This window comes from Bos indicus x Bos taurus, chromosome 4 (assembly GCF_003369695.1).
Source record: "Bos indicus x Bos taurus breed Angus x Brahman F1 hybrid chromosome 4, Bos_hybrid_MaternalHap_v2.0, whole genome shotgun sequence".
In the NCBI taxonomy this organism is placed as follows: Eukaryota; Metazoa; Chordata; class Mammalia; order Artiodactyla; family Bovidae; genus Bos; species Bos indicus x Bos taurus.
The window spans coordinates 72,310,755-72,454,933 of record NC_040079.1 but is presented as its reverse complement, the minus strand read 5'-3'; the positions used below and the strand labels follow the sequence as shown (position 1 = coordinate 72,454,933).

General features: G+C 41.0%; 1 protein-coding gene and 1 long non-coding RNA gene across 5 annotated transcripts; one reads left to right on the top strand and one right to left on the bottom strand.

Annotated features, from left to right (window-relative positions):
• The first annotated feature begins 41,371 nt into the window (after positions 1–41,371).
• LOC113891540 lies at positions 41,372–94,659 on the top strand. 2 transcript variants are annotated; one of them, XR_003510791.1, is made up of 4 exons: positions 41,372–41,469; positions 91,100–91,161; positions 91,639–91,692; positions 94,418–94,659. It is a non-coding gene; the product is annotated as an uncharacterized LOC113891540 (long non-coding RNA). The 2 variants fall into 2 exon arrangements; XR_003510790.1 differs by lacking the exon at positions 41,372–41,469 and adding an exon at positions 86,431–86,470.
• NAMPT (nicotinamide phosphoribosyltransferase) lies at positions 76,950–117,635 on the bottom strand. Of its 3 annotated transcripts, XR_003510789.1 has the most exons (12): positions 117,246–117,606; positions 107,010–107,166; positions 105,449–105,552; positions 103,301–103,429; positions 100,791–100,928; positions 98,256–98,414; positions 97,638–97,774; positions 93,165–93,390; positions 91,341–91,460; positions 87,613–87,753; positions 84,655–84,789; positions 76,950–80,283 (listed from the first exon to the last, which is right to left on the bottom strand). XR_003510789.1 is itself a non-coding variant. In XM_027539678.1 (11 exons), the coding sequence occupies exons 1-11, from the start codon at positions 117,300–117,302 to the stop codon at positions 80,173–80,175; spliced, it is 1,476 nt and encodes a 491-aa protein (XP_027395479.1). In that variant the 5' UTR covers positions 117,303–117,635; the 3' UTR covers positions 76,950–80,172. The 3 variants fall into 3 exon arrangements, 2 of the variants coding, with proteins under 2 accessions (XP_027395479.1, XP_027395480.1); XM_027539678.1 differs by lacking the exon at positions 100,791–100,928 and having other exon boundaries at positions 117,246–117,635; XM_027539679.1 differs by lacking the exons at positions 87,613–87,753; positions 100,791–100,928 and having other exon boundaries at positions 117,246–117,635.
• Between the last annotated feature and the right edge of the window lie 26,544 nt (positions 117,636–144,179).

The following is a 144,179-nucleotide window of genomic DNA, read 5'->3' as shown; positions in this document are numbered from 1 at the left end:
TAGGTGACTGGAATGCAAAAGTAGGAAGTCAAGAAATACCTGGAGTAACGCAAATTTGGCCTTGGAGTACAGAATGAAGCAGGGCAAAGGCTAATAGAGTTTTGCCAAGAGAACTCACTGGTCATACTAAACACCCTCTACCAACAACACAAGAGAAGACTCTACACACGGATATCACCAGGTGGTCAATACCGAAATCAGATTGATTATATTTTTTGCAACCAAAGATGGAGAAGTTCTATACAGTCAGCAAAAATAAGACCAGGAGATGACTGTGGCACAGACTGTGAACTCCTTATTGCCAAATTCAGACTTAAACTGAAGAAAGTAGGGAAAACCACTAGACCATTCAGGTATGACCTAAATCAAATCCATTATGATTATACAGTGGAAGTGAGAAATAGATTCAAGGGATTAGATCTGATAGACAGAGTGCCTGATGAACTATGGATGGAGGTACATGACATTGTACAGGAGGCAGGGATCAAGACCATCCCCAAGGAAGAGAAATGCAAAAAGGCAAAATGGTTGTCTGAGGAGGCCTTACAAATAGCTGTGAAAAGAAGAGAAGCTAAAGGCAAAGGAGAAAAGGAAAGATACACCCATTTGAATGCAAAGGTCCAAAGAATAGCAAGGAGAGATAAGAAAGCCTTCCTCAGTGATCAATGCAAAGAAATAGAGGAAAACAATGGAATGGGAAAGTCTAGAGATCTCTTCAAGAAAATTAAAGATACCAAGGGAACAACATTTCATGCAAAGATAGTCACAATAAATGACAGAAATGGTATGTACCTAACAGAAGCAGAAGATATTAAGAACAGGTGGCAAGAATACACAGAACTATACAAAAAAGATCTTCATGACCCAGATAATCATGATGGTGTGATCACCAACCTAGGGCCAGACATCCTGGAATGTGAAGTCAAGTGGGCCTTAGGAAGCATCACTATGAACAAAGTTAGTGAAGGTGATGGAATTCCAGCTGAGCTATTTCAAATCCTAAAAGATGATGCTGTGAAAGTGCTGCACTCAATATGCCAGCAAATTGGAAAACTCAGCAGTGGCCACAGGACTGGAAAAGGTCAGTTTTCATTCCAACCCCAAAGAAAGGCAATGCCAAAGAATGCTCAAACTACCATACAATTGTACTCATCTCACATGCTAGTAAAGTAATGCTCAAAATTCTCCAAGCCAGGCTGCAACAGTATGTGAAATTCCAGATGTTTAAGCTGGATTTAGAAAAGGCAGAGGAATCAGAGATCGAATTGCCAACATCTGTTGTATCACAGAAAAAGCAAGAGAGTTCCAGAAAAATATCTACTTCTGCTTTATTGACTATGCCAAAGCCTTTGACTGTGTGGACCACAATAAACTGTGGAAAATTCTGAAAGAGATGGGAATACTAGACCATCTGCCCTGCCTCTTGAGAAACCTGTATGCAGGTCAGGAAGCAACGGTTAGAACTGGACATGGAACAACAGGCTTTGGAACAACAACCTAATTTCCTGTTTCCAAATCAGGAAAGGAGTACGTCAAGGCTGTATATTGTCAACCTGCTTATTTAACTTATATGCAGAGTACATCATGAGAAACTCTGGGCTGGATGAAGCACAAGCTGGAATCAAGATTGCCAGGAGAAATATCAATAACCTCAGATATGCAGATGACACCACTCTTATGGCAGAAAGCAAAGAAGAACTAAAGAACCTCTTGATGAAAGTGAAAGAGGAGAGTAAAAAATTGGCTTAAAACTCAACATTTAGAAAACTAAGATCATGGCATCTTGTCCCATCACTTCAGGGCAAATAGATGGGAAAACAGTGGAAACAGTGTCAGACTTTATTTTTGGGGCCTCCAAAATCATTGCAGATGGTGACTGCAGCCATGAAATTAAAAGACACTTGCTCCTTGGAAGAGAAGTTATGATCAACCTAGACAGCATATTAAAATGCAGAGACATTACTTTGCCAACAAAGGTCAATCTAGTCAAACCTATGGTTTACCAGTAGTCATGTATGGATGTGAGAGTTGGACTATAAAGAAAGCTGAGTGCCGAAGAATTGATGCTTTTGAACTGTGGTGTTGGAGAAGACTCTGGAGAGTCCCTTGGACTGCAAGGAGATCCAACCAGTCCATCCTAAAGGAAATCAGTCCTGAATATTCATTGGAAGGACTGATGTTGAAGCTGAAACTCCAACACTTTGGCCACCTGATGTGAAGAGCTGACTCATTTGAAAAGACCGTGATGCTGGGAAAGATTGAAGGCAGGGAGGAGAAGGGGATGACAGGGGATGAGATGGTTGGATGACATCACCAATTCAATGGACATGAGTTTGAGTAAACTCAGGGAGTTGGTGATGGACAGGGAGGCCTGGCATGCTGCAGTCCACAGGTTTGCAAAGAGTAGGACACGACTGAGCAGCTGAACTCAACTGAACTGATATGTACAGTCGGTGCCAACTCCCTAAGGATCCTGTCTCCACCATGCCCCGTTATTCCCCTGTAGCAACCATAGTGAATGAACTTACATTTGTGTATGTGTACAAGTCTAGTTCCACCAAAGCACAGTGGTGTCTGTGGCTGGAAGAGCCACATGAGTCTGAAAAGTCATGGAGTCTCCATCTCTCCCAGGGTGGGGTTGCCACCTCCAGCTTCCTTCCTAAAGATTTGCTGCAGAATGGGATGACAGCAGCCTCAGCCGGGCAAATTTGTGTATGTATGTGAGTCTGTCTCAGTTTTGTAAATATGTTCATTTGTATGATTTCTTTTTGGATGCCACATGTAAGGCCTATCATCAGATATCTTGTTTTTTCTTTGTCTGTCTTTGTTCCCTCAGTATGTCAGTCTCTGGGTCCATCCACGTGGCTGCAAATGGCATATTTTCATTCTTTTTAATGGCTGAGTAGCATTCCCTCGTATTCGCGTCCTCCATGTTCTGGTCCATTCTCTGTCGATGGACATTATGGTTGTTTCCATGTCGTGGCTGTTGTCAGTAGGGCTGCAGCGAACTTTGCAGTCCTTGTGTCTTTCTCAAGTAGACATCTCTCTGTCAATAAACCTCCTTATATATCAAGAGAATCGGGGGATTGCTGGATCAGAAGCTCTCTTTGTTTTCAGGATTGGAAGGACCTTCTATGCTGTTCTCTACTGTGGCTGTTACCTATTTACTGCAGAGGCACAGGAGGCTCCCCTTTCTTCCAGGTCCTCTCTTGCATTCTTCGTTTGCAGCCATTTTGATGATGCCCAGTGTGTGGTCTTTGAGGCAATACCTCTTTGATTTGCAGTTTTCTAGGGATGAGCCATGGAGAGGAGTATTTTATCTGATGGAGTTCTTTTTTCCTCCCCATGTACAAGGTTTGTGAAATTTACCCTTTGAGAATGGCTCTGGAAAGCCTGCTGCAGCTGCTAAGTCGCCCCAGTCGTGTCCAACTCTGCGCGACCCCATAGACGGCAGCCCACCAGGCCCCGCCGTCCCTGGGATTCTCCAGGCAAGAACACTGGAGTGGGCTGCCATTTCCTCCTCCAATGCATGAAAGTGAAAAGTGAAAGTGAAGTCGCTCAGTCGTGTTTGACTCTTAGCGACCCCATGGACTGCAGCCTACCAGGCTCCTCCGTCCATGGCAGGAGGAGCATTTTCATTTCCTCCGTCCATTTTCTAGGCAAGAGTACTGGAGTGGGTTGCCATTGCCTTCTCCCTGCTTCAAACTGTTATTTGATGACCCACTCTCAGGCAGTCCTTGAGTGCTAGAGTCAATTTCAGCCCCACACAATTTGTGAATTTGAAGTTTCCGCATGGGTTTTGAAGTTGTTACCAGAAAGTGCCACAAGGTGGCAGCACTGGGTGATTCCCATGTGCGCTCGAGGGGCACCTGGGCCTCCGTGAAAGTCGGCTTCTCCCGGTTACCCTTCACCCGCCTTCCCACCAATCCCAAACCCTGGAATTTTGCCCGGCTGAGGCTGCTGTCATCCCAATCTGCGGTGAATCTTTAGGAAGGAGGCTGGAGGTGGCAACCCTGCCCCGGGAGAAGTGGAGACCCCATGACTTTACAGAGCTCTTCCAGCCACAGGGACCACTGTCCTTTGGGTGCACTAGATTTGTTTAAGCTCTGGAGGGCGGACCCCCATTTGTAGACTGTGGTTCCATTCCAGGGGACAAGCACGACAGGCCCAGTGAAGGCTCAGTTTCTGGCACAAGCTTCTCAGCTTCCTCAGCCCAATACCATGCAGCCCTGGGTCCCAAGGCTGCTATGGGTGCAGGCATGGGACTCCAGCCCAGGTCAGTGTGCCTCAGCAGAATATAGTAGGCTTTCCATTTATGTGCCAAATCAATGTTTCTTTTGTGTGGCTTAGGGTAGACTCTCCATGATGTGTGTGGTCATGGGAACAGCAACTTCAGGTCCACAGAGATGTATATGTAGTCTTGTAGGGCATTTTGCCCGTCTGTCTGGGTTGTACAGGAGGATGAGTAGGGTTCCCTGTCCTTATCTGGAGGTCCTTGTGGAGGCCTGTTTTTATATCTGTATGTCTGCATGTCTCTGATGATGCAACTCCTGATGATTCCCCTCTGAGGTTTTTCCAGTCGGACCAAGTGGGTTTTCAGTGTGTGAGTCACTGTCTCTTTTCTCAGTGAGTCGATGTGATTGAATTTTGAGCTTCCTCCTGGAAGTGATACCGTATGATATTGGTCTTCCTGGTCTTCCTCTGGCTGACTGGCTTGGCTTCCTGGGGTCCTCGCCAGGTCCTTCTTTGTCGCTGCCGGTGGCACTCTTTCCTCCCTTTTGGATGACTTGTGCCTTTCCCTAGTATGTTTGTACCACATCATGTTGTCCAGGCCTGTGTTGATTTCCATGTTGGTTGCTTCTGTGGTTTGGCTCTTGGAAGTAGTGCTTCTGTGAAGGTTGGGGTGCACATGTCTTTTCAAGTGTATTTTCCTCAGTAACAGGCCCAAGGATGTGTGCTCCAGGTCTTAGGCCATGGCTGTCTTGAGGTTTCTTAGGCACCTCTCTGCTTTTCTTTAGAGAGGTTGTTAACTGACATTTCCAGTGGAGGCAGGAGAGGGTTCCCTTTTCCTAGGCCCTCTGCGTGGTTCCTGGTTTGCCCACTTGTTGATGGTGTCCATCCTGTTGGCTGGGAGGTGATACCGAGTTGTTGGGTGTTGTTTCCAATTTTTATTTTGTATTGGAGAAGAGCCAGTTGACATTGTGGCGGCAGATCCAGGTGGACCGCAGAAGGACTTGGCCGTCCATATACATGCATCCGTTTTCCCAAAACTGCCTTTCCATCCAGGCTGCCTCATGACATTGGGCAGAGTTCTCTGTGCTTCACAGTAAGACCTTGTTGGTCATTTATTTTAAATAGAGCCGTGTGTACATGTAGATGCCAACTCCCCAAGGATCCTGCCCACCCCACCTCCCCCCTCCCTTCCAGTTTATTCCCCTTTGGCAACTTTAAGTTCATTCTGGATATCTGTGAGTCTGTCTTGGTTTTGTAAATATGTTCATTTGTATGATTTCTTTTTGGGTGCCACATATAAGGGATGTCATCGAATATATTGATTTTCTCCTTTTCTTAATTCCCTCAGTATGTCAGTCTCTGGGTCCATCCACGTGGCTGCAAATGGCATATTTTCATCCTTTTTAGTGGCTGAGCAGCATTCCCTCCTATATGTGTCCCCCTTGTTCCTGGTCCATTCATGTGTCGGTGGACATTATGGTTGCTTCCCTGTTGTGAGCAGGGCTGCAGTGAGCTTTGTGGTGCCTGTGTCTTTCTCAATTAGACTTTTCTCCCTTGATGAGCCTCCATATATGAGCCCAATCAGGGGACTGTAGGATCAGAAGCTCTCTCTGTTTCTAGGATTAGACGGACCCTCTATGCTGTTATCCGCTGTTGCTTTTAATTATTTACTGCAGAGGCACAGACGGTTCCCTTTTTTCCTTTTTTCTCTTGCATTCATTGTTGCAGCCATTTTGATGATGGCCACTGTGGGCTTTGAGGTGATACTTCTTTGACGCTTTGATATGCAATTTTCGAATGATGAGGCCTGGAGAGAAACATTTTCTGTGATGAAGTTTATTTTTTCATGTATGCAATGTGTGAAATTTACCCTTTGATATTGGCTTCTGGAAAGCTTGTGCCGTTTCAAATTGTTATTCAGTGATCCACCTCAGGCCAATCTTTGAGGGTTGGAGTCTTTTCCTGCCCCACAGGCCTTGTGAGTTTGAATTTCCAGGAGGCAGGGAGAAATATCAATAACCTCAGATATGCAGATGACACCACCCTTACGGCAGAAAGCGAAGAACTAAAGAGCCTCTTGATGAAAGAGGAGAGTGAAAAAGTTGGCTTAAAACTCAACATTCAGAAAACTAAGATCATGGCATCTGGTCCCATCGCTTCAGGGCAAATAGATGGGAAAACAGTGGAAACAGTGACAGACTTTATTTTTGGGGGGCTCCAAAATAACTTCAGATGGTGACTGCAGCCATGAAATTAAAAGATACTTGCTCCTTGGAAGGAAAGTTATGACCAACCTAGACAGCATATTAAAAAGCAGAGACCTTACTTTGCCAACAAAGGTCCATCTAGTCAAGGCTCTGGTTTTTCCAGTGGTCATGTATGGATGTGAGAGTTGGACTATAAAGAAAGCTGAGCGCCAAAGAATTGATGCTTTTGAAATGTGGTGTTGGAGAAGACTCTTGAGAGTCCCCTGGACTGCAAAGAGATCCAACCAGTCCATCCTAAAGGAAATCAGTCCTGAATATTCATTGGAAGGACTGATGTTGAAGCTGAAACTTCAACACTTTGGCCACCTGATGCGAAGAGTTGACTCATTGGAAAAGACCCTGATGCTGGGAGGGACTGGGGGCAGGAGGATAAGGGGATGATAGAGGATGAGATGGTTGGATGGCATCACCGACTCTATGGACATGAGTTTGAGTGAACTCCGGGAGTTGGTGATGGACAGGGAGGCCTGGCGTGCTGCGATTCATCGGGTCGCAAAGACTCGGACACCACTGAGCGACTGAACTGAACTGAACTGAGAGTGGTTTCTTCATGTTGTGTGTGGTTATGAGAAGAGCAACTTGATTCAGGTCCACAGAGATATATATGTAGTCTTTTTGGGGACTTTGCCCGTCTGTCTGGGTTGTACAGGGGGATAGGTAGGGTTCCCTGTCCTCTCCCCTAGGTCCTCATGGAGGCCTGGTTTTATATCTGTATGTGATTATGTCTGTGATGATCCAAACTCTTGATGGATTCCCCTTCCTGAGGTTTCATGAGTCAGATCGATACATGAGTTTCCAGGGTGTGAGACAGTGTCCTTTTTCTCAGTGAGTTGATATGAATGAATTTTGATCTTCTTCCTGGAAGTGATACTGTATTATATTGGTCTTCACTATCTGATTGACTTGGCTTCCAGGGATCCTTTCTAGGTCCTTCTTTGTCGCCGCCAGTGGCATTCTTTTCTTATTTTCGGATGGCTTTGTGCCTTTCCCTTGTATGTTTGTACCACATCATGTTGTCCAGGCCTGTGTCGATTTCCCTGTTGGTTGCTTCCATGTTTTGTCTCTTGGAACCAGTGCCGCCATGAAAGTTGGGGTGCATGTGTCTTTTTCAAGTATAATTTCCTGTGGAAACAGGCCCTAAGATGGGGGTGCCAGATCTTAGGCTGTCTGAGTCTTGAGATTTCTCAGGCCCCATTGTTCTTTCTTTACAGCAGCTGTTAATCTGTTGACATTCCCAGGGGAGACAGAAGAGGATTCCTGGTTTGCCCACGTGTTGGTGATGCCCATCCTTTTGGCTGGCTGGTGATACTGAGTTGTCAGTTTTATTTCCAATTTTTATTTTGTACTGGATAAAAGCCAGTTGACAGTGTCATGGTTGTTCCTGTTGCACCGCAGAGGGTCTCAGCCTTCCATACATGTGCATCCCTTCTCCCCCAGATTGCCCTCCTATGCAGGCTGCCACGTGATGTCGAGCAGAGTTCCCTGTGCTCCGCAGTAGGACCTTGTTCATGATTTATTTAAAATAAAGTTGTTGGTACACGTTCAAGCCATCTCCCTAAGGATCTGGCCACCACCTCGACTGCCCCATTTTTCCTCCAGTGCAACCACAAATTCATTCTGGATGTCTGTGAATCTGCCTCAGCTTTGTAAATACGTTCATTTGTATGATTTCTTTTTGGATGCCACATATAAGGGATGTCTTCGGATATGTTGCTATTTTCTGTCTGCCTTGTTTCACTCAGTATGACAGTCTCTGGGTCCATCCACGTGGCTGCAAATGGCATATTTTCATCCTTTTTAGTGGCTGAGCAGCATTCCCTCCTATATGTGTCCCCCTTGTTCCTGGTCCATTCATGTGTCGGTGGACATTATGGTTGCTTCCCTGTTGTGGCTGTTGTGAGTAGGGCTGCAGTGAGCTTTGTGGTGCCTGTGTCTTTCTCAATTAGACTTTTCTCCCTTGATGAGCCTCCGTATATAAGCCCGATTGGGGGATTGTAGGATCAGAAGCTCTCTCTGTCTCTAGGATTAGACGGACCCTCTGTGCTGTTCTCCGCTGTGGCTGTTACCGATTACTTCTCCCAGCAGAGGTATAGGAGGGTTCCCTTTTTTTTCAGATGCTCTCTTGGATTCATTGTTTGCAGCCAATTTGATGATGGCCTTCGTGTGGTTTTTGAGCTGATATCTCTTTACCCCTTTGATTTGCAGTTTTCTAGGGATGAGCCATGGAGAGGACCATTTTATGTGACGAAGTTTTTTATTTTCTCCCATGTATGAGGTGTATGAAATTTACCTTCTGAGATTTGCTTCTGGAACCCTTGCCCTGATTCTAATTGTTTTTCTATGACCCACCTCAGGCCAATCATTGAAGGCCAGAGACCTTTCCAGCCCCAAGGACTTGTGAGTGAAGTTCCCAGCCGCAGTTTTGAAGTTGTTCTTACCATAAGTGGCCACAAGGTGGCAGCACTGGGTTGTTCCCACGTGTTCTCAAGGGCACCTGAACCTCAGTGAAAGGCTTCTCCCCATTACCTTTCACCCTTCCCTGCCCGACTTCCCACCAGTTTTAAGCCCTGGAATTTTACCGGGCTGAAGGTGCTGTCATCCCAAAGTGGGCTGAGTTTTTATGAAGGAGACTGGAGGTGGGAACCCAACCCCAGGAGGGTTGGAGGCCCCATGACTTATCAGAGCTCTTCCAGCCGCAGGGTACATCATCCTTTGGGTGCACTAGACTTGCTTTAGCCCTAGTGGGAGGGGCCCCATCTGGAGATTGTGGTTTCATCCCGAGGGGACAAACACGACAGGCCCAGTGGGGGCTCAGTTTCAGGAACCAGCTGTTCAGCTCCCTCAGCCCCAGGACTTTGCAGCCTTGAGTCTCAAGGCTAGTAGGGGTGCAAGCATGAGACCTCAGCCCGGGGTCACTGAAGTCTCAACAGAATCAAGTAGATTTTCCATTTTCTGTGCCAAATGAATGTTTATTTTGTATGGGTTCAAACCCTGGGTTGGGAAGACCCTCTGGAGAAGGAAATGGCAACCCTCTCCAGTATTCCTGCCTGAAGTATCCGATGGACAGAGAAGCCTGTGAGCCTACAGTCCATAGGGTCGCAGAGAGTCAGACATGACTGAAGCGACTTAGCAGGCATTGTGGATACTCTGTTATGTGTGGTTATCAGACAACAACTTGATTCAGGTCCACAGAGAGGTATATGTCGTCTTTTTGGGCTCTTTGCCCATCTGTCTGTGTTGTCCAGAAGTGTGAGTAGGGTTTCTAGTCCTCTCCTGTAGGTCCTCGTGGAGATTTGTCTTATACATATCTGTATGTGAGTGTGCCTGTGATGATCCAAACTCCTGATGGAATCCCCTCTGAGGTTTGTCTGTCAGAAATCCCATTGGGTTTTCAGTGTGTGAGTCAGTGTCTCTTTTCTCAGTGAGTCAGTGTGAAAGAATGTTGAGCTTCTTCCTGGAAGTGATACCATGTGATCCTGGTCTTCCTCTGTCTGACTGGCTTGGCTTCCTGGGGTCCTCGCCAGGTCCTTCTTTGTCGCTGCCGGTGGCACTCTTTCCTCCCTTTTGGATGACTTGTGCCTTTCTTTTGTGTGTTTGTACCGCATCATGTTGTCCAGGCCTGTGTCAGTTTCCCTGTTGGTTGCCCTGTGGTTTGGCTCTTGGAACTAGCGCTGCCGTGAAGGTTGGGGTGCACGTGTCTTTTTAAGTGTAGTTTCCTTGGCAACAGGCCCAAGTATGTGTGCTCCAGATCTTAGGCCATCGCTGTCTTGAGGTTTCTTCGGCCCCATTCTGCTGTTCCTTACAGTGGTTGTTAACTAACTGACATTCCCAGTGGAGGCAGAAGAGGCTTCCCTTTTCCCAGTCCTCTTCAGGGTTCCTGGTTTGCCCACACGTGAATGGTGCCCATCCTGTGTGCTCATAGGTGATACCGAGTTGTTGGGTGTTGCTTCCAATTTTTATTTTTATTTGAGAATAGCCAATTGACATTGTGGCAGCAGATACAGATGGACTACAGAGGGACTTGGCCATCCATATAGTGCATAACTTTTTGCAAAACTATCCTCGCATCCAGCTGCCACATGACGTCGAGCAGAGTTCTCTGTGCTTCACAGTATGACCCTGTTGGTCATTTATTTTAAATAGAGCCGTGTGTACACGTTGATGCCAACTCTGCAAGGATCCCACCTGTTCCCTCCCCTTCCTGCCTTTCCAGTTTATTCTCCTGTGGTAACCTTAAGTTCATTCTGGATATCTGTGAGTCTGTCTTGATTTTGTAAATATGTTCATTTGTATGATTGCTTTTTGGGTGCCACATATAAGGGATGTCATAGAATATATTGCTTTTTCCCTTTTCTTCATTTCCTCGGTATGTCAGTCTTTGGGTCCATTCATGTGCCTGCAAAGGGGACATTTCATCCTTTTTGATGGGTGAGTAGCATTTCCTCATATGTGTCCCACACGTTCCTGGTCCATTCATGTGTTGATGGACATTATGGCTGCTTCCACGCTGTGACTCTTGTAAGTAGGACTGCAGTGAACTTTGTGGTGCCTGTGCCTTTTTCAAACAGACTTTTCTCCCTTGATGAGCCTCCATATATGAGCCCAGTCGGGGGATTGCCGCATTAGAAGCTATCTCTGTCTTTAGGATTGGAAGGACCCTCAATGATTTCTCCACTGTGGCTGTTAACCTATTTACTGCAGAGGCACACGAGGGTTCCGATTTTTCCAGGTCCTGTTTGCATTCATTGTTTGCAGCCGTTTTGATTATTGCTGTTATGTGGGCTTTCAGGTGATACCTCTTTGCCGCTTTGATTTGCAGTTTTCCAGTGATGAGCCCTGGAGAGAACCATTTTATGTGATGAAGTTTTTTTTTCATGTATGAAAAACAAACTTTACCTTTGAGATTGGCTTCTGAAAAGCCTGTGCTGTTTCAAATTGTTATTCAATGACCCACGGCAGGCCAATCTTTGAGGGCTGGAGTCTTTTCCTGCCTCATAGGCCTTGAGAATTTGAAGTGCCACGAGGCGGGGGTTTTCAAGTTGTTGTTACCAGAAACGGCCACAACGCGGCAGCACTGGGTCACTCCCACGTGTGCTCAGGGGCACCTGGGCCTCCGTGAGAGTCTTCTGCCCCCGTTACCCTCCCCTGCCCCACTTCCCACCGACCCCAAACCCTGAAATTTTACCTGACGGGTGCTGTCATCGGAAGTGGGGCAAGTCTTTAGGAAGGAGGCTGGAGGTGGCAACCCTGCCCTGGGAGAGGTGGAGGAGCCCCCAGGACTTTTCAGAGCGCTTTCACCGCAGGGTCCACCGTCCTTTGGGTGTGCCAGACTTGGTTTAGCTCCTGAGGTCAGGCCACCGTCTGGAGATTGCGGTTTCATCCCGAGGGGACAGACAGGACAGGTCCAATGGGGGCTCAGTTTCTGGCACCAGCTTCTCAGCTTCCTCAGCCCCAGACTTGCAGCTTTGGGTCGCAAGGCTGCTAGGGGGGCAGGCATGGGACCTCAGCCCGGGGTCACCGAGGTCTCAGCAGAATCCAGTAGGCTTTCCATTTTCATACACATGCATCCCTTCTCCCCAAAACTGCCCTCCCATCCAGTCTGGGACGTGATGCGACCAAGTTCCCTGTGCTCCACAGTAGGACCTTGTTGGTCATTTACTTTAAATAAAGCTGTGTACATTTGATGCCAGCTCACTAACTGTGATTCTGTCTCTCCCTCCAACCCCAGTTATTCCCCTGTGGAAACCGTAAGTTCATTTTGCATGTCTGCCAGTCTGTCTTGGTTTTGTAATTATGTTCATTTGTATCATTTCTTTTTGGATGACGCATACGAGGGGTGTCATTGAATATATTGCTTTTTCCATCTGCCTTATTTTGCTCAGGAGGAGAATCTCTGGGTGCATCCACATGGCTTCAAATGGCATATTTTCTTTCTTTTTAATGACTTTGTAACATTCTCTAGCATATGTGTCCCACATTTTCCTGGTCAACTCATCCTTTGATAACATTGTTGCTTCCATGCTGTGGCTATTGTAAGCAGGACTGCAGTGAACTTTGCCATGCATCTGTGTATCTCAATTATAATTTCCTCCGTTTATAAGGCTCCGTGTATTAGCCCAATAGGGGGATTGCTGGATCAGAAACTCTCCCTGTCTTTTTGTTTGGAAGGACCCTCTGTGCTATTCTCCACAGACTTACCCAGCAAAGGCATAGGAGGGTTCCCTATTCTTCCAGGTTCTCTCTTGCATTCATTGTTGGCAGTCGTTTGGATGATGGCCATTGTGTAGGCATACCTGTTTGCTGCTTTGATTTGCAATTTTCTAAGACTTAGCCTTAGAGTTGACCATTTAACGTGATGGACTTTTGTTTTGTTTTGTTTTTATTTCCATGTACGAAGTAATTTACCCCTTGAGACTGGCTTCTGGAAAGCCTGCCCTGTTTCTAATTGTTATTCAATGACCCACCTCTGGCCAATTGTTGAGGGTTACAGTCAATTCCAGTCCCACTGGCCTTGAGAGCTTCAAGTTGATTGTTGCAGGCATTTTGAAGTTGTTATTACAGGAAATGGCCACAAGGCGGCAGCACTAGATCATTCCCATGTGTGCTCAAGGGCACTGGGGCCTCACTGAATGTCCTCTTTACCATTACCCTTCCCTCACCCCTGCCCCACTTCCCGCCAGTCCCAAGCCCTGGAATTTTGCTTGACTTGGGTGCTGTCATCTGGAAGTGGGGCAAGTCTTTAGGAAGGAGGCTGGAGGTGGCAACCCCGCCCTGGGAGAGGTGGAGCCCCCAGGACTTTTCAGAGCTCTTCCACGTCCTTTGGGTGCACTAGACTTGGTTTAGCTCCTGAGGTCGGGCACCATCTGGAGATTGCAGTTTCATCCCAAGGGGACAAACACGACAGGTCCAATGGGGGCTCTGTAATCCAGCGGAGCGAGATTTTAGGAAGGAGGCTGAGGTGGGAACCCTGCCCCTGGGAGAGGTGGACCCCCCCATGACTTTTCAGAGCTCCTCCAGCCACAGGGTCCATCATCATTTGGGTGCACTTGACTTGTTTTAGCTCTGGAGGGCGGGCCCCTGTCTGTAGATTGTGGTTTCATCCTGAGAGGACAAGCAGGACAGGTCCAATGAGCTCAGTTTCTGACACAAGCTTCTCAGCTCCTTTCGCCCCAGGAACATGCAGCCTTGGGTCCCAAGGCTACTAGGGGCGCAGGCATGGGACCCAGCACGGGGGCACTGACGCCTCAGCAGAATCCAGTAGGCTTTCCAGTTATGTGCCAAATGAATGTCTCTTGTGTGTGGTCTAGGGGGGAGTCTCCATGTTGTATGTGGTTATGTGACAGCAACTTGATTCAAGTCCACAGAGATGTATGTGTAGTCTTTTCAGGCACTTTGCCCATCTGTCTGGGCTGTACAGGGTGACGGGTAGGGTTCCCAGTCCTCTCCTGTAGGTCCTCGTGGAGGCCTGTTTTCATATCTGTATGTGAGTGTGTCTGTGATGAACCAAGCTCCGGATGGATTCCCGTCTGAGGTTTCTCCAGTCGGAATACCAAGTGGGTTTTCAGCTTGTGAGTCAGTGTCTCTTTTCTCAGTGAGTTGATGTGAGTGCACTTTGAGCTTCCTCCTGGAAGGGATGCATGTGCTATCGGTCTTCCTCTGTCTGACTGGCTTGGCTTCCTGGGCTCCTCCCTGGGTCCTTCCGTGTCGCTGCCGGTGGCACTGTTTCCTCCTCCTCAGATGGCTTGTGCCTTTCCCTTGTGTGTTTGTGCCACATCATGTTGTCCATGCATGTGCTGATTTCCCTGTTGGTTGCTTCCATATTTTGTCTCTTGGAAGCAGTGCTGCCATAAGTTTGGGGTGCATGTGTATTTTTCAAGTATAGTTTCCTCGGCAACAGCCCAAGGATGGGGGTGCCAGATCTTAGGCCATGGCTGTCCTGATGTCTCATGCCCCGCTCCCTTGTTCTTTACAATGGTTGTTAACCAGTTGCCGTTTGCAGCAGAGGCATTTTTGGGTTCCCTCTTCCCAGTCCCTCTGCAGCTTTCGTCCTTTGTCCGTGTGTTGATGAACCTATCCTGGCAGCTGCGAGGTGATCCTGAGTTGTAAGAGTTCGTTTCCATTTTTATTTTGTGTTGGAGAATTTCCAGCTGACATTGTGGTGCTCATTCCCCCTGGACTGTGGAGGGCCTCAGCCATCCGTATATGTGCATCCTCTCTCCACAAAACCAGCCTGCCACATGACGACAAGCGGAGTTCCCCGTGTTCCACTGTAGGGACTTGCTGGTCATTTATTTCAAACAGAGCCATGTGTACACGTCGATGCCAACGCTCTAATTCTGCAGCCTCCAGCCCCCTACTTTAATGCCTTGTAGCAAACATAATTTCATTCTGGATGTCTGTGAGTCTGTCTTGGTTCTGTAAATATGTTCATTTGTATGATTTATCTTTTATGCTGCATACAAGGGATGTCATCGGATGTATTGCTTTTTCCATCTGCCTCACTTTGCTCAGTAGGACAATCTCTAGGTCCATCCACAGGGCTGCACACGGCATATTTTCATTCTCTTTGATGGCTGAGTAACATTGCCTTGTATATGTGTCCCACATCTTCCCAGCCCATTCATCTGTTGGGGGACATGATGGTTGCGTCTATGGCGTGGCTATTTTCAGTAGGGCTGTTGTGAACTTTGTGGTTCCTGTGTCTTTCTCAAGTAGTTACTCTACATGTATAAGCCTCCGTGTATTAGCCCAATAGGGGGATTGCTGGAACAGAAGCTATCGCTGTCTTAAGGATTGGAAGGACCCTCTATGCTGTTTTCCATGGACTTCTCCCAGCAGAGGCATAGGAGGGTTCCATTTTTTCCAAGGTCCTCTCTTGCATTCATTGTTTGCAGCTGTTTTGATGATGGCCATTTTGTGGGGATACCTATTGGCCGCTTTGATTCACAGTTTTCTAAGAATGAGCTATAGAGGGGACTGTTCTATGTGATGGATTTTTTCCCCCATGTACGAGGTGTGTGTAATTTACCCTTTGATACAGGCTTCTGGAAGGCCTGTCCTGTTTCAAATTGTTATTCGATGACCCACCTCAGACCAGTTGTTGAGGATTGTGATCACTTCCAGTCCCACAGGCCTTGAGAGTTTGAAGTTCCCTGTTGCAGGCATTTTGAAGTTGTTATTACCAGACACTGCCACATGGTGGCAGCACTGGGTCATTCCCACGTGTGTTCCAGGGGCCCTGGGGCCTCCCTGAATGTCCTCTTCACCTTCACCTTCACCTTACCCTCCTCTGCCCCGCTTCCCACCAGTCCCAAGCCCTGGTATTTTTCCTGGTTAAGGGTGCTGTTATCCTGCAGTGGGGCGAGATTTTAGGAAGGAGGCTGGAGGTGGGAACCCTGCCCCTGGGAGAGGTGGAGCCCCCAGGACTTTTCGGAGCCTTTCCACCAGAGGTTCCACCATCAGCTGGGTGCACTAGACTTGCTTTAGCTCTGGAGGGCAGGGCCCCATCTGGAGACTGTGGTTTCATCCCGAGGGGACAAACACGACAGGCCCAGTGGGGGCTCAGTTTCAGGCACCAGCTTCTCAGCTCCCTCAGCCCCAGGATCGTGCAGCCTTGGTCTCAAGGCTAGTAGGGGTGCAGGCATGAGACCTCAGCCCGGGGTCACCGAGGTTTCAACAGAATCCAGTAGGCTTTCCATTTTCTGTGCCAAAGGAATGTTTCTTTTGTATCGGTCCATAGATGGGTTCGAACCCTGGGTTGGGAAGACCCTCTGGAGAAGGAAATGGCAACCCTCTCCAGTATTCCTGCCTGGAGTATCCAATGAACAGAGAAGCCTGTGAGCCTACAGTCCATAGGGTCGCAGAGAGTCAGACACGACTGAAGAGACTTAGCAGGCATTGTGGATACTCTGTTATGTGTGGTTATCAGACAACTTGATTCAGGTCCACAGAGAGGCACGTGTAGTCTTTTGGCACTTTGCTCATCTGTCTGGGTTGTCCAGAGGTGTGAGTAGGGTTTCTTCTCCTGTAGGTCCTCGTGGAGATTTGTCTTATACATATCTGTATGTGAGTGTGCCTGTGATGATCCAAACTCCTGATGGAATCCCCTCTGAGATTTGTCTGTCAGAAATCCCATTGGGTTTTCAGTGTGTGAGTCGGTGTCTCTTTTCTCAGTCAGTCAGTGTGAAAGAATGTTGAGCTTCTTCCTGGAAGTGATACCGTGTGATCCTGGTCTTCCTCTGTCTGACTGGCTTGGCTTCCTGGGGTCCTCGCTCGGTCCTTCTTTGTCGCTGCCAGTGGCATTCTTTCCTCCTTTTCGGATGGCTTGTGCCTTTCCCTTGTGTGTTTGTACCACATCACGTTGTCCAGGCCTGTGTCGATTTCCTGTTGGTTGCTTCTGTGGTTTGGCTCTTGGAATTAGTGCTGCCGTGAAGGTTGGGGTGCACGTGTCTTTTTCAAGTGTAGTTTCCTCTGGTGACAGGCCCAGAGATGGGGGTGCCAGAGCTTAGGCCATCGCTGTCTTGAGGTTTCTTAGGCCCCACTCTGCTGTTCTTTAGAGAGGTTGTTAACTAATTGACATTCCCAGTGGAGGCAGAAGAGGCTTCCTTTTTTCCAGTCCTCTTCAGGGTTCCTGGTTTGCCCACATGTGGATGGTGTCCATCCTGTGTGCTCAAACGTGACACCGAGTTGTTGGGTGTTGTTTCCAATATTTATTTTGTATTGGAGACTAGCCATTTGACAGTGACGTGGCCACTCCAGGTGAACAGCTGAGGTTCTCAGTTGTCCGTATATGTGCCCTGCTGCTGCTGCTGCTGCTAAGTCGCTTCAGTCGTGTCCGACTCTGTGTGACCCCATAGATGGCAGCCCACTAGGCTCCTCTGTCCCTGGGATTCTCCAGGCAAGAACACTGGAGTGGGTTGCCATTTCCTTCTCCAATGCATGAAAGTGAAAAGTGAAAGTGAAGTCACTCAGTCGTGCCCGACTCTTAGCGACCCCATGGACTGGAGCCTACCAGTCTCCTCCGTCCATGGGATTTTCCAGGCAAGAGTACTGGAGTGGGGTGCCATTGCCTTCTCTGCTATATGTGCACACCTTTCTGCAAAACTGCCCTCCCATCCTGGCTGCCACATGACGTCAAGCAGAGTTCTCTGTGCTTCACAGTAAGACCTTGTTGGTCATTTATTTTAAAAAGAACTGCGTGAACACATTGAGCTGCCTCCCTAATGATCTGGCCTCCACTCCGACCACCGCATTTTCCCCCTGTGGCAACCTTAAGTTCATGCTGGATATCTGTGAGTCTGTCTCAATTTTGTAAATATGTTCATTTGTATGATTTCCTTTTGGGTGCCACATATAAGGGATGTCATCGGATATATTGCTTTTTCCCTTTTCTTAGTTTCCTCAGTATGTCAGTCTCTGGGTCCATTCATGTGCCTGCACATAGGACATTTTCATCGTTTTTGATGGGTGAGTAGCATTCCCTCGTATATGTGTCCCACACGTTCCTGGTCCATTCATGTGTCGATGGACATGATGGCTGCTTCCACGCTGTGGCTCTTGTAAGTAGGACTGCAGTGAACTTTGTGGTGCCTGTGCCTTTTTCAAATAGACTTTTCTCCCTTGATGAGCCTCCATATATGAGCCCAGTTCTGGGATTGCTGCATTAGAAGCTGTCTCTGTGTTTAGGACTGGAAGGACCCTCTATGATTTCTTCACTGTGGCTGTTAGCTATTTACTGCAGAGGCACAGGAGGGTTCCTTTTTTTCCAGGTCCTCTCTTGCCTTCATTGCTTGCAGCCGTTTTGATTATTGTCGTTATGTGGGCTTTCAGGTGATACCTCTTTGCCACTTTGATTTGCAGTTTTTGAATGATGAGCCTTGGAGAGAACCATTTTATGTGATGAAGTTTTTTTTTTTTTCATGTATCAGTTCAGTTCAGTTGCTCAGTTGTGTCTGACTCTTTGTGACCCCATGATTCGCAGCACACCAGGCCTCCCTGTCCATCACCAACTCCCGGAGTTTACCCAAGCTCATGTCCATAGAGTCGGTGATGCCATCCAGCAATCTCATCCTCTGTCATCCCCTTCTCCTCCTGCCCCCAATCCCTCCCAGAATCAGAGTCTTTTCCAATGAGTCAACTCTTCGCATGAGGTGGCCAAAGTACTGGAGTTGCAGCTTCAGCATCAGTCCTTCCAAAGAAATCCCAGGGCTGATCTCCTTCAGAATGCACTGGTTGGATCTCCTTGCAGTCCAAGGGACTCTCAAGAGTCTTCTCCAACACCACAGTTCAAAAGCATCAATTCTTCGGCGCTCAGCTTTCTTCACAGTACAACTCTCACATCCATATATGACCACAGAAAAAACCAACCATAGCCTTGACTAGACGGACCTTTGTTGGTAAAGTAATATCTCTGCTTTTCAATATGCTATCTAGGTTGGTCATAACTTTCCTTCCAAGGAGTAAGCGTCTTTTAATTTCATGGGGTGTGTCAAATTTACCTGTGCGACTGACTTCTGGAAAGCTGGTGCTGTTTCAAATTATTTTCGATGACCCACCTCAGGCCAATCTTTGACAAGAGCTGGAGTCTTCCTGCCCCACAGGCCTTGAGAATTTGAAGTTCCCAGAGGCGGGGTTTTCAGGTTGTTGTTACCACAAATGGCCACACGGTGGCAGCACCGGGTCATTCCCATGTGCGCTCAAGGGGCACCTGGGTCTCCGTGAAAGTCGTCTTCTCCCAGTTACCCTTCACCCTCCCCTGCCCCACTTCCTTCCAATCCCAAGCACTGGAATATTGTCCGGTTCAGGGTGTTATCATCCTGCAGTGGGACGAGTCTTTAGGAAGGAGGCTGGTTCGGGAACCCTGGCCCTGAGAGAGGTGGAGACCCCATGACTTCAGAGCTCTTCCACCACGCCGTCCGCCATCATCTGGATGCGCTAGACTTGCTTTAGCTTCTAGTGTGTGTTTGCCTGGCATCGTCCCGAGATCCTCCTCTGTCATTGCAAATGACATTCTTTCCTCCTCTTTGGATGGCTTGTGCCTTTCCCTTGTACGTATGTACCACATCGTGTTGTCCAGACCTGTGTCAGTTACCCTGTTGGTGGCTTCCATGATTTGTCTCTTGGAATTAGTGCTGCCGTGAAGGTTGGGCTGCATGTGTCATTTTGAAGTATAGTTTGAAGACTTGATTTAGCCCTGGAGGGCGGGGCCCCATCTGGAGATCGTGGTTTCATCCCGAGGGGACAAACATGACAGGTCCAGCGGGGGCCTCAGTTTCAGGCACAAGCATGTCAGTTGCCCAGCCCTAGGACCGGTGCAGCCTTGGGTCTCGAGCCTGCTAGGAGTGCAGGCATGGGATCCCATCCTAGGTCACCGAGGCCTCAGCTGAATCCAGTAGGCTTTTCATTTTATGTGCAAAATCAATGTTTCTTTTTAATTGGACTAGAGTGGATTCTCCATGTTGTGTGTGGTTATGGGGACAGCAACTTGATTCAGGTCCACAGAGATGTATATGTAGTCATTTCTGGCGCTTTGCCTGTCTGTCTGGGCTGTACAGGGCGACGGGTAGGGTTCCCCGTCCTCTCCTGTAGGTCCTCGTGGAGGCCTGTTTTTATATCCGTATGTGACTGTCTATTCAGACTCCTGATGGATTCCGCTCAGAGGTTTCTCCAGTTGGAACTTCCAGTGGGTTTCCAGTGTGAGTCGGTGTCTCTTTTCTCAGTGAGTCGATTTGAATGAATTTTGAGCTTCCTCCTGGAAGTGATGCCGTATGCTATCGGTCTTCCTCTGACTGGCTTGGCTTCCTGGGCTCCTCCCTAGGTCCTCCTTTGTCGCTGCCAGTGGCATTCTTTCCTTTTGTTTGGATGGCTTGTGCCTTTCCCTTGTACGTATGTACCACATCGTGTTGTCCAGGCCTGTGTCAATTTCCCTGTTGGTTGCTTCCATGGTTTGGCTCTTGGAAGCAGTGCTGCCGTGAAGGTTGGGGTGCATGTATCTTTTCAAGTATAGTTTCCTCTGGCAACAGGCCCAAGGATGTGTGCTCCAGATCTTAGGCCATCTCTTTCTTGAGGTTTCTCAGGCTCTGCTCTGCTGTTCTCTAGAGTGGGTGTTAACTAATTGGCATTCCCAGGGGAGGCAGAAGAGCGTTCCCTTTTCCCAGGCCCTCTGTAGGATTCCTGGTTTTCCCACGTGTTGATGGTGCCCATCCTGTGGGCTCGAAGGTGATAATAAGTTGTTGGGTGTTGTTTCCAATTTTTATTTTGTTTTGGAAAATAGCCAATTGACATTGTGGTGTTCTTTGCATGTGGATCGCGAGGTTCTCAGCCTTTCATATATGCACAGCCCTTCTCCCCAAAACAGCCCTCCCCCCATGCTGTCACACAGAGTTCAGTGTGCTCCACGGTATGACCGCGTTGGTCATTTATTTTGAATAGAGCCGTGTGTACAGTCAGTGCCAGCTCCCTAAGGATCCAGCCTCCCCCACCCCCCATTATTCCCCCATGGCGATCATAAGTTCATTCTGTATGTGTGTGAGTCTGTCTCGGTTTTGTAAATATGTTCATTTGTATGATTTCTTTTCGGATGCCACATATAAGGCATGTCATCAGATGCATTTCTTTTCCCATCTGTCTTAGTTCCCTTAGTATGTCGTCTCTGGGTCCATCTATGTGGCTGCAAACGGCATATTCTCATCCTTTTTAATGGCTGAGTAGCATTCCCTCCTGTATGTGTGCCCCATGTTCCTGGTCCATTCAGTGTCGGTGCACATTATGGTTGCTTCCTTGTCATGGCTGTTGTGAGTAGGGCTGCAGGGAACTTTGTGGTGCCTGTCTTTCTCAATTAGACTTTTCTCCCTTGATAAGCCTCCGTATATGAGCCTAACTGGGGATTGCAGATCAGAAGGTCTCTCTGCTTTAGGATTAGACGGACCCTCTATGCTGTTCTCCCATGTGGCTCTTGCCTATTCATTTCTCCCAGCAGAGGCACAGGAGTGTTCCCCTCTTATCCAGGTCCTCTCTTGGTTTCATTGTTTGCAGCTGTTTTGATGATGGCTTTTGTATGAGCTTCAAGCTTATTCTTTGCCACTTTGATTTGCAGTTTTCTAGGGAATGAGCCATGGAGAGGAGTATTTTATCTGATAGGTTTTTTTCTTCTTCTCCCATGTACGAGGTTTGTTAAATTTACCCTTTGAGATTTGCTTCTGGAAAGCCTGCCCTGTTTCAAATTGTGATTCGATGGCCCACCTCAGGCCAGTCTTTGAGGGCTGGAGTCATTTCTAGCTCCACAGTCCTTGTGAGTTTGAAGTTCCCAGAGACAGGGGTTTTCACGTTGTTGTTACCAGAAATGGCCACAAGGTGGCGGCACTGGGTCATTCCCATGTGTGCTCAAGGGGCACCTGGGCCGCAGTGAATGTCTTCTCCTAAACTTACCCTTCACCTTCCCCTGCCCCACTTCCCACCAGTCCCAAGCCCTTGAATTTAGCCTGGCTTCAATGCTGTCATCCAGAAGTGGGGCAAGTCTTTAGGAAGGAGGCTGGAGGTGGGAACCCCACCCCTGGAGAGGCAGAGACGCCTTACCTTTTCAGAGCTCTTCTAGCCACAGGGTCCACCATCCTCTGGGTGTACTAGACTTGCTTTAGCTCTGGAGGGGAGACCCCTGTTGGGAGATTTTGGCTTCATCCGGTGGGGAGAAACATGACAGGCTCAGTGGGGGCTCAGTTTCAGGCAGCAGTTTCTCAGCTCCCTCAGTCCCATGACCATGCAGCCATGGGCCCCAAGGCTGTTAGGGGTGCAAGCATGGGACCCCAGCGCGGGTCACCGAGCCTTCAGCAGAATGCAGTAGGCTTTCCATTTGTGTGCCAAATGAATGTCTCTTTTGTATTGGACTAGATTGGATGCTCCATATTGTGTGCGGTTATCAGAACAGTAACTTCATTCAGGTCCACGGAGATGCAATTGGAAATAATTGCTTTTCCACCTACCTTATTTCACTCAGTATGACAATCTGTGGGTCTGTCCTGCTAGCTGCAAATGACATATTTTCCTTCTTTTTAGTGGGTGAATAGTATTCTCTTTTATACGTGTGCCACATTTTCCTGGTCCACTCTCTGTGGATGGATGTTATGGTTGCTTCCATGTCGTGGCTATTGTTAGCAAGGCTTCAGGCTTTGATCATTCCAAACTCCTGATGAGTTCCCCTCCCTGATGCTTCCCCATTCAGAACACCAAGATGGTTTTCACATTCTCTGTGTCTGAGTTCCTTCCCTTAGTGTGATCTCTGCTATGTCCTGGCATGTTGGTACAAATGGCATTCTTTCTTCATCTTTATTTCTGAGTAAGTTTGTTTTGTGTATATGTACCACATGTTTCCATTCATCTTTTGATATATAAGTGTTTCCATGTCTTCGGAAGCAGTTCTGCAGGGAACATTGGTTTGCATGTATTGTTTTGCCTCATGGTTATGTCTACGGAGTGAAAGTGTGTGGTCATATGACAGTCTATTTTTAGTTTTTTGTCAGAAATCTCCATGCTGTTTTCCATCGTGGCTGTTTCAGTTTAAATTTTCACCAGCAGTGTAGGTGGATTCTCTTCTCTCCACACCCTCCCCAGAATTTATTTTTTGTTGATTTTTTGGTGACAGCCATTTAAAGTGGTGTGATGCCCCATGTCATTGTAATTTTGATTTGCATTTGTTTGATTATTAGTGATCTTAAACATCTTTTCATATGCCTCTTGACCAGGTATAAGTCTTCTTTGGGAAAAAAAAATCTACTTAGATCTTGTGCCATTTCATGATTGGGTTGCTCGTCTTCATGCTGTTTAGTCCTATGAATCGCTTGTCAGCTTTTGAGACTCATCCCTTGTTGGTCACATCATTTGGGAGTGTTTTCTCCCTGTCGGTTGTCTTTTAGTTTTGTTTAATTTTTCCTTTGCTGTTCAAATGCATTTAAGTGGGTCCCGTTTATTTATTTTTGTTTACATTTCTTTTATTCTAAGAAACAGATCAAAAAGATCTCCTTTGATTTATGTCCCAGAATGTCATGCCTGTGTTTTTCTGTAGGAGTTTTATAGTGTCCGATCTCACATTTAGGTCTTTAATCCATTTTGAGCTCATTTTTGTGTATCATGTTAGAGAATGATCTAATTGCTTTTTTTACTTGTAGCTGTCCCGATTTCCCAGCACCGTTTGTCGAAGAGTCTCACTAATTGAGGGTTACTGGAGTTTTTGGTGATGACGTGTTTCCTTGATCCTTCTTGTTCCTCATCGCTGCTTTTGCATTTGAAGTAAGCAGATCCCTCCTTAAGCCTTTACTTGTTGCATTCAGGTGGGGTCTAGAGTTTGCTGGCCGTGTTACATCAGAGGTTTACTTCTGCCTTGTATGGGTACTCCCGCTCCACACTTCTAGTTCCCTCTTCTGGCAGGATTCTTAAGCCTGTGTAGCTTCTCTGGGATTTGGTTTATTAAACAACATTATTTCAAAAATAATCAAATTGTATAAACTCTTAACAATTATATTTTAGGAAAGTGTGTATACATGAAAACATATATGCATATAATTTTACATGGGTGGATATAACATAACTATGATCATGTTACACATTTTTTTAAACTGCTTTATTTTTCTTTGTTTATTAGATTGGCTACCCTTCTTCCCCCATCCCACCAAAGCCCTGTTTTCCTTCCCACATACTTCATGTTAACACCTTATAATATTCCTATTTGTATTTTCTCCGTATTTCTTATATGTATGCTCAGTCACTAAGTCGTGTCTGACTCTTTGCAACCCCACAGACTGTAGCCCACCAGGCACTTCTGTCCACGGGATTTTCCAAGCAAGAATACTGGAGTGGGTTGCCATTTCCTACTCCAGGGGAACTTCCCAACCCAGGGATTGAATCTGCGTGTCCTGCGTTGCAGGAAGTTTCTTTACCACTGAGCCACTTGGGAAGCCCCGTACTTCTTGTGTACTTACGTGCAATAATATGATCACATACATGTATGAGTGACATTCAAAATATGTAGCACAAATATGCACAGTAGCAACCAATGAGAATAAACACCAGCTGAATACCAGTGGCTCTGTCAGTGTGTGCTGCCTACAAGCCAGCTCTCTACACACACGTAAACACACACATGAACACACAGACAGGAGTTTCTATCAGTGTTTATGCTTCACAAAAACGGAGCAATATTATAAACATTTTGCCTACTGCAGTTTATCCAACAACACTCAGTCTCTGCAATCCGACTGTGGTAAGGCTTATATTCATTCTCCTTGATTGATGTTTAAGGCATATTAAGCTGGCGGGATGTATTAACGTTATTCAACAGCACCCTGTTTGTGGACTTCCTCTTCGTTACCAGTGTTTTTGTTGCCACGAGCAGTGTGGCAGTGCACAGTCTTGAACATGCGTCGTCATGTACAGGGGATTTTCTCTCTAGGCCATCTAGTCCCAGCACTGGAACAGGTGGACTAAATGATGAGAGGTGAATTTTGTTACATGGTGTTAGATAGCTTTTCAAAGTTCCTTGACAGTTGATATTTTTATCATGCAGATTTAAAGAAATCACTTCTCCTGCATCCTAATTAGCCATAAGTAAGTGGCTTTTTGATTTTTGCCAGCCGCTTGGATATAAAATAACCATCTGCATTTCCCCAACCACTTGTGCACTCCCCCATCTTTTCATGACTTGGCTATTTGGATTTTCTCTTTCTGACTATTGTGTTGTTCATTTTCTTGTCAATATGTAAGAGCATTTGCATGTCGCATATATTAACCCTTTGCCTAGATTAAAACATTTTTTTCTTAATCTAGGATTTATTCATTGATTTGGCTTGAATTATCTCTTGCCTTACAAAATGTTGTCATGGTCATGAATATCTGCCTTCCTGTATCTCCCTCCTTTCTCCTTTCTGCCCCATCTTTGTGCACGTGTGTGTGTGTGCACACACACGCACACCAGTTTTGCTTCCCCTTGTCCTGCCTTTCTGCATCTTTCCTCGTGCCCCTTATTCTCTCTACCCATCTCACTGGCTCCTCACCCCTCGCTTTTCCCGCTCCACGAGAATACTAACTTCAGTGCACGGAACACTGTCTTTTCTTGCTTGTGCTACTTATACAGCCGCGACAGACTCGGGAGGGGACTGGGTGCGGCACAGCGGAGGTTGAAACAATGCGTTTTCAAGACTGACTATGTTTGAGATTCCTCGAGTTTTTTTCATTTTTTATGGCTTCTCCAATTCACCCTGAGATTCTGATTCCACTGGAGTAGGGTAGAATGTACACATCACTCCCTCTTTAAATGTCTCCCCCAGGTGTCCTGATACACCATCTGGGCTGGAAATCTGAGGTTAGTGCTGGATCAGGGAAGCTAAGCAAATGCCCCCCAGTCTGGGCAGCTTGCTTGGGAGATTGGACAAGCCTGGCTCTTGCAGTCTCAGATAATTACCTTCAGCAGCCAACCAGCTCTGTGTAAGACAGCATGAGGGCCTCACAGGGAGCAGAGACAAGGGTGAAGTAGGTCTACTGGCCTGCTAGTCCTCCAGTGGCAGAGGAAAGATGAGGCACGAGCCAGGTGCAGCTGTAGTGCGGCCAGTGGCCGCAGCGGGGCAGTGTGGCCCCATGTGGCTCCGAGGTAGACTGGACTCTGACGCAGGCTCCGGGAGAGCGCTGCTCTGAAGGGCTCTTCCCTGCCCTTCTCTCCTCCAGCCCTTAGTCTCTGTCCTGCAGAACCTGGCTCTCAGATGGTTAGAGTTCATACAACATTTATTGAGTGTGAATTATCTTAGGTCGCGCACTGTCCTGGATTTGTTTTATTGAATCTTCATAGTCATCCAGGGTAGGCATATTATTGCTACTTTCCCAAGGAGGAAGCTGCAGCTTAGGGAAGTTAATTAAGTTCCTAGTGGGTGGCAGAGCCAGGATTTAGACTCAAGCCTGTCTGACTCCAAGCCAAGTGTTCCTTTCCTTGAACAACTGCCACCTCATACAAGTAACATTTGATTCCGAACATATTAATAAATGTTAATTTATCAAATAATTTACCCATTCATGCTGAGTATTTTTTCTATTCTTCCTTCCTTCTATCTTAAAGAAACCAGTAAGGAAAACTGTGTTAGCTAAGAAATCTTAAAGCCCACAGTCTGCATTTTACCCGGAGACAGAAGAAACAAAGAATGAATGGCTGATGATGGAATATCCCTTTGGGGTCGCCTCCTCCACACAGCTGGGGCTGTGTGTCATGCACGACATCTGCAGGCCTGAGGCAGGATTTTATTTGGCTGATATGGTATTATTTAAAAATCTGAATTTCAGTTCATCATAGTTCCTACCGTTCCCTTTTCTTTCCATCTTTATGCTCTGCTCATTCATGCTACCTTCTGGGTATCTGCTGATGGCAGCACTGGGCCCCTGGGTCCTGGCAGTACCAGTGCCTCTGGGCTGTGAGAACCTCACCCCTCTCCATCTCCCTTGCCTGGCTCTCCTTCCCTCCAGATGTTGTCGTTGTCATCACACTGGCTGTTGTTTGCAGCTGGCGGGTCTCACCTGAGATCTTTGGGTCCACTCTGCTGCTCAGGGCACCCAGACCCCCAGGCTTGCCTGGGGTCTGTTGCTGCCTCATCAAACGCTTGGGTGTTTATAGCCATGGAGGCCTAGGGTGGCTGAGCTGGAAGTTGAGGGCTGCAGGCCAGGGCTCTTACCCAAGGTTTTAGATTGAAATTAGCATCCAGGATGTTCCAAGCACTTGGTCCCTCCCTTTTTTCTTAATTGGAGTTGGGGAGAAGGGAGCAGGCAAGAAGTGCTTAGAGAATAAGACAGCACAAGGCAGACCCTGGGCACACTCTGAATTTGCTCGGTGATTTCTCTCTTCTCTGTGATCAGTCACCCTCACGGCACATGAGCACCGGAAGACCACAAGCTGGAGGTCCAGCTGAGTCCAGCAAGGGTGATCCACATGGCCGGGGCCACCCAGATTGGCAGCTGAGAGGAGGGCTGCCTGCTGGCCAGTTCTCTCCTGACCCACTTGCCCCTGAGTCACTGTCCAGGGAGCCACTGGCCTTGCTGTGAGCTCTGGCTCTCATGTCATCCTTTCTTGACCTGGGTCTTCATGGACAGGGCTGTGTTCCCAAAAGCCTTGGCCCGAGGCTGTCTGAGAGTTTCCAGCCGGCAAGTGCTGCGGTGTTGGCAGGCCCTCTGGCCAGGAGAGCTGGTGTGTGTGCACAGCAGCAGGTTCTCAGTGGCAGTTGCGAAAAGAACAGGAAAACAGGCCCAGAGATGGAGTGGGGGCACTGAAGGGGTGGGGCCGGGACGGAGGATGTAGCCCCGAATTCCGGGGGGCCCTGAGTGGAGGAGGGGCCTGCCCGAGCACGGAACCACCAGGGCTAGTCTCAGCTGATGCCCTTGACTGTGAGTGAGATGTTGTCAAACGTCCCCTGAATCCAAGTGAAGTAGAGAGGCCCTTCACTCTTCCCTAACTCCTCCACATCTAGGCAGGAGAAATTCCACTTCTGTGTCCAGTGTGCCTACTGGCTGGCCCTCCGGCCCGCCGCTCTCACCGGAAGGGGCCTTGCGGTGCTGTTGGCACCTGCTCGTGTGACAGAGGGCCGGCTGCCGCTCTGAGGTGCTGAGCTTTATGTCTGGGTCTCCGACCTCTCCTCCCTGCATGTCCTCAGCACCTTTCGCTTTGTCATGCCAATATTGCCAATAGTTAGCAACCAGGATTCGGCACCAGCTACACTGTTAGCACTTCGGATGTATTAGCTCATTTTAAAAAATATTTATTTATTTATTTTTATTTGGCTGTGCCGGGTCTTGATGACGGCAGGCAGGATCTTTAGCTGTGGTATGTGAGCTCTTAGTTGCAGCGTGTGGGATCTATTAATAGTTCCCTAACCAGAAAACAAACCCAGGCCCCTGTGTTGGGAACACAGGTTTAGCCACTGGATCTCCAGGGAAGTCTCTATTAATTCATTTAGACCTTACACCAGATGTACCTATGACGTATTGTCTCATTTTTACGGGTAAGGATGTGGAGACCCAGAGAGGTTAAGTGACTTGCCCAAGGGTGCACAGAATTTGGAGCTAGATGTTCTGGCTCTAGAGCTCTTAGCCATGGGTTATACCGCCTCTAAAGGTGCTTCACTGGGATACCTTCTTCCTGTCCAGCTTCCTATACCATATTGTGAACAACTTGAAAGGGATTGATTATGTTTTAATCCCCTTTAGATATCAAGATTAACCTAAAGCCCATATAGTAGAAGCTCAAACAAATGTTGGTTGAATGAATGAAAAAAGGCGTTAGTTAAACCATTGTTCCTTGCCCTGCATTTCTTAGACCTAATGTGTCTGACGGGTTGTGAGTACAGGATGGAACTTGCTGGCCTCTTGGGGGTAATGGGCTGGGAGATCACAGTACCCCTCATCAGGGTAGGAACCCTCCAGGCTCCTTCCCTGCTCCCTCGCAGCCCGGCCCTCTGACCCTGCCTGCCTGCGTGGTTGTGCATACCTGGAGCGCTGCACATTCCTTGGGAGTCTGCCTGCAGGCTGGTGAGCACACCAGGCACCCATCTGACTCGCCTGGCAGTGGCGGCTGTTTCACCCTGTGACCAGCCGGAAGCCAGGAGGGCAGCGAAGGCATCCCTGTTACGTGCCAGACCACCACCTCGGAGGATTATCTGTGTGCGTTCACCGTGTTCTTGACACCCAGGGGCACTCAGGAAATCTCTGAACATCCAGTTTTCTGAGGCTAGTGCAATCAGAGGTGCCTAACACTCCCCGCTGTCAGGGAATGAGGGGTCAAGTCTTACAAGGGGAACCTGGAGAAGGCACTCACTACCACACACTTGTCCTCAAAAGGTGGCAAGAGAAATGCTGGAGGCTGAAGCTGAGAAGGGAAAACAGACGAAACAGTGTTCCTCATGGGACTTCCCTGGTGGTCTAGAGCTTAAGACTCAGAGCTGTCAATGCAGGGAAAACGAATTCAATCCCTCTTTGGAGACCTAGGATCCCACACGCTGCGTGGCAAAAAAAGAAAAAGAATGATCCTCAGATGGTGGTCTCCCAATTAGCAGCAGCAGCTTATCTGGCAACTTGGTAGAAATCCACATTTTTAACCTTTCCCCAGACCTCCCGAGTCAGCCACTGGGACAGGGGCCCAAGAATCTGCGTTTTAACAAACCTCAGGTGATTCTGATACAACCAGCGTTCCTTCTAATCCACCCCATTTGTAGTACCGGTTAAAGCCGTCCGTGAATAGTTACTGAGCTCTGGACCTTTGTAGAGGGCCAGTCAAGGCCCATCACAGATTGGACATGATCCTTATCTTCCTCTTCCCCACCCCGATGGACACTCTGGACCAAGCAATAAGCAACAAAATACAGAGCCAGTCATTACACTGACCCCAAATCCCTTTTCCATTAGAAAGGAGAATCAGGAGATATGTTTCTAACCCAAGATTCATCAGAGCTGTTGGCCACCAATGATTAGCAAATGAATAATGTGTTAAACTAGTATCCTCCAGTATTTTTCCAGGTGGATAAATGCTGTTAACTCATTGGTTAAATCACAGACTATGACTTGCCCCCTCCAAGACTCTCCAACATGTATAGTTATTTAGAAGCAACAACTTGGAAACCTTGGGAATAAAAGATTAAAGAGCACTGCAGTGCATTAGTTAACAAGTGGTGTTATTCCCAGAACCTCCAACAAGGACAACATTCTTCTGAAAAACTTGTTAATTAGACTTTAGAGTGTTAATTTAAAAATCAATACTGCCCTCTCTCTCGAATCATGATTTATGTAAAATCATGGTAGTAAGTATCCTAAGTTTTAACTCCTCTGTTTAAGAGAAATCGTTAATTTACTAAGATTTTAATTCTTCTGGGTGAGGGAAGTTAACATATGGTAGGTTACATCTGCTTTTTGTGTGTAGTACAGAGTCTAATTTCTTTTTAAGCCAGTCTTACTGTCTCTTTTAATGAATTAATTCAGTTTATTTACTTTTAATGACAATTGATAAGCTCATTGTATTCTGCCAACTTACCTTCTGTTTACTTTTACTGGTTTGATCAAGTTAGCATTTATTATTATTTGTTCATTTTTACCTATTCTGTTGAGGTGTAATTGACATATAATAAAGGGTACATTTTAAGGTATACAGTTTGATAAGTTTTGACATATTCATATGTCCATGGAACTATCATGAGAAGTAAGATAAGGCACATAGCCATCACCCCTAAAGTTTCCTGTGCCCTTTCGTAATCTCTTCCTCTCCTTCCTCCCTCACCCACTTCAGTCCTCAGGCAACCGCTGATCAACTTTCTGTCTCTATAGATTAGTTTGCACTTTAAAGAGTTTTATGGAAATAGAATCATAACAGTTTATATTTTTGTTTGACTTCCTTTATCCAGCATTATTATTTTGAGATTCATCGACATTGTTGAGGGTATCAATAGCTCATTCCTTTTTATTGCTGTGCAGTATTATATTGTATGGATAGCCTACAATTGGTTTATCCATTTGCCTCTTCGTGAATATTTGGATCGTTCCTAGTTTTTGCTACTGCAAATCAAGCTGCTGAGAATACTCATGTGTGGTTCTTTGTGTGAATGTCTGCCCTCATTTCTTGGCTAAATGCCTAGGAGGGGAATATGGTCTGGATATAGTCTAAGGGTGTTTAACATTTTGAGAGACTTTTGTGCTGTTTTCTAAAATAGCTGCTCTATTTTACATCCCCACTTCCAGTTCTTTCACACCTCACTAACCTTACTGTGTTCAGTTTTCAAGTATTTAGCCTTGGGAACAGGTGTGTAGTGTTACCTCATTGTTACTCGATGTTGCATTTCCTGAATGCCTAATGATGTTAAGCGTCTTTTTAAAACCGTGTTTATTTGCGATCTTTATGTCGTCTTTGGTGAAGTGTTTATTCAAATTTATCGCCGAGTGTTAATGTTGGTTGTTTTCTTGTTACTGAGTTTTGAGAGTTCATTATATATTCTGAATGTAAGTCCTTTTTTGGATATATGATTTTTAAGCATTTTCTTCCAGTCTATGACTGTGTTTTCATTCTTAAGGGCATCTTTCAAAGAGCAAAAAGTTTATTTTTTTTGATGAAGTATGATTTATCAGTTTTTTTTTCATTTATTGGAATTGTATACTTACTATTATAGCTAAGAAATCTTTGCCTAACACAAGATTTTCTCCTAGGTTTCCTTCTAGAAGTTTTATAGTTTTAGGTTTACACTTAGGTATATGACCTGTTCTGAGTTAATTCTTAAAGATGATACGATATACGGATCGAAGTCCATTTGGGGGCGTGTGGATGTAGTTGCTCCAGCATCATTTACTGAGAAGATGGTCCGTTCTCGTCTGCATTGCTTTTGCACCGCTGTTGAAAATTGGTTGCCCACAGTGTGGATCTACTTTTGGACTCTGTGCTGTTCCATTGATCTATTTGTCTCCCTTTACATTAATACCACACTGTCTTGATATCTGTGGCTTTATAATAACATTAAAGTCAGATGGCGCTACTCTTTCAACTTTCTTTTCCAAAGTTGTCTATTCTATGCCCTTTGTATTTCCTTATGAACCTAGTCTTTCCCAATTATATATGATGTTATTAATAGGTTTTTCATAGAAATCCTTCATCTAATTAAGAAAGTTCCTTAATATTTTCAGTCTTCTCAGTTTGCTCATCTTATCAGAAAGGAGTTGGATCTTGTCCAGCATTTTTTCTGTTATCTATTGAAATGATCATGTGGATTTTCGTTTTAGTTTGTTAATATAGTGTATTGTATTCATAAAACATTGGTAGATTCTTAAATGTTAAACTGACTTTGCATTTGGGGGATTAACCCCCACACACTGGTCATGATGTATTATCCTTAAATAAACAGTTGTCTTTTAAAGAGTTAAATAGGAATAAAAATACTGGACCAACATAGTCATCATTTCCAGTGGTCTTCAATCTTTTGAATGGATCCACATTTTCACTTGACATCATTTCCATTTCTTTCCCTCCTCATTCTTTCATTTCCAAAGGTAAGGACTTTACCTTTTTTTGTTTTTTTTCAATAGTGTACAACTGCCAATGAGAAGTTTTTATCACTATTACAGGCCTCAATGTCTTTACTTCACATATATTTTTGAAAGATATTTTCACAGGGTATAGGTGAATTTTTTTCTTTTTGTTCCTTTAAGGTGTTGCTTAATTTTTGGCTAGTTTACATTATTTCTAATATCTTGCTTATTTTTGTTCCTCTGAGTGTAAAGTGTCTATTTTCTCTGTTTGGTTTAACGAGTTTTCCCTTTAACATTGGTTTTCAGAAATTTGATACATTATATGCTTTGGTATAGTTGTGTTCATGTCTCTTGGGCTTGTGTAAGGAGTTTGTTGAACTTCTTGGATGTTTTTATAATTTTTATCAAATTTTATAAAATTGAAGCTGTGATTTATGCACGTGTTTTTGCTTATTTGTCTCTTTTCTCTCCTTTGGAAACTCGCTATTTGTGTATTAGGCCTCTTGATGTTTTTGCACAGTTCTTTGATGCTCTGTTTATATTTTAGTCTTTTTCCTGTGTTTTATTTTGGATAACTTCTATTGCTATGTTTTTAAACTCTAATCATTTTCTCATAATATTTAATATGCTTCTAACCTCATTTAGTTTATTTAATTTTTTTAATTGAAGGATAATTGCCTTATGACCAACCTAGGTAGCATATTCAAAAGCAGAGACATTACTTTGCCAACAAAGGTCCATCTAGTCAAGGCTATGGTTTTTCCAGTGGTCATGTATGGATGTGAGAGTTGGACTGTGAAGAAAGCTGAGCGCCCCAAAATTGATGCTTTTGAACTGTGGTGTTGGAGAAGACTCTTGAGAGTCCCTTGGACTGCAAGGAGATCCAACCAGTCCATTCTGAAGGAGATCAGCCCTGGGTGTTCATTGGAAGGAATGATGCTGAAGCTGAAACTCCAGTACTTTGGCCACCTCATGCAAAGAGTTGACTCATTGGAAAAGACTCTGATGCTGGGAGGGATTGGGGGCAGGAGGAGAAGGGGACGACAGAGGATGAGATGGCTGGATGGCATCACTGACTTGATGGACGTGAGTCTGAGTGAACTCTGGGAGCTGGTGATGGACAGGGAGGCCTGGTGTGCTGCGATTCATGGGGTCTCAAAGAGTCGGACACGACTGAGCGATAAACTGAACTGAACTGCCTTAAAGAATTTTGTGGTTTTCGTCATACATCAACAAGAATCAGCCATAGGTACACCCATGTCCCCCACCCCCATCTCCCTCCCCATCCCACTGTTACAGAGCCCCTGTCTGAGTTCCCTGAGTCATACAGCAAATTCCCATTGGCTATCTATTTTACATATTAACCTCATTTTGTTTATTTTTTATCACAAATATTATGAGTTTCATCTCTGGAAGTTGCCTCTTTTAAGAATGACTCCCATGTCAGTACTTAACATGTTCAATATTTTCTCCAGCTTTGTGGATAAAAATATAGTTACAATAACTATTTTAATGTCATTTTATGATTATTCTAGCATCTGTGTCCATTATGTTTTGAGTTCAATTGTTTTTTTTTCTCCTTGTAGTAGATTGTAGTTTTCTGCTTCTTTGCATGTCTAGTTATTTTTGATTGGATGCTAGATATTATAAATTTTACCTTTTCGGGTACTGGATATTTTTATATCTTTATAAAGATTCTTGAGCTTTGTTCTGGGATGCAGTTAATGCATTTATAACAGTAAAAAAAAAAATTTTTAAATTAAAAAGAACAGTTTAATCCTTTCAGGGCTTATTTTCAAGATTTGTTAGGCAGAACAAGAATTGTCTTTATTATAGGATTAATTATTCCTTATTACTGATGCATGATGCTTTTGAGTACCACATATTTGAATTAATAGTGTTTTCCAGTCTAGTTAGCAGGAACAGACACTAATCCTAGGTCTGCAGATAATCTAGGTACTGTTCCTTTAACCCTTTCACGTAGTTCTCACACACATGCTCTAATCAGTACTCTGTTAATTATTCAAGGGAATACTGTACAGATCTCTGGAGTGTGTGCGCTCTCTCACTCTTTCCCTTCCCCAACTCCTCCCATCCCCCAGCAACTTGTGTAGTTCTCTTCTTTGCAATACTCTGCCCTGCGTGGGAAATGTAGCAGGAAGGTCATGAAGACCATGGAAGCTAGACACGATGTAGGTATTATTATCATGTCCATTACACAGCTGAGGAGCAGGTGGACTGGGTCCTCCAGGCTGAGTCATTGTCTAGAGGGACAGGCATCTTTATAAATACTTACAACGCTATAAATGTAGTTGGAACATAAGAATAGTGAGACTGTTTGTTTCTAATGAAGTGGAGACCCCTGACTCCAGATGGAAGGCCAAATGAGCATGGGAACCCCAACGTGGAAATTTTGTTTTCTTTCCTGATAATTATCATAGAACCACAGAATCTTGAGCCTGCTATAGGCATAGCTTGTTTTATTGTGCTTTGCTTCACTGCATTTTTCAGATACTGTGTTTTTCACAAGTTGAAGATTTGTGGCAGGCCTGCATTGAACAAGTTTATCAATACTGTTTTTCCAATAGCATCTGCTCACTTTGTGTTTCTCTGTCACATTTTGGTAATTTTTGCAATGTTTCAAACTTTATCGGTATTATATTTGTTACGATGATGTGTGATCAGAGATCTTTGATGTAACAGTTGTAAAAAGATGATGACTTACTGAAGGTTCAGATGATGGTTAGCATTTTTTAGCAGTAAAGTATTTTTAAATTAAGGTATATACATTTTTTTAAGACATAATGCTACTGAACACTTAGTAGACCACAGTATAGTGTAGGCATAACTTTTATATGCATCAGGAAACCAAAAACTCGTGTGACTCACTTTACTGCAATATTTGCCTTATTTGCTTTCCCAGAGGCTCAGACAGTAAAGAATCTGCCTGCAATAGAGACATTATATGGGGAAATAAGAGTAGTGTACACAGTAGATACGGTAAATAAATTCTAACACAGGTTTCTTTCTTAGAGGATTTTCTCAGAATCTTTTGTATGCTAATGTGCTCTGTGAATCTCGGGGGCGGATTGCCTTTGTGGCATTTTCCAAATTTATTCACCCACCCAACTCTCTTTTTTTGATAGGCATATATCCACATCCCAGTCCCTCATGTTCCTCCTCTCCCAGGCCAGCTTTTCAAATGCTTGGTCATATGCTCCAAGTACAGTCTTCTCTAAACTAAACACCTTTCAGCCTTCTGATTAGGTTTTCAGATCTTTCTCCATCTGGTCACTCTTCTCTGGTTTGCCAAGGTCCCTCCTAAAGTGTGCGGTTCACAACACACAAAATAGCCCTGTGGTAGACTTTGGGTTGGTTCCATTGGACACAATTAGAACCCTGGGAGCACTGCCATTCTGTCCTTTTATTTCCGACCTGACCAGGGAGGGGGTGGTTAACTGAGTCTCACCACAGAAATGATGGATGTCAGAGCAAGAGGAGCTTGTGGAATTGGAAGCTGTTCAAGGAACAACTAGAATGATTTTTATTTTTGAAAGTTTGAAATGTCTTAAATAAACAAAGATTTGAAAGTCTATCATGTGCAACACACTATGGAGGGTAGAAGAGATGCAAACCATTAGTCTTTTCATGCAAAGAGCTGATTGTTAAGCTAGGGAGATGGTTAACAGAAAAGGCCCAGAATACATGATAACATCAGCAAATGCCCCATTATGCAGATTAAGTAGGGTGGTAAGGATTTGAGCAAGACTCACTGTTAGCTCTTTTTATGTTTCCTCCACAATACCCTGTGTCAGGAAGGATGAGTAAACATTGCTGGGTGCTGTGCTCAGTAGCTTAGTCGTGTTGGACGTCTTGTGACCCCATGGACTGCAGCCCACCAGGCTCCTCTGTCCATGGGATTCTCCAGGCAAGAATACTGGAGTGGGTTGTCATTTCCTTTTCCAGGGGATCTTCCTGACCCAGGGATCGAACCCAGGTCTCCTTCATTGCAGGCTGGGCTGAAAGAGGTGTGCCTTGCTTTGAAGAGCCTATAGCTTGACGGTGAAGTGAATCTTTGATCCCTGAATACTTTTTCCCAGTGATGTTTTATAGTATTAGAAATGTGTTTTTTGGAAGAAAGTAATGTTTACTCCAAGTCAAAAATCACATCTTGAACTGCAGTCAGTTTCTAAAAAAGTACTATGTGTAAATGCCAAAACAGAGAAGAAGTATTTTAGAGTACAAAGTATTACTCAGAATAAGCTAAGAAGCACAAATATTTTCTTTTCAAGGCAACTCCCACACCCAAGGCAGGACAGCGTGGTGGCTAAGAGTACAAACTTCGGAGCCAGACCGCCTGGTTTCCACCCCTGTTCTTCTACTTCCTGAGTGAGTAGCCTTGGCTAAGAACTTAACTTCTCATTGCCTGTTTTCTTTTCCTTCCTTCTTTCTTTCTTTTAATATGGGGGCTTACTAAAAAGTGCTTATCTCATTGCATTCATATGAGTTTTAATAAGCTTCTTTATGGAAAGCTGTGAGAACACTTAGGGTATCCCTTTTTATTTACTTATTGCTATAAAACATATCATCCCAACACTTACCTTAAAACGAGAATCATCATTTCCTTCCTTTCATAGTATCTGTGGATCTGGAATTCAGGAGCAGCTTAGGTGGGTGATTCTGGCTCGAGATTTCTCATGAAGTTGCAACAGAAGTCTGCTGGGGCTAAGGTCATCTGAAGGCCTAACTGGGACTTGAGAATCCACTTGAACTCACGTGGCTGGCAAATTGGTGCTGGCTGTTGGTAGGAGGTCTCACTCTGCCTTCACTGGGCGTCTCCACAGGGTCGCTTGAGTGTCCCCACAGCATGGCTGCCAGCTTCCCCCAGGCTAAGAGCTCTAGGAGACCAGGATGGAGCCACAGCCTTTTGTGACTTTATGGTCTAACTTTGGAAGTCACCTACTGTCACTTGTTTATTCTACTCTTATTCAGTGGGGAGGGGACTGCAGAATGGTGTGATCACTAGGAGCTGAGCATCAGTGGGGACCATCTTGGAGGCTGGCTGCCACACCATTCAAGGAAGCGTTGTGTCCTATTGTGTGACTGATATTAGGTATAGGATATTTGGGCTTTCCTGGTGGCACTAGTGGTCAAGAACCCGCCTGCCAGTGCAGGAGACACAAGAGACACGGGTTTGATCCCTGGGTTGGGAAGATCCCCTTGGAGGAGGGCATGGCAACCCATTCCAGCTTTCTTGCCTGGAGAATCCCCATGAACAGAGGAGCCTGGGGGGCTGCAGTCCATAGGGTCACCCAGAGTCCGACACAGCTGAAGCGATTTAGCACACATGCGTGGGATACATCGCTGACTCAATGGACATGAGTTTGAACTCTGGAAGACAGTGAAAGACAGGGAGGCCTGGAGTGCTGCAGTCCATGGGGTCGCAAAGAGGTGGATAGGACTGAGTGACTGAGCAGCAGTAGAGGATACTTAAATACAGAAACTGTTCACATCATGTAGTCCATGTAGATACTCAGCATTGTTCACTGAGAGGAGAGTTTTGTTAACATGACTCTGTTGGTATAACTGTGGCATGTGGAATCAGGGTGAACTGCACTTAAGAAAGCGGAACAAGCATGAAGGATGGGAGACCATCCTGGGTCCACTTTCCCACTGAACTCATGGCTCAGCCCTGCTGGGATGGAACTGACCAAACCAACACTGAGGCTGTCTATAACGAGGCAGCAAGTGAAGTGTGCTTTAAACAAGTGTCATCACTCTGTGTCCAGCACCACTGTCCCCCACCTCCTTAATATTTTGAAGGAGGGTGTATTTTTATGAGTCATTGGAGAAATTAAGTAAATATTGTCCAGATAGTTGGAATATCTGATTTGGGAAGAGACCCTGAGATTTTTCAGAGGTTGGTCTGTGAGTCAACTCCTGAATCCCTTGAGCTCAGCAATATACATTCCTTGCTCTCCCTCCCCACCCTCGTCCCTGGATGGGCCCAAGAATCAGTATTTTATAAGCATTCCTGGTTATTTTTGTGAACTCTAGAATTTGAGAACCACAGGTTCAAGACTAATTATGGTGTGACATAACACTCAAGGCCATAGTTAAGCGGACTGTAATTTCTAACACATCATCTCGGTTGACCCATATCTTCTCTCCCAAATTCAGATACCAGCTGCCTCTGACTTTCAACTGTGTCCTTCACAGCTTTTTGGGATGTGTACAGGGATTCTCCGACTCAACATGTCCACAGCCAGATGCCTGATCACCTACCTGGCCCTCCTAAGAGCCTTCCCCACCACAATGAATGGCAACTCCATCCTTTCAGTTTGCTCACTCCAGATGCTTCCTGCCTCCTCTCTCTCATGCTTTGTATCCATCCAACTAGCTCAGCTTCAACGTATAGCTGACCCTTGAACAATGTGGCGGTTAGGGGTGCAGGCCCTCTGTGCAGTCAAAAATCCACATTATAACTTTATAGTCAGCTCTCTGTATCTGTGGTTCCATATCCTGGGATCCAACCGACCATGAATCCTGTAGCTCTGTAGTGTTTACCATTGCATATAACGGACCCAAGCAGTTCAAACACACGTTGTTCAAAGGTCAGCAGTGTAGCCAGGATTGTTGCACTTCTCACTGCTGCTACAGCCCTGTTCTGGTTGCCATAGTCACTCATTTGACTTTATATAATAGGGCTCTAGTGGTTGTTCCTGCTTCTGTCTTTACAGTTGGTCCCTCCTTTTCACCTCTAGGCTGATGCAGTCAGAGTGACTCCATATTCAAAACCACACCATGGATCTCTGTTTTTCAAGTCAGAACCAAAGTCTTTATAGTGGCCTACTCCCCCTGACCTTCTACAGCTTTCCTTGTTTCCTCTGCTCCAGCCACTCTTGACACCCCTGTGAAGCTGGAACACATTAAGGCTGACTCTGCCCCAGGACCTCTGCACTGGTTTTTTTTCCTGCCTGGACCACTGTTCCCTCAGGTATCTGAAGAGCTCCCTCCCTCACCCTCTTTGCTTAAACATTACCTTCCCAGGCAGGTCTACCATGGCCACTCTATTCAAAGTGGCAACCTTTTACATTCTGGATCTTCTTTACCCATCTCCTCACCCCCTGCCCAGTTTTGTTGAGATATAATTGGCATATATCACTGTAGAAGTTTAAGGTATACAGCATAATGGTTTGACTTACGTATATACTGAAATGATTAACTCAGTAAGTTTGGATGGCATCATCATCTGATATATCAAAAAGAGAAAATATAAAAAGAGAAAGCAGAAAAAGAAAAAACATTTTTTTCCTTGTGATGAGAGCCCCTAGGATTTCCTCTCAACACCTTTACTGTATGTATGTCATGTCATACGGCAGTGTTAACTGTAGCCATCATGCTGCACATCCCTGCCCCTGCCCACCCAGCACTTCTCTATCTTGTAAACTGGAAACTTGTACTTTGACCACCTTTTCCAATTCTCCCTTCCCCTGCCTCCAGAGTCTGGTGATGACAGACTCTGTCTTTTTCTATGAGTCTGAGTTTTTGCTTTTGTTTTTTCATTTTTAGATTCCACATATAAATGAGATCATATGGTATTTGTCTTCCTCTGCCTGATTTATTTCATCTAGCATAATGCCCTCAACGTCCATCCATATTGTAGCAGATGGTAGGGGCCCCTCGTTTTTAATGGCTGAATAATATTCCATTATGTGTGTATATATATCATGTTTTCTTGATCCATTCATATGTCAGTAGATGTTTCCATGCCTTGACTCTTAAATATTGCTGCTGTGAACATGGTGATGCAGATATCTTTTGGGTTAGTGTTTTCATTTCCTTTGGAAATAGTCCCAGAGGTGGAATTGCTGCATCGTATGGCACTTCTGTGTTTAACTATTTTTGAGGAACCTCTTCTTTGTTTTCCATAATGGCTGCAGCAGTTTACATTCCCACCAACAGTGCACAAGAGTTTCCAGCATTTATCTCATGTCTTTTTGATGGTAGCCACTGTAAACAGCTACCAAATGGCAGAACCAAGATCTGAACTAAAGCTGTGAGTTCAAAGGTTTTGTGTTTCGCCAGTGCCTGTTGCTTCATAGTGGAGATATTCCTGACGGTTCTTAACCTCTGTCCTATGCCCCTTTAAAAGTCTGTTTACAAGCTTACAGCTGTGGCTCATGCACTATTTGTTTTTAGAAAGGTTTATTTTGATTTCTACTAATATTACATCACTGTTTATTTAGCTCAAGGTTTCTGTTGGCACTTGCAGGAGTGTGTGCCCTTTATCCTTGTGCATTTCTGAGATTTGAGACTCTATTGATTCCTTGGCACTGCAGGTTTTATTTAAGGCTGCTGGAAAGAATCCTTCCTGTAACTTCCTCTTCCTCTCTTCTTCCATTGGACTTTCACGACTCTCTAGGGGTCCCTCTGAAGACAGTCAGCACGGACTGCTTTATAGTATTCTATTTAATTCAAGACCACAGATTTCTTAAGTTTTTCTGCCCTTGGCTCCGAGGGCAGAGAGGATAAAGACATGGTTCTTGCCTCCTCAGGTTCATGGTGGAGCTGGGGAGAATGATGGAAAATGACACGACAATAGAGACAGCATCTCCAGGGCTGGTGGGCAGGAGATGCGAGGGGCTGCAGGGGGAGGCAGGTGGGAGTAGGGACAACTTCCTGGGTGGGAGTGGGGTAGGGTGGGGGATGACGTGCAGGGTGCAGGTGGGAAGTGAAAAGCAGCAGCAGTTCTGGCAGCAAAGAGAGCTGGAGCTAGGGCTGGGCGCAGTCACGTGATTTATCTGGGGATGCTAGAGAACTCTGTGTGGGCTGGGCATGCTGCAATGATTGGATTCCAGCTGTGACGAGTCCAGGATGAATGAAGAGGGAGAACTCTGTAACCCTATGGAAGATTGTGAAGGAGGGGATTCACGACCTGCTTCAGATTATGGTCTGCTGGTTGAAGCGGTGGTTGGGGTGTATGTAGGGCAGTAGGCAGGGTGGGAGGGGGTAGGGGTGGGGGGGAAGTGGGAGTGAGGGGGTAGGGAGAGGGGTGGGTATAAGGCCCCATTGTTCTGTCTAATCCACTTTTCTGGAAGGAAACCTTTGCAACAGAGCAGACCATGTCTCACTTAGCCTTGTGTGCCTGGCAGTGCTCTGCTCAGGGTAGACAATCAGTAAATACTCCGTGAAAAAAGGTCTGTTTACACACACACATACACCCCAATTTATATTTCTCTCACTTTTTTCCCCCTTTTAAGTAGGGCAGTTAGGAATAGATGCAGACACCAGGAGGAAGTTCTCTGATCTCACGCTGAACTGCAGGTTGGCACGTGACGGGGCTGTAGGCTTCAGTTTCTTTGTACATTGATACGCTCATTGTGAGATGAAAGCGTTTCCTCTTCTTCCTTTTTCATGGGTTTTATCAACATTTTGACTGCTCTGAGCATCTTCCTCATCAGAATAAAATGCATTTGGTATGGAGCTAATAGTAGGATATTTGGGGGTGGATTAACATGGAGATCTTAATGGCTAGCTATTTGGGTTACCAGTGCTACTGCCTGCGTAGAGGTTAAAGGGAAAAAGTAACAAAGCTTCCTTTCCTTTCATCTCAAATCTTCTTTTAATTTTCTTAGGCATACATCAGTTCATAAATTCAAATAGAAAAAATGTATTTGCTTTAAAGAAAAATAGAAGGAAAAAAAGAAAGATACCTACCACTACTGTTTTGAGGATTGGAAATAACTATTTTTTTCTTGACTTAATTAATATTCATTTTCTAATAGAAGTGTGAATGCTTACCTACCACGTTCTGTTGATGTTTTTGGATTTATTTTTAGAGAGTGGGAGAGAAAGAGAGGAAGAGAGACTGAGAGATCGTCAGACAAAATTTAGCTCATTGTCCACATTAGAGACTGTTGAGACGTAGAATAAAAATTAACTTGAAGCAAACATATCCACAAAATGCCTAAAGACTTGACCTGGCACTTGGAAGTAAAGTTTAGCTTCTTAATCCATGTGAAAAAAGTATATCTATTTCCTATTCTTTTGGCCTCATTTCCTATAGCACACACACTGATTAACTGATGGTTGCGGTGGAATTCTGTCCTTCTATTCAGCTTCTCCCGACAGATTCTTAACCATTTAGAGCAGATTAAAACTTAAATCTGCTCTAGTCAATGGAGAAACTGCTTTATAGATCTATATTATGCTCTATATTTATTCTAGTAAGTCCTCATTCATCCTGGGAAAATGATGAGGTCTTACATTGCTGCATTGTTTAATTGTTTACAAAGCATGTTTCATTCATTACCCTCTGGAGACCTTTCTACTTTAAAAGAGAGACATTTTTATCTGGTTTTACAGTTAAGAAACCTAAGATTCTGATATTTCTTGAGATCACTTGGCTAGCACTTCATGGAGTCATGCCAATACCATTATAATCTGACTCCTGTGTCAGGGTTTGCTCCAAAAAAAAAAAAGAAGAAGAAGGAATGTAAAGACAAAAAGGACTAACTAGAAAACTGTTACCTGTGAATCTTAGTAGGGAAAGCAGTTGTGTTCTGATTTCTAAATTCTTGATTCAAGTGGAAATTGAAGTGAAAAGTATAAAGTTTAAAATAATCCACTAACATTTATTGACTACTGTGCTAGGCATTGAAAAGCCCATGCGTTACCTCATTTAGTTCTCCTGACAATCCTAAGAAGTGGAGAAATATAATCACTTCTGATTTTCTAGGTGAAGAAAGGGTTGAGAGAAAAGTAACGAAAATGAATGTTTATTGAGTGTTTCCTCTGTGTAGTCATAGTGCTATATGTTTTACATGTAACTTCTCATTTGTTCCTTAAACCTGTGAAGGAGAAACCCATTTCACAGATGGCATGACCGAGGCACAGGGAAGTGGCGTATCTTGTCCAGGTTCACATAGCTGTTAAGAAGCAGAGCTGGGATCTGAACCCAAGTAGTACTCTGTCTGGAGTCTGGGCACTTCCTACCTAACTGATGCTGCAGGCCAGTCTTTTCTCCTTGGGTTTTGGTCAAAGCTCGGGAAGATAAGTGATCATTTGTGGTGCTCAGGGCTCTTGAGCACGTGGGAGCAGCATCATACCTTCTTGGACAAGCTGGTAAAGAGCCACCTTTTCCTACAAGAAGAGGAAGAACTTAATAGGAGTTTTTACAAGGACTTTGATGTGGGGAGAGTCTATCTGAAAATACTGCATTATTGGGGCTTGAGCAGTAAATATGCTTACGAGTTTTTTACTGTAAGGCAGGGTTTTGGACAAGTTAGAAGTGTGTTTACTGAGTCTGAAGAGAGAACAAGGTTAGGTTAAGTAGCTATTAATAACAGTTGACGATAAGCAAAAGACAACTCCAGGACTGTGGTTGTCACAGTCTCTTAATTAGATCATCAGGCTAATACTTACTACTTGCTTATTTTATATTGTTTGTTACTGGTTTCAAGTGTACAGGATTGGATCAATCATAATCCTGTTTTATAGCATATGACATTGGTCCTTGCAACTTGTTTATACTGATCACTATTTTAAAAGCATAGTTAAGTGAGAACGTATTCTAATATATGCTTCTGGGTACTCTGGACCCAGAGCTACAGCTCTGGCATGTGGTTTATCTGTGGAATCTTTTCCCACAATCTGGACATAAAACCTGGGAGGAAATGGCTTAGGAGAATCTGCTCTGAAACCCAGAGCTTGGGGGCAATGACCTTGCTATGGATAAGACGCTTCTCTCCTTCCCACCAGGGGTTAAGGTTTCAGGGTAGGGTCAGCCAGGGGCTTGATGAGGAAAGAGTATTCAAGACATTCTCTCCAAATTCCAAGGAGATAAAACAAACAAGTGGTCATTTTCCAGGAAAATTGAGGCCATGTTTCCAGTGCCCTGAGAATCCTCATACTCACCATTCCTCTGCCAATGAAAAAAGTTGCTCACACCCTCAACCCTTTGCCTTGGGAGGGTCAGCTGGGGTGAGGCCAACACAGCTGCTTCTAGAGGGAAAGCTGGGAAATTGCACCTTGCGGGGCCGGGTTGGAAGTCCCTGAACCAGGCGTTTACAAGGAACAGTTGAGGTTGCCTGGAAGAGAAAACTCTTTGCATCTAAGAAGACTTGCATGCTTGTCTTTCTTCCTCATCACAACTTCTTTCTGTCTCTATGGAAACTGTATTTGTTCCAACTTTCCTACCCCCAAAATGAATTTTAATTGTGATACCAGAGCGGGGCATTTTGTGTTTCTAGGGCTTGGACTCATTGTGAAGACTGTTCCTCCACCCAGGGCACTGGTGTTCGTTTTCTTTTTTTCTGGTTATTTGTATCTAGTTCGCCAACACACTGCAGTGACCGAGAGCACGAACTCTGTAGTTGTGTTGACCGGTTCCAAGTTCCAACTCCAACATTTACTGGCACATTGAAAAAACAAATTTGGAGAAATATTTAAAATTTCTAAATATTAGTCTTTTTTCCCTGAGATAATGGAAACTGCCTCATAAAGTTGTCATGTGGATTAATTAAAGCATCCTTTGTAATTCACTTTGCACAGCTGTCAGAACATAGTAGGTCCTTAGTAAATGCTAGTTGCAGAGGCTGTCCATGAAACGCAGGTCTTCATAGACTTGTACTTTATTTCTCCTGGCTGGATGCCTCTAAGTAAGATTTCTGGGCTCAAGAGTATGTGCATTATACATTTAAAATCACAGTACCTGATTACTATCTCAAAAGTCTGCAGCAATTTATAGTCCTATTTTAAGTGAACAGAAATGGCTCTCTTCCCCAAACCTTACCAACATGGGGAAATGAGGAATCCTCTCAATTTTGGCTAATTTGATGGTTGGAAACAATTTCTTATTATTTGCGTTTTCCTGATCTGTAAAGAGACAGTGAATCTATACATAGATTTATTGGCCATTTTCAGATTCTCAGTCGGAACAGTCTGTCTCTTCAGAGCCTTTATCTATGAGATTTTACAAATATTTGCTATTTTGAACAAATATTACTAATTTATAAGAAGCCTCCATGAATTAAGGATATTATCTATGTTGAAAACGTTTCTCTCATCCTTTTGTCTTTGTGATCTTTTGCTACCCTGCTATTTACATATTTTATAGGGAGCGATGTAACTATTTTCCTTTTATGTCTCTGGGTCTTCTCTTATTTATCAAAGATTTTGAATGTCCTGTATATCGTAGAATCATACGCCTGTTCTCATTTCACTACAGCAATGGCTTTCAATTTTCTGTGGGCATCAGAATTACTCATGAAGTGCTATAAAACGTTTTTTTGGGTGCGATGATAGGATTTCCAGAGGTGGAACTTAGATGCATGTTTATGAAAAAGAGAGTCTTATTTTGAAAAATGAATCCTGCTGAAAAGTAGGTTCTTTTTCCTCCCATCCCCATCCCAAAAGTAGGTTCTTAAATTGGCAAAATGTTGATATAGTTTTGAAATTGAAATTGAATTGGGATCCAGTAGGTGGCCCCCAGGATGTGCCTCAGTGGCATAGTAATAATTTTGAATTAAAGTTATGTAAGAAATGGCCAATGTGAAAGGGACAGTCTGACCTTTTGTCTCCTCCAAAGCAGAAAGTCAATCTCTCACGTGAAAGGTGTACTCTCCACACTTGGAAGTAGAAAGACACCCTTATTGCCAGAGGTGGGGAATTTGGGCCCAGAGCTTGTGTAAATAAAGCTTGTAACTTCTTTTATTTACTACCCTGGCTCAAACTGTTTAGATTCTTCACTAATTGATCACTCCAAACCTGAGTTGCTTTGCGGTGTCATTTCCTCACGAATTTATTGTTTCTTTGTCTAAAAAGTATAAAAGCTGCCTGCCTTCCCCTTAGGCCCCATTTCTATGAGACCTCTGTGCACATAATTAAAATTAGTTTCTTTTCCCTTAATCTGTCTTGTGCCAATTTTATTAATTCAGCCACAGGAACTCAAGTGGTGGGAGTAAGTTTCCTCCTCCTAACACTACAGATGGAATGTTTGTGTCTACCCCAAATTCATGTGTTGAAATCTTAACACCCTGAAGGATATTGGGCCTTTGAAGGTGATTAAGTGATGAGGGTGGAGTCCTTCTGAATGGGCTTAGTGCCCTTAAAAGAAACCACACGGAGCTCCCCAGTCCCTTCTCTTCCCCTGTGTGTGGTTACAGTGAGAAGAATGTGTACCAGGAAGAGGACTTTCACCTGAACTCAACCATTCCTGCACCTTGATCTTGACCTGTAGCTGTGAGAAATACATTTCTGTTGTTAGTAAGCCACCCAGTCCATGCTTTTCTGTTATAGGAGCACAGGCACACTAAGACATTAGGTGACAGGCACATTCATTATCTGTTCTTATCTTTGAATATGTTTGAAAATTTATATAAGTGGTAGCCTTAAAAGTTTTGATAGCATGCAAAGCTCATCAAGGTTGCTGTCCTCATCAGTTGGCTGAGCAGCAGAGATGTAAGTTGACTTGCAAGTTCAGCTAGGAAGCAATGTGGACTCATCATGGTGGTGTTGTGCAATAGGGCATTCGCCCGCGGGGTAGCTGAGCCAGAGCCTGAGCAGCCGGCCAGGGCTGTGCTGGGTCCTTGGACCCTGAACAGCATGGCCTCCTTTTCCCAGTTGCTTCATGGCTTTGCCCTCAATTCTGTAGGACTCTGTGAAGAGGCAGGAGTAGATATTTCTGTTGGGGAGGCAAGTAAAAAATGGAAATCAGTCTTTAAATCTCTCTCTGGGAAAACAGCAGTAAGTGGCAGGAGTAGAAGTATTCCTATTTCCCATCAGATTTTTTAAAAAGATTTATTTATTTGGCTGCACTGGGTCTTAGTTGAGGCATGTGGAATCTAGTTCCCAGGGATTAAATCTGACCAGGGATTAAACCTGGGTCCCTTGCATTGGGAGTGCAGAGTCTTAACCCCTGGGCCACCAGGGAAGTCCCTTCCCATCAGACTGGCTTCTCTCTCCCCGCCTCCATTAAAAATCTTTGGTCAGTCCTCTTATACTCACTCTAAATCTTCCAGTTTCACCTCTCTCTTTTGTATCCCCAGCATGACACTCTTTTCCTAGTCATGGTAACTTCTTGGTCTTGACTATTTGCTTACTTCTGCAAATCTGCAATCAAGTATTAGGAACAGTATTAAAATAGAGGTCCTATTCCAGTGACCCTCAGAGCCCCATATAGTATCTGTTATTAACAGGATGCACAGTTGAAGGAGGATAAACATAAAACACTACAGTCAACCTGAGATAACCTCACCCAAACTTTCCCAATCCCTAGTCCTCACTCTTAGAAAATACCACTACTCAAAACACAGCTCAAGGGAAGCCCAGGGCAAACTGGCTCTCCATCTGTCAACATATAGGCATGAAGATAACCAGTTAACTAAAGAGGAACTATTGGTGCAAAGCAGGAGTTGAACTGTGAACAAACAGAACAACTTCCCTCTAGGGGAAAAGGGGGTAGTACTGGGGAGAACTTTTGAGACGGTCTCAGTAGAGATTGGAGAGATCCAAGAGGACATGATATCCGTACATTGAAAACAAGTTGCCATTTAAAGGAATAATCAGAAAACTAGAATTGTTGCCATTGAAATCTTGACAATATGATTATCAAAATTAATTTCAGGGACTTCGCTGGAGGTCCACTGGTTTAGATTGTGTGCTTCCACTGCAGGGGGTATGGGTTCCATCTAAGACCCCACGGGGTTTCATGGTGTGGGCAAAAAAAATTAATTTCAAAATTCCACAGAAGTCTGAAAAAAATAGATGCAGCCAAGGACTGAATTAGAAATTTGGAAAATAAATTAAAAAAAAGAAATCTTTTGAAACTTAGAGACATGATGTCAAAAGAGAGGGGAAAAGTGGTTGGGAAAAGATCTAAGCAGTTCACTTTTGAGGGAAAGAGAATATGGAGAGAGGCTGTGACTTTTCTCAAAAGAGAGAAATAACCTGGTCTTCAGATTGAAAAGGGCCCATCTCAGTACATATTGTGACATTTTTGCCCTGTAAGAATAAAAGGAATATTCTTAAAGTTTTCAGAAAGAAAACATAAAATTGCCTGACTAAAGTCACACTGGACAGCAACAGTGGATGTTGAAGGACGAAGCACCAAGTTCCAGGTTCTGAGGGAAATGATTTGAACACATAAATATACACCAGCTAGGCTAAGCCTAAAAATACCTGCAGACACAGATAAGGCCTCGGCAAGATCATCTTGTCTGTACTTTTTCTAGAAGAGTTACTCAGAGCTGTGCTAGAGCCAAGCAGAAAACAAACCCAGGAAAGAGAAAAACATGGGCTCCAAGGAACCAGTCTAGGACAGTGACAGTATGTCCTAGGATGAAGATAGTTGCTCCGCAGCCTAGCGTAGTGAGTTCAAATTAGGACAGGAAGTCAGAGGGCTCCATGGAAAATGTTTTCAGGAAGAAAGTGAGTAACATCTTGCAAGATCTTGTGATTAGGATCTAGACATGTCACCACAGCCTGCTATCAGTGAGATGGTGGCATGAGTCTTTTTTTTCCTCCCCCAACAAGATAAAAAATGGCCCCTAGATATTCTGGAAAATACAAGGAAACCCTCTACAGGGAAGTCATGGTCTGAATGTGAAACAAGTCAGCTTTGAGCTGTTAGTGGTATATGAGAACTAGTGACAGGCCCTCTGAACTAAATACAACCTTTTTGGACTTGTAATGGGTACTTGGTATATGTATTTGCCTCTGTTGAGTGTACTTCTTTATTCATGAAAGTGGCTTGTCATTTTTATAGCATATTTTCTTTGTATATTAGCTTTTCCCTAATATTTTTTGGAAGAATAATCACCTAGACAATAAACTTAGGTATAAATTTTGTTCTCATTCTTTCTCTCTTGCCCTGTCACAAAAAAAAAAAAAAAAAGAAATAGATTTTGTAGTTTTTAACACAGTAATGGTGTCTTTGAATTTTATGTTTTTCCATTCTCATGTCAAACATATTTATTATCTATCTTTTAAATTTTTATTTTAAATAAATTTTTATTGGTGTATGGTTGATTTATAATGCGTTTCTGCTGTACATCAAAGTGAATCAGTTATATGTGTACATATATGTATATACACTCTTTTTTAGATTCTATTCCCATATAGGTCATTCATAGTATTGAATAGAGTTCCCTGCACTATATAATAGGGAATTATTAATTATCTATTTTATATATAGCAGTGTGTGTATGTCAGTCCCAATCTCCCAGTTTATCTTCTTCCCGTATTCCCCATTGGTAACTATAACTTTGTTTTCTATATCTGTGACTCTATTTCTTTTTTGTAAATAGGTATACTTGTACCATTTTTTTAGATTCCCACATATAAAGGATACATATGTCTTTCTCTGTCTGACTTACTTCACTTAGTATGGCAATCTCTAGGTCCATCCATGGCATGGAAAATGGCATTGTTACATTCTTTTTTATGACTGAATAATATTCCATTTTTTTGGTGTGTGTATCCCACATCTTTTTTATCCATTCCTCCATCAGTGGACTTTTAGGTTGCTTCCATGTCCTGGCTGTTGTAAGGAGTGCTGCAGTGAACATTGGGATAAATGCATCTTTTTGAATTATGGTTTTCTCTGGATATATGCCCAGGAGTGGGACTGCTGGATCATATGGTAACTCTATTTTTATTTATTTATTAATTTTTAAAGGAATCTCCATCCTCTTCTCCATAGTGGCTGTTGCCAATTTACATTTTCACCAACAGCGTAGGTGTGCCCCCTCAGTCGTGTCCGACTCTTTGCAACCCCGTGGACTGTAGCCAGCCAAGCTCCTCTGTCCATGGGATTTCTCCAGGCAAGGACACTGGAGTAGGTTGCCATTTCCTCCTCTAGGGGAAGTTCCTGACCCAGGGATCAAACCTGTGTCTCCTGCATTGGCAGGTGGATTCTTTACCACTGTGCTACCGAGGAGGCCCAACAGGAGGGGTTCCCTTTTCTCTATATCCTCTCTAGAATCTTTGGTTTATAGATTTTTTTATGATAACCATTCTGTATGGTGTGAGGTGATACCTCACTATAGTTTTGAATTGCATTCTCTGTTTAGATCTTGTGCCCATTTTTTGATTGAGTTGTTTATTTTTTGATATTGAACTGAATGAGCCGTTTGTGTATTTTGGAGACTAAAATATAACCTTGTCGGTTGTTTGGTTTGCAAATATTTTCTCCCATTATGAGGGGTGTCTTTTTGTTTTGTTTATGGTTTACTTTGTTGTGCAAAAACTTTTAAGTTTAATTAAACCACATGTTTATTTTTGTTTTTATTTTCATTACTCTAGGAGGTGGATCAACAAAGATCTTGCTGTGATTTATGCCAGAGAGTGTTCTGCTTATGTTTTCCTCTAAGAGTTTTATAGTATCTCGTCTTACAGTTAGGCCTTTAATCCATTTTGAGTTTATTTTTGTGTATAATGTTAGAGAATGTTCTGATTTCATTCATTCCTTGTAGCTGTCCAGTTTTCCCAGCACCACTTACTGAAGAAACTGGCTTCACTGTATATTCACGCCTCCTTTGTTATGTATTGGGTGACCATCGGTACGTGGGTTTATTTCTGGATGTTCTGTCCTCTTACATTGATTTATATTTCTGTTTTTGTGCCAGTGCCATACTGTTTTGATGACTGTAGCTTGACTTTTGATGACTTGTAGTATAGTCTGAAGTTAGGGAGCCTGAAGATTTTGAATTGTGATTAGACAGTCATTTAAGCTCAGCATCTGGAAACTTAAACTTATGGCCATTAAGAAGCATAAGCTTGAAAAAAATACCCATTAACTTTAAAATGAAAGCCTCAAATTTTGTAATCATTTTGAAGAGTTCCTTAGTAACTAATAGGTCTTGTTTTGAGGAAATATATAGATGCATATAAAGGTCAATCACTCCTCTAGTTTCACTTCACCTTTTTTCTGCTAAATCCAAGTAAAATGAGATAATTTTTTAGAAATTTTGTTTTTTTAATTGCAGTATAATTGACATACAGCATTTCATTAGTTTCAGGTATACAACAAAATGATTCCACATCAAAGAAAATTTAAAGCAGTTATCTCTCGATTATGGGTTTAGAATGATGTGTGTGTGTGTGTATAGTTTCTTTCTTGACACTCCACTTTCCACTACTCATTGCTTTCCTACTTATAAACTCATTTTTTGAAGGAACTCCCCTATTTACTGATAGCAGGAAGTTTTCACATTGAATGTACCTACCTACAAGATTTTAGTTTCTCAAGGACCAGGCTTGGCCTCTGCCCTGTTCCTGTTTCTCTGGCCTGGCTCACTCAGGCTCGGTTCGCCCCCACAAGGTCCTGGAGGGCACCCTGGGCAGATGAGAGCTCTTGGCCCTGTGCCCCTCGCTCTCTGCACTCTCACAGGCACCCTACATGGGGTGAGGGAACAGAGAGCGAGGCAGCCAGTCCAGGTACGCATGGTGACCAGAGCCCGTGTTGCAAGAGCTTGGAGCTCTCTGTACCAATCATTAGACTTTCAAAGTTGCATAAAGTATATATCAGAAGCCCAAATACTAATGTGAAATCAGCACAGAAAACAAAGTAATCAATCAATAAAATAGTCTGGGGCAAACAGACTAAACTCAGAGGTTCTTCTCATGATTAAGTATTTGTGGGGACAAGACATTTTTGGAGAAGTGAATCAGCTCATTTATTTGTGGAAATTTGAGGAATTGTCACAAGGGCCTGAAAGGATAATGAACTTAGGAAGCTCTCAAATGTTGGTATCACCATGGAAAAGCCTTTCATGGAAAGGAGAGAGAAAAGCACAAAATTTGTTTCCTCCCCTTAAACTATAGATTCTTCTCCTTGCCATGCTTTCTTGCAGACAAGGAAGGTCTCTAGGAGAGAGGGTGAGCATAGAAAGAGGAAAAAATGCAGAGAGGACATGGGAGCTTGTCATGAGGATGGAACCCCAAGAGGCAATGGGTACGTCACCCTGGACCATGAGTCACAGTGTGACGCATAGATCTGTGGGTCAATTTCTTTTCTTTGCCCCTAGATCTTGGCATTATCTTGACTTTCATCTCTATGTTCTGCTTGTTGCATTTATACTTCAAAGAGGGAAGGCCATTTTAACATCTTCATAGCATCTACATGCTTGTTGGAAGGCAAAGTCATTAGAATGAATCTACAGCCCAAACCGGGCTTCTCTGGTGGCTCAGATGGTAAAGAATCTGCCTGCAATGCAGGAGACCCTAGTTCCATCCCTGGATTGGGAAGATCCTCTGGAGAAAGGAATGGCTACCCACTCCAGTATTCTTGCCTGGAGAATTCCATGGTCAGAGGAGCCTGGTGAGCTATGGTCCATGAGTTGCAGAGTCAGACATGGCTAAGTGACTAACACTTTCACCTTTTCACCTTTTTGGTAAATATTTTTGAGAGAATACTGTTGAGTCATATGTAATTGCCATTTTTAAAGTCCTCCCCGCCCCGCCACCAAAGTCATACATTAGCAGTTTTATACTGTTCAATCTAATAATTTTGCCTTAGAAATTATTTGGCTGTAAGTGCTGCATTTAATTTACCATTAATTGGAACTCCCTGGTGGTCTAGGGACTAGGACTTGGCACTTTCACTGCAGTGGCCTGGGTTCGATCCCTGGTTGGGGAACTAGGATCCTCCAAGCCAAAAAATAAAAAACACCATAATTTATCGTTATCGACAATTTCTCTGCAATGACTACATATAGGCTGGGGATGTACATAAAGTGAGAACTTTTTACCTATGAATTATTACTAGAGGTACTGACACTTGAGATGCTCATGAATATGAAAGGGAGTAATGAATGGAGTTGAGTTAATGTGGCATGGGTAAACCATTCTTTAAACATTTATTAACCAAAACCTCCTCGTTGTTGTTTTTATTTTGGTTGGCTCTTGGGGGCAGGCTGATGGGCGGTTTGTGTGCAGGAGGTTTGTTAGAGGGGCTACTGGGGAAGGAACCACACTGGGCAGAGGGAGGGCCGGGCTGCAGGTAGTCACAACTGGCCTCAGCAGCTGCACAGAGCTTGGAGCAAGGATGGCCTTCATGCTGGCCAGTTTGGGGCCCCGGTTTCTGGATGCAGGCTGCCATCTGCCCTGGGAAGGGACTATGCAAAGGGCTGGCAGCTCTCAGCTGCCAGCCAACACACCCTGCTGTCCTAACACGAGGATCTGGGAAGAAAAGTCTAAGCGTTTATGAGACTGCCAATATTTTTAAGGTTTTCTTGTAGCACCCTGGCACTGGGCCTGGGGTGGGCAGAGGGACCCATGGCCTGTGTAAAGAGCTGATGGGATTGAGGCTTTTAAATAGACTTTTGGCTTTTAGGGAGAGAAAGGCTTAAACAGACTTAAGAGGGAAAGGAAGGGCATTGGGCAAGACTTGCCAGCAGATGTCAAGGTGGAGAGAGCTCTGGGCAGGGTCAGGAGTCCTGCCTGTCAGAGCCTCAATGGTCTCACTAGTGAATCAAGTAGGGGCAGACCTAACGACCCCTGTATCTTCCTCCAGCCCTGGTACTGGACGGTGCTCTGAGTCTCACCCCAGTGGCCCCAAAGCAGAGCAAATCAGTGTCACTAACTGGTTCAGATTTGAATTGGGCAGCTTGTGAATCTTCTCCTGCTTTCTTGCTCAGCCTCCTGGGGATTGGTGAGGCAGACATGAAGACAGGATCCAAGCCAGGCCGTTTTATGGAGGATCATGTTAATTTCTCCCTATGTTAGCTCAGGACTCTGAACAGGTACATCTGTGAATAGGACAGTTCATTTCATTACTGGCAGATCATACAGCAGGTCACAGAAAGAAAAAAGAAAGAAAAGCAGGAAAAGAACCAACAACTAGAAAACCAGTGACCTAGTCACATGCCTGCTGTGTTCACTCGGGCAGCACTTGAAACAAAGCAGAGATGATTCATGTGGTCCCTGTGAGCACACAAACTTGTGAAACATCCCATATTTTTTCAGGGGTGATGAAAAAGTTTTGGAGGTGGATATTGGTGAATGGTTGTATAACAATATAAATTCACTTAAAGCCACAGAACTGTGCACTTAAAATGGGGTAAATGGTAAGTTTTAGGTTCTGAGTATTCCCACAATTTATAAAAAATAAAACAGACATTGCCCTAAGGGATTGCAGGTTGCATAGAGATGTCACAAAGTAAACACTGATGAAATCAATTATAGCCGGAAGAAAAGCAATCTCACAACCTGAATGCTGCCTGTGATGTGCTCATCCCAGTGTAAATATAGAGTAGTGGAAGGAACCAACCTGGACATCAGCTGGCTTCAAAGCCAAACCCTGCCACTTCCTAGCTGTGCCACTTTGGACAAGACCCCTAACTTCTCTGAGCCTGTCTCTTATTTATAAAATAAAAATGATGATATTGGACTCACACATCTGTTAAATTGAACAAGACATTGCAGGTCAGGCATTTAGCATAGTAACTGGCTCCTAGCAGGCCTTCTCGAAAGTGTTTCCTTTCTGCAAATGACAGGTTGCAAACACAGTATGTAGTGGGACGCAAAAATTAACTTGAAAAACAGTAAGGATAAAATAAAAAACCAAAACATATGGAGAAGTTATTTGGGTAGTAGTCCCTGGTAGAGGCAGACCAAGTGCAGAGCAAGAATGTTCTAAATTGCTAAAAAAGACTTTAAAACTTGTTATTAGAGTAATGGCCTAGCTGTTGAAACTAAGACCCCCTTCCCCAATTATAATAGTTTAAATAAGATGGAAGCTTATTTTTCTCAGTGTAATAGTCTGGAGGTGAGCTGTCCATGCTGGCAAGGCAGTTCTGTTTTTTAACACAAGATTTCCATCTCTGAGTCTAAAGTGTTTGCTTTAGCTTGTGACATCATCTGGGTAGCAGGAAGGGGGAAAGGCCAGGGGCAGAATGCATGTTTCTTTTAGGGGCATAACTCAGAAAGGACACACCTCATTTTTCTGCCCACACCCTATTGACCAAATGCAAGCTCTGAAGGATGCTGGGAGAGTAAACTCCAGCTGGAGTTGCGTTAAGAGGGAAGCTTGGATGTTCCTGACACCCGGCCATCTCAACCACAGAACTCACATTATATTTTCTCTAGTTTATAACCACAGGCTTTAACACACACACACATGAAAGAAAGAAACAAAGCTAACACACTTCCCAAAATGGAGGCACAGTGTCTTGCTCATTAATTCATTGATGAATGAATGCAAGAAAGATAAAGATCTGAGGCTGCTGGCAGCCAGCCTCTAATTCACAGCTCTCCTCTGCTCATTGTACACACTCTCAGGTCCTGTCTCCAAACTCAGAGCCTCTTTCTCCCTGCAGTTGCTTCCAGTGTCTTTGGTAGCCCGATGTCCTCTTAGGAAAAATGGAATTGGGGAAGGAATTTGGGAGGGAGACGGGTAGCTGAGGAAAATGGACACATCTCCTCTTTGGCTTTCTCTGCCCTTTGCTCTAGTTCGCTTACTTGTTCTCTATGTGGTTTCCAGGTCTGGGACCAGCCTGATTCCCTCATGCGGCCAGTGTAACAATGGAGCGCCAGAATGTGAGGGGAGTTAAGGCTGTAGGCTTTGGAGCCAGACAGCTTCGTTTTGAATTCCCATTTGGTCCACTATTATCTGGGTCACCCTGAGAAAATATCAATACTCTCCCTCTCTGGTCTTCAGGTTTTTATTTGTTAATATTAAATAGGGGTTAGTAATAGTCTGTGACCAAAATATAGAAAGCTCTGAAACTAAGGTTTTTAGTAACTCACTAGAGGGCAAAACCTGGCCTGATCGGATCTGCTTGGCAGGAAACTAACATTGATATGAAACTATTATTTTGATTTGACCCACTTAAAAAAATCATTGTGCATTTTGCTACAGAAATGTTCATGTGTTTGATTAGGGGTCATGCTTTTTATAACCTGAAAAATTCTGAATTTGTAAAACTCTGGGCCCCAAGAATTTCCAATAAGGGGACTGTGCCCCAAGGGCTTCCCTAGTGGCTCATATGGTAAAGAATCCACCTGCAATGCAGGAGACCTGGGTTCCATCCCTGGGTCAGGAAGATCCCCTGGAAAGGAAATGGCAACCCACTCCAGTATTCTTGCCTGGAGAATTCTGTGAACAGAGGAGCCTGGTGGGCTACAGTCCCTAGGGTTGCAAAGAGTCGGACCTGACTGAGCAACTAACACACACAGTGTGACCCATTATTCTCCTCCTTAGAGCGTGTCATCTAGAAGGAACAGAAGACTTTGGTTGTGGTTAGTTTGCCAGCTCAAAGTATAATATGGGGTGAGGGGAGTGTCTGGATAATATCAGGTCAATGTCAAAACTCAAATTCATCTTCATCCATGAGGTGGCAAAATATGGCTTCAAAGGTATGGTTAAGTGGATTTGCAAGGCCCCTGGGAGGTGCTCAGGAGAGTCCCACAGTGCTCTGGTCTTGGCCATTCCCTGGCCAGTGGTTTCATAGATGATTTCTAATAAATGAGTTCTTGAGGCTGTAAGCAACAGAAGGCTACATGCGCTAGCTTAAAACAAAATATTCTCAGGAAACATGAGGTCATGAGGCAGCTGGACCCTAGGGATGTTCTGGAACTAGGGGTCAAAGCCCCATGGAAACTTAGGGATTCCCTTTCTGTCTCTTTTTCCTGCTTGTCTGCAAGTCTGCTCTATCCATCTATCTCTTTGTAGGGGAGTTTTCTCTACTTTCTAATCTGCTTGGTAGAAATGGCCATTACCAACAGCTTCTGCATCATATTTCCTCCATTTATGAACACAACCTGATTGGGGTTGAATTTGAGTCCAGACTCCCCAGGAGGGAGACACTGGCTGGTTTAATGACTAAGGAGGTGTGGTGGTGAAGAGTGGCAGGGGCACCTCCTCCGGCCCCGAGTGCCCAAGCTGGGCCTGGTTTCCTTCCACAGGCCTGCATCTGAGCGTCTGAACACAGGACTTGCCTGGTGCCCTATGATGGTCCATGACCCTTTCTTGGCCATCCACTCCTTGGAGCTCCAAGCCACTTTCATCATAGCTCTTCCTCATTCCTTGTGCTGAGAGATAAAATCTAGAGAAGTCCAGTCCTAGAAAGTCAATAGCAGCAGGAATCCCTCACCTTCTCTTGACTTGGGAGACAAATCCATGCCTTACCAGGGTTTCACTTAATTGCCACCCCTTTAAACGTGTCATTGCCTAGTACTTGGCATGTTTACTGAGTGGGACAGAAACCAAGGGTCTACTCTAGCCCACTCCGTGAAGTATTTTCTTCTTGTTCTTTTGGAGGACTTTTGGGGAGGAGACCAGGCCTTCTGACTTGGGAGGACAAGACACTTAAAAACTCCAGATCGCCACTCTCAATCTGCATGACAGAAGGTAAATAGCCTAGGACTAGTTTTTTCATATAGAGAAGAAAGAAATGCCTCCGTCCTTGAGCATTTACTTGGGGATCAGAAAGTTTATTCTGAGCTGAATTCCATAAGATCTTATGCAAACATGTGTTGCAGTCACTGGTTCTTTCTTGGCATCTGAGCTAATGTAGAATTCTTTCCAGCCTCCCAGTTCTGTGGATTGACCATCTGGGGAAGGACCAGCGATGCAGTGTACCTGCAGAGAGCAGATGCTTCTAGGCCTCCCAGCAGTGGCCTCCCTGGTCAGTTTGGTCAATTTCCCCTTGGAGTAAAATGGGTGCACTCTCCCAATTGCCATGCCAGTAAAACATAGCTATCTCCAGCTTAAGGTGTCATACTTCAGGTGCATCCAACCAGTATTCAACAACTGTCTTTGCAGTTTTGGTACAACCAGGTCTTGGTGGAAAGAGGTGTGGTCTTGAAGTCAGGGTGTCTGGGCTTCAGTCATGGCTCTGCCACTGTGAAAACATGGGCAAGTTGCTCACCCTTCCCGGATTTTGGTTTTCTTGTTGTGAAACAAGAGTTGTACTCAATGAGTTCCTGGTCTAACTTGCTTTTGAGTGTCACAATTCAGAGCATTCCACGCCTTTATCAAAAAGTGTGTATTCTGGAAAGGTGAAACTCAGAAGAGCCCGTTCTGTTAGTTTGCTAGAGAGACCATAACAGAGTGTCACGGACTGGGCGGCTTAGACAATGGAAATTTATTGCTTCATAGTTCCAGAGGCTAGACGTCAAAGATCAAAGTGTCAGCAGGGTTGGCTCCTCCTGAGTGCTTTGGAGAACCTGTCCCACACGCCTCTCTGAGCTGCTGCTGGTCTCAGTTCTTGGTGTTACTTGCCTTCTCTGCCTTCATGCTCACATGGCATTCTCCCTGTGTCTGTCTGTCTCTGTGTCCACATTTCCCTTTTTATAAAGATACTAGTCATAGTTGATTAGGCCCACCCTGATGATCTCATTTTAACTTGATTACCGTAAAGACCCATTTCCAAGTAAGGCCACATTCTGACCTTCTAGGAGTTAGGATTTCAATATATCTTTTTTGGAGGACACAATTCAGCCAGTCCATAACAGCAGTCGCAATGCATGGTTAAATATTTTTGTATGGAAGGAATGAAGAAATGGACTAAAAATAGGTTTTTAAATTTTTTCAATTAGGTGATACCTTTCTCTTCTATGGAATACTTGAAGTTGAGTTTATCAGCTGATATTGAGTTTATCAGCTTCATATCAGCTGATATGCAGTGTCCTTTCAAAGGGTTCCCTCTGAGGAAATAAAAGCTGCATGTTTCTTTTTCTTCCTTCTCCTCCCTGCTAGCTTGCTTATCCCTTTCTTTTGTGTCTCCAGTTCTGGTTGTATTAATTCTCACTCTATTCTCTATTCTCCTTCATCTTCAGAAAATAAAGGGAAATCTGTTCTTTATTCTCTGGTTCACTACCCAGAATAAAAATGCAGTCATCGTGCTCACTGAATCATGACTTCTGCTTTCAAAGCCTCCTCTTCCTTCCCACTTTTCTAGGGACTTAAAGAAACCTTGGGACTGGAGGAGTCCTGAGATGTTTTCAAGTCCACAGGTGGCTTGGGTCTCCTTGAATGGCCTACAGTTTTAGGCTCTGCATAAGCATCTCTCCTTCTGAGGCATATTAGATACTGTTTTCTTATGTCAACTGAAAATCCATTTCTCCGTTCTGTCAGCAGTAAGCTGGCTAGAGTGTGACAGAGCAAAGCGGTTGCAACTCCCATGGGAAGCACTTGGAGGCAACACCAGCCTCTCAGGTTCAGATTCCTCTTCACATATGAGAGGCAGTTTTCTCTGGTTCTCCTAGTTATTTAACCAGTCAGTTTCAGGATCTGTGTCTAATTAGTTGAGATAACTTGGGTAGGTGATGTAACTTCTTTGAACAGGAGGATCCACAGCCTTGACCTGCTGCTGCTACTAAGTTGCTTCAGTCATGTCCGACTCTGTGCGACCCTATAGACGGCAGCCCACCAGGCTCCCCCATCCCTGGGATTCTCCAGGCAAGAACACTGGAGTGGGTTGCCATTTCCTTCTTCAATGCCTGAAAGTGAAAAGTGAAAGTGAAGTTGCTCAGTCATGTCCAACTCCTAGTGACCCCATGGACTACAGTCTAACAGGCTCCTCTGCCCATGGGATTTTCCGGGCAAGAGTCCTGGAGTGGGTTGCCATTGCCTTCTCTGACACTTGACCTGAGTTATAGCTAAAAAACTGGAATTTCAAGGCTCTGCTCTCTTCCTGTCTAGCTTCACTTTTCCAAATCTATCTTTTAATCCACAGAGTGAAGATCATAGTACTTACCTCCCCTCACAGGATTGTTATGAAATCAAAGGTGATAGTATTTGTCTTTTTTTTTTTTTTTGGCTAATAACTGCTGCTGCTACTACTAAGGGCATGGCAGGAGTTCTTTTTCTAGATAGGATCAACACCGGAAGTAAATGAAAACATCTTGGTTGCAAGTCACCCTGAGCTTCTAGGAAGCGGTTGCAGACAGGATGTGTGGGAAAGAATTATTCAAAGAATTACTACCAACCTGTGGCCCAAGATCTGATTGTTGGGCCTTGTTGAAGTGCCTGGGAAATGGCCAAGTGGAGTTTTTAGAAGATCAAACCAGGGAGAAGTGCATTTACTGTTTTGGAACAGATGAAGCACAGCACAGGATGATTGACATCCTTGTGATCCACCCTCCATCCATACAAGAACTAGCTCTCTTTGATTTCAGAGACTTGAAGAGAAAAGGTACAGAGTTATTTTATATATTAAAAAAATCACAAAAAATTCTAGCGGTTTGTTTCTTCCCGGCTGGCCCTCACACATCTCTATTCTCTGGCGTGAAGGAGAACAAGAGCTCTGTGGGCAGATTGCAGTGCACTTACCAGTAGAACCGAAGGGGTCCTCCATCGTGGACTTGACCCAGAGGCTCCCACCTGGTAGCACTGATGGTTCCATGGAACTGCTGAGTGTTGTTTCATCCTTGGGGTTTGCAGGTGAGTTTGTAGTCATCCTGGGCTTCTTGTTGCCACTCTCATGTCTAAGAGAGCATTTAGTGGTCTTCTCAGCCTCTAATGAAGGCTGATGAGCGGTTGCTTTCAAGGGCCCGAGGGCTTCGCATCTGTCATGCTTACACATAAATGATTTTAGTATCCAGAGAATCGCATCAGAAGCTAGTTAAAGCCAAGCCTAAATTGTTTATCTGGGTCAGATTTTTGTTCACTGTCTTATTCAAAATAAAGAGACTATTGCTCTGCTAGTATCATAAATCTTCTTTACAAGTCTGTGTTTGTAAGAAAGCTCTGTGGCTTTCCGATACACTAGTGATTGTTAATTTTTGTTTGGGATCTGACCTTGGTATTAAAAAATTTTAACACATTTACCCAAATCTTTATTACTGCTATGTGTGATCAACTGAAAACTTGTTATGTAGCATTGGTAAAACTGCCTGGAGGTGATATGACTGTATGTTTAGAGATGACAGAAATAAATCTGAACCTTTATCATTTAGAAAAGCCTTAAGGTCAGCAAAATATAAAATACACATAATTCTTAAAACATTAGGGTGACTATATTAGAGCAGTCATTCTCAAACTTTTCTGTATATCCGTGTTACCACAGTAGGTCTTTGCTATAGCCTTTCAAAAAAAAATTTTTTTTAAAGAAATACAAAAAACTCCACTGATGATTCTGATAAGCTCCATTTCACAAAATAGTCTTTTACATTTTTAAACTCTGTCAGCCCTGGCCCTTGTGATGTTAGTTCTCACTAACCCAATTACTTCCTTCGTTTTAGTTATAAACCATGAGCATACTTGTAAAGCATTGAGGCTAATTTATAAACTCTTAGCTAAGGAATTCTACTGTTCCCAAAGTAATTTATTTCTCTTTCATCCATTGGTAAGCTCTTATGACTTTTGTCTTTAATCCTCTTCTTAGATAAAAACAACAAACAAAAACCCCAGGAAAAACATAGTAGGGAGTAATTTGAGAACAATCCTTTAAATAGCCATGTATTAATACATGTGTCTTCATGTATACAACTGTGTTAGTCTGTGGCTTTTTAGGTTGCAATATCAGAATCTACCTCAAATGAGCTTGAGCAGAAAAGTGAATTTATTGTCTCATGAAACTGGAAAGTCCAGACATGCAGCTGTGTCAGCTTGATTTAGAGGGTCTGTTAGCCACCCTGGCTTCCTTCACAATCCGAGCCTCCTTTTCTCTCATTGGACACAGGCTTCCTCTGTGTGGCTAAGAGCAATGTCCGCAAGCAGCCTGAGAGTCATGCACCTATAGGCAAATACCCTAATAGAGCACACCCATGGCTAAGCGCCCTGGTAGAAAGATCTCTCTTCTAATGTCTGCATTTACCTCCAGGAAAGAATCCATATATTACCACCTGCTCGGGTCCCATCTCATTGCTGTGATGCTGTACCATGATTGACAGCATCGCCTCGAATATAGAGAATATGAAGGAACCCTCCAGAGAAAAAGCTGCCCTAGAGAAAAGGTTGGCAAATTGTTTTCTAAAGTAAATATATTAGGCTTTATGTGCTACATGAATCACTGCTGCATGTTTTTTTTTCTTCTGCTAAGCCGCCTTAGTACTACCATGAGGAAAAAGGACTGGAAGTAGGATCAAAACTGAGCAGAAAAAGGAAAATAGGGACAATGGAAGGAGGGAATGCAGAAAAACTAAGGAGGGCAAATTGGAACATATTTTAGAAAGTATCAAGGCCGTATGTTTGTTATTATGAAACAGAATGAACTCTAGAGATAGGTGAAAAAAATGATTGGCATCTACCTTTTGCAAAAATAAAAGGAAAATTCATTTTACTTAAGTAGAGCAACAGGATTAGATTGTGGTTCATGTTCGTACAAAGTTCTTATAAGAAAAAATAGAGAAGAATAACATTCCTTCCGATGGGGAAAGCACACCAGAAGGACATGCTCAAAAACAAGATGAAAGCCATAACCTAAATTTAAAACAAGCTGAAATGGAATAAGAAAATGATAGACGCTATGGAAGAACAATATAAATCAATGGTAGAGAAACTCACAAATGAAGTATTTAGAAAAATACTGCAGAATGTTGTTCTCTTTCGCATAGTACTCTGAAAAACCGAGAAAGGCTGAGAAACTAGCTAGTTCTTTTTAGTCTACCGAAATCAAGAGGAAAACACCAGTTCAAATGATTCAAAAAGGCCTGATTTGTTCTTTTGGGCTGGAGTTCTTTGAGCAAATGTGTCCATTCATAAGGAACTGAAAGGTAGTTTTTCTCTAAAGTGCTTATTATCACTCCTATTGTGGGTCTCTTAGAGTAAAAGTGTCAAGTATAATCTCTCTCCTTCTGAATATTCTACACGTTCACATATATATTCCACATATCTCTGTATACCTACATTCTCTGTGTATTCTTAAAGTAGTAGATCTAGAAAGTTTTTCAAAGTGACATTGGATCAGGGTATGTGCTGAATTGTCACCTGGGCAGGTAGATGGCTTTGAGTATTCCAGTCTGAAGAAGGGCATGTTCCAACCAAAGGAGTCTGTGTCTAGCAGACTGAGTCCCCTTTACCGGGGTGCGAATGCAGGATACTTCTCCAAGTGCATAGTCCAGGCAGGTTGTTCCCAGTTTCCCATGGTACCGTGTACACTGGAAACCTTTGAGTAAAGCTCAAGGAGGTGGTCAGGGTAGAGAGCCCACCTCTGCTCTTTTCATGGTTTTTTGCTCTTGGGTGTTGGCTAGTTGTAGATTTGTTAGGGTGCCCCCACCTCCTCCTCCTTTATGGTCTTTGCTCTCTTGTTGCCCACAGCCTGAGCTGGCTCAGTGGCAGTCTGGACTGCTGGTGGACATCCTGGATTGCCTGCTCGTTCCTTCCCCACTTGGAAAGCTCTGCACATAGGATTTATTTTCACCCCTTGTCCCAGCGCTGCAGGTAGTCGGCTGCCCGAGAAGTTGTTTTGATGAGGCTGATACAGCCCTTCCCAGCTCCTGCCGGCTCCTCAGTGAATAGTCTAGGTCAGCGTCAGAAGAACTAAAAATAGCTGGAAATGCTCTAGCTTGTCATTCTCAAGTAGCTGGGTCAGATGAGGCACCAGAAAAAGAGAACCGTGGAGCCTGGTGTCCAGCTCTGAGGCCTGCAGGCACCTCTTTGCAGAAAGCCTGTGTGTGGTTTTGACAGCAGAAGAGCAATAGACACACACACATTCACATACCCTTACTCCGCACACACTGCACGCACAATGACCAGGTACTGTAGAACCTTGTGGAAAATAAAATGCCTGTTGTGTATCTAGAGTTTGGCAAACAGTGGCTTCCTTGGAGGAAGTGACAGAAGGCCGGATCTGGAGTGAGATGCTGCATTGTGGACAGGCACAGGGGTAAGGAAAAGAAGGAAAGACTTTTTCTGACGGCTGATGCAGTGCAGCCAGGAAGATGAACATGGTGGCCTGTGGAGTCACACAGCCCTGGCTGGAAGTCTGACTCTGTTCCTCACTAGCTTGTTACTTTCTATTTGTTTTCATCAGCTGTTTTCGGCTCCAAAGTGGGGATGATGCCTGCCACAGAGAGCTGTTGAGGGGATTAAGGAAGGCCATTCATGCAAAGTGCCTAGCATGCCTCGCACAGTGTTAGCAAGCATAATTGTTCATTTTTTGATTTATGTGGTAAGTAGCACGGTGAGAAAGTCTGTTTACTCACCACATTCCTGAAGCTTATCTGGTTATGGTTGGAGTGCAAACCATAGGCTATTCCTGAGTGTGGCTCCGGAGCGGCATGATGTGGGGCTTCCTGGAGAGCTATGGTCTTATGAGTATAAGACCAGGGTGGGTGCTGCTGTTCTGGGTCGACTTAGGCCAGTGGTTTCTAACTGCAGATCCTGACCACTAGTGGTTCAAGACATCCAATTTTATGGCCTAGAACCAGCATTCCCAAAACAGTAGACTAGAATAGACCCAAACAACAGATGCAGCAGTGTAAGAAGACTGCAGCAAGTAAGGGTTTTGGTAACATATGTATGTAGTGTGTGAAATGTGTTTCTTACTAAAGATTGTGGTCAAAATGTAGAAACGAACAAGTAAAAATGATGGTAAAAAAGTAAAAAATATGGAGAACCGATATTTTGTGTAGGGAGTTCTGAGTACCCTGGGAGTTCAGGCCTTCTGGCCTGTGAGTTCCTGAGGAGGTCTTTGTACCATTTGTAGTAGTTTGGAGTTCTGTTGGAGAACAGTCGAATTTGACCATTTTTTGCCTAAAGCAGGTGGAAGTTCTAGTCTGGAGTTCCCCCACAAGAAGCAGGTGAATGACGGCTACTTGAATGGTTGATCAGTTGAAAAGCACCGGTATTTGGCTCCAGGTAATAAGGACCTGGGGGCAGGGAAAGAAGAGGCAGGTGGAGGGTGAGATAATGCAGGATGGTGAGGGGTGGTGGGAGGGAGAAGTGAGCATTGTAAATAGGATTAGGAAGTGCCATTTGCTTAGCAGGTACCTGGGGAATGTCTTCCAGGGGCGAGGCCCCAGTTTAGGCCTGAGGCCTGTGCAGCTAAAAGGTTAGGCCTTGTTCCGGTCCTCACAGAGCATAGCATCTGTGCCGAAACAGATGAAGGCCCGCCAAAGTGGTAGTTTTATCCAATGAGTTCTATTTTTTACCTATTAAAATTTAACGTGTCCCTGAATATAACATGGGATTGAGATAGCTTTTCAACTGTTCAGTTCAGTTCATTCGCTCAGTCGTGTCCGACTCTTTGTGACCCCATAAACCTCAGCACGCCAGACCTCCCTGTCCATCACCAACTCCTGGAGGCCACCCAGACCCATGTCCATTGAGTCAGTGATGCCATCCAACCATCTCATCCTCTGTCGTTCCCTTCTCCTCCTGCCCTCAATCTTTCCCAGCATCAGGGTCTTTTCAAATGAGTCAGCTCTTTGCATGAGGTGGCCACAGTATTGGAGTTTCAGCTTCAGCATCAGTCCTTCCAATGAATATTCAGGACTGATTTCCTTTAGGATGGACTGGTTGGGTCTTGCAGTCCAACGGACTCTCAAGAGTCTTCTCCAACACCACAGTTCAAAAGCATCAATTCTTCGGCGCTCAGCTTTCTTCACAGTCCAACTCTCACATCCACACATGACTACTGGAAAAACCATAGCCTTGACTAGATGGACCTTTGTTGACAAAGTAATGTCTCTGCTTTTCAATATGCTGTATAGGTTGGTGGTATATATATTATTTTGTTTTCTGTTCCTAGTTTCAAAACTAGCTGAAAGGGAGAGGAATGACGTGTTTCTCCCTCTCTGTGTGTACACACACACACACACCCACCCACCCAAACACACACACATATACATAGGTACACAATGCTAAATTGAATTGCTTTTGAGTTTTGTGATCCTCAGTTTTTTCAATGAGCTAGTGACCCATGATAGCAGAAAGCTAATCTCACCCTCCTCCAGAATTTGGGAAAACTCATTTCTAGAAGAGTCCTGGGCATTCCGTGGTCTTGGCTGATAAGTTCAGCACTTGTAATTCTGTTTATTAAAAATGCTTGTTATTTCTTTACAACAACAATAATACTTGCCCCTGATGAATATCATAGATAACACAGAAACATATAGACTCAGAACTCTTTTTGAACATGGAAATTGTTGCTAGAAGGCTCCTTCAAGGTTTATTTTTTTTCCAGGTTATCACATGTGACGAGAAGAGGAAAGGAAATTTTAAAAAATTTTGAAGTATAGTTAATATACAGTGTTGTTAGTTTCAGGTGTATAGCAAAGTGATTGTTTTATATATATGTGTCTATCCTTTTTCAGATTCTCTTCTGTTATGGTTTATTACAAGATGCTGAGTATAGTTCCTGGTGCTATACAGCAGGATCTTGTTTATCTGTTTTATATATAGTAGTTCATATCTGCTAATCCCAAGCTCCTCATTTTTCCCTCCCCTACCCTCTTTACCCTTTGCTAACAATAAATTTGCTTTCTATGTCTGTGAGTCTGCTTCTGTTCTGTAAATTAGTTCACTTGTATCATATTTTTAGGTTCCACATATAAGTGATATCATATGATATTTCTCTTTCTTGGTCTGATTTATTTCACTTAGTATGGTCATCTCTAGGTCTATCCATGTTACTACAAATGGCATTCTTTCAGGCTTTTTTATAACTGAGTAATATCTACTGTGTGTACATATGTATGCTGCTGCTGCTAAGTCGCGTCAGTCGTGTCCGACTCTGTGCGACCCCATAGACGGCAGCCCACCAGGCTCCCCCGTCCCTGAGATTTTCCAGGCAAAAATACTGGAGTGGGTTGCCATTTCCTTCTCCAATGCAGGAAAGTGAAAAGTGAAAGTGAAGTCGCTCAGTCATGTCCAACTCCTAGTGATCCCATGGACTGCAACCTAACAGGCTCCTCTGCCCATGGGACTTTCCAGGAAAGAGTACTGGAGTGGGGTGCCATTGCCTTCTCCGGTACATATGTATGTATGTATATATATACACACACAAACATTATCTCCTTCATTCATCTGTTGATGGACATTTAGGTTGCTTCCATGTCTTGGCTGTTGTAAATAGTGCGGCTGTGAACACTGGGGTGCATGTATCTTTTTGAATTAGAGTTTTGTCTAGATATATGCCCAGGAGTGGGATTGCTGGATCATGGTAACTCTCTTTTTACTTTCTTAAAGAACCTCCATACTGTTTTGCACTGTAGCTTCACTAACTTACCTTGTCACCAACAGTGTAGCAGGGTTCCCTTTTCTCCACATCCTCTCCAGCATTTTATTATTTGTAGACTTTTTAATGATGGTTATTCTGACTGAGTGTGAGGGGGTACCTCATTGTCTTTTTTTATTTGACAACATGCAACATGAAGGATCTTTGTTCCCTAGCCAGGGATCAAACCTGTGGTCCCTGCAGTGGGATCTCAGAGTCCTAACCACGGGACCACCAGGGAAGTCCTCACTGTTAATTTGATTTTCCCTTCTCTAATAATTAACAGCATCGAGCATGTTTTCATGTGTCTATTGGCCATCTGTATGTCTTCTTTGGAGGAATGTCTACTTAGGTCTTCTGTCCATTGTTTGGGTTGTTTGGCTTTTTGTTGTTGAGCTGTATGAGCTGTTTGTATATTTTTGGAAATTAAGCCCCTTTTGGTCACATCATGTGAAAATATTTTCTCCCTTTCCATAGGTTGTCATTTTGTTTTGTTTATTGTTTCCATTGCTGTGCAAAGGCTTGTAAGTTTGATCAGGTCCCATTTGTTTGTGAAAGGACATGTTTTGACATTTTACTAGATTTGCAGAACCTGGAAATAGTTTGAAATGTGTCCTTTTCCCAGAGCTAAGTAATTTTCCTCATTCTTCCCTGTAGGAAAAATACTGTGACCTTTCTTTCCTCAGGCAGACTAGGGTGATGACAAGTTGTATAAACCTCATGGAACCATTCTTGGCCATTTTTCACGGTGCCTTGTTCTCTAAGCAGAAGGGAGGGTGTTGCTGGTGAAGTTTTAGGATGGAGGTATTAAGGTTTATAAAGCACTTAGGAGTAAAATCCCATATCAGTAATTGAGTAGTGATTTATACAGAACAGTGATTCTCTACCAGAGATGATGGGTGTTTATGAATCCTCTAGTGGTCTATCCCAACTACACAGACCCCTTTTGCTGTCATATCTAAGAATGTATCATATGTTCAGGAATAAATGTATCAATATGTTTTAGAAAAGCCCCACAGGTAATTCTCACTCTATCCCTTTCCTACTCCACCTACTGATACAAAAGGGAATGCATGTAAACCCTGATTAAAGATATAGAGTGTGGAGGTAAAAAATACAAGAACTGGAAGCTAAAAGGTTCAGGAAAAAAAAAGGAGGCACTATTTCTCAGATGCATCTTTTCCTGCAGTTAAGTGTCCCCTGACAATCCTAAATGTGGCTTCTTGGGCATCACCATTATCTGAGGGGAGATGGCTGTTTGCCAGAGGCACATACTATCCTGCAAGCTTGGTAAAGCAAGCTCTGAGCCCAGAGCTGGAAGCTCTGTTCCTTGTGAGTGCCGCACTTGGTTGGCACCCCTGGGAAGCAGGGATGCAATGTGTAGTTTCAGCCTGCCTTGTTCAGAAATCCCCAGCAAACAAGTCCTTTGATTTAAAGGAAAATAGCAGCAATTATTTTCAGTAAATTGTTCATTTCAAAAATATTTTCATCCTTTTGGCATATTTTAGACATGTCTCTTCTAAGTAGCAAATAGTTGGGATTAAAAAAATTCTTTTCACTGTATGTGTGTGTAGAATATTTATGTACAATTGACATGTTACATATATTGAATGTATGTTACATATATATGTTACATGTATTGAATGTATGTAGCATACATCCCATTATTTTTCTGTTTGCCCTACTTGTTTTGTTTCCTTTCCTCTCATTTGTGGCCAACTTTTGAAAAATTTTGATCTTTTCCTGTTTGAAAGTAACATTCCTTGTTCCTATTCCTATTAATTCAACATACATATTTAACCAAAGTCTAAAAACTGTCAATACGTTTAATCTTATTCTGACAATTCAAGTACCTTAGAACACTTTGAATTCCATTTACCTTGCTCCTGAGTTAGGCTATACCTGTAGACTTTAAATATTGTTCACTTTAAATTTGTTAGACAAATTTAAAACAATTATCATTGTTTTTTCATATAATCAGTTTTGTTTAGTTGCCCCATATGCATTTACTACTTCTATTGCTCTTCATTCTTTTATCTCCTAGAATTTTCTTTAGTGAGGGTATGCTAGTGGCAATCTTTCAGTGGTAGGTGATCTGAAAATGTCTTTGTTTTCTTTCTCAAAAAATATTTTTCTGTGGGAGTAGGGTGCCAGGTTGGCAATAATTTTCTTTTAGGTCATTGTGCTGTCTCTTGGCTTCCACTGCTCAGAGTCCAGTTGTTGGTCTCTGTCCTTAGAATGTGTTTTTTTTTGTTTGTTTTTGGCCATGCAGCTTGGCTTGCTGGGATCTTAGTTCCCGACCAGGGATTCAACCTGGGCCCTTGGCAGAGGAAGCACAGAGTTGTAACCACTGGATCGCCGGGGAATTCCCACCATCTTTTTTTCTCTGGCTGCTTTTTTTTTTTTTTTTGCTTTTTAAGGCACTTTCTGTGCTATTTGCAGTTTCACTATAACATGTCTGTGTGTGGCTTTTTAAAATTTGTCTTGCCTGGGATTCATTGAGCTTCTTTAACCTTTCACTTGTTGCTTATCAGTTCAGGTAAATCCTGAACCCTAACTTCTTGAAATATAGCTTCAATCCCACTTTTTTTCTTCTTTTATAGCTCTGATTATCGAGCTTCCCAGGTGGCTCAGATGGTAAAGCGTCTGCCTGCAACTCGGGAGACCCTGGTTCGATTCTTGGCTCGGGAAGATCCCCTGGAGAAGGAAATGGCGATCCACTCCAGCACTCTTGCCTGGAAAATCCCATGGACGGAGGAGCCTGATAGGCTACAGTCCATGGGGTCGCAAACAGTCGGATACGAGTGAGCGACTTCACTTTCACTTTCTTATAGCTCCGATTAGACATGTTAGGCCCTTTCCCTCTTTCATGTTGCTTCTTTCTGGTTTTGTCCATTTGTTTTGTGCTGCGTTCTGAATAATTCCTTCTGTCTTCCCTTTGGTTTCCTCTGTGGCTGTCTAATCTGATAATTTCTGTATTTTTTAATTTTTATTTTGTTTTTTATTCTGTATTTTTTAAAGTTCTGTATTTTTTATTTAAACAAATCTGTTAATCTCTTTTTCAAGTTTGTTAGGTCATTAACAAACTATTCCATATGCAGGTATTTTCAAGCAATGTCATTAAAGAAAACATGCATGTTTTATAATAGCTCATAATTTCCATATCTGAAACTTCTGGATTCTTTTTCTGTCACTCTCATTCATGGTGTCCTGTTTCCTTGTGTGATTTCTTTGTGCATTATTCATTTTCCTTAAAACATTATTTTGGGAATTCTTTGAGGCTTAGGATGAAATTGGATCCTTTCAGAAGAGAATTTGCATTGTCCGGCATTTAGAGAATTCTACCAGTCCAATTTAATCTAAATTTACAGCTTAAAGTTTCTGTAACATGTAGGGGTATGAATTTGGATTGCAACTAGGTACATGGGCTAGCTTGCAGTGACACCTTCTTAGAGGTTTTTTTTTTTAATCTCGGTCTGCCTAGAGCTAAAGCAGTTTTTCTTGCAGAGCCCTCTTGGTGTGGGGGTTGGTTTACTGCTAGTTCATCCCGAAGTAGCTCTTTGCAGGGCCTGTTTTGTAGAGTGTCTTTGATTTCTATTCACATGTCCTGTTAGGCCCTACAAACTGAAGCTCACAGTCCACAGGCTTGATAGATACCCAAGGACAAAGGTACCTTCAGGGCTTGACTCTCTATTCTGGGTCTCTTTTTCACTTGGATTTTGACCTAGTAATTTCTTATTGTCCTGTTAGTTCAATACCAAAAAAAAAAAAAAAAAAAGTTACCTGTTCATTTTTGTTGTTTTCAGTGGGAAGGTGGTCAGAATTACCTAGTCTGTTTACATTTCTGGAAACAGAATTGTCTAGTTATAAAAATACTGAGAGCATTTGTCAAAATTTTGGTGTCACTGGTTTACACAAAAGATTCTGTTTCTCCATCTGTAAAAAAGGCATTTGAAATAGCCACCAATTTTGAGATCTGCATCAATGAAGTCTGTAGAACCATTGATAGTTGAATTAAAATTGTATTTAATTTCTCTGCCTTGTTCTAAGAACAATTTACAGTGATTAAAATCTTAAAAATTTTAAGAGTACCACTAGAAGCTCAAATAAAGAAGGAAGGGCATTTGGTAGAGTGCACCCTTAATCTCTGCCCTGCAGTTACAGGTGGCCTCATTTTATTGCACTTGTTTTTTTTTTGTTTTTACAAATTAAAGGTTTGTGGCAACCCTGCATGGTTGATGATGCTTAGAAATTATTAAAAATATTTTAAAATTAAGGTATGTACATTGTCTTTTTAGACATGCTATTGCATACTTAATTGATGATAGTATAGTGTGAACCTAACTTTTATAGGCACTGGGAAAGCCAAACTTCATGTGACTCACTTGATTGTGATGTTTATTTTGAGGTGGTCTAGGATGGAACCTGCAGTGTCTTTGAGGTCTGCTTGTAACTAGGAGTCAGTGCAGAATGTGTGCAGCAACCCCCTTTTAAATTATATGTAGGTAGTTTTATTTGCAAGTAAGAGTTTTTCTTTGAAGAAGGTCCATAGCTCTGAGTACATTCTCAGGGGTCCAAGATCCAAGGAAGGTTATGAACTACTTAAGTACATACAAAGAAATCTTAGGCCAATAATTTATCCTCTTTACATGTTTTTTAACCTACACTTTGATGAAACATTTTACTTCATAAATTTACTGTTAAGGATTTTCCAAAAAAGACATTAATATATGACCATACTTTGAAAAAGTTATCCATCTTTAGAGCTGTTTTAGAAATACACTCCGTACCTATGGAAGCCAGAGGGGAGGGCACATGGCATTGGGTGAGAATGGCAGATGACAGAATTTTTGCCTGATTCTTGGGGGGCATTATCACCTAGCACCTAAAATGAGGAAGCCAGAGGCAGCATAAGCGAGGAAAGAAGTAGGGAAATGGTGTGATGTGTGCCAACACTGGAAAGGTAAGGAACCCAAGGTGTTACAACATAGAAAATGAAGCAGTTTCAAGGAATGAATTATTAACAGTGGCAAACACAGGAGAGATCCCCTGATAACTAAACATATTTGTTTGACAATCAAGAGGCCTCTGTTTTCTTTAGTGAGGGATGGGAACCAGATGGGAGATGAACAGGAAGTGAGGTGGTAAATGGAGAGGAAATGTACACAGAGTCTGGATGTGAATGGGAGAGGGAGACAGGTGCTGCTGTTATTAAGGGAGTTCCTTTTTTTCTGAAAAGATGGGAGAAACAGGAACATGTTTATTTATTGGCCGAGGAGAAAGGAATAGAAAGGGAGAGGTTGAAGATAAACGTTTTTTTCCCCAGGCTCAGAGATTTGGTAGAAATCTTCAGGGTATTCAGGAAGATCTAAATGAATTAAACTTGTAGTCAGTTCCTCAGGACAGCACCTCAGTACAATAGCTGATCCACGTGGGTAGAAACTACAGAACATCTTCTCGAGTTTAACTCAAAGAAGTAACAGCTCAGAAGATAATTACAGAATTAAAAAAAAAAAAAGCAAGTCAGGATAACGGTGGTGGTGGTAGTTTAGTCGCTAAAACGTGTCTGACTCTTGCGACCCCACGGACTGTAGCCTGCTAGGCTCCTCTGTCCATGGGATTCTCCAGGCAAGAATACTGAAATGGGTTGCCATTTCCTTCTCCAGGGGATCTTCCCAACCCAGGAATCAAACCTGGGTCTCTTGCATTGCAGATTTCTTTACCGACTGAGCTATGAGGGAAGCCCTCAGGATAACAGTATCTTTAATTATATTTTGTTGTCAACTAAAGAAAGATGCTTCTTTTTTCTGGGGTGAACATGTATCAGTGTACACCAAAATTCTATTTTTCTGCAGAGATTATGCTATAAACTGGTAGAAAAGTCAATAGGCAGCTTACTCTACTCACCAAGAGAGCATGAGCCCTGAAGAGTGGTAAAAGCCCCAGGTGCCTTGTTAATACACCCATTAAGTCACCAAAAATTCTATATACCAGTGAGGTGAGGGGTCAACCAGCCCATGTGAGAACATGCAAGGAATATTCCTAATTACCAAGGACTCATTTTCATGTTAGTTTAAAATTTAAAGTTTTGGTAAAGTTGTTAATTCAAATGATTCTAAAATTCCATTCAAGAATGTATTTCTCATTGCTGGAAGAACAAATAAGTATTTTAATATAATTTAGTGGAATGAAGAATTGTGAACCAATTAAGATAGAGTTGACTCGGGGGGGAACAAATTACAGAAACTTCTAAATTAAAATAAAATGAGGTGGGAAGAACCTGAATAAGAGGTGACTGATTTTAACTGGTGCAGAATGCTTCAGATGGTTTCTTTAAACATGTAAATCTTAAAACATTAAAAACAACAAAAAATCAAGAAATGCATTTAAAGGTTGGAACACTTGGGACTCAGTTCAGTTCAGTTGCTCAGTCATGTCCGACTCTGTGACGCCATGAATCGCAGCATGCCAGGACTCCGTGTGTATCACCAACTCCCGGAGTTCACTCAAACTCACGTCCATTGAGTCAGTGATGCCATCCAGCCATCTCATCCTCTGTCATCCCCTTCTCCTCCTGCCCCCAATCCCTCCCAGCATCAGGGTCTTTTCCAATGAGTCAGCTCTTCGCATGAGGTGGCCAAAGTACTGGAGTTTCAGCTTTAGCATCATTCCTTCCAAAGACATCCCAGGGCTCATCTCCTTCAGAATGGACTGGTTGGATCTCCTTGCAGTCCAAGGGACTCTCAAGAGTCTTCTCCAACACCACAGTTCAAAAGCATCAATTCTTTGGTGCTCAGCTTTCTTCACAGTCCAACTCTCACATCCATACATGACCACTGGAAAAACCATAGCCTTGACTAGACAGACCTTTGTTGGCAAAGTACTGTCTTTGCTTTTGAATATGCTATCTAGATTGGTCATAACTTTCCTTCCAAGCAGTAAGCGTCTTTTAATTTCATGGCTGCAGTCACCATCTGCAGTGATTTTGGAGCCTAGAATAATAAAGTCTGACACTGTTTCCACTGTTTCCCCATCTATTTCCCATGAAGTGATGGGACCAGATGCCATGATCTTAGTTTTCTGAATGTTGAGCTTTAAGACAACTTTTTCACTCTCCTCTTTAATCAAGAGGCTTTTTAGTTCCTCTTCACTTTCTGCCATAAGGGTGGTGTCATCTGAGGCTACTATTTCTCCTGGCAATCTTGATTCCAGCTTGTGCTTCTTCCAGCCCAGTATTTCTCATGGTGTACTCTGCATATAAGTTAAATAAACAGGGTGACAATAGACAGCCTTGACATACTCCTTTTCCTATTTGGAACCAGTCTGTTGTTCCATGTCCAGTTCTAACTATTACTTTCTCATCTGCATATAGGTTTCTCAAGAGGCAGGTCAGGTGGTCTGGTATTCCCATCTCTTTCAGAATTTTCCACAGTTTATTGTGATCCACACAGTCAAAGGCTTTGGCATAGTCAATGAAGCAGAAATAGATGTTTTTCTGGAACTCTCTTGCTTTTTCCATGATCCAGTGGATGTTGGCAATTTGATCTCTGGTTCCTCTGCCTTTTCCAAAACCAGCTTGAACATCTGGAAGTTCACAGTTCACATATTGCTGAAGCCTGGCTTGGAGAATTCTGAGCATTACTTTACTAGCGTGTGAGATGAGTGCAATTGTGCGGTAGTTTGAGCATTCTTTGGCCCTTTCCTTGGGATTGGGACTAGTGGCAGTGGAAGGGATGTTGTGGGAAGCTACTGAAACCAAGAAATTCAAAATCTAGATTATTTCTTCCTTCTGTCTATTCATTAACTCAAATATTGCTTGAGCACCTGATAAAGGACATTGACTCTGGCAACACACAGAGCACTTCTTAATCAACTTTTCACTTGTCCACACCTGTCCGACCACTTCCAAGAGGCGGAGCTCCTCCTCTTGCAGGCTTGCCTGGGTCAGTGGTCTCTACTGCCTGATCCTTTGAGGTTCACACCCCTCCTTATTGCTGCCTCCTGGCCCCTTCTGTTCTGTGAGCACACTGGCACCTGACTTAGTTTTCCTCTCCACTACGACTCTGGATAATTAAAATGTCCACCTATCAAACCCACTTATCTCTAGGTTTTGTGACCTTGCTTTTGTCTCCAGTGATCTTTCTCTCACTTAGCCACTGTAAGGTCATTCCTTAGACTGTACCACAGCGTAAACTTGCTCCTCTCAGATCAGGCGAGGGTTTTTTATTCTTCCTGACTTGCTTAACAACTCCCAGTAGATCAGAGCTGCCGTCAGACTGCTGTCTTCACAACACTGTATGCTGCCTTCACATCCTTAACATATTCCATTTAGATACCACAGGACCATTTTTCAACAACTCAATTTTAGTAATTATTAAATTATTATCCTTTGTTCTATCAGACTTACCTGGAAAAATCCCACATATACCTATCTTCTCTGTACCTAGGCATCAGGGTGTTACCAGGGAGAGGAACAAAAATAAAACCACAAGAGGCAGATTTCACTGTAAGTTCTGTCACCATTCTATAGTTCTCCAGTACCTGTGGCCACTTGACTCTCCGTAAGAATTGTTTTAAAACATCCATTTTAATCTGCTCTGGTCTCAAATTTCAGAGAAAACCAAAGCCTGCACACAGTCTGGTTTCTTCTCCTTTATCTTCTAGATTACAAACACTCTTAGACATCTAGTCGATCTTTTCACCTGTGTTTGGGACTCCATGGTCCTCCACCTTTTTTGGAACCTAATACCATACTGATCTCTTTAACTCTTGGGTCTTCAATTTTTTCCGCTTTCCCACATCCTTCTCAGAGATAAAGTACTAGCTACAAAGGGAAAGGGAGACACGCTGTTGCCTCATTTGCTCCTCCTCTATACATCCAGCACTCAGGAGTAGCTTCTTTCTGACCTCTACCTCCTCTACTACTGGGAGAGAAGGTCTCTAAGCTGCCTATTGCTACCAAGAGGTCAAATCCAATAGCTGCCTTCACATCCCTCACTGAACTTGATCTCTCAGTAGTATTCAACACCTGTGCAGGATAATGCCTCTCCCCTGGGCTTTCATGATTCTCCTCCTGGCTTTAACCTCTTTAGCTACTGCTTGTCAGTCTCCTTTGCTGGCTCATCTGCCACTTAAGTTTTGAGAATACTTATGCTTTTGCCCTAAGCCCTCTTTTCTTTATAGCAGAGATTCATGCATTTTTGTTTAAAGGGCCATATAATAAATTATTTTAGGCTTTGGAGGCCATAAAGTCTGTCACAACTAATCAACTCTGCCATTGTAGCATGAAAACAGCCATGAACAATAATTAAATTAATCGACGTGGTTGTGTTCCAATAAAACTTTATTTAGAAAACAGATGGTGGGCTGGATTTGGCATACAGCCTGTGGTTTGTTTATGCCATACTCTACACCCTGCCTAGAGACATATCCTCTTAAGTCTCCATTGACCATCTATACATCAAATTCGTGTCCAAATCTGTGTCTTCAACCACCTAAAACCCACATTTAAATGTCTGAGAGGGCATCTCAAATCTTATCTGACAAATTGTGTTCTTTGACCCCCAATCTGATCTCCCTCCAGTGTCTTTACTAAAAGGCACTGCCATATGTTACACAAGGCAGAAAGTAAGAGTCATCCTAGAAATTTCTCCCTCTTTCATTCTCTTAATTCTCTGAACTGGAAGAATACCTAAAAAAGGTAACTCTGGGAATGCCATTATTTGAAGCACACAGTCAAATTTAACATTTAACTAATAGAGCTAAACTTTATTTCCATGTTTATTACATGTTTATCTTTGATGCTGAATACATATTAGATTGATTTAACATACAACTTGGGAGAAAAGCTGACATTCTCCACTGAATGGGTTAAAAAGGAATGTAAAACTACAAAATACTTGTTTAAGTTTGAATTCTAAATTATGGCAAACAGAACAATAATTACCTTGCTGTTTTCTCTTTCTAGTTTTCCAAGATGGATTTCCTTATAAAATTTTCATAACAATTTACTTCAAGAAAAGAAATAAGGGATAATCATTAAAACCATTTTAAGTATAGAGTACAAATAAAGAGTCTTAATGCAGAACTCCTATCTTCTATTTAAAATACAAATATTTCATGATATTATGAATTGAAGGGGATTAATTGCTAACTGCAAATCTAATGATTTAGAGCAAACTCATACATGCCATTTGCTTTTGTCTGAAAGATTAAGCTGATTTACAGGTGACACAATAGAGCTCTATTTGGTATCCACGTTAACCAGTTGCGTCTCAGAATGGAGATGGCCAAAATACTAAGTGCTTACGTGATGGAGATTTGGGATTAATCAATTCCAAGTGGCTGAAAGCTAACACAGTTAATCATTCCATCCCCCCAATCATTGGCCATGTACAAATGTACAGATTTTAGCATTCAGTGAAAAGTATTAAAACCCCTCTAGATACTCTACAATTGCTGAAATTCACTGTACAAAGACTGTTGTCTATAGTGTAATTCCAGTGTTTAATAAAATCAAAATTATGAGTGGTTATCAAAGTTGTTATTGGTAAGTTTCCTTCCCTTTGCTGTAGCCCCTTAGCACATTTTATGAAGAACTATGTGTTCTTCTTACTATTACTCTTCACTTGGATACATTTAAAAAACAGTAATCACTTTAAAATTATTTTTTACCAGGGATGGGATTACAGGATGAAAACTTTTCCTGGGAGTGTGGCTGATGCCTACTGTTATTAGACAAGTAGTTAGAATCATCTGCAAAAATCCATCTTCTTCTTAATAATGCTTATAAAAGATGCTTAATAAAGATAACATCTCTAATTAGATTACTTTAGTGACAAAATACCTTCTCATGTAACTGTTTAGAACAAATAATATATGGCTTTTCAATTTGTAAAATTTCACTTTAACATCATATTGTTAAAGCTCTTCTAAATAGTCTTCTAATACCAGACTCTTAAATGAAAACAGAGAAGACAAAAGAGAAAAACTCTATGTATCAAGGCACACTCTTTTTCTTACAACAGGGGTTAACATACTTTTCTATAAAGGGCCGGATAATAAACATTTCAGGCTTTATGGGTTGTAGGATCACTATTACAATGATTCAACTTCCACTGTTGTTGGGAGAAGGCAGTCATAGACAGAATGTATTTACAAAAAAATAGTCTGAATTTGGCCTGCTGGCCACAGCCTTAGAACAGAAAGGAATCTACAAAACCCTGGTCTCTAGTCAGGTGTGATGACTGACTCAGAATCTAGTAGTTAATCGCTCTAGAACATGTCAATGTTGAACACTTTGAATTCAGCCAAATTACCACTGTGGGATCAGATTCTTCTTTTCAAACTCATGTCATCTTATTTTTCATTTGGGATAATTTATCTTCATTTAAGTAAGTACTTGCTTGAGCATTATTTATTGAGGGATTCAGTTTAAAATTAGTAAGTGATGTCCATAAAATCGAATATCCAATTTTTGAAAAACTTAATGAAAAATATAACAATCAAAACATCTAAAATAAGTACACTCACTACCCATTCCACTAATTCATTTCAGTCATAGCAACTATAGAATAGGAAAAATAAATTCATAAGTGTAATTACTTTAAAATAATTACTTCCATATTTGTCAATATTTTACATTTATGTATATATTCTATAGTGTAAGCAGAAATTCTCTCTAAAAATCTCCTTAAAATCTTGAGGTGCAGAGCCACAGGCAATATCTGACATATAAAACTGCAGTACAGGCCTGTCAATTTGGCATTTCACTGGTACAATACAATGACCAACTTGTATAATCACTGTACAGTGCCTAGACATTCCAGTAAGAACCATTATTTTCTTTAATGTAGAATGATTAATACATAGTCTACAAGGGGCAGTGAGGTTTAGTAATTCTGTTGGGTATATCCTGACATAATTTCAAATTGTACAATAACACAAACAACTTTGTTAAGGCCATGTTTTATTTGCTGATTAATGGACAAAAGGCAATGTATTTTCAAGTATTTTCTTGAAAGTCTGTGCTCATAAAAATCATGAAAAGTTGGAAAGACTGTTAAATCACTGAAACTTTAAATATATCTTACACAATCTGTTTGTACAAAAATACAAGTTAAATATAAACATAAAGCAATCATGATAATTTTATGCAAATCTGTTTTTATGTGATCTTCAGTTATATATAAAAGTTTCTTGGTTGTTTGTGAAAAGATCAATACCAGATTGAATTACTATCTATTGGCAAAGGGCCCTAAAAAGCTTACTTTAGCAATTATCTTTTACATGGTTAAGAGCATTTCCTAATTTGAGATCACCTAAACACTGGAAAAAAGAAAAAAATGAAAAGGGCAGTATGTCCATAAACCAACAAATAATTTGGCTGTAACGTATCATAAAACACAAAGAACCCCCACACATCTGTACAATAAACATTATGTATTACATACTCACACACACAGGGGTACACATGTGTGCATGCACGTAAACACACACACACGCATACGCAGGCACACACACACACACACCCAGTCATAAAACAAAGCCTAATGAGGTGCTGCTTCCAGTTCGATATTCAGCTGTGCATTTTTTCTTACTTCATCAAAAGAATAGCTTTTTGTCACCTTCCCATTCTTGAAGACAGTGTGAAGAAGATCCTACACAAATATAACAATATTGAAATTTAATGGTTATATTAGGCCATCAAACAAAATTTTTCAGTAATGCTTAGATGAATTAGACTGAATAGTCAAATACAGACATGCTGATAATGTTCAAATTATGAAATGATTTTATATAGAAAGGATGCTGATGGAGCAGGCAGAGGAGGCAAGACCCAGATCTAAAATGGAATGTAGACATGTTTAACTTTCTGAAAAGGAATGATTCAAGTATTACATTCTTAAAACAGTTTTCCTTAAAGGCAAAACAAATCTAGTAGATGCTTACTGCTTTGGCTGCCCAGAAGCACTATGGCTGTTGCTAATAATCATGACGGACAGATCGGCAAGGAAAGCCTGCCAGACCGTCCCTGTTCCTAGCCAAGAGACTCAACACCGATTAAACTTACCAACCTGGAATTTACTAAACTTACTAATCATAAGCTTTTGCCTTAAACAAACAAGGTGAAAGTGAAAGTGAAGTCCCTCAGTCAGGTCCGACTCTCTGCGACCCTGTGGACTGTAGCCCACCAGGCTTCCTTTGTCCATGGGATTCTCCAGGCAAGAATACTGGAGTGGGTTGCCATTTCCTTCTCCAGGGGATCTTCCCGACCCAGGGATCGAACCCAGGTCTCCTGCATTGGAGGCAGACGCTTTAACCTCTGAGCCACCAGGGAAACCCATCAAACAAACAAAAGTCAACCCTAAAAATAAGAAACCAAACCCAAACAGAAACATTAATAGATACTGATTTCTTGACTAATACATAGTCACTGATTTTAAAGACTGTGTATATTCCAGAAGTCACTGACACATGTAATCCATTTGATCCATATAAGAATAACAAAGACAAATTAAGAGAATTAAGACTAAATTCCCTTTTGAGTCTGGCAAAGCATTCCTATCTTAGTAAGGAATTATCTGCCTCTAGTTTTTCTTGAAAAATCCATAGAAGTAATCTATTGTGCCAGTTTTTCATTTCATCTGAAGGTGAGCACATAACATTATCTAATATTTCTGTCACTATGTTGTTTCCTTTTTATCCTTTTTCTATTGAAATATAGTTGATTTACAATATTAGTTTCAGGTGTACAATGTAATGATTTAATAGATTATAAACCATTTAAAATTATTATAAAATATGGGCTATATTCCCTGTGCTGTATAGTATGTCTTTGTACCTTACTTATTTTATACATGTAAGTTTGTACCTCCTACTTCCCTACCTTACCCCTGCCTGCTTCCCTCTCCCCACTGGTAAACACTAATTTGTTGTCTGTATCTGTGACACTGCTTCTGTTTCATTATATCCATTTATTTTTTTAGATTCCATATACAAGTAATAACATTCAGTATTTGTCTTTCTCTGACTTATTTCACATAGCATAATAGCCTCCAGGTCCATTGATGTTGCTTCAAGTGACAAAAATTTCACTTTTAACGGCTGAGTAATATTTCATCGTGTGTGTGCATGCACCACATTTTCTTTACCCATTCATTTGTTGATGGATACTTAGGTTGCTTCCATATCTTGGATTACTGTAAATAATGGTGCTATTATTTCATGTGTGGGTTTATTATTTCATGCACATGTTTCAAATCAGTGTTTTCATTTTCTTTGGATATATACCCAGAAATGGAATTGCTAAATCATATCATAGTTCTATTTTTAGTTTCTGGAGGAATCTCCATAGTGGCTGTACCTGTTAACATTCCCACCAACAGTGTATGAGGGTTCTCTTTTCTCCAAATTCTTTCCAACAGTTGTTATTTGTAGACTTTTGGATGACAGCTGTTATTCTGACAGGTGTGAGGTGATACCTTTTTGTGGTTCTGGTGTGCATTTCTCTAACAGTCAGTGATGTTGAGCATCTTTTCACATAGCTGTTAGCCATCTGTATGACTTCTTTGGAAAAAATGTCTATTCAGTTCTTCTGCCCATTTTTTGACTGGATTGTTTTTTGATATTAAGTTACATGAGCTTCTTGGGTATTTTGGATATTAACCCCTTATTGGTCATATTTGCAAATACTTTCCCGTTCTGTAGGTTGTCTTTTTGTTTTGGTAGGTTTCCTTTGCTGTACAAAAGCTTTTGATTAGATTCCATTTGTTTATTTTTCCTTTTATCGATTTTGCCTTGGGAGACTGATCTAAGAAAACATTTCTATGATTTACATTGAGGAGTGTTCTTTTCTAGGAGTTTAATGGAATCATGTCTTACATTTAGGTTCATTACTGCTTTTGACATATTTTACATCTCATTTTGTGTATCACTGAACTGCTTATTGCAGATATAGATGATTTTACTGTCTTTTAAACTTCCTTAGTAAATGCTTGATTTGCTACCTTTACTATACATTTGCCTTTACTGACAAGGTTTTTCCTTTTGTAATTATTATGTTTCTAGTTACAGCATTTTTCTCTCCTGCTTAGATTACTCCTATTAACATTTCTCGTAAAGCTGGTTTGGTGATGCTGAACTTCAGCTCACCTTTTGATCTCATCAAATCTAAATGAAAGTCTTATCAGGCAGAATATTCTTGGTTGTAGGTTTTACTCTGTCATCACCTTAAATATATTGTGCCATCCCTCTCACCAGCAGAATTTCTGCTGAAAAGTCAGATTACAACCTTATGAGAGTTCCTGTGTATGTAAGTTGTTCCTTTTCCCTTGCTGCTTTTAATATTCTCTTTAGTTTTTGCCATTTTAATTACTGTGTGTCTTGGTGTGGTCCTCTTTGAATTTGATTCTTTTGGGACTCTCTGGAATGCAAGGTCCCCCAGGTTGGAGAGGCTGAGGTGGGGCTCAGACCCCTTGTTTCTTTGGAAGAACCTCTGTAATTATTCTCCTATGGGTTGCCCACTTGGGGATATGGGTCTTGACTATATGGTGATTCTGCCCCTCCTGTCTTGTCATAGTTCCTTCTTTATAGCTTTAGTTGTAGATCTTTTCCTGGTAGATTCTGCCCTTTCTCATCATTATTTATTCTGTAAATAGTTATAATTTTAGCATGCCCATAAGAGGAGTTGAATTCGTGGTCTTCCTACTCCACCATCTTGAAACAATCTTAGCTATCAGTGTGTTGCTTCCAATCACACTGCTCTTGCTGTGGCATTTTCTTTATGAATTTAACTATGAAAATTTAAATATAATCTATTGAGGAAGGGTGGTTCCTGTTAAATCATAATGTCTAGATGATCATAAATGGCTTACTGACTCAAATGTTCTAGAGTATAATCCACATACTCTTAAAACCAATGTCTTGTTTTAGTCACAGTTATGACCACGTCTAAAGTAACTTTTGTCCAGCTGGGGTAAACTAATACAGCAAAGTCTCGGTAATAGAAGAGTTAAATGAAGGCTGTGTAACAGGCTATATATAAACAAATCTAATTCTAAAGGTTTTAGGAACTTGTATGTATTTCTCATTAAAGATAACAGAAAAATCTTACTGTAATAATTATGGCTTAAAATCTTAAAAGAATATAATAAAAGTAACATAAGCAGAATATATGTAGTATAAAGAATCAAAAGTTAAAAAAAAATCAATTTTATTATATAATAAAAATAAAATTTTTATGATTTTTATCAATTATGAGTAGTTTCCTTCTAAAAAGGAGTATTTTCTTGTTCAATCCAGTGGCTTATTAATAAAAACTAGAAGTCGAATATAAGTGTAATCTTCTATGTCAATGAGCATACAGACTAAGCATACTATAAATATTTCTAGCTCGGTTGACTTAAATCAGAAAACTTGGTTCATTTATTAGTTATAATCTGAATCAAGTCTGTTTTCATATCTTACACTATTAAGATGACATAATTTGCCTTTTTAGCCCATAGATGTTGTGGTGAGAATTAAATGAGACTAAAGAAAACCATCTGAACTGGATTCTATTGTTTTGAAAAAATGCAATCATCTTTAACAATATCTTGGAATTTGGAAAGCCCTTCTTTCATCTACTAAAATTACCACGGTTTTCCTGTAACATGGACAGCTATGAATAGTCTAAGACCAGCATCCTTTAAGTATGCCTAACTATTCCTGCTCAGAAATGATTCACTGCTAATTGGCAATAGGAGTAAGATTAACTACACACACTTATTGAAGCTCACTCACTCTCTTGTAACTATATGGAACATCATTTTTTTTTTCCTTATAAAATATTTCACCCAATGTAAAGGTCTCATATTTATTATCTAGCCATTTCTTATTTTTCATCTTATTTTGGTAGGCTAGGTCAGCAATTGTAAACATTTTACAATAACACTCTTGTCCTCCAAGAAAAAGCCTCCTTTCTTAATTTGAAAAGTGAACTTATTACTGTTTAAAAAACAAAACAAACCCCAATCAGCATAGATACATACATGACCGTATTCTTCAAGGTCTCCTTTTCCTTCCTCAAGTGTAACAAAATTTCCTGCTGGTGTCCTATGTAAAGATAATCGGCCCTTTTTGGACCTTTTGTTGGGATCAGCAACTGGATCCTTGAAGACGTTAATCTGGAATCCAAATTAAAGTTAGAGAAATAGAAGACTAATCATCAGAAATGTTCACTCAAGTCACATTAAAAAAGTATATATAAAATTTAAATAAATTTTAAGGTACTTTGCAGGTATAACTAAGCCAATCTGCATCTAGCTCTTAGAGATATAACTCTAGCCTGTTGTGGAGGAGAGAATCCTCTGTCAGGAAAAAGGTATGAACCAAATCCAAATCTTTGAAATCCTTTCATACTAGTGCAGAATACTAATAACTCCATCTGAGGTAAGTCTTTGAGGTCAGCAATGTGACCCTTAAAGTATCCCGTTTTCTATTATGCATTGCCCTTAAACTGATCTAAGTATAGCAAGCACATGCATGTTACTGAAAAATAAATCCATGTCAACTCTATAATCTGTGGCAAGGGTACTAGGATTTTACTACAGTAAAGGCTTGCTCACTTCATAACTTTTCCCCTTTTGTTACTTTTTATTCTATTAGTGATATCTTGTTACCATGAGAAGCAAAGACAACCTTGAGAACCTAGAGACCTAGAGCACAGTGTTTTAGGATCAGAAAGGTAGAAGGCAACTGGAGGAGCAGAAGAAGGAAACCTAGAACTCCCCAAAGAATGATGGAGGTGAACTAAGGTAGGGAACCAATCCATGTTTCTTTAGGATCCCCTACACACATCATCGAAAAAGCGATAGAGTTCCAGAAAAACATCTGCTTTACTGACTATGCCAAAGCCTTTGTGTGGATCACAACGAACTGTGGAAAATTCTTCAAGAGATGGGAATGCCAGACCACCTGACCTGCCTCCTGAGAAACCTGCATGCAGATCAAGAAGCAACAGTTGGAACTGGACATGGAACAACAGACCGGTTCCAAATTGGGAAAGGAGTACCTCAAGGCTGCATGCTGTTATCCTGCTTATTTAACTTATATGCAGAGTACATCATGAGAAATGCTGGACCGGATGAAGCACAAGCTGGAATCAAGATTGCTGGGAGAAATATCAATAACCTCAGATATGCAGATGACACCACCCTTATGGCAGAAAGTGAAGAAGAACTGAAGAGCCTCTTGATGAAAGTCAAAGGGCAGAGTGAAAAGTTGGCTTAAAGCTCAACATTCAGAAAACTAAACTCATAGCATCTTGTCCCATCACTTCATGGCAAATAGATGGGGAAACAGTGGAAACAGTGACAGACTATTTTTCTGGGCTCCAAAATCACTGCAGATGGTGACTGCAGCCATAAATTAAAAGACGCTTGCTCCCTGGAAGAAAAGTTATAACCAATCTAGACAGGATATTAAAAAGCAGAGACATTACTTTGTCAACAAAGGTCTGTCTAGTCAAAGCTATGGTTTTTCCAGTAGTCAGGTATGGATGTGAGAGTTGAACTATAAAGAAAGCTGAGCCCCAAAGAATTGATGCTTTTGAACTGTGGTGTTGGAGAAGACTCTTGAGAGTCCCTTGGACAGCACGGAGATCCAACCAGTCCATCCTAGAGGAAATCAGTCCTGAATATTCATTGGAAGGACTGATGTTGAAGCTGAAACTCCAATACTTTGGCCACCTGATGCGAAGAACTGACTCATCTGAAAAGACCTTGATGCTGGGAAAAACTGAAGGCGGCAGAGAAGGGGACGATAGAGGATGAGATGGCATCACCGACTCGATGGACATGAGTTTGAGTAAGCTCCGGGAGTTGGTGATGGACAGGGAAGCCTGGTGTACTGAAGTTCATGGGGTCGCAGAGAGTCAGACATGACTTAGCGACAGAACTGAACACACACCCTTTGATACAGACTCCTAAGAGCTTGTCAAGAGCTACTAGGGAGTTGGTTGTTCAGCTGCCTGCAGCTTGGGTTCCCCCTTCTAAGACTACCAGAAAATGATTCTAGTGTCACAACTAGAACCTCACAGTTCACCTTCCTAAAATATTGACAGTGTTTACATATTTGCTTATTTTTAATGCATGATGGCTAGGTGAGCTGACATGATTGTATGTGCATGCTAAGTCGTTGACTCTTTGTGACCCCATGGACTGTAGTCTGCCAGGCTCCTCTGTCCATAGGGATTCTCCAGGCAAGAATCCTGGAGTGGGTTGCCATGCCCTCCTCCAGGGGATCTTCCTGACCCAGGGATCCAACCCGAGTCTCTTGTATCTTCTGTATTGGCAGGCAAGTTCTTTACCACTAGCGCCACCTGGGAAGCCCAGGTGAGCTGACATTCTCACTCAAATTTGCTCAACTTCTTGATTCAAAGATATACACTGAAGGAGTAGAAATGAATTGACCTGCATCATCTCTCTTAAATTATCTCTCACTTTTCCTCTTTTTTCTAAGTCTTTCTCCTTTTCTGAAGTCAAGTTATCACCTACTATCTCTTATTTTTCCCGTTTCTGAGTACTGTCAGGGGTACAATACAGTAGTAGTTCAGGACCATATTATCCTTCGACTATTGCATTCAATATATGTATTCTAGGCATATTCTCGGAGAAGGCAATGGCACCCCACTCCAGTACTCTTGCCTGGAAAATCCCATGGACGGAGGAGCCTGGTGGGCTGAAGTCCATGGGGTCGCTAAGAGTCGGACACGACTGAGCGACTTCACTTTCACTTTTCACTGTCATGCATTGGAGAAGGCAATGGCAACCCACTCCAGTGTTCTTGCCTGGAGAATCCCAGGGACGGGGGAGCCTGGTGGGCTGCCGTCTATGGGGTCGCACAGAGTCGGATACGACTGAAGCGACTTAGCAGCAGCAGCAGGCATATTCTAGGCCTACACATAAAGACGATAGTAACAACACAAGAGTAGAAGTTGAAGGACATACCCCAAGGCCATTGGTTACAACATAACTACATTTGAAGGAACAATTCAAGAGATCTCTTGTTAACTTCTGTAGCAAGGCTCCACCAGAACCAAAGGAAACATTTTCAATACTCCATTTTTTTTGCTTCATGCCTTCCACAATCTAGATTAAAGAAGAAAATTTTAAAAAGTCAGGTAATTTGGGAGTGGAAAGAAGTTATTTTTCCATGGGCCATACTGATGAATAAACCATCTAAAGCTGTTTATAACACAGTAAACAATGAGCTAAGAATAAGGCCTACATGAAGTTACATCCCACTTTTTTTCTTTTAAAAGACCCACCCACCTCAAAGAGGGAAGCCCAGGAATAAGTGTAGAAGGAGGGGATTTCATTCAAAGTTCCTGAATCTGTACTGTTACCAGCGATTGTGGTTTAGGTTGGGGGAATAAAGGGAATGAGAGGTAGAAAAAAATGGCTATCAATACACAAGGTTACTTGAGTAAACTCTCATCTACCTCTTTAATTCACTGCCCAGATGCCAGTAGCACAAGCAATGAGGCCCAGATATTTGCCCCAAATTAGTAGATTCTGTGCCTCTACTCATCATTAATAAATTTCAATACATGTTGTCACATGTCACAGTGCAAGTCATGTAATGGGGGTGCTTAAAATCATCAGATATTAGTGATTAAAAAAAAAGTGTAAAGTACTCCCTCTAATTTAAGAGTTGAGGCACTGGCAGTCGTCTGGCCCTGGCTGGTACCCTAGTGCCATAAGCAAAACTATGAACTGATTGGGAGCTAAGATTTATCACTGGATCATTTTTTTGGCAGAATTATCTAAAAAGCCAGAAAGAGAGACCTATATAAACACAGACTTCTAACAACTAGACTATTTCTTTCAAGGGACACATAATTTAAATTTTACATTAATTTATTACTTTATTATCAATCTTATTTGCATTTCTTTTTCCCAGGCAGGACTTGGTTAACTAGTGTCTTTCTTCTTATGTAACATACTCAATCACTTTTATGGTAGAAGGTAGCAGATAAAGTTTAATAACCATTCTTTTAATTTCATACTAGTCAAAAGGAAGTAATTATAAAGTATGGGGTTTTTAAATTTAAACAGAACTTTCAGAAGTGATTAGAAAATCAAAATCAAGTTTAATAGGTTTATGTGAGTTATTCATACAGATTTGTCATATACTTCCCAATACCAAGAGTCTCAAACTGACCTCTTATCTAAATGAGGAATAGTTGCTGTTGTTTATTCACTAAGTCGTACCTGACTTTTGCAACCCCCATGAACAGTAGCCCAACATGTTTCTCTGTCCATGGGATTTCCCAGGCAAGAATACTGGAGTGCCATTTCCTTCCCCAGGGGATTTTCCTGATCCAGGGCTTGAACCCATATCTCCTGCATTGGCAGGCAGATTCTTTACCACTTTTCAACATTATAAGATACAAATATATAAACTCCAAGGACCTACATCTTTTAACAAATCCACATTTAGAAATGCAACTTTCTTTTTAAGTCTCAGTCTAACTCTCCTGCTGTATGTCAGGAATCAAGATGGAGACATATGCAATTTATTTTAAAGTAATTCTCATGTCTTTTTATTATTACACTTGAACTCAAAATACTCAAGGGCCCTGAGTTTTCTCACTGAACTGTAAACCAAGTATAACTAAAACAATAACGAAAACCTTATAAAACAATGTGAAATTAAAGTTCTAATAAGTGAATTTCAACACAGAAGAAACACAAGGAGTAGAACAGAAAAATGGAGTTAAAGAAACAGAGACCAACAGACGGAGGGTAAGGAGATCTGGGTAAAATATAGAGAAAACAGTTTCAGACCTGTCACTTGATTTTAGGTACACCTCAGAAGCACAAGAATGAGAAATTAACAAAGAAACAGTACCACCTAATGTCATATTCTGTCTTTTAGGACCAATTTCTTTAAGGTGTTCTTCCCATACAGCTTCACCATCACAAGTTGCGAAATTTAGACAATTTAAAGTTTATGTGAATTTTTCTATTAATGTTACTGGATGTTACAGAATTAGAGGAAATATTACCTTTAAAAAATTTTACACATACAAATTAAAAGGAAACCTGACTAGACAAAAAGTCTATATAAATTCCTTTCCTTGTTTCTAAAAACTTATTTCGACCCATCTCCAATATGGAAAGAGAGCAGGTATTATCCTTTAGGTAATGAGTGCATGTATTAACACAAACTACTCATTCTCTGACCATTCTGTTTAAGGTTTTACCAATGCCAGAGAATGTGTGTCTTGGGATTTAACTTTTTGTTTATGGAGTTATTTTTTTAAGAAAGGTTCAAGTTCTGAACTGATTCTCAACTTTAAAAATGCATATACATTTTCAAACTTTATTTTAGCAAAATGAAAAAAAAAGAAAAGCCAAAGAGCTTCAGTTTTTAAAGAGAAGTTCAAATACCCGATGGAACAACCGAACTTAAAGAGCTGCCCCTAAGAATAAGGAAGGACAGGGATAAGCAATGGGAAGAGCACTGGGCTGGTAGATATTCTGTTAAACAGTACCTTGCCCAGGTTTCTTCATCTGAAAGGGACCTGTTGAAACGGAGGCTGGGTACTAGTTCTTAACTGACACCATGTCAGAAACCTTCAATTCAGCTGAGCTAGAAGACAACAGCAATTAAATATGCCAACTGAGATTTCTATATTCAGGTCCTCCTCTTTGCTGAAGACTTTTCTTCTATTTCTTCCTTTGTACATCAAAGCCCCTAGGATGCCCCAACACCAAATGTCTTAGAAGAGCTGGGGAAGTTTCCACTTATCTTAGGCAAGGCGGTTTGGAAGAGCTGGTGGAAGAAACCTCATTTCTGTTATTTTAAGAGATCTATTTCAGACCTCATTTGGAACTCTAAATACATGTCACCACAGAAGTACTGAGAGTTATATGCAATAGTTCTTTCTTTTAAATGAATCTTTAGAAAACAAACTGTTCATAACTGGAGTACTGACCTTCCTCTAACCACACCAACCCTTTCAAACAGAAAATTCTTTTGGTAACTTGTGTTATACAAGTGGATATCATCTGAAACTAGTATACATTAAAATGTCAGTGCTTTATCATAGTTGACAATCTATATCATGGTATCAGTGATAGTCTTAATTGTTGTGGAGTGCTTTACATATTAAAAGTATAGTTCTTTAGAAACTTATTTGAGAAACAAAAGAGGAAAATGGTTTAAGATAATATAAAACTTACACTGTTTGACTAACAATAGTGATAACAGTCAATGCTAAATTTAGAGGAGGTAACAAACCATTCTATAAATCTGAAAAAGCACAGTATCAAAAAGAGTAGTATCATTCAGGTTTCACATTATTGGAGTATGTGAAGTTCCATTCTATTGAAACTGAGACCTATTTGTACAGTGTTAAGAAACAAAAAGTTAAGACTTTTTGTTTTACATATAAAGAGTACTCTTTGGCATTTTCTTGTTTCCTAGTGACACTTCTTTGGGCTCATCATCCACAGTGGCCAATGAGGACTGGGAGTATGGTTTGGCTGGTATGTCTGTATTTTAAGTTACTATTATCTATAAATTTTAAGCATTTAACAGAAAAGACATACACTGTCTTACTAAAAGAATAACAATTGTACTTAAATTATTGTTATTGTTATCAAATTAGTAAACAGTTTAATTATAAGAATTACCTTATTGAAACTTTTTAATATAAAATACATACCTCTTGTAAGGTATTAATATCTACTCCATCTCCTTGAATAACTCTAAGATAAGGTGGTAGCAACTTGTAGCCCTTCGAGTTCTCAGTAACAGGGAACTTCTTACCTAAAATATCCAAAACCTGTTTGGAAAAATACACATCCAACACAAAATAACTAAGACTGAAAAAAAGTGTAAAAACTTTCCAAAGTTAAAAAGACTTTGCTAACAATCTTGAATATAAAAATTTAATTACTTAAATTTTATATTACCATGTATAAGCCTTCTAAAATTTCATCTCAATTCTATTTGATTTTTAGAACAGGCATGCAATTTTCTATCAAGCCAATTTATGCTGTAAAGCGGCTCAAAACGTAAGTATTTTTCCCTCACATTTTTCTAATTAGATTCAGAGAAAAAATCCTTTAACATTAGAAACTTACAATGGTAAATATAATATTTTTAAAAGGTATATAAAACATCATTTAAAAAACTCATGATGATACTTTTCAGTTGGATTTTTTTCTGCTTGTGCCAATAATGTAATTTGTCTGATGTAACTCAAACATGAATCCAGCTGAATTTTCTGAAGTCCTTCTCACTTAACAATAACACCAATTTTTTTTAAGCCAAATTGCTTAATATGCAAGTTGTGCAACTCATTCACTAACTATTGAAAGTTTGGTAGCAGCTGAAATACTTCAACACTGACTGAAAATTTATCAGAAAGCTTCCTCAGAGATTCAAGGGTTCTACCCAACCATCACTCCCTTTTCCTAAATAAACTGGTTTAATATTCTAACAATGACAAAATTCCGTATGGTAACTCAGTTGATTCTTGAAACTAGGTTTGTATATTTTTATTAGGTAACAGAAAAAACATGAAACCTGTTCAGTTTGCTAAACCAAATCAGTTCATATTTCAGGCTAAGATAAAACCATCAGACTGGTCTTTTACTTAACAGGATAGGAAAAGACCTCCTTGATTCTACACCCCACTGTTTTAAAGGGTAATTCATCACCTAATCATCAGCTGGCAAACAGTGTGGTAAAGAGAGATGGTATGATAGTCATAAAGACCTATGCTGGCTATTTGGCTTATTTTATTACATGTTGTCTGACCTTCAGCAAGTGAATTTTAACCTAAGCTGGTTTATTTGTCTATAAAAAAAGAGTTGTAATACGGATCATAAAGTTTTCGGAGATTCAATGACACAATTAAGCAAAGCATGTAACACACTATTTTTCTAGTAGTAAGCATCAATAACCTGTTTCTATTAGTGCTTTTCAAAGAAGGTAAACCAAGTCCTAAAAACTTAAAAAAGAAAGAAGAAAAAAAAAAAGACAAAAAGGCTACCTTGAGGACCGGTAGTATCACTAAGGAATCTCTACTTGAAAAGTATTTTCAAATTATTTTTGTTCCACATTACCTTGCACATACTTCTTTTGCACTAAAACCTTCAAAGGTACAGCAATAACTTGTGATAAAGGCAGAGAAAGAAACCACAAACTTGGTAACCAAATCACAGGACTGGTTAAAAATGGTAATGGGATTTATTAATCTTCAAGGTAAGTAGAAAAGAAAGTATCTATTCAACAGTCAACAGTACTTAGTAGTCTATTTGACAGTTACATATTAGTAACCCTTTACTCTGGAAATACTTTCTCTAGTTATTAATGTGTGACCTTGGGCAAATCTATTAATTCTCTCTGGGCTGCAACTCTAAAATAAGGGGACTGGTCCAGATAGTTCTGAAATGGTGTGTGTATGAATGAAATTAAAAGTAGTGTTGATGCAGCTGGTCTATTGGCACTTTTAATAATCAAGTTACGTATTAAAATTTACCTTTAATACAGTGTCAAGAGGATTTCCAGAATCAGGTCTGATTATTAGTGGTGCCTCTGTACTTCTTGATACTATTAAATGTCTTAAATCTTCACCCCATGTTTTCTCACACGCATTATAAATGTCATAGCTATCGCTGACCACAGATACAGGCACTGATGAAAACTGTGTTACTATATGTTCAAAAGCATCTTTTTCATGGTCCTTCCCCCAAGCTGTTATGGTACTAGAAAACAAAATGAAAATACAGATTTACTTAGGTAGACACATTATCTGTTCCTGAATTATATCTCATGTTTACTATACTACACCATCAACAGTGCAGAGAAGGTGAGTGACTTAGTTTAATGAATGCACATCAAGAGGTTAGTTGAATACTAGTTGAGCCAAACCAAACCACCCTTTGGCCAATTTTTAAGACTACAAGTAATCTCTCCAATAGTTATTCAAACTCTTAAGTCATATTCAACCAAAGGATAAATGATATTATTTTCTTTTTTAGTACTCCTGAACCTAACTCATTTAAAATGAGTAAGCTAAAAAAGCACCTGTTAAATACTATATACATTATGCTAAGATGTTAGAAAGAATGAACACATACTCCCATTATTTCACTAAGCAATGCAGTTCCCTTTTGTGAATTTTCAAAACCATATACCAATAATAATAAGGACATATATTTTATCTTTCTTACTCTCAAAACCTTACACTTAAAAGACAATTACTTAGGCAATTACTTATACTGTATCATGCATATATGTAGTCAACTAACTAACTCTTTACCTGTTGTATCTTTAATTGGCCTGTAATAGGCATTTATTTTACTTATAGATTATCTACTAACTAACATATGCCCAGGAAGTAAGAATTACAATATTTAGTTTGAGCTAAACATAATTAAGATGGGAAATAGTGTGAGAGTTTCTATTAGGCAAGAATGATAACAGTAATTTTTATACTGTCCTTTTTGAACAGATTAACTGCATTTAACTAAAGTACTTGCTGATTAACTTATAATATAAATAACAAATTCTTAATGAGAACCTAATAATTTTAGAATTGTTATGATTTTCTCATGCCCAGTAATTTTACTTTCTCCCTAATTTATTAGTTTTTGCCTCTACTTCATTTTCCAAAGTAAAATAATGGCAAGTGAAACAACCCATTCATTTAATCCCATGCAGATATGTTTATCTCCAAACTATTTAAAGAGTCATACTATTTTTGAAACTGTTTTCTTTTTCCCTCTAAAGGACTAAAGTAAACAACTTCTCTCATGCTGTCAATGATATGCTGGGGACAGCAGAGGATGTACACTTCAGGGATACATACAGACTTTGCTATCCAGAACTACTGAAATGGAGTGAGAGCATATTTATATAAAATTTATTTTATAGTGAACAAAGTAGCTATGATGCCTACTCTCCACTTCATGCAAGCACCTACCGGTTGAAAGGAAAATTAAGACATGGATAAAGAAAGCTCTTTCTTCAAATCAAGAATTGCTATGGTCTTCTCTGTAAGGGACTTCCTGGTGGCTCAAATGGTAAAGCGCCTGCCTACAATGTGGGAGACCCGGGTTCAATCTCTGGGTTGGGAAGATCCCCTGGAGAAGGAAATGGCAACCCACTCCAGTATTCTTGCCTGGAAAATACCACGGACGGAAGAGCCTGGTAGGCTATAGTCCATGGGGTCGCAAAGAGTCGGACACGACTAAGTCGGACAGGACTTTTCTTCTTTCTTTCTCTGTAAGGGAGAGAATTAAGCTCAAAGAATACTAGCACTGGAGAGCTTTGCAATGTAAGAACCAACTCTTAAGAGGTTATTTCAATGCAGTCATCTAACTCTGTGTGTATCACTTCTAGAAAACTTAATAGTTTAGTCTTTATCTTACTTGCTTTCTCTTTGGCATTTGAACTTTCCTGAAGCTTTATTTTCCAATGACTTCACTGACGTATCTCATGTTTTGATTTTTTCCCCCTATTTCTTTGGGTCCTCTTCTGTTGCCCCTAGAGGCTGTGCTCGCCTTCCTCAGTATGACCTGGGCACTAGTCTGTCTCTCTATACCTCCCTATGTGAAAACCACTCAAAGCTTTTAAAAATACCCTTATAGTGAGTTTCCAAAATCTGTACCTTAGCCCAGGTTTCCCCCACCTCCACACCGCCCCCCGCAGACTCCAGATCCATTTTGTTGGGGAGGAAAATGAGTATCTCATCATCCCATAGACATTTCCTAGAGCACCCTCCACATAATGCAATCATAACACCTATTTTATTTGGTATATAGAGATCATAAATATTTGGTCAGTGACTTCTACTTATACCACCATTCCAATTTTCAGCATCATATTTGATACATTTCCAGTTTGAGGAAGAGGTATATAATTGAATATTTCTAAGTCTATATTCATATATTCTTTAAGAAAATATAACAATAATGGCAATGTTCTAAATTTTAGCATTTTCTTATTTTAAAGTTATCTTAGATGTTAGTTCATTTTTCCTCAATGACCTTCTGATGTTGGAAATGCAAAAATTTTTGTTCCTCCTTTTGTTGGCTTGGATGGAGGAAATGAAGAACAGAGAGATAAATGAGTTGCCCAAGGCCACCCAGTATGTCAGCTGTAAGGTCACTCCTATTTCCCAACTTTCAATCTAGAGCTCTTTTCACTGTACTATGCTGTTGTTTAAAAAGACTTATCTATTTAAGAACAGCTGATATATTAAGGAGTCAGATTTGCAGATGTAATAAATATTATGAGGCTATAAAAACACAGTAGATTTTCACCCTGTATTAACATGAAATTCCTAAAGAAAATATCTTTATTCTCAGATTTGTAGTATCACACTCATGATGTTATTACTTTGAAACAAAACCATTAATACAGAGTACTCTTTATTAGTACTGTATTAGTAAGTTTTTAAAAGGTATGCATGTATCTAAGACCAAAAATTAAAATACTGCAACCCTTAAATCTTGATCTGTTAATGTCACTCTTATTTTCCTAGTTTCACTAGTCTTGAAACTTACATGTGAAAATATTTCAAGTCCCTACTAAGAGAGCAATGCTAGTAAACGTTAGCTGAATCCACTTTCTATTGAGCCCCAGTTCAAGTCATCATTTCAGCAATTTCATCTCCCAAGCCTCTGCTCATGTTTATCCCCTTCTTTTATTTAGACACTTGGTTCTGAATCTCATCATCTCTCAAAATTATTGCAACATTTCCTATAAACCCTAACTTCTCATTTTTCTCTATTTTTCAATTCATAAGATAGCCCACTATCAAAGTGATCTTTCTACAACATTTCTGACACTACTTCTTTGCTCAAAAACTTAAATGCCCACCCTCATTTGAAAATGGAATTAGAATAACCCAGCACATTCAATGTGAAAATACATTTGAGGCCTTTTACTTATTAACCTGTCTTTCCAGCCCACCTGACGTTACCTACAAAATCTCCGTACAAGATACATTTCAGTCCTTATTCCTTAAGCACATCCATATTTGCCTCTTTCATGACAATGCTTAACACACGGTAGGTACGTAATAAATATTTATTCAGAGAATAAAGAATCCCGTAGTGTCTGCCATTAAATTTTACCAAACATTCAAGAAGTCAATATTTACATACTATCTCTATAAAGCCTTTCTTCATCCTACCAGTGGAATATGACCCTACTTCTCCTTCCTCTGCACTGCTGCAGTACTTTAATTGTATCATTTTAAGAGCACTTTAACAGAGCAGAATGTTGCTAGTGTACTTTTTATCCAAAAGATAGGATTAATTCTTTATGTCTTTCCATCCCTTGTAGCATCCAGTAGACTGCTGGGATCAAAGCTCAGCTTTACTCATTGCTGGTTTTAGCACCGTGTTCTTGTTGTATGAATCAGAAATAAGGATTGGCATACATTTAAAAAACTCCACTAACTTCCAGTAAAATTAACTCTAGAACCAGAGCAGCTATAGCCTGGACTATAATAGTTTTCTAGTTTAACTTGAATGGAGGAAACCTAAGAATCTGAACACTCTTCCTTTCATCAAAAGGGTTAACTCGCTCATCTACAATTCAAGGTACTGGGCTCAGAAGATAATTTCCAGAACAAAGATAAGTGAAGTTATGTAGAAGAGCAGGGAAAGAGAGAACACTGACCAGGTGTCACAATGAGTGCTTCTAGACTTCAAGTACATGACTTATCTGTACATGGCAATAGAGAAGCTAACATTTTTTAAACAATAAAACTCATAGAGCAATATAAAAGTTAGAAAAAGAACTCCTAAATTGTTTCTATTAGGACAGTTAAAAGTTTTGTCTACCTTCCTGACACCAGTTTTTATATACAGTATAAAGAAGATTTACTGTAGTACCTATCTGTGTAGTTAAACAAAATATGACTCAGTTACAAAAATGAAGAAGCTTATTTATGAAAAACCAATGTGAGATAACAGAAGGATGAAAACAGAAATTTTACCTGTGTTCTGCCGCTGGTACAGAATAGCCTGGAACAGGGTCTTTTGTTCCATAATATTTTTTAATTAAAGCAATTCCTGCTACTGTATCTGTTCCTTTGAAGTTAACCAAATGAGCAGACGCTCCTATGCCAGCAGTCTGCAAAATAAACCATAAACCAAATTCCAAAAAAAGAAAAAGACCTATACTTGAAGTACAGAGCATAGCCCCCAAAGGAGTTACTGTCTTCAGTTATTTTTAAAGAGAAGTCAACCGTTACCTCCTCAAAGAGACCTACTTAAATAATAGTAATCTACCTGCACTTCCCATCATCCTCTTTTCCACTACTCTGTCTTGTGCTTCTCAGTAGTAGTATCTGACATGTTTATTACATATATTTAGTCATCTGTCCATCCATCCATCAGATATATAAAGGAGGGAGATGTTTACTGAAGACTATTATTTCAGGTATCTTTAACAGAGGCTGACACATATTAGGTATTTAATATCCTTGACTGAATTTCTGGAATTTCAAAATGTGACCTACTTCCCATATAACTTCCTAGTAACTTCCTAAAACTTTATACTGGTAACCTAACCAACAATCTATATTTTATTGAGGTTCCCTCCAGTTTCTTACCTCTTGGGAAGAGACTCCTCTGTAGCCAAAATCATGTAACTTGTATTCCAGACCATCTAAGTTACCAGATGTTTCTAATAAGTATTTGGCCAATATTTTCTTCTGCTCTCTAGAATTTGTGGCCACTGTGATTGGATACCAGGACTGAACAAGAATAGTCTGTAGTAATAAAATTAACCACAAACATTAATACATAAAAAATTGGATTCTTTCTGAGGAAAATCCTAGCTTTCTCTGGAGTTATGTCCTGGACTGCCATACTAGTAGAAATACCAATTGGACATTTCAGCTGTATGGTGGGAAGCCTACCACATGTATTTCAGATACAGTGCCGAGCTCAGCTCTCAAATCCATAATACGAAGGATAAGCAAACTAGGCCCCAAACAGTAGAGAATGTTGAATTACCTATTTTTCCATCCAAAGCTCCAAAGAAGCAAATTTTATGAAGACTATCTGTGATGAAGGACCAATGTATTTATTTTCAATCTATCATGGATCAATAGTTTTATAAACTATATTCACACTTGGATGCTAAGGCAATTGCTATAGAAGTTTCTAAATGCTTATCCTTGATTTTTATATTTCATGCAGACTTGCACTGAAGACCTCATGGACCAGCACTGGTCCATGGACTGCACCTTGAATAGTATACACCTAGAGAAGTTATTTTTTCACTCCTCTAGGTAGTACTGGATCTAATTTTTCCTTGGATCTAATATGACTACTGGAAGGTTATGTATGTGAGATACTTTTGCTTAGTACTAGACAATTCAATTCACAGAGTTATGTTTTATGTCCTTGGCATTTATCAAAAGTCATTATAAAAGAGCCACATGAAACATTTCTGCATACGCTGTTTACTTCTGAGGTCCCTATTTTGTAATTCAGTTCCTATTATAGAGTTTTCCAAATGAGGAAATGAAAGAATTGCTACCTTCTAATACTAAGACTTGCTACTTCCTGATAAGAACTGTCTCTTGGTTTTCTCCCCTTTTCCTTGGCTTCCAGGCAACTCCAAAAAATGTCTAATCATAGCAACTATATTAATTATTACGACTTAGGAATTCACTCCTCCATTCTAGGATCATAATTTCCTATTCTTTTTGTAAACCAGATAGCCTGCTATTACAGCAGCTTCAAATTTTAGAAAGGAAAAAAAAAAATTTTAGAAAGAGCTGCTAAGATGACAAGTCTGTGCTCACTCAAAAAGCTACTTTCTAAGTTTTACAAAACACGCTTTTACTGAATACCAGCTAAGTGACCAATAAATAAAATAAGTAAAAATAAAAAGATTATTTATTCTTGGACTTCCCAACTCAGTCCCCTAAAAAGAAAAACTGCATTAGACTCTTGCGATTAACTATGGCTCCAAGTTCTTTGCGGCTCCTTCCATCAAGAGGTGTAATTTATCTCTTCATCCCTGATTCTGGGATGTTCCTATGATTTGCTTTTGACCAAAAGAATGTAGCAGAAGCCATATTTATAACTTCCAAGCTTCTGTTTCAAGAGGTTTTTTATAGCTTCTACTCTCATTTTCTTAGAACCTTGAGACTGCCCTGTTGTAAAGAAGCCTAAGTCAAGGAAAGAGGTCCAACAGTCCCAGTTACCTAAGCTGAGGTTCAGACATGAATGGGAGTGAGGCCACTTTAGACTGTCCCTTATCTGAGCTGAACCCCTACCTGAATGCAGACACGTAAGTCCAAGAAAGACCAGCAGAGAACCATTCAGTCAACCGCAGAATCATGAGAAATAACAGCATTTTTGTGAGGGGGTGGGGGGTTGTTTGTTATATAACAGTAGAAAACTGATGCAACTCCTAACTTGAACTCTATGACAAATCACCTCTTACCTAAGCATTCTGCTTCTGAAATTCTTCTTTCGTAATTTCAGTGATTCCAGTGCCCCAGCCTATGAGTATCCTACTTCTAACTAATCTTTAGCTTCTCTTCCTCTTTATACTGCTGCTGGTTATCCTTCTAAAGCAGAGTTTTATTCAGGTTGTGTCATTCCTTAAAATGCTTTAGTGGCTATCTATTCCACAGAGGAAGAAGGCCAATTCATGTTGAAATCTGAGGCCTTCTGCAATCTTGCCTTATTTATCATCTAAAGGTTTATCCTTTATGATATATTCCACTTTTTTGCTATAGTCTCCTTTGGGCTACTTGTCGTCCAAAGAATACCTCAACTCTTCATTCTTTCATGAAGAATACCTTCATGAAATGGAAAAGGTTTTTTTTCCTCCATACACAGAATTCACTACTTCTGCTACCAATTTAGCGTTTGTGCTTGTATTAGTGTTTAGTTAAGAATAAATTGCTCCTCCTCCAAAGGCTGTTAAGTAACACATACCTTACTCTAATATCTGTGCCCAGCACTTCTGGGGTATATAACTAGTAATCAATATTCATTTGCTGATTTAATTCAATCAACTCATAATTTTAACTTAGAATGATATTATCTAAGAGTATGAGAAAGATAGAAAACATAATGTGAAAAACTCTAGTTGAGTTATAAAGGTAGAAGATTGACCTTACCCCTCGAAAAATGCCAGGGAAGGAGAGAAATAACTATGAGACACAGTGATCCTTCACATCACCATTTCCTTTCCATAGTCCAACAAAATCAGCTTAAATTATACTCTTAATAAAATCACTCCCCTTTAAAAAAGATCACTGTAGATGTAAGCAAGGGAAAAAAAGGCAAGTTAGTTTGGGTTAATCCAAGGTCTAATAAAATAGGCCTTGTTGGAAACTTCTCCAAAACAGAAATTTGCCCACACAAATCAAGATAAAATTTTTAGTTGAAAACTAAGACTAAAGTAAAAGAACCTGCAAGTTTTATTTAAGAAGTGTTCATTATATCATTACTGTGCAGAATAAAGAATTTCAAAGAATGAGAAAGGGTGTGGTATAGTGGGAAGGGGACTGGACCTACTCTGTTAACTAGTCCCTTTGCCCTTCAGGGCTCAATTTCCTCATCTGTGAAATGAGGGCATTTGATCAGTGTAATAGTTTATAAAGTCACCTTTGATTTTTAACAGCAAAAAGGTTTTGTTTTTTTGGTTGGAAGAAACTGTTAAGTTTAGCCCAACATGCTCATTCTTCAGCCCCTCTTAAGTCTGAGATACCTCTGAAGAACTCTTAAGCTCTCCTAAATACATTTTGAAATCTGATTTGAGGACTAAGATTTCTTCTAGCACTGATATTAAAATTGATAGAGCAATTCAGTAATTTTACTGGGTTTTAAAATTCAGTGTATGGTGAATAAAAGAATCTTACTAATAACTCTGCACAAGGAATTCCCTGGTGGTCCAGTGGTTAGGACTTGTACTTTGACTGCTCTGGTTCAAGTCCTGGTTGGGGAACTAAGATCCTGCAAACTGTGCAATGAGGCCAAAAAATAAACCCCACAAAAAAACAAACTTTGCACATACTGGGAGGGTGAAATGGAAAGAATACTACTAAGCACTATTATTTTAAATGTTTTAAATTAAGCATTTCCTGAAGAAAATCTTAAGTTTTTAAATAACAAGCTTTTTGGATTTGGTAACAGATTGGATTTACAAGGTAGTAAACTTGGGTGGGAGATGGCTAAGACAAAGATGAACCACCTCTATCCTCTAACCCACAGAAGAGGCAAAGTCATTCTGAGAAAGTGTTTTCTGGAGACATGGTATTTAAACACAATTAAAAAAAAAACCACAGGATCTATCAGAAAGGGACTGTTTCAGAACATGTATTTTTGTGCCTTAGATAAAAATACATACCAAGGACTGAAATTATTTAAATAATATATATTAGAAGGTAAACTTGATAAGCAGATGAAAATAGGGAACTTTTTTCCCTTCAAAATCTAAATCTCATATTGGATTTTGTATTTAATAATCTTTAAAAATATATTTGCTAACAAACTAAGATGTCCACAATTTATAAAAACATCAACTTTTTTTTTTAGTGAAATACATCTAAATAATGATAATTAAAACAGGTACTTAAAATTTTTTTCAAGGCTAGTATTTTTCACTTTCTAAAGAAAAACATACATGAAAAGCAAGGTAGACTTGGAACTAGTTCTGTGTCATAAATATCTGCTTTATGAGACTCCAATTCAACACAGGGTAAGAGTACTTATTGACTAAATCCTCAACCAGAAAACCAAAAAGAAAAAAAGTGAAAAAAGGTGATTCATAAATGATGATTTTAAAAGTAAGATTTATCTGTTTGGGATCTTTTGGCACTGAAGGTAAAATACACTAGATGATGTGGTTCTTTAAGAACTCTTCTACTTTTTTTTATAATTTCATCCCCTCAAAATAAAGTATCTGTCAGTAAAGGAGTATGAGAAGTGTTAATATGTTTCCTTTTACTCTGAGTTCACAATTCAGAGTTTTAACACATAACAGTAAACTATTTTAAATCTTTATTTTAGTTAATTGTTCATTGTTTCAGAGCCTGTTAGGCTATTAAAAATTTTTCTAAACTGCTTCTAGTCTTTATAAATGAATCCCAAATGTATTATTTTATAATATAACAAATTAGTTTTACCAATAAACTAGTGAGATAAAGCATACAAAGCACCAAGTAATCACCTCTCAGATAATAGGGTGAAATTTCTATAGTGAACCTTGAATGTATTTAGATGAGAAATACCAGGTGGTAGAGTCTAGGCCCTAAACTGATTAGATTAGAATAAAGAAAACGATTACTAAAAGTCTTAAGTTACTAAAGATGTACCTGTGCTGTTTTTATACTCTTTCTCTATGGTGGTATATATTTAGGATTGCAACAAATAAGATGGAGGCCAGCTGAGTTTTAACTGTTAACGATTTTTTACAATTTAAGATTAGATTTTGGAAGGTAATTTAAAGATTATTTAGTCCAACTGTCATTTTATAGGTGAGGAAACTGAGGCCTGAGAGGTTTAGAAGTGGTAGGAGGTTACATAAACTTCATTAGTAGCAATTTTTAAACTAGAATTCCAGTTGAATGGTTTTTACATCTACAATTAATGTTAAGAATGAAAAGCAAAACAAAAAACAATTCACCTCAACCCAGTTTGTAAGCCAGTAACACTCCGGATCTGTGTTTTCCACTGTGAAGAGAACATTTCCTCTCGGAATGACAGAGCCCTCAGGAACAGCTTTTACTTCTATTGGAAGATGCCCATCATATTTCTGGTAAAAGACAATAATGAAATTATTCATTCAACAGATGGTACACCATTACCATTACATATTTTACAGAAGCTAAACTTATTGTCAGAGAAATTACAATTGTAGATCTTACTATATTGCTAGTAATATGGTCAGAATATGTTTATCCTCCTGAAATAAAATTAGCTATTATGATTAACAGTTTAGTATTACTAATTTTTAAAATTTTATGCTGTCAAAGTACTTTTGCTAAGAAAAATTGTCACTTGAAGATAATTTCAAAACAAAGTTGTTTTCCTCTTCTTTCCCCTTCAAAGAGTTTATTCCAACATATTCTAAGAGCACTATCTTTCTTCTAAGTAGTCTTCTTTTCCATCAAAGAAAGGCTAATGACTGGAAGATTAAATAATGAACTGCTGTTAGAGAGCAAAATAAAATGAACAAACTAAAAAAGAAAGGAACTCTCTGCCAGTAGAAGAATCTTGAATAGGTGTTCTCTATACTGGCAGTAGACCTCACACTATTTTGGTAGTAGACTATAACTAAGTATAGTTTCTAGAACTTTTGCAATCAACATCCAAGAGCAACAAGTCTCTCCCAGATTAGGCTGAGGATATAGTAGCTACATGTTACTAGATACTTAATTAAGCCTCCCCTTTTTTAAAGTTAAAAGCTGGTTAACTTTTGGCTAGTAAGGTAGGTTGTTTCAGAAATCCTGGCAGTTTACGTGATTTGGGACAAGATAACTAGATTAAAAAAAAAAAAATTCACGATTCTCGAGGTCTCAGATTCTATGCTTGTAAAATCGGATTATACAAGATTATTTCTAGAGAATCTATGAATCCCTAAGATTCTCTGAATATAAAATGAAAAGATTTACCACCTTGACGACTGAGAATTATATTACTAAGCACAGCATCTAACTTAACCATAATTGTTATCCTCAAAACAAATCAAATGAGTTAAATGAGGTAGTTAGCCAATAGATTTTACTGACCTTACTTAAGATATGGAAAACTAGCAGATAGCTTACCCAACTTCTTCATGGAGCCAAAATTACCAAATAGTAAAATTCAGTATTACAATATAGGCATGAAAGTTAAAGCATTTCTTATCACTTTGTGTTTGGTAGTTTACAATGAAAAACACATTCATTTTAGAGATAATTAACATGGAAAGATGTCAGTAGATCCCATTCTCCACCTATCTATGTAATATAGAAAACGGCCAGGGGACAATTCAACTTTTAACTCAATTTCCATGTCTTTGGATGCCCAAAAGTTTAAGCAAGGAACCCAAATGTGTTAGATAGGATATTACAGTACAATAAAGAATGAAAATTCATTTCACAGATCTGTACCAAACTATTCTAACTATTCAGTAAAGGAAATGTCCTAGAATTGTATAGTGATAGATTCATACCATCTATTTTCTTAGGTATTCTATAGTCCAGAAAATAGGCTCAAACTTTCAAGCTGCCCCACGCCCTTTCTTAATCATATGTATTTTCAGATAAAGGATTAAATCACCTTTCTGATTTGCTAGTTATTTAAACTGTAATACATATTGTATCAAACTGCTTAGACATGCTATAGATTCTTGATACTAATCATGAGGAAAAACAATTAAACGTACCTTTAACTTCTCACAAGAATATCTAAATAGATATTAGTTATAGGTTCCCATACAGACAATAGTTGTAATTATAGCTGATCCTTGAACGATGTGGGGGTTAGAGGCACCCCCTGCCAACGGTCGAAAATCCAGTCAGCCTTACTTACAGTATTACTGTATTACTTACAGCCAGCCTCTGTAACCGCAATTCCTCTGTATCTGTGGTTCTGCATCTGCAGATCCAACCAACTGCAGGCTTGTAGTGCTGTAGTATTTACTACTGAAAGATACTCCATGTAGAAGTGGACCTGTGCAACTCGAACCTGGTTTTCAAAGATCAACTGTATAGCCTAATCTTCTATTCAAATTCTGGCAAGAAATTTTGAACTAAAAGTAAAACCAAAATACAAAATACACATTTTTTACCTCAAGAATGTAGTTCCATCCCTTTTCATTAAAGACATCATCTTGGAAATGCTCTCTGTATACCTCTTTGGCTTCTTGGATCTTCTCTTTGGTCACTACTTTACCTAAAAAAATAAACATCTCCTGTTTACATTTCTGAAGGCATGCTGTGAATTGCTGAGTTGTCATAGGATTAATGTCTCTAGCTATTTCACACATTCTATAGATTAAAAAACAAGAACTGAGAGGTTAAATGATTTACCCAGAGTCAACAGCAGAGTCAGAAAAGGAATCTGCACTTCCAACCACTCATAAGCAGAAGCATAAAAGTTAATTATGTGAAAAACAAATTTGCAGTAGAAGAGATTTTTATATGTGTGTATGTATATATATTTTAAATTACAGTAACAAATTCACTTCTAGGGAGATTTTTAAAAAACCTGTGTTAATTTATACAGTCTTCAGATTTGAGAGTAAGCCTTTGACATGTGGTTTCCAGGTTAACCTGTTTACTTTATTCATAAAGTATATCTTTGGAGGCTGACAATCCAATAATTTTCACAGTTCCTACGTTGTTGCCACCCCCGCCCCCCCATACACCTTTAGCTAACTTTATCTATCAAATGAGAATAATACCTACTTATAGTGTGGTTGTGAGAACTAAATGAGTTATGACATCTGAATAAAAGTTCTTAGAATGCTGGCCTATAACAAGCCATATATTTTAGCTGTAATTAATAATAAATAACACTTTATAAAGCTTTTAAGCTGAAGGAAATTGAAGTGTAACATTAGTCTTTGGTAACTCTCTAAATAAGATCACTAGTAAACTTATTTAAAACATCTTGGGTAATTGTGTTGTAATGAAGTACTTTTGATATCCAAGTATATTTTCAATAGCACAACATATCTCAACTATCTAATCTTAAAACTGCCAATGTTACAGAAAAAATTATCTGCATAAAATTCAACTTAATCTGTATTCAATTCTGAGATTACTTTTATTTGAAAAGGTAAAAATGAAGTTTTCCAAAATGTATAGAAACCTTTGGAACTATTTCCCCACCCTCCAAATGGACTTCCAAGTAATAAAGTACAAAAATTATTTTGGGGATTCTGCTTCTTTAAAATGCATTTGAGACTAACTCTACAGTTACAAGTAGTTTTGAAACATAGGCCTTTAAGGTAAAACTGACTAGCATAAACATATTCTAACTGCTATCACAACTCAAAATGAGTTTCCAGGTCAGTAACAAATCCTTTATTTTGAATTAGTGACTAAAGTCTGCCAACAAACCAGATGACTCTCAGAAAATTATTCACTTCTCTAAATTTCTTCCCAAGCTTATTAGTTTCAGAAAATCTCTCTCCTATTTAGACCACCAAGTACATACAAATTATACAATTTAATGCTTTCAAATTAACAGATTTCTAAAAATTTCAAAAGAACCCCTAATGTAATTAATATCAAAATTAGACTCTTCAAAAAGTTACTTCAAATAATAAAATATGACAGTATAGGAGAACAACTATGAAGAGGTATATGAAAACAGTATTTTAAACATATTAGGAAAAGCAATACCTTTTAAATACTTATGAAGAATGTACTGCAATCCATAAAATACTGTTTCCTCATATTTCACCTTCCTTATTTTCGAGTTTTCGGTCTTCTTTTCACGGCATTCAAAGTAGGAATAAACTTTGCTTGTGTTGGGTGGGTACTGTTTATAGTGAGTAACCTATATGAAAGAGAAATACTTGAATTAGAAAATACCAGAAGAACAGAATAACTTGAAATTATGTAAAAACTAGATAAAATATACTGATTTGCTATTGATGAGCTTCTTTTCCGGCGATAAAGAATAAAAAGTAAGTGTCGTGCTTATTGTTGTTTAGTTGCTAAGTCATGTCCAACTCTTTTGCAACCTTACGGACTGTAGCCTGCCAGGCTCCTCTGTCCATGGGATTTCCTAGGCAAGAATACTGGAGTGGGTTGCCATTTCCTTCTCCAGGGGATCTTCTCCATCCAGGGACTGAATCCATGTCTCCTGCATTGGCAGATGGGTCCTTTAGCACCAAGCCACCAGGGAAGCCCCATTATGATTAAGACACTGTTAATACTTCGGTATCTTAAATTCAAAATCACAGGCGAGTATAAATTTTTATAAACAGACTGGATTTAAGGAAGTACATAGCCTCTATAGAACTGGACACTTGGGGAGAAAAATAAAAAAAAGGTATCTCGTTTACTCTTGGTGAACAGTCTTCATTTGGGAAAGAGAAGCAGCTGCCTGGGGGGATATACAACATACAAGAATGAACTGAAAGCAGAATTTGGTACTGTTACTATTTAAGTGTGGAACGCTCATCAAGTCAATAGTCAATGACTTCTTCAGGCTCTCCATCTGCATAGTGAGGTACTGGAAACGATCTCTTCTAGTCTTCATAGTGACACTGTGAAAACCTGGATGAAAGCTACAGCAGCAGCAGTGGAAAAAAATACCCTGTTCTGTAATTTTTTCTCAAACCACCTCTGAATTGCAAAATATATGCCTATACAATTACAACATTAAATCCTTGTGGATTTAAAGATATGAAGAGGTGTTATTACAAATCTCTTTTCCATGAATTTAGGTAAGAGCCACTGTTGAAAATTTATTTGTTTTTGTTTTCTGTGTTTATTATAATCTGAATTTATTACATTTTAATATGGTTACAATATTTTACCAATAAAAAACAACTAGAAGAATACTGTGTATTTTCCTATTTGAAAAAATAGGAATAATAATGCCTTAAAGCTTACAGATAGGGTGATGAGTCAGGGTAATGGTGGAATAAATGTTTGCAGATGAGTTTCATGGACGACTGCTGTGGACATAAACCATTTTCCCTGTTGACTTCTGATCTCAAGTTTCAGAAAAACTAATGTTTTCCCTGTTTGGCTGCACAATCTCAATCCAAGTAAAACTTGGCTTTAACCTAAAGAATCTTTGTGGCTTAACACAAAAACTCTAAAATGAATACAGAAAGGAAAAAAGTCACAAATGTTTAAAATATGTTTCCTTTCTCATTGAAGCAACTTACAACTCTGTCTAATAGCCCCCTGATGCTGCTTACAGGTAACCTTGGAGGTGAATCTTTATTGTTAATACGTGGTCTGTTGCCTAAGTCAGGTAAGAGTTGCAACTTTCTGTTTTGCTCATCTATGCATCCCAGGTGATGCAGTGGTATAAAGAAACCCCTTGTCAATGCAGGAGCCGCAAGAGACGCAGGTTAGATCCCCGGATCAGAAAGATCCCCTGGAGATGGAAATGGCAACCCACTCCAGTATTCCTACCTGGAAAATTCCACGGGTAGAGAAGCCTGGCAGGCTGTAGTCCATGGGGTCTCAAAGAGTTGGACTGAACACACACAGGCAGTTATCTATATATTACAAGGTATATGGAAGCTTCATCAAAACCTAGCATAGGGACTTCCCCGGCAGTCCAGTGGTTAGGACGCTGTGCTTCCACCACAGGGGGTATAGGTTTGACCCCTGATCAGGGAACAAAGGTTCCTCATGTGCATGTGTGTTAGTCACTCAGTCATGTCTGACTCTCTGCGATCCTATGGACCCTAGCCTGCCAGGCTCCTCTGTCCACGGACTTCTCCAGGCAAGAACACTGGAGTATGGTGCCATTTCCTTCTCCAGGGATCTTCCCAAACCAGGGATTGAACCTGGGTCTCCTGCACTGCAGGCAGATTCTTTACCGTCTGAGCCATCAGGAAAGCCCACATGCTGCATGGCGAGGCCAAAACAAAAACAAAAAACCCTAGAAGTACATGTCAGTTTTTTAAAGTTAGAACTCAGGGGCTGATGCCAGTGTAAATTTCAGATTTAAAAAGTAGTTCAGTGAAGTAGCTAATACAGAGGCTGCTGCTGCTAAGTCGCTTCAGTCATGTCTGACTCTGTGCAACCCATAGACAGCAGCCCACCAGGCTCCTCTGTCCCTGGGATTCTCCAGGCAAGAATACTGGAGTGGGTTGCCATTTCCTTCTCCAAGCCAATACAAAATCCAGAGCAATTAAGTCTATTAGCTGATTCATTAAAATGCAAAAACATGCATATGTATATATAGGCATGATAATCACAGTAATAAATGATTACTACTTTAACTACTTAAGAAACTGGTTAGAAAAAGATATCACCACTTGAAAATGTACACAATGTATATATGTATACATATAAATATATACATTTTATATACATGTATATAAAAATGAAAATGTCCAGTTTACAATCTAAATAACTCCAATTTCCTTAGTGGGAATAAGCAGTGAGGTGGGAGAAAAGTCAGCTCTGAAGAAGTAAAATTTGAACAAAGATTCACAGTTGTGACTCAGTGGTTATTGGACCTTTTTCAAGGTTCACATACTTAATGGTGCACCTTTAATAGTTTATAATAGTTTACTTTTTCTATATCAGATTTAAAAGTATTAGAAGGCAAATGAATTATTTTCTTCTTCTGAGTAGACCAAGCAGTCAAAAGCTAAATGGAAATGTACCTAAGCTATTTAATTCCACCTTGGTTTAAAAGTATACTAAAGATTTTCCATCCTACAAATACAGTTCCTGTTATGGACAATAATGAAATACGTTTATATAATTTTAAAGCTTTACTTCAGTTGTGTTCTTTAATTATGGTACTTAAAACCTTTGCGTAAGTATTCAGAATCTCTCTCTGAAAACAAACATTAAAAATACAAAGTTGTCTAGGCTTAGTTAGATATAACGTATGACTTCTAAAATCTTTGGAGAAACTTAAGAGAACTATTTAAGAATTCAGCTAAACAATCAGCAAACTCTCTGGCAATTAACTATGGAACAATTTACTATCAACCACTTACTAACAGCCAATATATTTGAAAAGAATAAAATATAATAGTATGTTCCGATCTGTTTATATACTGTTTATATACATTGTTTAAATGGGAAAAAATTTTTAAACAGAGCTTCTTGGTAAATATTTTCTAAAATAGCTCATTTTAGTTGTGCTAAGTTTACTGTCCTCTTCATTTTACTAAACTTCATTTCTGCTAAACTTGTCACCCTAAGCCCCTTGGAACTTTTATCAGAAAATGAGATGATATAGCAGAAATTCAAATCAATACATTTTTATTTTATAAACAGTTAATTCATTCACAAATATATACTCTACCTGCTGTGTAATCAGGCACTGGTTCAGATGCTAAGGATGGGGAAGTAAAATAGACTGACATAGTCCCTAGTCTCACTGGGCTAGTGAGGGCTGCTGCTACTGCTGCTGCTGCTAAGTCACTTCAGTCATGTCCGACTCTGTGCGACCCCATAGACAGTAGCCCACCAGGCTCCCTCGTCCCTGGGATTCTCCAGGCAAGAACACTGGAGTGGGTTGCCATTTCCTTCTCCAAAGCATGAAAGTGAAAAGTGAAAGTGAAGACGCTCAGTCGTGTCCGACTCTTAGCGACCCCATGGACTGCAGCCTACCATGCTCTTCCATCCATGGGATTTTCCAGGCAAGAGTACTGGAGTGGGGTGCCATTGCCTTCTCCAAGTGAGGGCTGAGAGGTCATAACATAATTTCAGAGCTAGATGGATGCTATGAAAAATTAAGGCATGGGAGACTAAATAGGAGGCCAGGAAGGCTTCTTCTGAGATAGTGACATGTGAACAAGATCTAAATGACAAGGAAATAGGAAAGGTCAGAACAGAAATGAAGACCACTGTGGTTGGTGCTTAGAGAATGAGGAGGAGGTACATGAAGTCAGAGAGAGATGCAGGGACAAGATCACATAGGACTCACAGGCTACCTCAAGTGGGGAAGCCACTGGTATGCTTTAGGCTAGAGTGATTATGATCTGATTCACATTTGACAAGCCTGGCAGAGGTGGAGAGTAGATTACAGGGTGACCTGAGTGGATGCAGGAGTATCAGTAAGAGACTATTGCCAAAACTCAGATCAGGTGAGAGATGATGACTCAATATCTTTGAAGAAGTAGGCTGATAGATTAGATTTGGGAATAAAGAGGGGGAGAATTTTATGATGTTGCCTAGATTTTTGGCTTGAGCAACTGAGTGAATAATGGTGCCATTTGCTGAGACGAGGAAAGGCATGGAAGGACTGGGTAGGGAAATCAAGAGCTTAGTTTTAAGTATGGTAAGTAAACACTAACAAAAAGCTTCATAATATTCAAAATTAAGTGACCTGCCAAAAGAGCACTCTTAAATCATATTGTTTTTCAGCACTGCCTTGAACTTCCACCACTTGAGAAAATGGCTGTACAATAAATTTAAATTTATAAAATGAGAAAATAACAAATTTCTCTTAATATTCTCCACAAAGACTACCCCTAAAAATGTTTCTTAAACTGACATAGCCTTCCTGCAACTAACAGAATCCCGCCAGCACATAAATATGTGTGTGATGAAGAACAGAGACACAAGGGAAAATGTAGCTCTTCTAATAAATCTAAATTTCAGTTATGTGGTTGATTTTACTTCATGAAAAAATAAGCTTCTAAAAACTGCACTCCCAGTGTCAATTAACCATGTATGACAGTTCAAGAGAAATATGAGAAGTATTACAGTTGCATAGAGTGAGAGCAAAGTATACTTTTCTCCTGAGCTTCTCTAGATTTCCTATAAGGTTGACATAATATATTTCCAAGAGCTTTCCTCCCACATTGGTATCACATGACCAAAGGTAACTACTACTAACCTACTTTCACAGTTATAATCACTAAGAAATAATCACAAGCCAACATTTCAACACTACCATGTGTATATAAGAGCATATGGAGTAACAGACTCGAAGTCACAAATGAAGCTATGTTACCTGTGTAATATCTAAGGGCATTTGTAGGAGGCACTTATTAAGACTCTCTACCTTTTCAAAAGTAATGAGCCAGAAACAGCAAAAATCATAATGGATTTTTTCTTCTTTTCAATATTATTCAGGATTTCTCAACCCCTGTCCTTCTGTTGCTCCAGAAAATGACTCATTGCTATTTGGCTTATAAAGCACTACTAACATCAAAATACAATTTAAGGATTTGGGGATTATATTATTTTAGTGAAGGGAGAAATTATAAAACCAGCCATTATCATTATGCTGCCTCTTCCCTTGACTCTGGTAGAATTCCTAGCAACTTGAACCTTTTCTTGGCACACCTTTAAGAGAGATTTCATAAACTGACAAAAAGGCTATCAGTTTCTGGTATTTTTGTTTTGCAAGATACTCTACAATTATTGCTGGCCTCATCCAGTTTTTCTATGAAGTATATTCATGATTTACATATAGGATTTTATTTCTGTTGCCTGGGTTTTTCCTGTAATTCATAATATAAAACTTACTGGGAAAACGCTATCCTAAGAATGCACAGGTGCTCTCTGACATACAAACTGCAGCAGGACCACACTTCTCACAGGGTTTAGGCTGCCACTGGAGCTGTTTTAACCATACTTAAGTGTCCAGAATTGGTGAAGGAGAAGCAACTTTGAAAAACAAGGAACAGTTCAGAGGAAGACACTGGTAGCTCAAGTCTGAGGCAGGACTAACTTACCCATAGGAATGATTGTCATCTAGCCCCAAATCTTTAACCCCAAAATGCCCAAATAAGATTTGTTATTCTGCCACTTATGAGGAAGCAAGCTGTTTTTCAAAAAGCTACCTTGGGTGCTTAATCACCATACATAAATCATACAGCCTTTTGTAACTTTTCTAAAATCAACTTTCACCCATCTTAGATTGTAATGGATATCTTTTGTCTTTTATAATACCTCAGTTCAGTTCAGTTGCTCAGTCCTGTCCAACTCTTTGCGATTCCATGGACTGAAGCATGCCAGGCCCACCTGTCCATCACTAACTCCCGGAGCTTACTCAAACTCATGTCCATCCAATCTGTGATGCCTTCCAACCATCTCATCCTCTATCATCCCCTTCTTCTCCCGCCTTCAATCTTTGCCAGGATCAGGGTCTTTTCAAATGAGTCAGTTCTTTGCATCAGGTGGCCAAAGTATTGGAGTTTCAGCTTCAGCACCAGTCCTTTCAATGAATATTCAGGACTGATTTCCTTTAGGATAGACTGGTTGGACCTCATTTCAGTCCAAGGGACTCTCAAGTCTTCTCCAACACCACAGTTCAAAAGCATCAATTCTTTGGTGCTCAGCTTTCTTTACAGTCCAACTCTCACATCCATACATATGAGTACTGGAAAAACCACAGTTTTGACTAGACGGACATTTTTTGGCAAAGTAATGTCTTTGCTTATTTAATATGCTGTCTAGGTTGGTTATAACTTTTCTTCCAAGGAGCAAGTGTCTTTTAATTTCATGGCTGCAGTCACCATCTACAGTGATTTTGGAGCCCCCCAAAATAAAGTCTGTCACTGTTCCATTGCTTCCCCATCTACTTGCCATGAAGTGATGGGACCCATTATAATACCTAATGGGTCTCTAATATTTATTAATTAATGGATGAAAATGTGTTGAATTCAAGATAACCAGTTTAAAATGACCTTTTGAGAAGCAACCCACACTAGACAGCACATTTCATAACTTATGTGTCTGACGTGGCTTAAACTGTAAATTGCTTAGAGATTTCTTTCTTCCACTGCCTGTTATTTATTTTTTCCAACTGAGTCTGAATTGACAACATCTTCCATTTCAACCTGCTAACAGGTAGAATGTTCAGAAATGGTAAAACTACTCTCTGCTGTAGTTTGTTACAGACATTATCTATATAGAAGGGGAAGAAGAATGGAATAGAAATGAATCTTTTACTGATTCATTTAGTTGGAAACTGATCAGTGGTCATCCCAGAAATAAGTGGGGAAAAAAATGACTTATTTCCTTTACAAAAAAATGTTCCAAATACTTTTTTAGCACCGCAATGGCTAAGGCCAGCCCCAATGCACCTTTCCTTAGCTGGCTTATTAGCACAATGTAAATATAACCCAGTAGATAATTTTCTTTAAACCATTTTGAAAATATAAGTGGTTAACACTTAAGATTAAGTGTCCTTTTCATTTGTAACAAGAACCCAGGATGAAAACAGAAGAAACAACCACATTCATCTATTTCCTTCATTTATCATTATGTATAATGAAGTAAGAGATTACAGAAATGAATACATATTTTAAATGCCCCTTTAGTCCAAATTGTCCTGAACTGTCTGGAAAGGATACAAGCAAAAACAAAATTTCTACATGTTGTCATGTGCTTGGACATTATTCTATCTACTTGCAAAATACCTTTCTAGAGTGCCTAGACAGCCAATTATCCTTACTTCAGTTCTACCCAACCCACCCCTTGCAAAAGAAACAAATCAACAATTTAGTTTGTTCTGTTCTGTTCCACCAATACAACCAAAGCTGCTAGCTCCCTACTTTAACTGGCCAACAGTATGTAAGTACTGATAAGGATGTGTATATAATCTTCTCAGGTAATTTCCAAATAGAAGTGTAATTCTACTGCTTCGAGACTCAAGATTACCGTTGCTGTCTCCTCTTCATCCAAGAAGATTAAAAAAAAAAGCAAAAATGATAAACAGGCTATGCTGCTAAGTCACTTCAGTCGTGTCCAACTCTGTGCGACCCCATAGACGGCAGCCCACCAGACTCCCCCGTCCCTGGGATTCTCCAGGCAAGAACACTGGAGTGGGTTGCCATTTCCTTCTCCAATGTATGAATGTGAAAAGTGAAAGTGAAGTTGCTCAGTCCTGTCTGACTCTTCTCGACCCTATGGACTGCAGCCTACCAGGCTCCTCCGTCCATGGGATTTTCCAGGCAACAGTGCTGGAGTGGGGTGCCACTGCCTTCTCCGAAACAGGCTATAAGTACCACCAAAAATGTAAGGAAAATGAAACTTAAAAACTAAATTGCAAGTGTAAAATACACAATTTATTTTACTGACTGCTGCAAACCACTGGTATAATAAAACATCAACCTGATTGAATCCTCTTGAGGGTTTTCTTGGGAGGGAGGGTGGGAAATGAAACATGTTAGTTACTAAGATGATAATCTTCTTAAAAGGTTTTATATTAGGAAGGGGATAAATACACCAACCAGTCTGACTTGAAATGGACAGGAATAAACTTTATTAAATAGGTACAAATTCTAATAGTGCTGTTAAGTATGCCTAGCTAGATTAGAAAACATTAGGGTAACCACTCTTACCTTTCATCCCAGGAAACTGATGTTAAAGCAATTTTACATTCCTTATATACAATAGCTAGAGGAGCCACAAACTAAAGAAGCTTGCACACTGTTTTTAAAAGTTAAAACTTACCTTTCTTGTTATTAATACATTAAAACACTTGAAAATTATTTTAAAGATTTAGTTAAGGGGATAAAGTTTTCGAAAACTGTGAATGAGACCATTCTAAAATCACTATTAAATAAACACTCAAAATACCATGAACTAAGTAACCACAAGAGAAGCACAAGTAAACCATCCTTGATAGCACTATGGTCTCCTTGCAACTGTGTAGATTTCCATTTTAAAGTTCCATTTAAAAGACCACTCCTTAAAGAAACTTGGTTCTACTTTAAATAATAACCCACCTTAATTATCAAAAGTAGAATCTTAAACCAGCTAGGAAAAAAAGTTTAAAAAGAGGTAAAATGGGATTCTCGAAAATACTGGAATATTTAAGAAAAAAACTAAAAGAACAAAAAATCTGAAAACATGCTTTAATCGCTATACTCCAAACTGCCATGCTGCTCAAGTAAAAACTGAAACTTATTTTGTGAAAGTGGAGTTTTCAGTCTGACATGTCATTTTTTAGGTGTCCCGGATAACAAAGCTTGTTAGTAAAGTATAATCCAGTTTACTTCAAATTTCCCTTTAACCACTCTTCCCTTTATTAATGTATGTGAGTTTCAAATAAAATGATCGGGACACCTATACATACAAGCGTCCAATAGCCATAGTAACAGAACGCTGTGTCCTCTCAACATGTTCTCTAGGTTAACTACAGTTTTTTTTAAACTTCTTGTGTTTCACTTTCCTTTTCACAGAAATCACAAAGTGGTTCTAATGGAATAAAGGCAGATCGGCCTTTGCAACAGACGATGAGGAGTGTGAGTGATCACCAGACGCAAAGAGGAGTTTGAAACCGAGCCCAATGGAGTGGGACTGGGGAATCGAGCAGGGCTCCCCGGAACAGACAGATAAGGGTCCTCCGCACCGGGGCCACCAGCAGAAGAACGTGGCTGGCTCCAGCAGCCCTACTAGACCTCGCCCACCCCTTCCTCGAGGAGGGACACATCTGCCGACTAAGGGGTGAGCTTGCTTGACTGAGCTCCGCGGGGGAAACCCTACTTTTCAAACCTGACTCCCTCTTTCCACGGCGGAATCCCAGGGGCCGTTACCTAACTGACCTGCTCTCCTCAGGCAAGCCCTAACCAAGGCCGGCCCTGCCTGGCCCAGGACCAAAAGGCCGCACTCCTGGGGAAGGCGTGAGCTCACCCAGTGACGCCCCGGCCGTCGGGCCGCTGAGCTGCCCGGAGCCCCGGGCGGCGAGTGCGGGGAACCGGTTCGGGCCCGCCTCAACCCTTCGCCGCACCGCCCCACCACGCACCCCCCAGGCCCCGCCTCCTGCCGTCCATCCCTCCATCACTGCTCCATCAGCCTCCTTCCCAACTGCGGCGCCAGCCTCACCTGCCCCATCCCGCCCGCCGCCGCCGCCGCCGCGCCTTCCCTCGGGGCTTCCCCAGCGCCAAGACCCCAGCCCGGCCGCCCCCGCCCCGCAGCCTCGCGCTGTTCCCCGACGCACCCTCTTCCTCCCCGAGCCTCTACCTTGTATGAGTCGGTGGCCAGGAGGATATTGAACTCGGCTTCTGCCGCAGCATTCATCTCGGGCGGGAGCGTGGGGGCCGCGCGCCGCGAACTGCCCGGCGCGGCTGCGAGGAAGGAGAAAAATGGGCTTCACCGCGCTCCGTTGCTTAAGTCACCGATCGGTCGGAGGGGGAGGGTAAGAGGAGGGGGAAAGGGAGCGAGTAGGAGGGGCCAGAGGAGGGCGGTCCCGGGAGCCGTGACGCGGCGAGGGAAGCGGCGGCGGTGGAGCGGCGGCGGAGGCGGAGCGCGCCGGCAATCTAGGGACTCCCGGCGGCCTCCTCACCCCGGCTGCCCGCCCCCGTCCCATCGCTCCGCCGGGGACGCGAGGGGCGGGGTGAGGCCGCGCGTGCGCAGATAGCAGGGGGCGGGGTGGGAAGGACGTGAGGCACGCGCCTTTCTCGGAGACGCCCACCCCGGGAAGCCGGAGGCTGAGGGGCCGCCCCGGCCCGTGACCCATGAGCACGCTTGGCTTTCATTTCCCGGCCCTACGCTGCGGGGTGGGGGCGGGGCCGGGAGGGGGGCGTTCCCAGACTCGCCACTCCTACGATTAGCCTGTTCGCCCGCCCCGCTGGCACCTTCCTATCCTTACCCAGTCCTGGCCCGTTTTCTGAGTCCTCCTGAAGTCACGCCACTGGCTGGGGGCTGAGGAGCCTCCCTCTGTCCGTCTCCCCGTCCCCCTCGCGCAGTTCCTCACCTTTGTCTCTGGCTCAGATTCAGGATCGAGCCTTTTGCCTTCATCCCTCGTGTCTCTCCTGGTCCTCCTAACCGTCTTTAAAATCTGGAGCGCTGCGCTGAGGAACAAGGGCTGAGGGGTTTGCTTAACCTGACTCATCGGCTCCACTTTCCTCCACCTCTGTGACTGAGCTCTTTGATCCTTTGAGGATGTTTTGACTTTTCCCGAGAAAATAGCCTGCACCCAAATTCGGGTGTTGAATTCAGTCCCGACAGACAATCAGAGGATAAGACCCAGTTGAGTCTAGTTTGCCGAGGAGTAATTGGCAACGGGCCACAGTCTTTGACAGGGTGCGAGACTGACTTGTGTCATCGCTGTAATCGCTCAATCTTGGGAAACGGGTTGGCAAACTGGAAATACAAAAGCAAATGAAACGACGTCGGATGACTTCAGCCAAACGTGGACCATCCATTTGCGTAGTTCTCATACGTGGTTGCATTTTTGCGTAAAACTGATTTCCTTTGTCCCTATGATTAATAGTTTTTTTTTTTTTTTTTTAAGATTTAGGTTTTACAAGACACAGGTTACCAGGGGAAAACCAACTTAATGAAAACTGGTACATGAACTTTGCAATTGTCATTCAAGTTAGTGGAAGTCTCATTTTATGGAGGGTAAAGGTGGAGGCTGTGAATTGAGAGAGATTCATTGTCCGAACACTGCTGCTGCTGCTAAGTCGCTTCAGTCGTGTCCGACTCTGTGCGACCCCATAGACAGCAGCCCCCAGCCTCCACTGTCCATGGGATTTTCCAGGCAAGAGTTCTGGAGTGGGTTGCCATTGCCTTCTCCGGTCCAAACACTGAGGCCTCTTCAATTAAAAGCAACTTCAGTCCAGACTATGTCTCGGAGTTAGTACAGATTCCTGACAATAGCCTCCATCTATAGGGAGATTCAGTAAAGGTAAAGATTACAGACGTGGTGAGATATCCCTAGGCGCTCACCAAGGTAATGAATAATACTAATGCATTTAGAATTATTTCAACAGCAAGGTTTAAAACAAACGAGGCTTTTTTTGGTTGACCTAACTTATGTTTACTAGGGAAAATTACTTTCAAAACTAAATTAATATTAAAATACTAAAAATTGTATTTGCGGAGATTATGTTAATATATTAAAGAGTACAATTCAAAGAAGAAAAATGATCCATTTTGCTCTTAATTTGGACCTTTCTTCCTTCATTAATTTAAAATTTCTATAACCTATTTTACTTAAATGACAAATGCTTTTGCTTAGCTTCCTGGAATCCATGGATGTATAACTGACCATTGTTCTGTGTGTGTGTGTGTGTGTGTGTGTCAGGGGCGGGGGGTGAGGGGGGAATAGAATTCTGATTACAAAGTGGGCTTTGTTTATGGTAGCATAAAGTTTAAGCTTCAGTCTTTGAATTGAATTTACAGTTTTAAGGTGAAAAGGCTTAATATCAGTGCAATTAAATATGCTATTAACATTGCTTGTTAAATGCAGAAACAGTCATAAGGCCTGCACTCAGCAGCAACTTGAACACAGAGCAGTTTCCAGAGGATAAGAGGAAAATGAAGTCATGTTACCAATAGAAAAGGCTCCATTTGTCTAAGGTAGAATTAGGCATCAGGGGTATCAGACTGCTAATGCAGGAAATGTGGGTTCAGTCTCTGGGTCGGAAAGATCCCCTGGAGAAGGAAACGGCAACCCAGTCCAGTATTCTTGCCTGGGAAATGCCATGGACAGAGGAACTGGTGGGCTGCAGTCCCTGGGGTCACAAAGAGTCGGACACAACTTAGCGACTAAACAACAACGAATATGTAACTACATGTTTAAGCAGGACCAATTTTTAATTAATTAGAATTTAGAACTATGAAATTATCACCAAATACAAAGTAGAGATTTCATTTTCAAGTGGCCTTCTGTGAAAGACAATTTAATAGCTAGCATTTAGTATATTTATCAAGTAGCATCAGTCAGTCAGTCAGTTCAGTTGCTCAGTTGTGTCTGACTCTTTGCGACCCCATGAACCGAAGCACACCAGGCCTCCTGTCCATCACCAACTCCCGGAGTCCACCCAAACCCATGTCCATTGTGTCAGTGATGCCACCCGACCATCTTATCCTCTGTCATCCCCTTCTCCTCCTGCCCTCAATTTTTCCCAGCATCAGGATCTTTTCCAGTGAGTCAGCTCTCCACATCAGGTGGCCAAAGTATTGGAGCTTCAGCTTCAACAACAGTCCTTCCAATGAACACCCAGGAGTGATCTCCTTTAGAATGGACTGGTTGGATCTCCTTGCAGTCCAGGGGACTCTCAAGAGTCTTCTCCAACACCACAGTTCAAAAGCATCAATTCTTTGGCTCTCAGCTTTCTTTATAATCCAACTCTCACATCCATACATGACTACTGGAAAAACCGTAGCCTTGACCAGATGGATCTTTGTTGGCAAAGTAATGTGTCTGCTTTTTAATATGCTGTCTAGGTTGGTCATAACTTTCCTTCCAAGGAGTAAGCGTCTTTTAATTTCATGGCTGCAGTCACCATCTGCAGTGATTTTGGAGCCCAGAAAAATAAAGTCAACCACTCTTGCCACTGTTTCCCTATCTATTTGCCATGAAGTGATGGGACCGGATGCAATGATCTTAGTTTTCTGAATGTTGAGCTTTAAGCCAACTTTTTCACTCTCCTCTTTCACTTTCATCAAGAGGCTCTTTAGTTCTTCACTTTCTGCCATACGGGTGGTGTCATCTGCATATCTGAGGTTATTGAGATTTCTCCTGGCGATCTTGATTCCAGCTTGTGCTTCCTCCAGCCCAGTGTTTCTCATGATGTACTCTGCATATAAGTTAAATAAGCAGGGTGACAATATACAGCCTTGACGTACTCCTTTTCCTGTTTGGAACCAGTCTGTTGTTCCATGTCCAGTTCTAACTGTTGCTTCCTGACCTGAATACAGGTTTCTCAAGAGGCAGGTCAGGTGGTCTGGTATTCCCATCTCTTTCATCTCCAGATGGTCAACACTGAAATCAGATTGATTATATCCTTTGCAGCCAAAGATGGAGAAGCTCTATACAGTCAGCAAAAACATGACCGGGAGTTGACTGTGGCTCAGACCATGAACTCCTTATTGCCAAATTCAGACTTAAATTGAATAAAGTGGGGAAAACCACTAGACCATTCAGATATGACCTAAGTCAAATCAAGTAGTATCAGTTCAGTTCAGTTGCTCAGTCATGCCCGACTCTTTGTGACCCCATGAACTGCAGCATGCCAGGCCTCCCTGTCCATCACCAACTCCCGGAGTTTACCCAAACTCATGTCCATCAAATAGGCGATGCCATCCAGCCATCTCATCCTCTGTCGTCCCCTTCTCCTCCTGTCCTCAATCCCTCCCAGCATCAGAGTATTTTCTAATGAGTCAACTCTTCGCATGAGGTGGCCAAAGTATTGGAGTTTCAGCTTTAGCATCAGTCCTTCCAAAGGACACCCAGGAATGATCTCCTTTAGGATGGACTGGTTGGATCTCCTTGCAGTCCAAGGGACTCTCAAGAGTCTTCTCTAACATCACAGTTCAAAAGCATCAATTCTTTGGCGCTCAGCTTTCTTCACAGTCCAACTCTCACATCCATACATGACCACAGGAAAAACCATAGCCTTGACTAGATGGACTTTTGTTGGCAAAGTAATGTCTCTGCTTTTTAATATGCTATCTAGGTTGGTCATAACTCTGGAGATCTGAAAAACTGTTTCTCATAGGTCTCCACAACATGACAAATAATGATAAAAACAAAGACTCAAATGGGCCCCCAACTTTGTGCAAAACCCAGGATTAATCTACTATTCCTACCAAATAGCTAGTCAAAGCAGGGTAAATTGGGCATCCAGCCCCTTGTTTATTTCCTTCTGAATGTTATAAAAGGCCTGCAACTCATCCATTTGATCAAGGTGGTTATTCCTGCACCACTCCTATTTCCACACACCCCTCCATTCAGCCTTGGCACACTTTTGTATTTCAAAGTTGCCTCAGGTATTCTAATCAGACTTGAGTTCACCTCAGTAACAGTGGAGAAGTAGGTGTGGAACTCACCCACCTGGAACTCCTGACAATGGTTATCCATCATGCTTCATAACTTTCTCCAGCCTTACAAGCCATAACATTTGTTAAAAATGTTAAAGAGGAAATTTTAAATTAAACTTAGACCTTTTCTTATATCTGTGGCCCTTTGGGACACCTCAGAGTTCTAATTCATAAGGAAAATGCATTATTTATAGAAGCACATGGGTTTTCATGAATCTGATTATCAGTGCTCTTAACTCCTGAAGCACTCTTTAATGGCTCAGTTTGTTGGATCTGCTGCAATCACATAAAGACACACACAAAGCTGCCGAGTCTTAGTCTATAAGAATAGAAATGATAACAGTAAGTGTAACACATACAAGAAGAATTAACACATACAAGAAGAATTAACACACATACATGGATTATTCATAGACCTGCCATTACAAAGTGTTCTGGTATATTTTCTATTGTATGCTTGTGATGACTATACTACACTCTCATAACCAACTATTTGCCTGGATAAAGTATGGAAAATGTGTACATGTTATAATACTATGTGTGTGAATTTGGATATTATAACTACTTATAAATTTTGCTGATGGTCACTTTCAGACTCAATGGCCAAAATCAGTGACTGAGAAAATAAGACTGTTAGAATTAGACTGTTGAGATCTTTCCATGCAGCACTTTCCTAAGAAAGGTTTATCACTGATGGTAATATCAGGTGCATATTAGTGGTAATCAGCTATGCATTTTTATGTCAATTATTATGTATTTATTTTTAATGATTTTTAGCAAAATATAACTAGTACATAGTAATAGTACTGCTGCTACTGCTGCTAAGTCGCTTCAGTCGTGTCCGACTCTGTGCGACCCCATAGACAGCAGCCCACCAGGCTCTGCCATCCCTGGGATTCTCCAGGCAAGAACACTGGAGTGGGTTGCCGTTTCCTTCTCTAATGCATGAAAGTGAAAGGTGAAAGTGAAGTCGCTCAGTTGTGTCCAACTCTTAGCGACCCCATGGACTGCAGCCTACCATGCTCCTCCATCCATGGGATTTTCCAAGCAAGAGTACTGGAGTGGGGTGCCATTGCCTTCTCCGAGTAATAGTACTAGTATAACTCAATTTGTTTCTTGGAAATTATTACTTAGGATGAGGCTAAAGTCAATGGACACTTGGACTGGTGAAATTTGTTATTTTGTTATTTTTCTTGCCTTTCTTAACCTATCAGCTGTTTTCATCTATAAAGTTTTCTTGAAGTTAAATGTGAAAGGCTACATACTATATAATTTCATTTACATAAAACTCTGCTGCTGCTGCTAAGTCACTTCAGTCGTGTCCGACTCTGTGGGACCCCATAGACAGCAGCCCACGAGGCTCCCCCGTCCCTGGGATTCTCCAGGCAAGAACACTGGAGTGGGTTGCCATTTCCTTCTCCAATGCATGAAAGTGAAAAGTAAAAGTGAAGTCGCTGAGTCTTGTCTGACTCTTAGCGACCCCATGGACTGTGGCCCACCAGGCTCCTCTGTCCATGGGATTTTCCAGGCAAGAGTGCTGGAGTGGGGTGCCATTGCCTTCTCCAGGAAAGGCAAAACTAGTGTGAAAGAAAGCAGATCAGTTCTTGTCAGAGCCTGAGGCTAAAGGAAGTCAACTGCAAAGGGGCATGAGGAAACTGTTTGGGGTGAAGGAAATGACATGTGTGGTAATAATTATATAACTGTTTACATATGTCAGAATTAACTGAATTCTGTGATGAATTAATTGAATTCATCATAAAAGTGATGAATTTTATTGTATATATATTGTACCTCAAGAAAACTAAAGACAGGTTTTCTTGAAGTCATTTAAAATATTTCCTCTCTCTTTTTCCCATTTTGTTTTCTTATGTTTCTATTTCCATGTTCCCGTTTTACTTTACAGAATTGGGAGATAAGCACCATTTTGCTCTCCTTAGAGAAAGGATAGTTGTTAGGACAAAAAAATTCAGAATCTGTATGGAAGCACAAAAGACCCCAAATAGCCAAAGCAATCTTGAAAAGAAACACAGAGTGGGAGGAATCAGGTATCCTGATTTCAGACTATATTACAAAGCTATAGTAATCAAAACATTATGGAACTGGCACAAAAACAGAAACATAGATCAATGTAACAGGAGAGAAAGTCCAGAGATAAACCCATGCACCTATAGTCAACTAATCTATGACAAAGGAAGTTAGAATATACAATGGAGAAAAAAAACAGTCTCTTCAATAAGTGGTGCTGGGAAAACTGGACAGCTACATGTAGAAGAATGAAAGTAGAACATTCTCTAACACCATAGACAAAAATAAACACAAAATGGATTAAAGACCTAAGTGTAAGACTGGACACTATAAAACTCCTAGAGGAAAAAATATAATACTCTCTGATGTAAATCGAAGCAATATCATTTTTGATTCACCTCCAAGAATACTGAAAATAAAACCAAAAATAAACAAATGGAACCTAATTAAACTTGAAAAGTTTTGTATAGCAAAGGAAACCATAAAATAAAAAGCCAACCCACAGAATGGGAGAAAATATTTACAAATGAAGTGACAGAGGATTAATCTCCAAAATATACAAACATCTTACGCAGCTCAATATAAAAAACAAACAACCTAATCAAAAAATGGGCAGAAGACCTAAGTAGACATTTCTCCAAAGAAGACATACAGATGGCCAAAAAGCCCATGAAAGCTCAAAAAAAAAAAAAAAAAAAAAAGGCCAAAAAGCTCAGCACCACTAATCATTAGAGAAATGCAAATCAAAATTACAATAAAGTACCACCTTATACCAGTCAGAATGGCCATCATCAAAAATATCTATGAACAATAAATACTGGAGAGGGTAAAGAAAAGGGAACTCTCCTACAGTGTTGGTGGGAATGTAAATTGGTACAACCACTAAGGAGAACAGTATGGATATTCCTTAAAAAACTACATAAAGAACTTCCATATGATCTAACAATCTCAATCTTGGGCATATACCTGGAGAAATCCATAATTTGAAAGGATGCAAGTACCTCAATATTCATTGCAGCACTATTTATAATAGCCAAGATATAGAAGCAACCTAAATGTCCATGGACAGAGGAATGGATAAAGAAAATGTGGTACATATATACAATCAAATATTACTCAGTCATAAAAAAGAATGAAATAATGCCACTTGCAGCAACATGGATGGACCTAGAAATTATCATACTGAGTGAAGGAAGTCAGACAAACACAAATAACATGATATCACTTATATGTGGTTTCTTAAAAAAAATTGTACAAAGAAATCTATTTACAAAACAGCAATAGAGTCACAGACTTAGAAAATAAACTTATGGTAACTGGGGAAAAAGGAGGAGGGAGGGATAAATTGGGAGTTTGGAATAGACATAGTCATACTACTATTATATAAAATAGATAACTAATAAAGGCCTACTGTGTAACACAGGGAACTCTAGTCAATACTCTGTAATGACCTATATGGGGAAAGAATCTATAAAAGAGTGAATATATGTATACATATAACTGATTTACTTTGCTATACATCTGAAGCTAACACAACATCGTAAATCAGTTATACTCCAATACAAACTTTTTTTAAAAAAAGAAAGGATAGTTGTTGAATTTGCTGAACATTTATAGAAACTTGATGTCAAAAGGAGTTTTTTGCTATTGAGTAGGAAGCAGGAAAAGGAATCAGTTCCAATATGATTAAGTTAAATAAGAATATAAAAACACTAGGCTTCCCTGGTGGCTCAGTTGGTTAGGAATCGGCCTGCTATGCTGGAGACCTGGGTTCGATCCCTGGGTTGGGAAGATCCCCTGGAGGAGGGCATGGCAACCCACTCCAGTATTCTTGCCTGGAGAATCCCCATGGACAGATGACCCTGGCAGGCTACAGTCCATGGGGTCACAAAGAGTCGGACACAACTGAGCGACTAAGAACAGCAGGTATACATAGTTATGTGCAGAGAAGTATGAAGACTTCAAAAGGAAATGTCACATTTTTCTTTGTTCTTTTCCAAAGCAGCTATGAAATGACTGGGTTCTGGAGGTGAGGGAAATAAAACGATATAGGTAGTTAATTCATTATCCCCAGTATATTAAGCATTGGATTGTTACATCAAGATAAAACTGCATATGGATATGACTCTTAAGTGCAGGAACAATTTCTGGGGAACAATGAAGGCCCGGATAAAGATCAACCAGCCCCATAGCTGAGTCACTTTGCTGAATAGCAGAAACTAACACAACATTGTAAAGCAACTATACTTCAATTAAAAAAAAAAAGGCCCATTTAGCCGTCACACTAAAATGTTTAAAAAAAAAAAAAATCAACTGGCCCCAACCCAATGTCCACACCCTGGACTTTTTCTGTACCAAGAACTGTTCCACCTGTGAAACCTTAAGTTGCAGCCTTGTTTCCTCTGGTCAGTATATCTTGCCTTTCTAGTTCACTCATTCATCCTCCTCCTAGGGCTTTGTTGCCCAGCATTTACCCAAGAGGACTTCACTTTCTTCCTTATCTAGACCTAGGCCCATTCCTTCCACTGTCAACATCATCTCTGCCTCCCTTGTTTCCTAGCTGGCCCCCAGAAACTTACTGTTTTTGCCTTTAGAGTATTCAGGCTGCTGAGCACCAATAGGAAACATCATACCACCATGAGTCTATCATCCAGAACAGGACAATGTGATGCTGCCTGACAATCCTTTTATTCCCCCCACTCAGCATTCTTTCCCATTTTGCTCAGCATTTTTGGAAATGTTTACCTCTCTCCTCAAACTCCTTAACCCCAAACAACTCTCTCCGTTTAGCAGATGTAAGAAAAACCAAGCCATCAGTAGGAACTTCCTATAATAGCTTTTAAGAGAAGAGGTCTGTTTTATTTTAGAGGTCTATTCTCAGAGCCACGTGTAGTGTCAGGCGCATAGCAGGGATTTAGTAAATAGTTATTGACTGAATGGAGCTCTTGCTATCACCAACAAAAGCAGGATGGGTGGGGTGGTAGATTATATTGCTTGCCCGTGTTCAAAGCCCCTTGTTATTGCATTGTTCACCCTTATTTAAAGTCCCTCTTCTTTGTTCTCATCCTATTAAACTCAGTCATGACCAAAGGAGTTTTTAGCCATGAAATGTGGACTGAGCTGATGTGCACCACTTCCCTGCAGAAGCTTTAAGAACTCAGATGTGGTTGCCATTCTCTCTTTTCTTTCTGCCACGAATACTGCAGGATTCCAGACAGGCATTGAGCCACAAGCCTAAATCCTGAAATGTGAGTGACACAGAACCAAATCAGAGCGAATAGGCTCTGGATGTGTAGTGGGAGTGAGAAGTCATTTTTCTTTTTGTAAACCCGTGATGATTTTGGAGGCTGTTACTGAAGCATAACTAGGTTGATCCTGACAGATATAAGCTTCCACACATCTTTTCTTTTTTCTCCAGGCTCAAGGAAAGAGGTGCCTCTCCTACCCCAGGTTAATCTCCCTAACCTGTTCTATGGACCCAACCCCTTCCCACCTCACCACCCCCCCCCCCCCCCCCCCGCATCTCCTTAGGTCCCATTCCTGTTAGTCATCACCCTTTCTCTCTTCTAAACTTTCAAATGCTTTATTTCTGCTGACTTCTTAGCATGCAAACCTAATTCAGTATCTTCCATTTTAAAACTAAACCAAAAAGACCAACTTCCTTTTCCAGAAAAAGAGATCTACACCTCCCTTCTCTACTTTGTTTAGTCTATGTGGCACTGATACCTCGGCCAGATACACTGTAAGACCCAATGGTTATATTTCACAAATGTTGGCTAGTAACACCAGTAAAAACAGATTTAGTTTCTTTTCTTCATTTAACCATTATCCCTCTTGTTTTTCCCCATGACAACAGAGTAAGAGTGTTTTCTCCAAAGAAAGTCCGAATCTATTATTTCACAGTTCCATCTGCCTTGAAACAGGAAGAAACCACCTGTTTAAAGATTATCTGACTCTGGACTAGTTACCTCTTTCTTTCCCAGTGGTGAATTTTCCATTCACCTACAGCACCTGTTAATCAGAGGCTAGGAAACATTTTGGACTCCATCTTTGTCCAGGGTGTTTAGTTCAGTTCGTTGCTCAGTTGTGTCTGACTCTTTGTGATCCCATGGACTGTAGCACGCCAGGCTTCCCTGTCTGTCACCAACACCCAGAGCTTGCTCAAGCTCGTGTCCATTGAATCGGTGATGCCATCCAACCATCTCATCCTCTGTCATCCCCTTCTCCTCCCGCCTTCAATCTTTCCAGCATCATGGTCTTTTCCAATGAGTTAGTTCTTTTGCATCAGGTGGCCAAAGTATTTGAGTTTCAGCTTCAGCATCAGTCCTTCTAATGAATATTCAGGACTGATTTCCTTTAGGATTGACTGATTTGATCTCCTTGCAGTCCAAGTGACTCTCAAGTATTTTCTTCAACACCACAGTTCAAAAGCATCAATTCTTTGGTGCCCAGCTTTCTTTAGGGTCCAACTCTCATATCCATACATAAGTACTGGAAAACCCATAGCTTTGACTAGATGGACCTTTATTGACAAAGTAATATCTCTGCTTTTTAATACACTGTCTAGGTTTGTCATACCTTTTCTTCCAAGCAGCAAATGTCTTTTAATTTCATGGCTGCAGTCACCATCTGCAGTATTTCAGAGCCCAAGAAAATAAAGTCTGTCACTGTTTCCATTGTTCCCCCATCTATTTGCCATGAAGTGATGGGACTGGATGCCATGAGTTTAGTTTTTTTAATGTTGAATTTTAAGCCAGTTTTTTCACTCTCACTTTCATCAAGAGACTCTTTGAACTAAAGAACTAAATGAACTGTCCGGGATGTTAATCCTGGGGCAAATATCAGTCCCAAAGAGTCTGTCCCCATTTTTCATTGTGATCTGCTCTAAAACCTAAAATTCTGAATTGGGTGTATGGACTGAATTCCCCACAGATATTTCATACTCTCAGTTGCATAAAAGGAAATTGATCTGCTCTTCAAATTCATCTAGACTCAGTAAGAATGAACAGGGGTGCTACTCTGAAAACTGAGCAGCATGTCTCTTTATGTTATTTAATTAAAGTAATCCAATTTAATTAAAGCCCATGGCACTTGCCAAGACTTTAAAATGTTCTGTTCTTCTGAACCACATCTATGATACAATGGACACTTCTATAAGAAGTCATTGTTCTAGATTTCCTTTTGTTTTTCCAAGTCACACCAACCTTGTGGGATAATCAACAACTTAAGAAACAAACAAAATGGTTTAGCATTTACAGTCTTCTCTTCTCCTTCCAAATTACCCCAGCTCCTCCCTTCCCAAGGTTTCTAAGAGACTCATTTCAATGTGCTGATCACTCTTGGATTTGGGGGTCATTCTCTCTACTCTTTGCTCTGATGAATAGTAGCCTCTTCCAGCCTGCTTGTTATCCTTCTGCAGCCACATGTCCTGCAGTTGTGCTCATGTGATGGCTTTGTACTTCCATAAATGGTAGTATGGGGTTAGGCTATTGCCCACTAATGATTACAACTTGTAATATGCCTTTAAAAAGAATTCTGGCTTTCATCATCCTCTCATCTCAGATACTTGGAACAACTTTCCAAGGGTTTACCTAGAGGATGCTGGCATGGTACCATCCTGTTTAATAAAAAGACCTCTCCTCACTTTTCTCAGATAGGGTACTTTCGGTTGCAGGAGTGACACAATTGCTTTAAAGGCGGCTTAAGAAATAGGGGTTTAATTTCATCTGCAACAGGAAGTCTTGGGGTAGGTTTTTTTAGAGTGGGTTCAGTAACTCAAAAATATAGAGATTCCTAGCTCTTTCTCCCCCTCCCCATTATCCTCAATGTGTTTAAAGAAGTGTTTGTGTCACACAAGTCATGTGATGATTGCCATAGCTCTAACAATCATGACCTCACACAAAAACATGCAGAAGGAAGAAGAGAAAGTGGGGTTTTGTTTCATGTGCACCTCTCTCTTATTAGATGAGAAAACCTTTCCCAGAAACCTCCAAAAGACTTTCCGTGGGCCCCACTGGCCAGAGTTGTATATATATCTCCAGGCTCTAGCTGCGAGGGAGAATACAAAGGTAAGAATGTTGGCATATCCAGTTTCTGGAATAGGAAGAAAGCTCCACCATCAAGGAAGAAGGGGGTTAGAAATGAAACTATCATATGATCCAGCAATCCCACTCCTGGGTGTATCTGGAGAAAGTTCAGTTCAGTTCAGTCACTCAGTCGTGTCCGACTTTGCGACCCCATGGACTGCAGCACGCCAGGCCTCCCTGTCCATCGCCAACTGCCGGAGTTTACTCAAACTCATGTCCATTGAGTCGGTGATGCCATCCAGCCATCTCATCCTCTGTCGTCCCCTTCTCCTGCCTTCAATCTTTCCCAGCATCAGGGTCTTTTCCAATGAGTCAGTTTTTTGCATCAGGTAGCCAAAGTATTGGAGTTTCAGCTTCAACATCAGTCCTTCCAATGAACACTCAGGGCTGATCTCCTTTAGGATGGACTGGTTGGATCTCCTTGCAGTTCAAGGGACTCTCAAGAATCTTCTCCAACACCAGAGTTCAAAAGCATCAATTCTTTGGTGCTCAGCTTTCTTTATAATCCAACTCTCACATCCATACATGACTACTGGAAAAATCATAGCCTTGACTAGATGGACCTTTGTTGGCAAAGTAATGTGTCTGCTTTTTAATATGCTGTCTAGGTTGGTCATAACTTTTCTTTCAAGGAGTAAGCGTCTTTTAATTTCATGACTGCAGTCACCATCTGCCGTGATTTTGGAGCCCAGAAAAATAAAGTCTGCCACTGTTTCCACTGTTTCCCCATCTATTTGCCATGAAGTGATGGGACCAGATGTCATGGATCTTAGTTTTCTGAATGTTGAGCTTTAAGCCAACTTTTTCACTCTCCTCTTTCACTTTCATCAAGAGGCTCTTTAGTTCTTCTTCACCTTCTGCCATAGGGTGGTGTCATCTGCATATCTAAGGTTATTGATGTTTCTCCCAGCAATCTTGATTCCAGCTTGTGCTTCTTCCAGCCCAGTGTTTCTCATGATGTACTCTGCATATAAGTTAAATAAGCAGAGTGACAATATACAGCCTTGACGTACTCCTTTTCCTATTTGGAACCAGTCTGATGTTCCATGGTATATTACTCAGCCATAATAAGAAAGAAATAATGCCATTTGTAGAAAATGGATGGACCTGGAGATTATCATATTAAGTGAAATGAGTCAGAGAAAGACAAATATCATATGATATCACTCATATATGAAATCTAATTCTAAAAATGGTACAAATGAACTTATTTACAAAACAGAAACAGATTTACAGGTATCAAAAATAAACTTATGGTTACCAAAGGGGAAATGTAGTGGGGGAGGAATAAATCAGGAGCTTGGGGATAACATACACACACTACTATGTATAAGACAGATAAGCAACAAGGACCTACTCCATAGCACAGGAAACCCTACTCAATATCTGTGATAACCTATATGAGAAAAGAATCTGAAAACAGAATGGACAAATGTATTTATATGTATAACTGAATCACTCTGCTGTACACCTGAACCTAACACAACATCATATATCAACTACATGCCAATAATTTTTTTTTTAAATGATCATTGCTTGGGTGAAGATAATAATCTTCGTATCAGGTACCTCAGGGATCTCCTGTATCAGAGAGACTTCATTCTTTGTCTACATGAAGGAATTTGTATCTAGACTTGGCCTCTTCTGTCTCTTTTCTTACTAGGGGGTAATAATGTCACCATTCCAAGGAGTTCTATCATTCCCGAAGTTCTCTTCATAATTTCTTCCAATAGCTTGAGGCGATCTTAAGTAAAAAGAATTCCTAGTTGCCGTCCTGGTACTCAGAATCAACCTGAACAGGATATGCAGGTTAAAGTCCTGTTTCTGCCACCCTTCCTCCCATCCTTCCCCCACCTTCCCCAACTTTGCTGCTACTGCTAAGTCACGTCAGTCGTGTCTGACTCTGTGTGACCCCATAGACGGCAGCCCACCAGGCCCCGCCATCCCTGGGATTCTCCAGGCAAGAACACGAGTGGGTTGCCATTTCCTTCTCCAATGCATGAAAGTGAAAAAATGAAAGTGAAGTTGCTCAGTCGTGTCCGACTCTTAGCAACCCCATGGACTGCAGCCTACCAGGCTCCTCCATCCATGGGATTTTCCAGGCAAGAGTACTGGAGGGGGGTGCCATTGCCGTTCTCCCCCAGCTTTGCTACTTTAAAGCAAAAAAAGGCCGTTACTTCCTTTGCAGTCTCATAAAAATTGTGGTGTAGCAAAAGTGCCACAGTGGTAAAGAATCCGTCTGCTAATGTAGGAGGCTTAAGAGATGCAGGTTTGATCCCTGGTTCAAGAAGATCCCTGGAGTAGGAAATGGCAACCCACTCTAGTATTCTTGCCTGGAGAATTCCATGGACAGAGGAGCCTGGAAGAGGCTACAGTCCATGGGGTTGGAAAGAGTGGGACAAAACTGAGCACAGCACAGCAAAAATGTTTATACTCTTTTCCATAGTGATCATTAATATCTATGAGGAGTAATCACTATACAATGATTTCTCTCATCTACATTTATTCATCTACTCTCCAATTATAATCTTACCTTACATGCTTACTGTATCATTATTCAGAATCTAACACAATATTGACTCTTATATTGACAGTAATAATTTTCAGGTACCATCTAGATGCTTTTTAGTGCATTAAAGCCCAGACTTTAAAAAATTAAGAGCTTCTGTTCAATAAATCATTAGCACTATCATTCCAAAACATTTATTAAGCACTGCATTTCTTGTAGTACTATTCTAGCTGCTATATAAAAAGATGCAATACCTTTTGCTTAGAGGTTTAATATTAAATATAGGAATTATAATTGAGTTAAATATTCATAATTTTCACTGACAAAGAGGGAGGCCAAGCTCAGCCTGGGCTCAAAGTTTGTCTGCATCTTAGAAAGGCTTTTATTCAATTTCATTAACATTTCTCGAGCGTACATTTAACATTTCATAACTGTACTCAAGATCTTATTGGGCTTACAGAGAATTATATGATAGAATATCTGCCTACTAGGGGAAAACAATGTTAGGGGGAAACCCAAGAACTATTTTTCCCTCCTTCTGAAGTACATTTCATGTCCCTTCAGAAACTGTACTTTGGCCTTGCTCTTCTAACATCTCACCTTGAATCACTGTTTACCTGCTGTTCTTAGAACCCAGGATACACAGGCTACAGTCCCCTGTGGGCTGACGGTACCCCATCTACAGAGGCCACCATGGAAGGCAGAGAAACACTGGGCAGACATTACCTAAAACCGTGTCCTATGTTCAAGTATATTATTTCACATAAAATCTGTATTAGGATGCAGTCAGCTTAGTTGACTGTAACAAGAAGCAAAAAAACAAAAATACAATGGCCTAAATAATATTTAAGTTTACTTCTTTCTTTGAGAATAAGCAGTGCTGAAATTAGGTAATGGTTCAGAAATTCACGCTCTATCTATTTGCTTTGTCATCCTTGACATGAGGCTTTGATCCTATGGTCTCAATTGGCTTTTTTAACTCTGCTCATCAACTTGGCATTGAATGGTTGCTGTATGCAGAATAGCTGTAAGAGGTAAGAGAATAAGTGGGGAACCCAGCTAAACAACCACTGTGGTCCATGTGAGAGGTGGCAGTATTAATAGCTTGGACTAAGATGACAGGACTAGAAAGAGAAAGAAATGGGCAGATCAGAGATATCTGGAAATAGAGTTAGCAGGCCTTGTCAAGACATAAGATGTACGTGCAAAAGAGGATGAGATTCTTAAGGGTTGTATGGAGAAGAGAAGGATCAGTTATGATTCTTAGATGCTTTCACTGTTGGGTGGTTCCATTAATGAGTTGTGGACAACTTCAGAAAAAGAGTTTTGGGGTATCAAATTAATGAGTTCAATTTGGGCAGTTTAAGCTTGAGATTAGACAATTATGGGGCTTCCCTGGTAGCTCAGATGGTAAAGAATCTGTCTGCAATGCAGGAGACCTGGGTTTGATCCCTGGGTCAGGAAGATAACCTGGAGAAGGGAATGGCAACCCACTCCAGTATTCTTGCCTGGAAAATCCCATGGACAGAGGAGTCTGGTGGGCTATAGTCCATAGGGTTGCAAAGAGTTGGACACAACTGAGTGACTAGCACACACAGACAATTAAGAGATGATCTTCTTGATACTGAGTTTTGACTAGTATCTGGATTTCTCCTTTCTGTGTCCTGATGCCTGCAAGGATACCTGGTCCCCAAATGCTTCCATAATTAGAAAAAAATTATGTTGCTATCCACTCTTCAGTTTTATTTCTGAGATTTCCTGGCCATTTGTTTCAGACCAGTCTTTGTAGCTTTCAGTTTCCCTAGCTTCATCCTGTCTGGTTTCCTGTCCTCAGAGTGAGTTCTGATCCTCTGTTTCTACAGTCACAGGATAACTTGGGATGAAGTCTGCACAAATCAAACCGTTGGGAATAGACAAATCATTTTTTCAAATGGAACAGTTTCTTTCCATTCTTACAAAGTTGTTTTCTATAATTTTTTCCTTTTGGTGTTGTCCATTTATTAGGATACGCAAAGAAATAAAATGCATTTTGAGAAAATGGCCAAACACTAAATAAATATTCAGTTCAGTTCAGTTGCTCAGTTGTGTCTGACTCTTTGCAACCCCGTGGACTGCAGCATGCCAGGCCTCCCTGTCCATTACCAACTCCCAGAGTTGACTCAAACTCATGTCCATTGAGTCGGTGATGCCTTCCAACCATCTCATCCTCTGTCATCCCCTTCTCCTTCTGCCTTCAATCTTTCCCAGCATCAGGGTCTTTTCAAATGAGTCAGCTCTTCGCATCAGGTGGCCAAAGTATTGGAGTTTCAGCTTCAACATCAATCCTTCCAATGAACACTCAGGGCTGATCTCCTTTAGGATGGACTGTTTGGATCTCCTTGCAGTCCAAGGGACTCTAAAGAATCTTCTCCAACACCACAGTTCAAAAGCATCAATTCTTTGGCTCTCAGCTTTCTTTATAATCCAACTCTCACATCCATACATGACTACTGGAAAAGCCATATCCTTGACTAGATGGACTTTTGTTGGCAAAGTAATGTGTCTGCTTTTTAATATGCTGTCTAGGTTAGTCATCAGAGAAGGCAATGGCACCCCACTCCAGTACTCTTGCCTGGAAAATCCCATGGACGGGGGAGCCTGGTGGACTGCCATCTATGGGGTCACACAGAGTCAGACACGACTGACACGACTTAGCAGCAGCAGCAGCATGTTGGTCATAACTTTCCTTCCAAGGAGTAAGTGAAGTTGCTCAGTCGACTTACTTCCAAAGAGTAAGCGTCTTTTAATTTCATGGCTGCAATCACCATCTGCAGTGATTTTGGAGCCCAGAAAAATAAAGTCAGCCACTGTCTCCACTGTTTTCCCATCTATTTGCCATGAAGTGATCGGACCAGATGCCATGATCTTAGTTTTCTGAATGTTGAGCTTTAAGCCAACTTTTTCACTCTCCTCTTTCACTTTCATCAAGAGGCTCTTTAATTCTTCTTCACTTTCTGCCATAAGGGTGGTGTCATCTACATATCTGAGGTTATTGATATTTCTCCCAGCAATCTTGATTCCAGCTTGTGCTTCATCCAGCCCAGTGTTTCTCATGATGTATTCTGCATATAAGTTAAATAAGCAGGGTGACAATATACAGCCTTGACGTACATACCCTTTTCCTATTTGGAACCAGTCTGTTGTTCCTTGTCCAGTTCTAACTGTTGCTTCCTGACCTGTATATAGGTTTCTCAAGAGGCAGGTCAGGTGGTCTGGTATTCTCTTCTCTTTCAGAATGTTCCAGTTGATTGTGATCCACACAGTCAGATATTTATTATTGATTTTTAAATTTTGAGAGTATATATCTATTGCAAATTAAAAGAGAAGCAAAAGAGAAGCTACTGTTTTCTTCATGTGAAAAATAGCTTACAGGTATCTCCATGGTGTTAACACTAGAGCTGGTCCAGAAATAGTACCATCAGGTTGCTCAAAGATGATCAGCCTACAGAGGACTATGAAACACTAACTAAACTGACAACAATAGATTGGTTTCCTCAAGGGAAAATTTAATAAAGTGCCATATGAAATAAACCTGACTTGACAATGGGATCCTGTTATCTGTACAGTAGGTTCCCTCTGAAAACCAGTTTACATATTTATAATATTGATACAGAATAGGACAGAGTGTTAGAAGCTCTCAAAATATGTCTCCATTAAGTCATCTAAGTCTGGGACAATAGCTTTCTTTATTCTGTGGATAGTTTTTATCCAGATTAGAGCATTTGGTTTTCTAGAATCAATGCAGTCTCCTTTAGGAGAGAATCAGAAAACAGTGACAAATTCCACAGGCAGCATTTCAATGTGCCAGGCAAGCTACAGAGCCATTGGGGAGAAGGAACAGTTTCATTTTAGTTAGTGGCATTTGAACCATGTCTTCCTGACACAGAGATTGGTCATTTTCCAATTCTACCAACAGCACATTTGTAAGCTGTCTCTTCAGCTATTTTGCTATAATGACATTCTATTTTCACTTTCAGAAGATGACTTTTTCCATATTCTACTTCCACATTCTGGTTATTGAAGTGTAGTCCTTCATGTGCCAACAACATTTAAGTTTTGAGAATGATTTTAAAGCTGTGTGCCAGAATCATTACATTTACTACTAAGAATTCACAAGGTTCTTCTCAATGAAATCATTCAAACTAATTAATGATGTGTGTGAATCTACTGAAATATGATGACTTACATAATCTGGGAGGGCATACATGTCCCATGGTCCTTGAATTCCAATTAGTATATGGATATGTGTTAAAAATAAAATAGGAAATAAATTTATACAGATCATACTTATTTATCTAATTGAAGTTCATATTATTTTTGGTCTTGCAACAAAGGGTATGTTGCTAGAAATATAAAAGTGGAGAGCTGGAAAATTATGTCATAAATTTGATCATGTAACTTTTGTACATGGCAACCTTTTAAAAATCAAACAAGTATTGAACACATAAGTTATCTTAAACATTTATAGAATTCAGAAGTATCTAGGGTAAAAAGTGTAAGTTGATTTTTATGTTCTGGTTTGCTATAAACTTGTTTTTTTTTTTTTTTAACATGAATGAGCATTGACTTTTCTAAAATACTATTTTTCCTTTAATCTTTTAGTGCTATAAATTACCCAGAGTGATTTCTTAATGTTGAACTGGCCATGTTTACCTAGAATAAACCCTACCTTGCTCATGCTGCATTATTCTTTAATACATTGCCATATTCAATTTGCTACTCTTATACGTGTATGTTCTTTCACTATACGTGACTTTCACCAGTATATTCAGGAATGATATTAGCCTAGAGTTTTCTTTTTAATACTATATCCTTGTCTGCTTCTTATATTAGAGTTATACTTGTCTCCAAGGAGTTCAGAAGCTTTTCATCTTTTCTGATGTTCTAGAAAATTTATAAAACATAATAGTTTCCTGTTAGAATTCTGTGAAAGGACTTGGCCTGGTGCATTTTCATTTTTTTTTTTAATAACTTTTGTATTATGGGGAAATTCAAACATAAAAAAGTAGAGAGGATAACATAATGAAACTTGATGCTCCCATCACCCAGCTTTAACAATTGTCAACTGAAGGTCAATCTTGTTAAATCTAGTATTGCATACTTCAGGGATACTGTAGGTTCCATTCCAGACCACAGCAATAAGGTAAGTCACATGAATATTTTGGTTTTCCAATACATATAAAAGTTACATTCACACTATGCACTAGTTCATCAAGTGTGCAGTAGCATTCTACCTAAAAAAAAAGTATGTACCTTAATTTAAAAATACTTAATTGCTAAAAATGCTAATCATTTAACAACAGAGGGTTGTCACAAATCTTCAATTTATAAAAGGTTTTGTTAATATCAATAAAGCAGAGGGCAAAAAATGAAGTATGTTTGAATTTTAAATATTATTTCAAAGTAAATTCTAGATGCTACATGATTTCATGTATAAATATTCCAATATGAATTGCTAAGAGATTAAAAATTCTTTATGAAAACATAGCACAGTACCTTAATCAAACAAAATATAATAATAATTCTTTGAATATATTCCCTGAATATTCCAAGGAACATTATTCTTTGAATAACAATAATGTCTTGGCTATTTGAATACATTCTTTAATATAATTAAATCAGTGCTCATATTTCCAATTGTCTCATATCACATTTTACAGTTTGTCTGTTTTAATCACAAATAAGGTCCACATCTATACTACAAAACTGCAGTCATCAAAACAGTATACTACTGGCCCCCCAAAAAATACAGATCAATGGAGCAGGATACAAAAGCAAGAAATAAACCCACCCAACTATGGTCAGTTAATCTACAACAATCCTTTAATAAGACTAAATGGAGAAAAGACAGTCTCTTCAATAAACAGTGCTGGGAAAACTGGACAGCTGTATGTAAAAGAATGAGATTAGAACATTCTTTAACACCATGCTGCTGCTGCTGCTAAGTCGCTTCAGTTGTGTCTGACTCTGTGCGACCCCATAGACAGCAGCCCACCAGGCTCCCCCATCCCTGGGATTCTCCAGGCAAGAACACAAGTGGGTTGTCATTTCTTTCTCCAATGCATGAAAGTGAAAAGTGAAAGTGAAGTCGCTCAGTCGTTTCTGACTCTTAGCCACCCCATGGACTGAAGCCTAACAGGCTCCTCTGTCCATGGGATTTTCCAGGCAAAAGAGTACTGGAGTGGGGTGCCATTGCCTTTTCCCCTTTAACACCATACATAAAGATAAACTCAAACTAGTTTAAAGACCTGAATGTAAAATCTGAACTATAAAACTCATAGAGGAAAACATATGAAGAACACTCTTTGACATATTGCAGCAATAGCTTTACTGATATGTCTCCTAGAGTAATGAAAATAGAAACAAAAATAAACAAATAGGACCTAATTAAACTCAACATTTTTTGCATAGCAAAGGAAACCAAAAACAAAATGAAAAGACAATCCACAGAATGGGAGAAAATATTCTCAAACAAGATGACCAACAAGGGATTTGTCTCTAAAATCTACAAATAGCTCAGTATCAAAATAATAAACAGGGGGAGGAGCCAAGATGGTGAAGGAGTAGGATGGGGAGAACACTTTCTCCCCCACAAATTCATCAAAAGAGCATTTAAAAGCCGAGTAAATTCCACAAAACAACTTCTGAATGCCGGCAGAGGACATCAGGCACCCAGAAAAGCAACCCAAGTCTTCGAAAGGAGGTAGGAAAAAATATAAAAGACAAAAAAAGAGACAAAAGAGGGAGGGACGGAGTTCCGTCCCGGGAAGGGAGTCTTAAAAAGAGAGAAGTTTCCAAACATCAGGAAACCTTCTCACTGCCGAATCTGTGCCGAGCTTTGGAAGCACAGAGGGCAACATAACAGGGAGAAAAAATAAATAAACAATTAAAACTCACAGATTTCGAGCCCTACGGTAACTCCCCCAGCGGAGAAGCAGCTCAGACGCCTGCACACGCCATTAGCAAGTGGGGGCTGGGCAGGGAGGCTCGGCATGGGCTGCATCGCTTAGAGTAAGGACCTGGCCTGAATACCCTGAGCGCTATCTGAGTGAAATAATCCGGGCTAGCATACCAGACTGTGGGATATCTATCACGCAAAAAGCCAGCCCTAACCTAAGACACCGCCAGGCCCGCGCACAGAACAAAGGACTGAACAGAGATAGCTGGCTGCAGACCTTCCCTCTCCGGTGACACGCAGCCAGAGCCGGAAGGGGGCAATCGCAGCCCCAGAGAGACATTATCTATAAAACTGTAAGCAGGCTTCTTTGCTAACTAAAACTTCTTGGGGGTCTGGACGGTCAACATCTCCCTGAGAAGGTGCGCCGGTTGTACACTTAGATAACTGAGTGGTGGGGAGGCGATAAGTTGCAGCAATCTCACTCACTAAACACCTCATCACCTGAGCTGCTCGGCCCTGCGAAGGGCACAAAACACAGACCCAACAGAGTCTGTGCCTCTGAGGACCACCCGAGTGCCTGAACCTGAGCGGCTTGGACCTGGGAGGTGCAGGCAGCGCAGGGCCGGCCACGGGTGGTTCCCGGTGGAACAACCTAGAGCCTGAGCAGTGTGGGCAGGGAGGCTACACGCGCCGTGAGCAGGGGCAGACCCAGTGTGGCTGAGGCACTGCGAGCACACGCCAGTGTTACTTGTTTGCAGCATCCCTCCCTCCCTCCCCACAGCGCGACTGAACAAGTGAGCCTAAAAAGAAAAAAAAAAAGTGTCCTCCACTGTCCCCTTTGTGTCAGGGTGGAAACCAGACACTGAAGAGTCCAGCAAACAGAAGAAGCTATAACAGAGGGAACCGCCTTGGAAGCTACAGGCAATAGATTAAAACCCTGTGGTTACTACTGACTACATAGGAAGGGGCCTATAGATCTTGAGAAATAAAAGCCGGACCAAGGAACTAGCCAAAAATGAGCTGAACCCACAATACTCACAACAAAACCAGAGAAAGTCCTCGATATATTTTTACTATTTTTACGATCATTCTTTCTTTCTTTCTTTTAATTTTTTAAAAAAATTTTAAGTCCTTTATTATTCCTTTAATTTTCACTTTTGAAACCTATTATTTTGCAAAAAAAAAAAAAAAGACCCTATTTTTTTTCTTCAGCAAACTTCATATATATATATATTTTTTTTTTATAATTTTTTGACCTTGTTTTTCTTTTTTTTCTTTTTCTTCTTTTCTTTAACATTGTATTTTTGAAATTCCAAACTCTACTCTAGATTTTTAATTTTAGCTTTTTGGTATTTGTTATCAATTTTGTACCTATAGTTTTTTAAATAATTTCTGTCACTTTTTTTTTTTCTGTTTCTTTCTCTTCTTCTTTTATATAACATTGTATTTTTGAAATTCCAAACTCTACTCTAGATTTTTAACTTTTGCTTTTTGGTATTAGTTATCAATTTTGTACCTATATTTTCTTTATAATTTTCGTGACCTTGTTTGTTTTTGTTTGTTCGTTTTTTCCCTCTTTCTTTTCCTTCTTCTTTTCTTTAACATCATATTTTTAAAATTCCAAACTCTACTCTAGATTTTTAATTTTTGCTTTTATGTATTTGTTACCAATTTTGTACCTTTAAGAACCCAATCTTCAGGACCCATTTTTCACTAGGGAATGAGATTACTGGCTTAACTGCTCTCTCTCCCTTTGGACTCTCCTTTCTCTCCACCAGGTCGCCTGTGTCTCCTCCCTAACCCCTCTCTACTCTACCCAACTCTGTGAATTTCTGTGTGTTCCAGATGGTGGAGAACACTTAGGGAACTGATTATTGGCTGGATCTGTCTCCCTCCTTTTCATTCCCTCCTTTTATTCTTCTGGCCATTTCTGTCTCCTTCCTCCGTCTTCTCTTCTCTGTATAACTCCGTGAACATCTCTGAGCGGTCCAGTTGTGGAGTGCACATAAGGAAGTGATTATTGGCTAGCCCACTCTCTCCACTATTGATTCCACCTCATCTCATTCGGGTCACCTCTAACTCCCTCCTCCCTCTTCTCTTCTCCATGTAACGCTGTGAACCTCTCTGGGTGACCCTCACGGTAGAGAAACTTTCCATCTTTAACATAGATGTTTTATCAACGGTGCTGTATAGAAGGAGAAGTTTTGAAACTACTGTAAAAATAAGACCAATAACTGGAAGCAGGAGGCTTAAATCCAAACCCTGACTCCAGGGAACTCCTGACTCCAAGGAACATTAATTGACAGGAGCTTATCAAACATCTCCATACCTACACTGAAACCAAGCACCACACAAGGGCCAACAAGTTCCAGGGCAAGACATACCAAGCAAATTCTCCAGCAACAAAGGAACACAGCCCTGAGCTCTAAGATACAGGCTGCCCAAAGTCACCCCAAAACCATAGACATCTCATAACTCATTACTGGACACTTCATTGCACTCCAGAGAGAAGAAATACAGCTCCACCCACCAGAACACCAACACAAGCTTCCCTAACCAGGAAACCTTGACAAGCCACCTGTACAAACCCACACACAGCGAGGAAATGCCACAATAAAGAGAACTCCACAAACTGCCAGAATACAGAACGGACACCACAAAATCAGCAATTTAAACAAGATGAAGAGACAGAGGAGTACCCAGCAGATAAAGGAACAGGATAAATGCCCAACAAACCAAACCAAACAAAAGAGGAAGAGATAGGGAATCTACCTGATAAAGAATTCCAAATAATGATAGTGAAATTGATCCAAAACCTTGAAATCAAAATGGAATCACAGATAAATAGCCTGGAGACAAGGATTGAGAAGATGCAAGAAAGGTTTAACAAGGACATAGAAGAAATAAAAAAGAGTCAACATATAATGAATAATGCAATAAATGAAATTACAAACACTCTGGAGGCAACAAATAGTAGAATAACAGAGGCAGAAGATCGGATTAGTGAATTAGAAGATAGAATGGCAGAAATAAATGAATCAGAGAGGATAAAAGAAAAACGAATTAAAAGAAATGAGGACAATCTCAGAGACCTCCAGGACAATATTAAACGCTACAACATACGAATCATAGGGGTCCCAGAAGAAGAAGACAAAAAGAAAGACCATGAGAAAATACTTGAGGAGATAATAGTGGAAAACTTCCCTAAAATGGGGAAGGAAATAATCACCCAAGTCCAAGAAACCCAGAGAGTCCCAAACAGGATAAACCCAAGGCAAAACACTCCAAGACACATATTAATCAAATTAACAAAGATCAAACACAAAGAACAAATATTAAAAGCAGCAAGGGAAAAACAACAAATAACACACAAGGGAATTCCTATAAGGATAACAGCTGATCTTTCAATAGAAACTCTTCAAGCCAGGAGGGAATGGCAAGACATACTTAAAATGATGAAAGAAAATAACCTACAGCCCAGATTATTGTACCCAGCAAAGAGGTCATTCAAGTATGAAGGAGAAATCAAAAGCTTTTCAGACAAGCAAAAGCTGAGAGAATTCTGCACCACCAAACTAGCTCTCCAACAAATACTAAAGGATATTCTCTAGACAGGAAACACAAAAACAGTGTATAAATTCGAACCCAAAACAATAAAGTAAATGGCAACGGGATCATACTTATCAGTTATTACCTTAAACGTAAATGGGTTGAATGCCCCAACCAAAAGACAAAGACTGGCTGAATGGATACAAAAACAAGATCCCTACATATGTTGTCTACAAGAGACCCACCTCAAAACAGGGGACACATACAGACTGAAAGTGAAGGGCTGGAAAAAGATTTTCCATGCAAATAGGGACCAAAAGAAAGCAGGAGTAGCAATACTCATATCAGATAAAATAGACTTTAAAACAAAGGCTGTGAAAAGAGACAAAGATGGTCACTACATAATGATCAAAGGATGAATCCAAGAAGAAGATATAACAATTATAAATATATATGCACACAACACGGGAGCACCACAGTATGTAAGACAAATGCTAACAAGTATGAAAGGAGAAATTAATAATAACACAATAAGAGTGGGAGACTTTAATACCCCACTCACACCTATGGGTAGATCAACTAAACAGAAAATTAACAAGGAAACACAAACTTTAAACGATACAATAGACCAGTTAGACCTAATTGATATCTATAGGACATTTCATCCCAAAACAATGAGTTTCACCTTTTTCTCAGGCGCACATGGAACCTTCTCCAGGATAGATCACATCCTGGGCCATAAATCTAGCCTTGGTAAATTCAAAAAAATAGAAATCATTCCAAGCATCTTTTCTGACCACAATGCAGTAAGATTAGATCTCAATTACAGGAGAAAAACTACTAAAAATTCCAACATATGGAGGCTGAACAACACGCTGCTGAATAACCAACAAATCACAGAAGAAATCAAAAAAGAAATCAAAATTTGCATAGAAACTAGTGAAAATGAAAACACAACAACCCAAAACCTGTGGGACACTGTAAAAGCAGTCCTAAGGGGAAAGTTCATAGCAATACAG

What these genes read in the sequence shown, in the direction of transcription:
- NAMPT (XM_027539678.1), bottom strand. Translation starts at nt 117,302, where the DNA reads ATGAATGCTGCGGCAGAAGCCGAGTTCAATATCCTCCTGGCCACCGAC. An exon ending in TCTTCATAAGTATTTAAAAG is followed by an intron (nt 105,553 to 107,009) that starts GTATTGCTTTTC and finishes TTATTTTTTTAG; the next exon opens with GTAAAGTAGTGACCAAAGAG. An exon ending in GGCTTACAAACTGGGTTGAG is followed by an intron (nt 98,415 to 103,300) that starts GTGAATTGTTTT and finishes TTATTACTACAG; the next exon opens with ACTATTCTTGTTCAGTCCTG.